Consider the following 119,983-nt stretch of genomic DNA (forward strand, 5'->3'; position numbering starts at 1 on the left):
ATGGCGAGAGGCGTAAAGCGCCTCCCAAATGACACTAGGGCGTCAAATCAATACTGCAAAAATAGTCACATCTTATCGCGTTATTACCTTTTGAAAGGCTTTAAAACTAGTGATTGTTTCGCTGCAAATAGAAACCTACTTAGCAATCGTAAAGTATTTTAGCATCCGTTTATTGTAGGCTCAAATGCCTCGCAGCTGCGTAGAGTCGCAAGGTTACAAACCTCCGTGTGTAACACGTATTTTATCGCTTGGTGAAAATCAATTAAAGAAAGCTTTAATATTAAAGCGGCAACCTGCACAAAATACAACCGGACCTCTGATAGAGACGCTAGCCTGGGTTGTCTAGGAAAGAATTTACTATTGTTTACTTAAGGATTTCATTCAAAATACTCTTGTATAGAGTGCGCATTTATGTCGACCCAAAGTCGGATCAACGCCGGTGAGCCTAGCCCTGGGGATATATGCCTGCAAAAGATCAAACTTGCACGTTTGATTTGCAAGACTCTAAACTACCAGACTACTCACCCATTATCGATTTGGTTGTCGTTGAAAAATATCTCATCCAAACTAAACTCCGTCAAGTTGTCATTCTCAAGACCCCCTAAACAGGAAAATCAAGAATGTTAGTTTAAAAATTGAGATCGTGAGGTTGCAAAACAGTGTGTTTCTTGAGTTCTGTAATTCTAGAGTCCACAAGAGACACTCAAACTCACCCGAGCCGCTGTTACGCTGAAAGCCTAACTGTTCGTCTGTGATATCCATCGCGAAAGCCCGATTTTTGGTGATTACGCTCAACTCGGCCACGCAGATTCCATCAAACAACTCGCTTCTCACCGTCGGTGCATTTTCGCAGGCCTAGAAGCACAGGAAATGGAAAAATGTTGCGTTGAACTCAGGCCGAGTTGTTTCGTAATTTTGAACGAACTGCGACTAAACTGCAGTATCGTTTGACCGTGTTTTGATTGACGGAAGTTGCTATTTGTGTTACACACGTGACACGAAAATTTGTCACCGGATCCACAAGCGAGTACCAGAGCGAGAGACCTTGAGTGAGATTTGCCTGTTGATTGTGAGGAGATCGGGTCAAAACACTTGTTGCTTTACGCTTTCACGTCCTCACTACACATCACATTGTCAAATCTTTTGAAACGAGAAAAAGGGACCCGCTTTTGATAGAATGATCTGATCTAGTAACTCGCTGCGGGCGGTTAGGCGACAAGTCCGCTTCACAGTATCAGATAACACACTGCTACGGCGCCATGAACTCTCCCTGAGCGAATAATGAGCAAATCAGAGAGCGCGGGAAACATGATCTTGTGTTACACGAATGTTTGCTTTTGGAAACCCAAATCCCCTCCCTAAATGTATTTTTGTTCGATAAGAAATTTGACCCTGTTTTGACCCGCGTTTTGATTATGCAAATGCTCAACACTTCACATCATCTTGATATAGAATGGTTTATTATTTCATGTAGTTATCAAATGGCTATCATACATATCGATATTGTAGCCGCTCAATGTTCGAGGTTCCACGTTCAAAACTTTGTTGCTATTCTTATAGACTCTGTAGACTCCTGAAACCACAGAGGTCTAAGAATCGCTCAGCGGGTGATGGTTATCAGCCGACGAAAGGCGGGGTACTACAGAAAGGGTCCCATGCTCCGGCCGGAGGAAGCCAGGGCGCAGCATGATCCTAAAGGACGGGTGCTCAAACGAACATTTCCATGAGCGCCTGATGAATCAGAATAGTAATAAAAATGCCCGGGTTACTCAAGTGTAGTGTTAGTGGGTTGTTGGAGGGATTTTAACACCTCAAAATTGTTAAGAAATTCTCAATACAGTAGACAAATCCTTACAGTGTGCCAAGGGGGAAGATAAAACATCCGCTCAAAAAAATAATTAAATAGAAAATAAAACCCATTTCACTTGTTTGAGTAAGCTGGCTATCTGAGTACCGTGATCGGTCATTCATTGCCGAAAAAAGCACGAGAGGATGAGAAGATGCGCATGTACGCCGGACCTAGTGGATTCTTGGGACATGCCGTTGTTAACGAATAGGGAGAAAGCGGTTAAAGTCGTATATCGGGCATAAAGTATATGGGCATAAAGTCGTATATCGGGCATAAAGTATATGGGCACAAAGTCGTATATCGGGCATAGACGGGGTGGGATCGATTCAAGTTTTCAGGTTGTATATAATATATAGATTTAGGGAGCTCCAAACCAAAGCTTTGCTTATTTTTGTTCAAAAAAATTGAATTTCAATAGAAAGCTTTACGACTGTTTGCAAGCTACCGATGGCGTCACATATCGCGTGACTATCTCTTTGGACGGCATGACATGTGCTATCTTGTTACACCCCCTCCCCCACACCCCTGACATCTACATGACACATACCAAGTTTAGTTGTCATACGATGTTTCTTTCATTAAATGGATATGGATTTTTTGGGTCATGTAGCAGCTATCAGAAGATTTCACCTCAATGGATTGATGCACCATAGACAAAACATTGGGAAACAAAACAATAGAACGGGAATACAATAGAACAATGAGGTAATCCAGCCAATCCTGTTAGGTCTTACGAGCGGCCTGCTACATGACTGGAATTTTTTTGATGGCGTCACTTGATACATGGTAGTTTGGTTGTCTAATATATATATTTATAAAGACTTATGACTGAACATAGGAGAAGCGCTCTCTCTTTGCCAATAGCAAAACAAAAGGTTACCATTCTTTCCTTGTCTATCGGGTTAACTTTATCATAGTTTTATTAGCGGCGCTTGCCTGTCTTTTCACGGGATAATTAATTACTTCTTGTCCAAGAGGTTGTCTTCATCACTCGTCTGGGCCCTCACCAGAGATCTAAGCAGATTATACGATCAGCAGCTCTTGAATGCTTGCGATACGTGACAGAGGCGATTATAACAAGCCATTTAGACTAGCTTTAATTTTGTTGAAACGTGAAATTGACAAACTATTCTCTGAAAAACCCATCCATATGCTATCCGGAACAGAAAACGGTAGAAAAACCTGTGGTTTTTCGGCGGAAAACACATTCCTCGGTTTACGACTGCGACTTTGCTCCAAGGAGCGTTTATTCACTGAATCATACGCCTTGTGGGCTATATTCTCATTTCATTCGTTCTGGAAGCGGTAATTTTCCAATCATGACTTGCCTTTTCTAACAATATTACGATACCATTAATTTTATTTTTGGAGCCAAACAAATGCAGGCCCGTACCCAGGGGGAGGGGGGGAGGGGGTGCGAGCGCACCCCCCCCCCCCACACACACAACGGGCGAAGGTCCACTTTCGGTTATAGACGTGCTATTTGTAGACAAGACTCAAAAGCACAAGCTAGCCGACAATAAGCGTCCCGTGGAGTGTAAAGTCATAAAAACTCCCAATTCATACTTGACAGGGGCGGGTCCAGGATTTTAAAATGGGGGGTGACTGGATGATGGCCGGATAGACGGCTTATAACTGATCCAGTGGTTCTTGGTATGTCACATAGATCAAACAATACTTCACGCTGAATTGGATTTGTCGCGTCAGCAAAGCAGGCGAAGGCACATGGACAGTACCTTTTCCGTCTCACAGACATTTTCTATAGACTTTTTTTTACTTAGAAAGGGGGGTGTGGATATCCACCCAATCCATCCCCCCTGTATGATGTTTTATTATCGGTACCATATAACTTTTGTCACATAGGTTTTCAACCAATAGATTTCTATATTTCTTTTCCTTATCCACATACACAGAAAAATGTTCTTTGCAGCAGCCTTTTGCACCTTTTTAGGCGGGTATACGAGCAGATGAATAAGCGGTTCCTTGTTGTTAAATCTAATATTGTCTTTTTCCAGAACATCAAGCATTTCTTTTCTAAGGATATCATAAATGGGACACCTCAGTAGGAAGTGCCACTCATCTTCTGTTTCGTTGAGGTCGCATTGCCGGCAGAGTCTTTCCTCCGGGCTGCGGTATGGTCTGTAGTACCGTCCAGCCTCTATTTCTAATTTATTCTTAGGCGTGCCAACTCTTCTCTGTGCTTGATGTTTTGAACATTAAATAAGCAAGTTTCCTTTACATATTTTGTTTTAAACTTACGGTAAGTTCTAAGTTTGTTCTTTTGTCCGGGCTTTTTCGAATCGTTAAAAATGTATCAGCCTCAAAATTTTGGAATTCAATGTCTTGAAGCCTTTGCTTAAACAAATATTGCTGTGCTTTCTTTCTCAATTACTTGGAAGTTTCCCAGAGATAACCCAGTCCCACCGTCTAGGAGGGAGTTTGGAGGGGAGGAGCCGGGGCTGCTGAATTAGCCTCATCACATGGATATACACATGGCGGACGTGTAACGGTTTTTCTGAGAGCCGGATAAACGTCGGACAAGATCGATCGAAATGACGAAAAACTACTATATTTGGACGACGAAAGACGAAGCGGAGATTCTTCCTAACTATCGCGAAGTTCAAAAATTAATTTCGAGCAAATCTGGGGGAAGATGTCTGAAAGGAGTAGATTCGGAAGAAGAGGGAAAGGCTATCCTTGAAGCTCCTCATGAAGAGATTGAGAAAGAAAGAAGGAGTAAGGAAGAAAGAAACCAGACTAGTGAGAATGCAGCGGCACAACAAGATGAACAAGGCCGAAACAGAATCCACAAATGCCGGACACGACGACCGGTATGAAGAGGTACTAAACTTCATGGCCAAACAAAACAACTTCAACAAAAGGGTTTAGCAACAGCTATGCCGAAACGGCAATATAACAGAGACCATTCAGAGATCCAATTAAACAAATGCCCGGGGAAGTACACAAGCTCCAGGAATAAATAACACAGGATTTCAGTCCAAAGCGCCAATACTGATGCTGAGCGACTCCATGTTCAATGGGAAACAGGGAACGGAAATTTACTCCGGATAGATTTGTAAACAAGCAATACATCGGGGCGGGTCCACAGAGCTAGCGGACAGTAATATAATAATGGATGGAGACAGGAATAACTATGAACACGCTATAATTATACTCCTACAACGAGAATAGCGAACCATATGCAACACCTGTAAACTGGAATTTTTATATTTTGTACACTAAAATTCTAGTAGGTTTACACACTAAACCCTTATCAGGACACCGTTGCGAACATTTTTTAAACGCAACATAGCTTTTGACAACTATAACATTTTCTTTACAAAATCTCTGCAAGCAGCCTGTTCAGACTAACATCGTTCAGCGTTAGAAATCAGCAGAATTTCTTGATGCTCGAAGGTTCTTCATAACTTCAGTATTCAAATCTCAACTACAATTGAAAAGTCACGTGATCGAAGCTTTCATGCCACAGGCGGCCCACGAATCCGGGCTAGTCTCTCTGTACAATATCGCCCGGACGGTGCTATATACAAAGTGACGAACCAAGTTCCCGCCACTAGTTTCTAGCCGCCATTTTTATTCTCTCCAGTCGACGTTTAATGTCCTGTATATTAGATGGGTCGTTTACGCTTTGATTTTCGTCTGACTGCGTTGTTATGCTTGCCTGTAATGGAAAAAAAACCCACATCTATGAAGATACGTTATTTGTGAGCGAAGAGTATAGCAAAGGCGCGTGTGAAAATAACAGGATGAAAAAGGTCGCTTTGTTATACTGTTTTTCTTTTTTCATTTTCTTCTTCCGCAGAGAATAAATCAATAAGACATACAGCATATGTAATATCCAAGTCTTACCGAGATCTCTGTGTCGGAGTTTTTGTTTTCCTCGGTCGGTTCCTGCGAGATGGGCTTTTGGTTGTTCTCCCGGTCCTGTAAACACACACTTGCGTTTAAGGGATTTTTTAAAGCTAAAAATTTCCAGAAAGTTCTGTCTATGTATGGATGGTATACTAAAAAATGGATAGGGAGTGGATGGGGGGTCTGAGAAAAAAAAATCTTATTCTAAAAAAACAAACATTCTAAACATACATTATTTCTAAAAAAACAAACAAACATACATACATTACAACATTGCGTAATGTGTAAATAGGACAGCTCATTTTACCGTCACGATGGCATGATAAAATGATTCTAAAACGATCGGGCGCGCAACCCCCTTGGCGGCAAAAAGTTGGTCATTTCTTATTAAGGATTCTTAAGTACTATGTTTAAGAGACAGGGCAAACATGGAGTGGCGAGGAGTTGCTTGCCTTGGTGGCGTCCATGTTGGTGTTATTGCCGAGGCCCGATTTCATTCTGAGTATGCGCAGTCTGTCCATGTATGCCGCGGGACCCTCGCCGGCCTGCTGGGGGACCTCTGGTGGATTACTGATCACCGTGCTGCTAGAAGACGTGTTTTCGTTCGCTAAGACAAACACAGAGGCTACTGTCACGCAATCACCACAATAGAAAAGACGAGTCACGCTAGCCTGTTGTTCAACCTCTTCTGATAGAAGGCGTGCTTCTAATAGCAAAGGTTCATACAGACACCTGGGGCTACCGTCGCGCAATCACAACTTCTGTACAAAAAAGTCGCGCTTAATTGTGTTTGTAAAGAAATTCAGTCTAACAAGAAGGGCGCGGTGAATAAGGAATATGGGGGTTACAGAGGAAACGTCAAAACATGTTGACAATTACAACATTCGATAATTGTCCAAAACACAGCGAACTCGCTCTCCTCTGTCTCTCAAACTAACTCACCACCCTTCTTCCCTTTGCGTTCCATCTCGATATTTCGCAGCCCTCTCTCGATGTAGTTACGGAAGAAGGGCGAGGTCTTTTGGAGGAAGGGGTCGGTGTCCGCCTGTGGGTACCGTAGCTTGAGATCGTACAGTTGAGCTAGACCCTAGATAAACATAAGGCAAACATAAGACAGGCGTAATGGTAAGTACTGTGGTGTGCATAAGGTCTGATGGATAAACATAAGGCAAACATAAGACAGGCGTAATGGTAGGTACTGTGGTGTGCATAAGGTCTGATGGATAAACATAAGGCAAACATAAGGCAGGCGTAATGGTGCAATGGTAGGTATTGTGGCGTGATAAGGTCTGACGGATAAACACAAGGCAAACATAAGGCAGGCGTAATGGTAGGTATTGTGGCGTGGAGTATTATTCTATGTTCTGAAGTGTAGTCTTTGAGCTGCGGTGTAGTGAAGTGCTATGTGACGTTTGATGGTCTGTTGTAGCGTGGTGCGGTCTTGTGCGATATTATGCGGTCTTGTGCGATATTATGCGGTTTTGTGCGATTTCGTGTGGTGCGCTACCTCTCTGGTGTTTTCTTTTGACGCAATCATTCTGAATATCTCGGCGAGCTTTTCGTTCAGCTTCGTTACTGAAGTACCCCTGGATCCCTAAGAACAGGATAACGGTTAATAACAAACGAGTTTTATTGCTGGTTTAAAAACGCGGAGAAGGCGCGGTAGCTCAGTGCCACGGGCTCTACTTTTCGCACCAGAGATAGCGGGTACTAGCTTTAGTTAGCGGGTACTAGCTCTAGTTTTAGAGATGTGGTAACATTGGGGATTATGAATTCCTCTTCCGGAATAAGGATGTTAAGCCATTGGTCCTTCCTCTCTTCGCACATGCCTCTCATTGACCTGTACGAGTGAACCTTCCGTGACAGTCCTAACACACAAATTCCCCCTTATGATTGTAAGCTGATCTATAAAACGACGACTGAGACGTCATTCGTACTTGAAGCGATTAGGGACCATTTATTAGAGAGTTTTACCGAAAACTACTTGTTACTTCGGACTTGATGTACTATTCTTATTTTCCCTTTAATAATTAACTCAAACTGTGTAAAATACAGAGTGAATAAATCTGATACCAGCAATCTGTACTACCACGCACATGCTTACCTGTACACCCTCCAGCAAGTCCGGGGGCGGCACGGCATGCCCGTTCTTCTCGTTCTTGCTCTCCTCCGTACTGTTGTTGATCGGGTCGCTTGTGGACGGCGGCTTGTAGCCTGTCTTGAGTGCCTTGTGCAGGTATCCGTACACCTCGCTTTGCTCAGCGTCTTCGATGAGATTCGTGCAACCCAGGATCTACGCAAAGACGTCAAACATTATTACTAACCAAGAGCCCTAGTCACTAGCTTTCTGCATACTCGCGGGGCATTTGTCAGCCACGTGTTTGTTTATTTGATTTTTCATCCCATATAGACCGTTTTCACGATGTGACGCGCGCATCCAAAATGCCGCAAACTGGCGGGCCACAGCTGATCAAAAACTCCGCGAAAGAAGCACTCTGACAGCATTTTTTATAGCTTTATCTGTAAAGTCCACTTCGTACGCCACTTGAGATGGGCTGTGGCCCGCCAGTCTGTGGCATTTTAAATGCGCGCGTCAGATCGTGAAAACGGTCTATTGCTAGACAATCCTGTGATCTCAAAAAAAAAAAAAAAAAACATCTTAAAACAAAGTTTTATATGTAGTACATTTACAAAATTCAATCGAAAATAACGCACTAGCTTCCCGGAGGTACTTGTTACTTTTTAAGCTAGCGAGTGAGCAGCAATATATCTGATTCTATTCAGCACTCAACCTAGATAGAGGAGCATTGATTCTATGATCAATATCTTAGAATCTATTGAGCACTTACGTCGATGCCCTTCAGTTTGGCGAGTGAGTGGAGGACACTGCGGATGGTCCTAAGAGGAGTGTCGTCAGCACGCGACCTCCACACCTGAGGGGGGTGGGCTACCAGGAACTTGTGGATGTCCAGGAGAACCAGCTCCGCATTCACGTCCTTGATAGTCTTAGGAAGACTACGGACCATCTTCCACATGCCCTGTACATAGATGCGAAAGTTATCATACACTCTCATTGAAGCCCGTACAAGCATTTAAGCCGCATTTTCACCAGTTTACTCCCCGTCGACTACGTAAAAAATCTCCGATGATTTTTAACGGAAAACGCGAAAAATATGTCAAAATATTGTGTTTATTGGAAGTTTCTCTGATGATGTGATTGCTAATTTAGAGAGGATGGCCTGTTAAATATCTCGGATTTTAATAGATTATTTTGTCTTTTAACGGTTGAGGTTTCCGTCGGACCTCCGGAAGTAAACTGGTGACAATGCGGCTTTAACGGCCAAGACATGTTATCTTGTATAATGCTGCAAAGAAGCTTCCCAACATTTTCATCAATAGATAAATAAATAAAATAAATCGGGGAAGCTATCCACTCTCTTTGTAGCTGGGATGCTGAATTAAGAGAGTGCACAGACGTGGTAGAGTTGACTGTCGAGTTGACGGTCGAGTCATGCAGCCGCCATACAACTCGCGTCTGGCCACGGATCACACACAGCTTAAGTCGAAATTGTTGGTTATGTGGAGGGAGGAAAACCGGATACCCGGAGATAAACCATCGGGGCAAAGGCAAGATTAACTAACTCAACTCACGTCGGAACCGGGAATCAAACCCAGAACCCAGTGATGAGAGGCACAGGCACTACAGAGCGATGCTCTGCCAACTGGATCAACCGAATGGGGTTGCAATTGCAACGCTCAGGTATACTATCAAATGGACAACTAGAGTAGCAAAGCAATAATTATAACCTATTGTTTAAATTCTATCCTTCCTTACCTTCATTATTAACTCCACAAATTTAGGCGAGCTGAGCGAGTTGCCGACGTGATCCTGGAGCATCTTGACAGAGTCCTGGAGCAAGCGGATCAGGGCGCTAGAGGGACGCATGGAGTCATTTACAAGCTTATTATTATCATTATCAAATAGAACATTAATCACTCTAACCACCATAAACACCAGTAACACAACCATCATAATAACAACATCATTAATATAATCAACATCATCATTTATATTAGTCTGCTGATTAAGGCAGCGTTGCCTTAACGTCGGAGAATTATCACTTTTTTTAAAAAACAACGTTATCAGCACAAACGGCAAATGACAGTTCTATGCCTGAAAGGACCCATTTTCCCCAATATGTTTGTTCAAAATTCAGAAAAACAACAACAAAAAAACAGTATCCATGACTATCCATATACGACTATCTATTTTACAATGTAATTAAGATATAGTCCTGACATTGGTCAAGGTTATTTGACACCTTTATTTTCGCATCTTATCTTATTTGCTTTTTTCATTTGATACCCTTGAAAGCCTTGTGGGTTACGATACACAGATTCTCTGAGTGCAACCTTATTTGAAATAGGTGTATTCTTAGCATGAAATCAATCACAAGATAATAACCATAAAAACAATAATAACAATAATACCATAAAAACTAATACAACATCATTGATATCGTCAACAACATCATCATCAGTAGCGGCAACAGCGAAATCAGTATTATCATCAATGTTGAAGTAATCTTTAGCAGCATCAACATGACGGAAAATCATAACTTGACGTTTCCAATGAGCTCATTTCACATCAAATAAGGCGGATTCCCCTATTACCCTAAGTACTCAGTTATAGCGATATCAAACAAAATATCAAATGCGACTTTGTTTAAATTGATGCGACTTTTTGTAAATTGTCATTGAAATTTGAGCTTTTCGTTCCTGAGCTCATACATAGCGCAAGGATGATCAAGGAAAAATTATCTTAAAAGTCCAACATCTAGGTATGTGCATTTCGGCCTCACGTTATTTGTGTTCTGAAAAGGGAAAATCAGTCAACCACCACCACCACTACCAAATACATCATGTCGTGCCTATTCTACTCACCCCATGCAAACTGTGGGATTGGTTCGATCTATGATTTTTGCCATCAACACATTAAAAGTGCGAATGATTTGCGTCCCTTCCTTCAGGCTAACCAGTCTGTCATAGCCACCACCACCACCACTACCAGATACATCATGTCGTGCCTCTTCTACTCACCCCATGCAAACTGTGGGATTGGTTCGATCTATGATTTTTGCCATCAACACATTAAAAGTGCGAATGATTTGCGTCCCTTCCTTCAGGCTAACCAGTCTGTCATAGCCACCACCACCACCACTACCAGATACATCATGTCCTGCCTCTTCTACTCACCCCATGCAAACTGTGGTATTGGTTCGATCTATGATTTTTGCCATCAACACATTAAAAGTGCGAATGATTTGCGTCCCTTCCTTCAGGCTAACCAGTCTGTCATAGCCACCACCACCACCACTACCAGATACATCATGTCCTGCCTCTTCTACTCACCCCATGCAAACTGTGGTATTGGTTCGATCTATGATTTTTGCCATCAACACATTAAAAGTGCGAATGATTTGCGTCCCTTCCTTCAGGCTAACCAGTCTGTCATAGCCACCACCACCACCACTACCAGATACATCATGTCCTGCCTCTTCTACTCACCCCATGCAAACTGTGGTATTGGTTCGATCTATGATTTTTGCCATCAACACATTAAAAGTGCGAATGATTTGCGTCCCTTCCTTCAGGCTAACCAGTCTGTCATAGCCACCACCACCACCACTACCAGATACATCATGTCGTGCCTCTTCTACTCACCCCATGCAAACTGTGGGATTGGTTCGATCTATGATTTTTGCCATCAACACATTAAAAGTGCGAATGATTTGCGTCCCTTCCTTCAGGCTAACCAGTCTGTCATAGCCACCACCACCACCACTACCAGATACATCATGTCCTGCCTCTTCTACTCACCCCATGCAAACTGTGGGATTGGTTCGATCTATGATTTTTGCCATCAACACATTAAAAGTGCGAATGATTTGCGTCCCTTCCTTCAGGCTAACCAGTCTGTCATAGCCACCACCACCACCACTACCAGATACATCATGTCCTGCCTCTTCTACTCACCCCATGCAAACTGTGGTATTGGTTCGATCTATGATTTTTGCCATCAACACATTAAAAGTGCGAATGATTTGCGTCCCTTCCTTCAGGCTAACCAGTCTGTCATAGCCACCACCACCACCACTACCAGATACATCATGTCCTGCCTCTTCTACTCACCCCATGCAAACTGTGGGATTGGTTCGATCTATGATTTTTGCCATCAACACATTAAAAGTGCGAATGATTTGCGTCCCTTCCTTCAGGCTAACCAGTCTGTCATCCAGCACGGTGGTCAACATGCTTTGGACTAGGTGCTTCAGGGTGTCGCGAGACACCTCGGCAGCAAGGGACGGGTTGGCGAATAGAGACATGATGGCGTCCACGAGACAGTTAAGGAGACGGGTCACTGCTTGCTCGTCCACTTCCTCGTTGCCGATGTGTGTTGTCAGAATTATGTTCAGTTGAAGAGCAGCCGCGTTTAAAAACTAAATGAAAAGAAAAAAAATGTTAATTCTTCCAAAACCCTGCTGATTCTGAAGGGAGAAAAAAAATGGTTTGAGTCGACTGGGGTTAGAAAATGTTTCTCATCCTTTCAATCAAAATAGTCATTATCATAATTACCTGATCGACGTGTTTGACGATAGCGCCATCAGACTTATTTCGAAGGACGACCTCGAGTTGCACGAGGGCCTGGGTGCTAGCCATGATGTCATTGCTGGCGATCTGTGAGATGACGTAATTGAGGGCAGCGGGTGCTGAAGTCCGGCTAAATACGCCAAGGTGAGGCGAAGAAGGCGTCCTGTAGAAGGCAATACGTGTAAGTTTGTGTCAAAGACAGTGTCAGCCGTAAGCAGACAAAGAGCAGCACGGGTGACCAGTATAGAACGGCTGCGAGGAAGACTAAAGCACTACCAATGAACAATCAAACTTATTTCTATACGTCGATACTCAAGTAAACTAGTATCGGACGGGCTTTCTAATAAACCTGTTTTGACCTCAAGTAAAAGGCAGGCAATATCGCAGAACGTTCCGCCGTTTATTGTTAGAGAACAGTACTCGAGATGAATGATTCTTTTTATTTTAATTTCAAAATCATTTTGAAATCTACGTACATAGCGTACTATTTTTGTGTTCTGTATAAAACTAACAAATATACTAATAAATATATTTCTCGTTGGAAAAAAAATATTTGTGGGACACTTTTTTTATAGAGTCGCTAGAAAGAAAATACTGTGGTATCTTACTTGGTAGTCGGTCGCTGTATAGGCTCGCTGATCAAGTCTTCGACAGACTCGTGCGAGACCAGATTTGGGACGAAAACATCCGCTTCTGACGAGCCGCCCTCGATGGTGTCATAGTCCAGAGCGAACTCACGCTTAATGTTGTCGTCACGCTTGAGGGCAGGCGCAGTTGCGGGTCTGAAAAATCAGAATACAGTTGGTGAACAAACCAGAATAAGTGTCGCAAATAAGACGTTTAGGCTAAGTTCAAACGCTGTTCTCTTTATGTACTGTTCCAAATGACTCTTCATAAAATAGAGTAAAAAAATATTCAAACATTTGCAGTATTTTGCAATAACAAATGCGCCATATCGAAAAGAAAAACCAAGCATTATGCAAGTCAATATGACGCTTTAAAAGTAAACAATAACTTTATTGTTAGACCATAAAGCTTCATTATATAAAGCCGAGAGCCTAGCTAACATGGCACTAACCTCGCTACAGGCTGAGCTTTTGCCGGTTTCTTATCGTTGTCGGCGGTTGGACCTCGCTGTCTCGCAACCGGTTTAGGTTCCTCTGGGGCAGCCGCAGTGGACGGACGATTCTTGGCCGACCTTTTGATGCGCTCCTCAAGAAGACTCATGTCCTTGTCGTTTAGCTGAAACAAGAAGCACAGTATATGAGGTAACCATTCTCACATCCATTTCTAGTATACCAACTATTTTTGGCGCACAACAATAAAACTCTACAGACGGAATTTCATCAGGCTAAAAGCCCTTTCCAAGGCCTCTTTAATTCTTACTGCACCATGCATTTCTTTTCGAAGCAAGGCTTGTATTCACTAGTCTCAAATGTGCTCTCATGTTAAGTGTTCTCGGCTATCTGGGTATACTGTAATGTGAACCTCTATGTGGTAGGGGTTTCTTTCCGTTCGTGCCGAATTCTTCCACTTGAAGTGCCTTCCTGTCCTCCCAAATTATATAAGACTCCTCACTGGATGGTGAGATACTGGAATCAGGTATGCTTACCCTGCCAGCGTATTTGTACACGGTTTCTCCAACCAAGAAGTAAGCCTCGACCACTGCATTCAGTGCCGCGTTTCGCACTCCATTATCACGGTCACCGATTTGAGAGGCGATGGCAGCGATAGCCTTAGGAGGTGTGGGCTGGCACACGTTCATGCCATACACTTGGATAAGGCAGCCCAGCTCCTCCAGACACTCTAAAAAAGGCAGTTAGATATCAGCGACAAACACCAAACTACGCCCAAAAAGCATCAAATAGGCATTCGGCGTTGAAACAACTCTAAACCCTTAGCAATCTACAATCTCACGCAAATGACGCTCGTATCACCCTTGCAATATTCATGAAAATATCATACCACACCAGGACCCATTTATTACAGCATTTTTGTTGTTTTAACATGCACATGACTTTGACCAGTCACACAACAGTTGCACTTATCTCCTACCTTGCATGTGCAAATGGGAAAGGCTTCCATTAGCTACAAATCATTTATTATTGATCTTTCTGTCCCGTTACTCGCTTTTATGCGCATGAGTTGACCTACCTAGCCTCTCTCTGTCCCGCTACTCCTCTAGCTAATTCTTGATACTCTCGGAGTTGATCCACTTACCCATTCTTGTCTTAGAGTTCTTTGAGCTGATCCCCTCTGACACGTAGTTGAACATCTTGCTGGCTGGGTAAACCTTGGTGATCAACTTAAACAGGCTTCGTATCATCTTGCGCACAACGTCTTTAGGATCGCCCACCTTCGTATAAAAATCCCAATCACAAGATCAAGACAAATGCGACGATGGTATGATGGCGACACAGGGTGTCTTCTCAAATACCTTCCAGAATTCACTTTTTCTCTTGCTGTATCATTTCCTAAACAAATCTGCCATAACAAGTGAACAACAACAACAACAACAACAACAACAACAACAACAACAACAACAACAACAACAACAACAAAAACGAACATACAACAACCTTTACTGCACTAATTAGGGACGAGACAAATCTTCAAAAGCGGCTTAGGAGGATCACAAGGTAGGGGATTTAGCTTGATTTCCTCGACAATGAGAATGACAGAGAATTAAGGCTGACTAATACCTTGATTATGAGATATTAGAAGAGACATGACCCCTTTGCATTGCTCGGTTTGAAAATACCCAGTGACTGACAAATACCTTGGTCACGAGGTAGGGGATGAAGCTTGACGCCTCGTGCTCCAACATCTGGTAATCAGACTCTGCCAGCATGGTGAACAGGGCGACCAGGAATTCAAGACACTTGATGAGCACCGTGGTGTTGGTGTCGAAGAACCTCAGGGTCAGGTACTTGAGGATCATGTCAAGGGACTGCATAGCCTCAGTCTTGTACTCCGCATCTTCGCCTTCCACACACTGTGAGTAATGACAGCAACGTATTACGTTACCCAGTTGGCCATTTATTTGGTCAGTCAGTCATTCAGTCTGTTCAAACTACAGAAGTAGTTAACCACCCTGTTATTTATGTACAGACCTGTTGGAGTGTAGCGATGGCTTTCAGCTGCTGTTTGAAGTCGTTCGGGTGGAAGAGCTGGCTCATGATTGTCTTACTGAAGCACTTGCTCATCTGTTCCTTGAGCTGTTCTATGAACTCATCGCGGGGCGTACTGAAGTTCCACTTCATGACCTGCACAATATGCAAACGTGTTATACCGGGACTTGTGCCTCTGGAAAAAGGCTCAAGAAGAGTACAAGCAGAGCATATGTAAGTGTTAACATTTAGCCCAACAAGTGCTGTGCCTAAGCGTCTTCAAACAACATTAAACGCCACGAAGCAACATGCATTATTGTACGCAAACTCTTTGGACAAGGAATATACTACTGAGGTGTCTTAGGCCTTTGTCAGCTAGAAGAGGATTTGGATAAGCACAGAAAGATAAAGCTAGTTCTCCAATAGGAAACTTGAACTTTGAAAAAAAGGGAAATTTTATGAATAAGGTAAAATACAAAAACTTTCATGGAATACCAAAAGCTTTTGGCACAGTTTGAATAAATGAAAATACCTTGAGATCTTTCTCATCTTTTATCCTCTTGTCTTTTTCATTGTTGGCAATAAGTGGAGGTCCAGTCTCTTCTTCAACGTTCGCCTTCTTTTTGCTCTAAGATGACAGTGAAAAACATCAATCTTAGCGAACTTGACTCCACTACTCGCTAGCTAGCTACAGTCAGCTGCCTGTTCCCACTATTATCCGCTCTTGCACTGCCCCATTTAAAGAATATGGTCTGAGCTCCCTTAGCAGACTATTATACCGTCAGGGTATGTGTAGCGTATCGTCAGATACACTGATCGGGGAACAGTTCAAAATGCCACAAGACCTGTCCATATATACTCTAACTTTCTTAAAACAGAAAGAGGGCGCAAAAACCTTCACATTTATACCGTTTTGGCTGGCTGTTTACTAGACTGCACCGCAGATTTCGGGCGTTTAGATGGACCGCTATTCGCGGCGGGAGTTGCGCTTGTAGTGGAGGCGGATTCGGTTTTGCTGGAAGCACTTTTACTGGATGCCTTGGTTGCGCTCTTCGCGGGCTCAGGGACGGTTCCTCGCAACTTCTCCAGTATGCCAACCACCACAGGCTTGGAGGCAGGCTAAGAGAAGAAACAATTCACAAAGTCAGGATTGCAAAAGACTCGAAGCGTGAACATCTGTGCCTTTCAAGTATTTTCGAGCACTGTGATGTTAAGCTGTTTTCGGCTACATTTAAAAATTTAAACACCTAGCACAGGAAGTGCATTTTTAGTTTTGCCGGAGCTGCTATGGACATTGTTCTTTTTTTGGAATGGATATAATCCATAAAAGGTAATGAAATACAACAGAACAAAACAGTCATGAACGGGAACATGAACGAACGGGAACGAATCCGTTGTATCGTGTCGCCGCATTTTCAAAACATCGATTTGTTTATGTCTTTTGGGATTTTCTGTTCCGCCAGTCAAATTATTCTAAGCCAGTCAGATTCTTGCTATCTCTCGCCTAGTGCAGTTCCCTGGCTTTCTGTCGCGACACTGTCTTGTTTATGTCCAGAGGATAGCCAGGGAAGTGCACAAAGCGAGACTCTGATTGGCTCAGAATGGTTTTACTGACGGAACAGAAAACCAAAACAAATCGTGTTTTGAAATTGCGGGTCGCGATACAATCGAATTCGACAGTAAAAAAAAAAAAAAAAAAAAAAAAAAAAAGACATTTTGGGAAGACACGGGACAAGATAAAAACTAGCGGCGAAGAACAGGACCGATGAAGAGGACTTGGGGTTAAGGACCCAATACGAGTCCAAGGGATTACTTGTGTATTATTTTTTGGTGCTCCGTGTGATAAGATGTTATGTGCAGTTGGCTGCTCCAACCAAGGACAGCAACACACGTCCTTAGTTTGTTATATCATGAGAGAATGATTACCTTTTGTTTATAATTTGAGCTCATGTAAAACCTTGTAATACCGTACTTTTATTGTGAAATGACCGGAGTTTGAGGCTTTCCAGGGTAAGAGCCTCTAAACATACCTTCAGTTTGTTGGCTTGTTTGAGCATGACGTCATAGCCAAGATGGGCCATGACCGCTGGCACGGCAGCTTGCGCCTTCTTCCTGACATCCCCGTTGCGGTCCTCTAAGCAGGAGTACATGGGCGGCAATATAGTGGAGAGGGCTGGGGGAAGTTTTTGTTCCCCAGGGAGTTTCTCCTCGAGCCAACCCAGAACCTCGATCCTGAGGAAGGGGTTCTCAGTGCTAAGTGCGCCAAACAGTATTTCTCCTTCAATGAAAGCCACCATGCCTATCTCCTTGTGCCAGGCGTTGAGTGCCGTTATACCGGCAGCGCGAAGGTGAGGCTTTAGGAAAGACAGGACATAATTTTGGTTTATCTACTAGCTGGGCAACATGTAGGTTTGAAAATGTTAACAGGCCTCCAGACCGAGATATTAGTATAGGTCATCTCGGCGACTACAAATTTCAGCTTTTGAAAATATTGAACGAGAAAATTGTACGAATTACCCTTATCACACACTGAATAACCTGAAAGCCAGCCAGAATCGAGAATCTAGTAATTTAGCCGTGTATATCATAAGTGCTTATAAGCATGTTATTTTGTGGGTACACTTGTTTTCCTACTTTCACAAAAAAAAAAAAACGGTACAATGTTGGGGTTAGAAGGCCAAATCTTGAGTTTTTTTGTGATTAACTGTAAACAATAGGAAATAGCATATCTGCATTTGGATTTTCGATTGATGGATGGAAAGATCCATTATCATTAATGAGATATGGATGTGCAACATACGCAGTACAAAATGCACAGAAAAAAAAACAATAGATGGGATCAACCCATCTGAAATTTGAATGTGGGAGGGGCGCCATCTTCTTACAGAGTAAAGCGTGTCGTTTACTTGAATACATTGATGCATAGCCAAAAGGCAGCTTTCCTTTTGGCTCCATAAACATTATTTAATTGTTATCCGCATCAATAACATACCTTCGAAAAAAAAATTACACACAGTTCATGACTTTGCAGTCGGAACTACATACCTTTGCGTCAGCTAGCGTGCTGAACATGGCGGGACCAAGCGTACCAAAGTGTCTCTTCACATTCGCTCCCATCGCCGTAGCAATCGTGCCGCAGATGTTCAGGGTTGTAATTACCTGGTCAACAAATAAAGTCAGGGCAGTAGAAGGGGATGGGACACTGGGGGTACGTGCCCCTCAAATATTTCCAACAATTATAAGATCACCAGTAGGGGCACCGTGGCTGTGCTCCCCAATATATTCTTAACGTCAGTAGAGCATTTTAGTTATGACGTCCCTAAAGGTTAATCCCTCTTCTATATGGATCAATTGGGAGCACGACAGTTATTTTAACTCAAAACATTAAATCACATCCTCAAGACATTATTTCACATCCGTGGTGTTCGTCAAAGTTATCGCTGAAGATCACTATCCCAGAAAATGCAAAGTGGTGTCGTTCTTTTCACGTGACATTCCATATGAAAATGCATGCAGATCATAGTAAAACAATCAATATTCACATGGATTTGCATTTGAAAAGCACATAAATAGAGCGGCGTCTGAACTAAACCTAACGATAATTTCCATTTTATCGGATTCACGACTACTTGTTCGTGTTCAATTTCTTATTTATCGATGATGAATGGTCAAAGGTTAGAATCATTTTTAGCTTGAAATTAGCTCTCCCTCGGGACCCACAAAATCAAATCAGCGCAGGGCTGTTACAAGCATTTATTGTATCAATATCATCTGAATTAAAAAATACATTAAGTGTTTTGTAATGACAGAAGGGAAAAAGCGTCATATGTGTCCGCATCCGTTCTCCTACGGGTGACTGAGTAGTTCAGCATTGTACGTACCAGATTCTTGTTAGAGTCTCCCAGACGTGCCTTCAAGGCAGACGGCAAATCCCCAAGGTCAGGAGTGATGAACTTGGCGGCAGCGAGTATCTCCTGAACCTGAGAATAAAATGTTTTCACGACTTTTATACCAACACTCGACCTTTTCCCTTCGCATGCAATATTTATTTCACATATACTGAAGAACTAGATTCTAGATTTACTGATGATTAATCACGCCTCTACCTTGACCATTGAGTCAAACAAAGCATGCATTTGATTCTTATTTCATTATCATTCAGATCATTCCAAAAAAGTAATTGAGATACCTTCAATCGAATATCACGTGTCAGACTTCAAACGTGGATGGATATTTTTGTGTATTCTTGCAAAAATACCTTTGTATTTTCAAATGAGAATAATGGCAATGAAGTGGCTGACTCTCACAAGATTCCTGTTCACGGAGTCTTAAATGATGAGGGATAAGGAGTCAAAATGGCTTTTTTTAATCATGTTGCCACAAGAACACACCTTTTGCAGGCCTTCGCCTCTAACTTTCCAGTTCTTGTCTGCCAGCATATCGATAAGGTCAGGTTTGATTTCATTACTAATATCATTTCTAGGAATAAGATCCTCGAGATTTGCTGAGCTGCCATCATCCTCATCTCCGCCTGCATCGTCCCCGCCTTCCTCACCATCATCGTCACCATCGGCAGCTGCAGGCTTCAGTCCTCTGGTGGGTGCAGGAGGTTTTTCGTCCTTTACCTATCAGCACGACACAACAAGGAGGTCAATCCCTTTTGAACAACATGAAATTTAATCGATACACTCTCTGATCTATACCAGTTGCTAACCTTTACCATCATAACGTTTACCATGCCATAAACAAATTCATAGAGTGCTTAACCCATTATCTACTGTGTCAACCTATGCTTTATGCTAACCTATACCGCCTAATGACATAAACAAAATCCTATCCGCTCAATGTCATAAGCAAAATCATATAGAGCTTCAAATCCCTTATATGGGAGAAGTCATAAGAAGAAGCGCATTGGAAATCAGTTCCGCACATGTAAGTATCCCTTATGCAAGTTAGGGAGTGTCCTACTGTTCACAATCTTCAGGTCTGTCATTGGTAAAACCTACCTTAGCAATCTCATCATCGATTTGAGACAGCAAAGCCGCCTTCTCTTCCTCAAAGAACACCCTTATTGTTGGGCCAACGTACATATGCAACACTCCAATGAGAGATATGGCTTCAGTTCGCACGGCCTGGCAATAAAACAAACGTCTCATGCTCAAGTTATTTACTCAAGAAACCGACTAAAGGCCACTTACAGGGTTTGTGTTAGCCAGAGCATCCTTAAGGCATTGAATATGTGGCTTTAGGTCAATTCTGGAAGAAATAGAAAATGCAGTTAATTTCTAAAGGAAGCGTGAGGCTTGATAGCAGAAGCCTGAAGGATGGCTTACTTGAATCCGAAGTCCTTGAGAGCACTGCCAAGCCAAGAAAGAGACTCTGATATAACCTTAGGGTTCTTTTGTCCCCCAGCAATTTGTGAGACCTAATAAAAGAGAATGGAACAGTACAGTGAAACATGGATTGTATTCAGTGATTTTAAAAGCCTAGAAGTTAAAGCCGCATTGTCACCAGTTTATTTCCGGTGGATTACGTAACAAATCTCCGATGATTTTTAACTGAAAACGCGAAAAATATTTCAAAAAATCATCTTTGAGGATGATTGATAATTTACAGCGGATGGCCTGTTTAATATCTCGGATTTTAATAGATTCTTTTGTTTTTTAACGGTTGAGGTTTCCGTCGTAAACTGGTGACAATGCGACTTTAAGGAGGGCTGGGGGTATAATGAAATGACGCGAGGGAGCAAGTTGGAAAATGCGAGTGAACAATCCTGAGTGAATGATCAGTGAGTAAATGGCGCAGGGCTTCCTTCCGACATTAGGAGTGTGTCAATTCTCATTCATTCTTCCATGGTGATTACTCATTAAGGCTAAAAAATGTATCTGGTGTTTCTTTTCCAGCTCAGTGCACAAAAAAATATCTGCACCTTAAGACTGACATAACCCAGGTTTAGCTTTTCGGATATGATCATCAACGTCTCTTTGACGGCGTCTTTCAGCTGAAACAAATAGCAGACACATCAGTCAAATGTGTCTTTTTAAGACAGTTTTAGCATTCAGTATTATAATAAACTTCTCTAATATCTGATGAATCATTCCAAGTGTTGTAGATCGTACCTTAATGTCTCCAATTTTCTCTACCAGTCCTGGAATAGCGTACTCGGCACTACGACTAGAGAATGTTTTCCCCTTGCCAGCGATTATCCCACACAGCTGAAACTTTGACTTGAGTACCTGTTTCAAAACAAGAGCATAAGGACGAGCAACAATATCATGTCAAGGGTGTAAAGATCTTGCAAGAAGTGAGACATAATCTTTGTTGGAGCATCAGTGGATGTCATTTGAGTGTGCAAACAGCTCAACGACACTAACACTATTAGCACCACGAACCATTTTCACACATTCTAAAGGTACTGTGATTAAGTAGAGACGTACATCTGTATATATGTATACATGCATATCACTTTTGAGTGTGACAAAGGTGATTTCTACCCAGGAGTGTATACTCATCACCAAATTAATTCCAAAGTATTGATTTTTTTTTTCAAAAAGAATTAAATTCGGTAAGCACCTGGAAGTTGTTGTCTTTCCATCCCGGTTTCTTGCCGAGCACTCTGATAAGCACTTGGCACTCCATCGTTTTGTCATCCATGCTCTCCACCAGTTTGTGGAGCTCCTCCATACCCGCCATCCTCTCTTTCCAGTTGGTATGAGCTAGCTTCTCCAACAGATCAGCAGGGAAAAGATCGGCAGCTTTAGCTTGAACGTCTTCATCCTGAACAATCAAACAATCCAAATTTGCAAACCAACACATAAACACAGACAAGTAAACAGTCAAAGAGCCCCACGGCTACACAATCTGAAATACTATACAAAACCACTGAAATTAATTCCCATAAGAAACACATTCAGAAGAGATATCGTAACCTCTGACACACAAATGTCACGTTTTCTAGTTTCGACAGTGCAATAAGGAGATAATGGTACACATACTGTCAACTCAGGCTCTTTGACTTCATTGAAGGTGGCAGATGGACCAGCCTTCTTGCCACCGGCCTTAACAGCAGGCTTCTTTTTCGGAGGCTGCAATCAAAAACACATGCGGCAGGTGAAAATGGGCAATATGTATATAATATACTCACTGGAATGGCCTTTGATGACTGCTATAATTATGAAATAAAAATATTTGAAGTATCACAACTTTTATTTTAAAGCTTTGTTTGCTGATGCATAGCCAATGCTTTAAAAAACATAGTAAGGCTCACATAACTATTTTTCTTATAATTGCTAATCACATGTCCGAACTGGTAATGCTGTTCTACTGTGTTTAATAATCACCATGGCCATGATCTGAAAGTCAGTCGTACCCCTTTTGACGCCCCTCCTGAGGGTTTTGGAGGACCTTTCTTTGCAGCCGGCCTTTTGACAGGAGCCGGTTTACTGGCCGGTGCAGCAGCTGCAGGTTTACTAGCAGCAACAGGCTTTGCACCTTCTCCACCCCCACCACCACCACCTGATCCAGGTTTTGCCTTGATCTCGGCTTTGTCTGCAAACTCTTTCACCTAGAAATAGAATGTTAATCACATTTTGGTAATATATAGCAGATAGCATTCTTTAAACTCTTTCACCTAGAAATAGAATGTTAATCACATTTTGGTAATATATAGCAGATACCATTCTTTAAACTCTTTCACCTAGAAATAGAATGTTAATCACATTTTGGTAATATATAGCAGATACCATTCTTTAAACTCTTTAACCTAGAAATGGAATGTTAGTTGGAAATATATAGCAGATACCATTCTTTAAATAAAGATTCTTCTCGATTTTTCTGGGATTTCTTGGTAATATACTGTGCCTCATCTTCAGTATAATAACCATAGCTGATGAAACAACCACTTACAAGGTTTGTGTGGGTCTTGATGTACAGTATGTTAGGTTCATGTGGATTCTCTGGTTGGTCTAGTTGGTTTGTTTTTTCTGGTTCATGTCAATTCTCTTGTTTGTCTGTTTTATGTGGGAACACCGTAACTAACACAAATGTGCATTTCCAATATTTCAAGGACTTATTACAGGACCGTGGTATAGTAAAAACCGCTGTGATATCATATACCTTGACAGGCATTTTTCTAAATTGCATGTTCTGTACTGTATTGTAATGTGAAGGGCAACTCAATAGCAATTTGTCCTCAGTCAAATCAGCATACCTTGTCAGCCTTGAGCTTATCAAGCTTGTCAATGTAAGGGGTCATCGCTTTTTCTCCTATGAGCTTGGTAAGGGTTCCTAGTGATTCAGCAACCGCATCTCGCACAGGACCAGCGGTGTCATCCATTTTCTGAAACAGGGAGTTATGCAATCTTCTTTGAGCTATACAAATAGGGCAAGGCTTGGCTAATCCACAATCTTGGTCCATCAAAGATGCCCTGGAATGTGGTCTAAACGTTTTTCTATTTTTAGTTTAATGGACATTAAAGGTTTTCAATGCTTCAGTTTCAGGTAATCGAAAAAGAAAATTAAGCCCTCCAACCCAACAAATATTGCAGTTCCACATAAGCCAACCCATACTTGTGGCTACTGTAAAGTAGAAGTATGTTTTCTGCCAAATAAAAAAAAATATGTATTGTTTTCACAGAGGCTTTCAACATAAGACTTCAGGGTTTACTGACATCTGTTGCCAAGGAAAATTAAACATAGCATAAAATCCTTGTAGAAAGTAATGAGGGTATGATATTTGCTAAGTTGACCACCAAAAGTGTGCTGACTTTTTTGATGATGTTATCCCGTGATGTCATCGTGTGACGTCATAGATACAGAAAAAAGCAAATATTTCAAGTAAACTTGCTTGATAATAATTATTGAATACGTTTTATGAATCTTGAGAGATGGGCGCATTAAGCCAAGCATGCGTTTTAGAAATGATTTAGGAATTATTTTTTGACAATTTTTCAAAGGTCATGAAATCCAGATTATTTGAAATAATTTCCGTTTCTGTTAGATTAAAGCTAAATCCATGTTTGGTTATATAAAGGAGATTTCAACAATAAGATATATTGCGTTTTGAAATAATTCGGCGACAAAAAAAACTTTTCTTTAGAAAACGCAGAACCGGAAGTAAAACAAAGCCAACGCGTGCACAGACGGCCTGCTCAAACACGCTGATATCTCAGATGATCTGATAATGAAATTGAAATGAAGTTTAAAAACAAATTCCAATAGTGTTTCGTGGTATTTACACTTCTAAGGAACCATATCCATCATGTCATGATCAAAACTAAAATAGTTTTTTATAAATTCGGATACAGCGCGCGCTACTTTGAAATAAGATATAGTGGAAATTGAAAACTGGGCTTTAAAAACATTGCCTTAAAGATATTCGCTAAATGTTTGTTTGTTTTTACAAACATGGGAAATAAGGTAAGGTTGAGTTCAACTTGAAGTCCATTCTGGTGAAATTAGAGTGCAAATTTTTGTTTCTTTTACTTCAGGAAAGCTTGTGAATGACGAATTCCGTGTTATGCGCGCGCTCAACGCCACCAGCGTAGCAACGTCGTTACTGAGCAACACTAATGTCAGTACACCCTTAAACACCATATTGATTTATTCCCTGAGCTCTAGTATTACGAACCTTGACCAAATTTGCACAAATTGGCTTCATGAAAGCTTTGGGCACTTGTGAAGGAACACTCTTGCAGAATGTGCGAGTCAAGAATTTGGCAGTTTCTTCCTTGATGCTAGGGTTCTTATTATCTAGGGCAGCCAAGAGGTCTTCCTGCATTGCAGGTAAGGTAGTCTGCAATAATAACCAAGATCAGAAATGCAAAATGGAAATGCAGAAAAATAAAATCTGCAAACATCTAAACAATGTATGCAATGTTTGTACATGTTTAGTAATGTACTGTAGCTGTTTGGAACCAAGCGCCTAGGGCAATTATTGATGAGGCGCTATATATATATAAATGCAGATATTATATTATTCTATTAAATGCAGAAATGCAGATATTATATTATTATTAAGGCCACTCACTGTTAGGTAGACAGCGTCTATGGCATCTCTGAGAGCTGTTACAACAGTAGTTTTCTTCTCCTTGAACTTATCGAGTATGGCTGATACCATCATAGCAGAATAGGCAGAGAACTTCTTACGCAAGCCAGTGGCTAGATACGCCACACACTTTGCAGCCAATGTGACCACCATCACATTGGCATCTTTGCTGATGATCTAGAACCAAATTTAGAAAATAGATATTCGTGATCACGAGTAAAAGATGGCAGCTTTGTTGTGGGCCATTTTGGCAACACATATTAGACAGACTAAAGCAAACTTAAGTTGGAAGAATACATTCCTGGTAGAGTGCAGAGGTCATCCAAAGGAACATTTCTGCACAGAGCAGCGAAGATTTGTTAATATTCCACTATGTACAGTAGGCATACTAGAAACGGTTTCCTAGAAACAACTGATATTGCAACAGAAGAGCTGAATGGAAACAATTATGGTTCACTGTCATCCCCACTTTCCTGATAGAGGTACCTTTTTTAAGGCTGACATAAGTTCCCCGTATTGCCCTCCCTCAAGTTTGGGGTTGCTGGCCAGCTTCTCAAGTGCTTCTAAAGCTTCTTTTCTAGTCTGCCATTTTTTCGCCTCCTGAAATATGTTTGCCAAAAACAACAGTTAAACACCTTATGCACAACGAAGAACAAAGAGTTTTGAGTAGCTATTTTCTTACCAAATTCTCATAGAAATCTTTAGGAAGCTTTGACAGGATCTCAACTGCATCCATCATTTCATAAGGATCGATGTCTATTGTTTCTGCCACGGCTCCCCCATCATCTTCATCAGCTGTCAAATAAGACGGAAAACCATCAATGTGTACATAAAAAAATTTATATAAATGTAATATTTTGCCTCAGGTAAAAACGTCAAAGCCAATTCTCTTTGAAGACAATGTTTTTAGTTTAAAAAAGCCTTTTTTGTTGGAGATCCAGCCTCGTCCCTCAATACCCTTCTTGTCCTGTATTTAAAGACATTCCCAGTCTTACTTGTTTCTTAAATGTACACAGCAAAAAAATCTATTTAGAGCTAATAGTGCTGAGTGCACATATCATTGACAAAAATACAGTAATTTCCAAAATTACTTACAATACCTCATAAAAGTACTAATATAAAGGGACAGGAAAAAACCTAAGGCAGGCAGGGGATGCAAGGCATCATGTAGGCAAAACATGGCAGTTTGACTTGGCCTACCAGCATAAGGAGCATCAGAAATTCCCTGTGCTTGCTGCTCTTCAAGCTTCTTCTGCTGCGTCCTGGTTAGTCTAGTGGGTGCAGGGGGGGCTGGAGGTAGCTTACCCCACTCTTCATCAAGTTCTTTCAACTGAGAACACACAATATATACATGTATTTTAACTGAAGCCAAAGCATTAAGTCAAATCTATAGGTAGTCCTTGTGGCATATCACCTCCACTCAGCCAGCTTCACTTAGACAACTATGCAAACAGCCACCCTAATCCCTGTGAGCCTTCATCCTTGGGGAAACCATGGGTTTTTGTGTCTACATTAAACTTTCGAAATAACAAAGATCCTTAGGAACCATGTTAGATATTGTGTTGAGTTTTGAATGGATTACCTAAGCATCTGATGTGGAATAATAAAAGTCTTTGATTGAAACAATAGAGGTTTTTGTGTCTACATTAAACTTTCGAAATAACAAAGATCCTTAGGAACCATGTTAGATATTGAGTTGAGTTTTGAATGTATTACCTAAGCATCTGATGTGGAATAATAAAAGTCTTTGATTGAAACAATAGAGTACTGATAGTTTGCTTTGGTACCAGATCCTAATGAGTCTTCGGCTTCTACTTTTGCAAGTGCAATGATTTAAAGACTAAAACAGCAAAAAAAAGTTATTTCTTACTGTATGTTCTAGATTTTTTTGGCTTGAGTTTTTGTAAATTGTGGAGTTAATCATAATTATGACTCTTAAGTTTTTCTTAAAAAATCAACAATACAAAGATACTCAACCTCGGTTTTTGTCTTTTTGGGTGAATCAAAGTGGTAAAAACTGATCATGATGCTGTGGCATATCAGCTGCAGAATGTCAGCAGACGGGGCAGCAAAATCACTCATTTGCACACAGTATAAACAGATGAAACCCCACTAGTTTTACTCAGAATGTCTGGTTATCTTGAAATCGAAAAAGTGACTTTCAATTAATGCCTAATTAATGGCTTTTGGAATTTGCATTTTGCTGTGAGTGTGAAAAGGAATGCATGATATGATATTTTTAAGAGATAGCAATGTCACCAAACCTTCTAGAAGGGGATGGGATAAACACAGATATGACAAAGATGATGTTATCAAGCAAATTAAACCACAGTGGTTAATTTTAAACATTCATAGCCAGACAAGGAAGCTGTCAAACACTTTTTTTTAAATATGTAATTATTTTATTTAAATATGTAATTATTATAATAAGCAAGCTGATGTTTGAACAAACAAAAAATGCCAATCACCAATCACATAGAGTATAAAAACCTGTCTAATATTTCACTGGGCTATACCTGGACAGGTTTGATATTCTGTAATTGCTGCCTCAATGCATCTCTGATCCATTGATAAATTTCTATTGCCAGAAGTTTGGCCTGAAATGAGAGTAGATGTACTATCATAAATCAGATTTTATTATTATCATGATCAACATAATGACATTAGCTGGGGTTTAATTAAGTTTAAGAGTAGTTGGTGGAGCTTGATAAGAAGGGGGTGGAAGTTATTTGATTCCATCAGTTCAAATAAAACCATTTAATATAAGTATCTGCCGCTCGGACAATAATAGCTGGTGGTTCCCCTGCCTGCGGTGCCTAAATGAAACCCCTGCATTAACATCAATATTTTCATAAATTATATTCACATATCATCACCATTATCAATGTTGTGGTTTGAAATGCTTCTTGGTTTGAAATTGTTAAAACCAGTTTGAAAAAAATTCAAACCAAGAAGCATTTCAAACCACAACAAATGTGGCATGGTTTGAATTTTTTTCAAACTGGTTTTAACAATTTCAAACCAAGAAGCATTTCAAACCACAACATCAATATCATCATTACCAAATTAATACCAATCAATACCATTACAAATATAATCATTGGAAAATTAACCGAACCACAAAAAGGGAAACAAGTCCATATGATTAGTCACAGTGTATATATGGAAACTGTATGTAAACATGAAAATTATTTTTCTATATAGGGAACAAAGTTTGCTGCATTTTTTTTTTCATTTAAGCAGTCCATTTTATGTATGTACCTACCTCCTCACGGACAGATTTATCACTGTGGTCAAACAGTTTGGGCAAGACTTTAACAATAGGCTTCAAAAGGAAAATCTTGCCACCAAATAAACTGAAATGAGCAAGGAGTCCAATGAGGATATCAAGATAAAACATAACAAAATATATTAATATAACTATGTTATATATATTATAATATATTAAGTCTATTTATGCCAAAACTGAAAAATCTGTTACAATTCCATGGAGAGCAGAACTACCTATCTGATCTATCTAGTGATGGCCTTATCTTTTACAATTACTTTCCGGTAACAAAACAGAATAACATTTATAATACCTTATGATTTGCGTGAAGACATTAATGCATGCAGCTACTATTTTGGGCTGTTTATTCTCAAGACCTTTTAATAACTCTTCCTGCAAATACAAAAAACACACAAATTCCAATCTTTGAATAAAATCACTGAATGATAAAAAAAATAGTTTTGCAGGAATTAAACAAATATATTGATTATTGGAGTAAACATACCTGGACTATATCTTGTTTTTCCACTTCTACATACATAAGAATAATTTCAATTCCTTTTTCTTTTGTCTTTGTCCGTGCATTGAGACATTTGGTGATACATCCACATATAACGTCACCAGCAACCCTGTGAAGACAAATAACCATGAAAAATGGGAATTGTGTCCTGATGAATAACCATGAAAAATGGGAATTGCGTCATGATGAATAACCAGGGAAAATGGGAATTGCGTCATGATGAATAACCAGGGAAAATGGGAATTGCGTCATGATGAATAACCATAGAAAATGGGAATTGTGTCATGATGAATAACCAGGGAAAATGGGAATTGCGTCATGATGAATAACCAGGGAAAATGGGAATTGCGTCATGATGAATAACCATAGAAAATGGGAATTGTGTCCTGATGAATAACCAGGGAAAATGGGAATTGTGTCATGATGAATAACCCTAGGAAATGGGAATTGTGTCCTGATGAATAACCAGGGAAAATGGGAATTGTGTCATGATGAATAACCAGGGAAAATGGGAATTGTGTCCTGATGAATAACCATGGAAAATGGGAATTGTGTCCTGATGAATAACCATGGAAAATGGGAATTGTGTCATGATGAATAACCAGGGAAAATGGGAATTGTGTCATGATGAATAACCCTAGGAAATGGGAATTGTGTCCTGATGAATAACCAGGGAAAATGGGAATTGTGTCATGATGAATAACCATGGAAAATGGGAATTGTGTCCTGATGAATAACCATGGAAAATGGGAATTGTGTCCTGATGAATAACCATGGAAAATGGGAATTGTGTCATGATGAATAACCAGGGAAAATGGGAATTGTGTCATGATGAAAAATTCATAAAAAATGGGAATTGTGTCCTGATGAATAACCAGGGAAAATGGGAATTGTGTCCTGATGAATAACCAGGGGAAATGGGAATCAGCGTGAATCATCTTCTATGCTCTTTAAAAATCGTGATCTATGCTCTATAAAAATCTGTAAATCATGTACAAAGATTGATCCTTGTCGTAAGTTTATCAGTTTATCGTGAAACGTGATTTCCAATTTGTAAAACTCGTGAAGAATACAGGGACCCCTACTAACCATCCCTGCAAGAAGGAGTAGCAGGGGTAGGACCGTGGTGCAAGGGACTCAACAATCCCAAATAAAATCTAAGATGGTGCCAGCTATTCAAATCTCAATAAAAAAAAAAACGCCTAAAGGTAAATTTCTCTCGCTACTTTATAAAATTTCAAGCTTAGCTGGCTGCATGTATATGGTATACATGTAGCACTGGAACAACACTGAAGCAACTGTATATCAATGTCGCAGCATTTTCTTTTTATTAGAAACTTCGAGTTATACACCCATAACCATCTCACACACAAAGGTTAAGATACATTAGGGCTGTAGGTTGAGAAGGAAGGGGGAGTTGTCACAAATTAGGTTTGCTAGTCACTTCGCATTTCTATTCCCAGGCTAGAAATTTTAACTATGGGAATTAAGAGCTAAAATAAGTGTTAGTTATTTCTATTGTAAATTGCTGTATTTATTTTTGCTTCCCCATTTGCACACAAAACAATTTATCGTTTTGCTACATTGATTTAAATATATCCCGAAACTTATGCTTAAGTTTACATTTTTATTCTAATGTTTTTGCTGTTAGAAGTAAAAGTATTTACCAAGCATGACTTATCTTTAATCACATGAGCATGATGTTATATATAATTCAGGAGAGCTACTATCTGTACATAGGATGCCATGGCTACTAATACTTATGGTCCATTCTATTGTTTAGACTACAATCTAACATTCCCAATCAAGTCTAATCCAATAGCAAAAAAAAATCTGAAGTACATTTGTACAAGATAACTGGGAGTTAACATACAAAAACTGTAAGTATACTTATAAATATAGAACCTTTCAAAAGAACCTCACAGAATATCGGCAAAATGGATAAACTAGCAGAATATATCTAAAATATATTTTGATATATGGCCTATATATTAAAATGAATAGAAAACTCTTAACAGATAGAAAACCATGGAAATAAAAACGATGTTAAAGAATTCGCAGCACAAATTTGATTGTCTTCTGACAAGCATTCGAAGATGGCGACAGAGGCAATGAATGCGATCGTGCTCCTCTATAGAGTTAGATTACAAGCATTTATTAATATCAATAAAGGAGAATTTGTACCTTCCACTTATTGAAGGGGCCGCTCCTTCAAGAAAAGCTAGAACTGCTTCGAGCCCCTTGTCTTGTGCAACGGCGTTGTTGTCCACAACCATCTTCTTCATAAACCCAAGGTACTTTGAGAATTCGCTACTCGTCTCATCATCTGTCCTTTTAAATATCTGCACAAGTTCTTCGTAGCCATTTACCCTCGCTTTCCAAACCTATAGATTTGTATCATTTTTTACGACGTAGAATCTTGGAAATTTTGGCAAGTCAGTGATTTTTCAACTCGTAACATGCATTATTTGCTTACCTTGTGCGTTAGCCGATCGTCTAAGGATATTTTTGTCAGATCGAGATCAGCAGCCATTGTGTAGAGTAAAATTCCTGCTCATGAAAACCATAGAATTCTATTTTGTTACTGAACTATTTTACAGCTTTCGTAATTTATTTTCGCGGCCAAACCAACGAACAACACATTGATTTGAAATGGACGGAGGGATTGTACCATGTGATAGCACTCGGCCAATCAAAGAAGTCTTAGGTACCAGCATACCTCGAAATACTCCGACAAAGGAAGTCCAAAAAGTGTAAAACAACGTAAAGATTACGGGCGCTAGGATAGTCCCAATCTGTAAACTATCTTTATTGGAAATTTTGAATTTCAATGAGAATCGTCGAGAATGGAATAGAGTAAAAATGCCTTGAGCACCCAAAACAAAGCTCTCCGTTACACCAAGGAATACCCACAGATTTGCAAAGTCTTCAATTGAAAAAGACCGCTTTTGGCGATCAAGGGGAAGGGAAACCTTCCCCCCAGTCCCCGGTTCTAGAATGAGACAAGATTTCGATCCGTTATGTAGATGATCTCACCTTTTCCGCAGGGCTTCTTGCAGATAACCCCACACTTTTGATTTATTTGTTTATTTATTAACTTCCACCACAGGCGAGGGGCACACAAATTTATATTATAGATGATGACGATGACATGTCATTTTTTGTGGTCTCGTCAAACAAACCTCGCTATGCTTGAGAGTCTGGAAAGCATAGAAGCATTTGAAGTTGAAGCAGTAGTAATCATTTTTTTTACTGCTTCAGCTAAACCATACTGACAAGACATGACGGAACAGGGATGTGCGCAATACGAGATAGAGAAAGAGTTTACAATTTATTACAATGGCTATCGGTTCCTTTTATTCCGGGATGATTTTCAAAACAGAAATAACGCGAGGCCGAAATGTACATATATCCAGATTTTGGCTTTTAAAGATATCTTTTTATTGATCATCCTTGCACTATGTATGGGCTCAGGGACGAAAATCTCAAATTTTAATAATGACATACAATTTACAGAAAGTCGAAACAATTAAAAAGTTGCATTTGATATTTTGTTTGCTATTACTTTCTACGTAGGTAGTGACATTTTCAGCCTTATTAGATTAGAAATGGTCTTATTAAAGCGTCATGTCATGTTTTTCCTTCATGTCTACCCGCAAGCAGCTAGAAGAAAAACTAGTCAGTTTGGAGTCTTTGCGCGCTCGAGAGCAAAGAGAGTTCAGGTGTGGACTAGGTACGCCCATGTTTGTCAAAGTAGCCAGCTTCTAGGCCTGTGAATCCTGATAAAGGAAGAAAGAAAAATTTTGATCCGGCTGATGACCGGACCGAAAAGACCACATCTTTGGGCTTGCTGTGCTAGTGTGGGCACTGGTACCTAGATGTGTCATATCGCGGGCTCATAAATCTTGTCACCGGCGAAAAACCTTGATTGCCGGATTTAAGGATTTCGAAGAGGGATCTGGAGCTTTATTCTCGAAAAAGAAATGGCAGAAGTCAAGAACAAGGTTTGCCTGATAGTCATCGACGGCTGGGGGATTTGTGAGAAGAAGGAAGGCAAGTAATCGCAGCGCATGAATCGGTGCACGCTCATGTTCTGCAAGCGGATTTTAATGATTAATAGTAAAATACTTATATATACAAATTATTTACCGTCATAAAATACTTCACAGTTGTCATTCTTTTTTTAACTAAGTATGCCATCCTAAAATTGTACTTTTGGTTTTCTATATTTTCAACTTTACTTGTGATACTGTAACAAGTAAATACCTTTACCCGAGATTTTGCTATAACCCTTTTTGTTGGAGATTGTTTGCAATTTTGCTGACGCGGAGCCCAAAAAGAAAGTCCCTTTGCTGTTTCGACGATCGTTGAGACAAAAATTAAAAGGGAAAGCTTCACATTAGAGTGCCGTTAAATGGAGCAAATGTCTTACCAGCTGTACCTGACAGAATGCTGACAACATTTGCTTGTAGCACAGGGACCCTTGACCAATCAGAGCATGTGATTTATGAGTGTTGCTGTTTAAAGGAACAGTAACATGAGCAATTGCAACAAAAGTTGGTTTACCAATAGTAAAACGTGCAACAATTGCCTTCTAATTTTGTTTGCAAATGCTGTGCAAATGCTGTCACAAAAGTTGTACTATTTTGCTGCTTGTATTACTGTACCTTAATGTCAAGGAAATTGATGTTATCCAATATGCTATTCAACAGCCACTTATCAAATGGTACTAATTATTAGAGGGGGGCATTTACAGCATTTAAATTTGATAGGGTAATGCTATCTGTCATAGGTAATGCAATTTACCATGGAGAAACTCCAGTAATGGATGCATTTGCTGAGGGGAAAGGCTGTGCGTACACATCTCTTGATGCATCCGGTCTCTCTGTCGGACTGCCTGCTGGGCTTATGGGAAATAGCGAGGTCGGCCATCTCAACATTGGTGCAGGGAGAGTTGTCTATCAGGTAATAAGGAAATAACTATAAACACACTTAACCTAGATAGCCTTGGGAATCTATTTTATTGGCTTATTTAATGCTTATAATGGATTTTTAAATGGTATTCAATATCTGGATAATTTATTCATGCTAAATTATCAAATATTTAATAACATTTCTTTGCAAATTTCAGCTTAATGGTTTTGTAAGTTTAGAAAAATAAGGCATTTTCCCTATTATACTATAGCTATGTAAATCTAAATCTACTAGGAAAAAGTGTGCACTTCATCAGACTCTCTTCTTATTCCATGATGACAAATTGTCTTGCCAGGATATTGTTAGAATCAACATGACATCAGAAGGTCACACGTTCCATGAGAATGAGACTCTTTCTGCTGCTGCTGAGAGGGCCAAGAAGGGAAATGGCCGTTTCCATCTACTCGGTTTGGTAATGATTATATACAGTGCAGTGGTATTAGAATTTTAAATTCTATATGTACTAGGTTCAAGTTTGTTGATGTATTAGGTAACAGCATGTTTAAGTGTAGAAGGCTCGGGTGAGGTCTTAATGTACATACAGCAGCGGCTAGCTCACCTGCATAAGCCAGGTGTTAAAAGATTAGGACCACAAAACAGGATCACCTGCTTGAGAGGCAAAACACCTGTTTGTTTTTAAGCGATGCCTGATTTCATACTACAGTGTAACCTGTATTTTACGATATGCCTCGGGGAAAGAAAATGTATCATAAAGTCAATGTGTTGATGCAAAGAAGTCCTCGATTTTTTAATATAAGGAAAATCCATTGAAAATATTGTTGTAGTGAGGTCAGGTTAATAAAAAACTTTTACAAAATAATAATATTGTAACTGTATTCTGTGATTTAAGACTGTTTTGTTACTTTCTGTAAGACTATAATCTGTATTTAACAAGATCTGTTAAGTCAAAAACTCGATTAACTGTACTGTACATGTCTAGTGTCACAAGGCAAAATCTTTCATATTGTTGTATCGAGGTAAAATTACGCTCTGGAGAACATATCTGTATTGTAAAATCAAGAATATCATTGTATCCAATATCGTAAAATCGAGGTAATTTCTTATACATTTCACTTTATTTCCGCCAGGAGAAAGGTACGCCATCCTTAAATAGAGGTTATTGTAAAATCCAGTATTTTAAAATCCAGGTTCCACTGTAGCCCAAAAAGGCAGTAACTAAACAATCAGCAACAAAATAGAACTGCTGGATCTACTCAAATGACTTTTCAGGGTAGCTGGTAGATGCAGTTTCAGACACTCATAATGCTATACTTCCATGCAGTTGCATATAGTTGGGTCTGGGGTGGAGATAGGAGGAAAGAAATGTAGAATCGAAAGTTCCAGGTTTCACTTTTTATACTGTACTATGAAATGTTTGCTGAAACCATGCAAACTGTGAATTTTGTTGCTAGATCAGTGATGGTGGCGTCCACTCCCATATCAACCACCTATTTAGTATGGTAGAGGCCTTGAAGAAACTTGGTGTTCCCAAGACATTTGTACAGTTTTTCTCCGATGGGAGGGACACACGCCCCACTAGTGGAGGTAAGCTGTCTCATTTACTGTAATATACATGTATGTGTGCTAAACTTCATATAATTTTGCATTTGGGATATCACATGAATGATGTAGTTCCTAATTTGCATTAAGGTTTTATCAACTTCTTGATCAATTCAGCTAATGTTGTTTAAATTTTTCTGCTACATTGAATGAAATCTAGATTTCTCCTTACTTTTAGTTATGTTGTCCAGGCCCTGATCCCTTGTCCTCTCTAATAAGGAAGTCAACCCTCTTTATTCCATAAAACTTACTCCCTCTCTGTTATCAGTCTGAAAATTGTTATTTTAAGTAGTCATGTAAAACATATTTTCCTTAGAAAATTTGATGTTTTTTTTGTTTGATGTTTTTAGTTACTTATGTACAGCAAGTGATTGACAAGCTAAAGGAACTCAACTATGGCTCCTTGGCCGCTATAATGGGGCGCTATTATGCTATGGACAGGGACAAGAGATGGGAGAGAGTAAAGATTGCTTATGAGGCCTTAGTCCAAGGCAAAGGGGAACATACAACACTGGATAATGTCATAAGTGTAAGTCAGATAATTTCTGTTGGATTCAAGGATTGGTTTAGTTTTGGGCAAAAATTACTTATTTTGTATAATTATAAGTAATGCAGGTTTTTTTTTTTTCAAATTGTGTTAGCTCAATGGTACCATGTTGTTTCAATTCATGCCTGTAATGCTACAAATCAACCTGACACTTCTGATAATACAAAGCCAATGACAGTACAGTGTAATAATAGCACTAGAAGATGAAGAATAATCAGTCAATTTCTTTTAACTATTGGATTTTGATTCTGTTGCTTTGATAGTTTGCTCAGTGGTAAGTTTACTGAATAGTTCATAAAGGCCCAACAGCAGATTTCTTATTTGTTTTGATTTCCAGCTCATAAAAAGTCGCTATGAAGCAGAAGGCGAGAAGCATGAAACAGATGAGTTTCTTAAACCAATCATTATTGACAAAGAAGGGCAAATTAAAGGTTGGTTGGATATTCTTATTATTACTCATCAGGTATTATGGATTGTGAGTGCTTTCTAATGGTGTTATTTCATATGTTTGTAGATGGTGACACCATTTGTTTCTTTGATTTCCGTGCTGACCGAATGAGGCAGATCAATGAAGCCATTGGAGTCAAACCCCCGTTTGAAACTGATGTCATCCCCAAAGATCTGGTAATTATTATTTTTATTCCCTATCTGTTTGTTTCATTACCCTTTTTTTAAAAGGTTTGTTTTATTACCCTTTTTTTAAAGTTTAAACTTTCAAAAAGGTTACTTAATAAGTCACTGTTTTACTATGGCTATGTGCTCAATGTTGGTACCCAATTGTGTTACATGCACGCCGGACCGTGCAATGGCTCGTATCAGGGTGTAATTTGCATGGTTCAGCGTGCCTAAGTCTAATCCTATTACTTTACATTGTGTCAACGCACGCAGAGTCTTTTTTGGACACGGTCAGAACTGTGTGTGCCATGCACGCTGGTAAGTAGATATGGCGAATTTGCAGAGCGTGTCACTAACACGCACGAGACGTCACTGCACGCACAATGTTTATTGGAGTTTAGAACAACTTGCTAATTTCTTGCCATAACACATTGCTATGGAGGAAGATATTGCTAATCATTTCCATATGAGCATAGTGAATTGCTTTTTAAACCAGAAACTAAACAGTGTATGATAAAAGAAAAGAAAAATATTCAGAAATTTGTTAAAATGTACTTCTATTTTTTTAGATGACTTTACAACATCTTTCGCGGGGCTTTCGCCAAATCACAATGTTGATGTTTTTCCACCCCACATAAAAAACGTCCTCTACGACTGCGTCGGTCTTAATGAGAAGGAAGAGATCCGTATGTGCAATACCACTCAAGTAAACGTAAAAACCGAGCGCATTCCTTAATCTCTCAAAGCTATTCGTGTTCATGTTCTAGCTGTTTCGCGTCGTATGTTTGTGTGACCATTTCTTCAAAAACAAATTAACGAATGAGGATACGAAACAAGAACTCAAAGTACTAGAGATAGAAATCTCTAAGCTAGCCACGTATATCCATGTAGATGTTCCTTTTTGACGAGCTTTACTCTGCCGCCATTTTAGTCGTCGATTTGCGACTTCGTCAGGAAGGTTAGCTTGTTTCTCCTCTCTCTTGAGCTTGGCCTTTTCCCGAATTTTTCTATTGATTTTCTCGCGATTCTTGCTGTAATAGTCCTTCTGATATTTGGCCCTTGTCTGTCGCTTCTTTTCTCGCCAAAGACGAATTCTTTCCGCTCCGGTGACTGAACTATCCGTGTCCATAGCTAGAGCGATGCTGTGTTCTTGCGTGTGGGATCATGTTAATAAACTTACCAAAACTCGGCGAGTACACACGCCATATAGTGACACGCTAGCGTGCTAATGACTCGGCATGTTATACATGTTATGTATCATGTGTAATATACAAGCATGTACCATGTGTAATGTACCATGCACCATGTGTAATATACAAGCATGTACCATGTGTAATGTACCCTGTACCATGTGTAATATACAAGCATATACCATGTGTAATGTACCCTGTACCATGTGTAATATACAAGCATGTACCATGTGTAATTCACCATGTACCATGTGTAATGCACCTGTACAAGCATGTACCATGTGTAATATTATACCACAAAAACCTAATTCATAAAACCTAAAACCAAAAATAGTCCCAACTAAAATGTTTTAAAATGATACCCATTACAGAAAATGAACATATGAACTTTGCTGTCTCATAAAGCTCTATGATCTGATGAGCCAGAGGTTGAAAGAGCTTTTATAGGCGAAGCTGCAGAGGGAAAAAAACATTGCTTTTGAGCAAATTGCTCCTCTACAAAAAAAGCTGTCTTGGCTTTCTATGAAACCTGATTTTTACTTTTGGGCCACATTATATTGTGACATGAGAAAAAATTTGTTTTAAGGTTTGTAAGAAAACATTGAGGTACCCAGGGTTATAGAAAATATTGTAGGTGGTATGAAAACAAGGCATATTTTTTAGGTAATAACAGATCTTCAAGGTCCTAATATGTATGTGCACCTTTTTTTTTTAAATCAAAACAGAATTCCAGAATAGTCGATTAAAATTTCAAGTGTTATCAAATATATGTTGTTTTTCACAAGTTACTAATACTTAGGATTTTAGAAGACCAGCTCTCAATTTCTTTAAGGTTTTAGGAAACCAGTTATCTATTTCTTTCAAAGAAAGATGGAGTTTGCCCAAGTAATTCATTTGAGCCTTGCTCATCTTTGTGAGAATTTGACCAATCATTCATTGAAATGAATTAAAAATAACTTTTGGTTTTATTTCTAGTATATCATAGCTGTCAACCCAACTTGGACAGAAATCTTGTGAAATCGGATAAAATACAGCAAATATGTGAAAAAAAACAAGAGAGCCAATGCATATGAATACAGAGAATGTATGAACATACAAAAATTAGGTTTATGATGAGGTCCAAAATCTTGTGACAGAGTTGACAGCTCTGGTAACTTATATTCAATTCATTCATGAAAAGTAGTTATAATTTTCCTATGATAGATGGTGAATGGCAGATTTAGAGATCGAATTTGATAAATATACCCTAGAATATTTATTCCCTGAGGTAAGTACTTAAAGTATAAATTAAATTCAACAATGAAAAAGGTGTTCAGAGTTTGAAAAGAAAACAACTACGAAAGATCATTCCACTAAGTACTTTAATACAATACGCTAACTTACCTACGTCTGCCAGTGCAAGAACAAATACATAGGGAGCACTTGTCGGAGAAGGTGTCCATAAAATTAGCTTGTTTTTTCTTTCTTTATCTTGTAGCTTACTCTGACATTTCAGCTGACCTTGACTCGAGCACAAGACTTGACTCTTCAAAACCTTCAACCATGCTTTTACACAGTCTTTTGCACATAATTAGACAAGCTCATATCCGTGGTTAGCATTCCCACGAATGATTTTTTTCAAGCACTTATTTTTTGACAGTTCTGGCTTTTCTGCAGTCAGTTTTCGTGTGTTTTTGAGAGGGGCAGAAATACTTATCTGCATTATTGTTTTACACGCTCTGGAGGCCTGTGCCGAGGCAGATCGCGGCTGGCTGGCTGGCTGGCAGCTTGTGACCATTTCTAATACCTATGGGGCTTCGCGTGCGGCCTACGACGGCGCTGGCCCCGCTAAAAGCATGTAACATGTACAAGCATGTAACATGTACCATCTTTTTTTCACAGTACCATATTACCATGACCCAGTACAAGAAGGAGTTTCCATTCCCCTGCTTGTTCCCTCCTGTAGTACCCAAGAATGTGCTAGCTGAATGGCTTGATGTCCAAAAGGTTCCTCAATATCACTGCGCAGGTGTGTTTAGTGATGTTCCTTATCCTTATATTGCAATCTAAATCTGGTGAGCTAAAGTTTATAAGCAAACATGTTTTAGACAGTTTATGATAACCTGAAGTTTAATTTTTTTCCTTTGTAAAGTTGTGCTCTAACCCAAGAAAAGTAGACATAGAATCTACTCCATCATATGAACTTATAGAAAATATCTACTAGCATAGAAATTAAAAGCATTTCTCATCCGCAATTCTCTCATCCACGCTCGGCTTTGCTTGAGCTCCATGTTTACAGCATATACTTTGTGGCATGCGTTTTTTATATGCTACCCTCAGATTCTGACCTTGCATCGCTTGGTTTTGCTTGAGCTCCATGAAGTTTACAGCATATACTTTGTGGCATGCGTTTTTTATATGCTACCCTCAGATTCTGACCTTGCATCGCTTGGTTTTGCTTGAGCTCCATGAAGTTTACAGCATATACTTTGTGGCATGCGTTTTTTATATGCTACCCTCAGATTCTCACCTTGCATCGCTTGGTTTTGCAGAGACGGAGAAGTATGCCCATGTGACGTTTTTCTTCAATGGTGGTGTTGAAAAGAAGTTTGATCTTGAGGACAGAATGTTGGTCCCTTCACCCAAAGTACCAACGTATGACTTGCTCCCTCCAATGAGCTCACAGGGGGTGGCTGATGAGGTAACCAGTCTTTACACCCAAACTTTGAATCCCCCTTTAATGCACCCCTCGCAACCCCTTAAAATAGAAGGGTTAAAATTCTGGAAGTAAGAGAAAGAAGCCATACACATTTCTTCATAATGTTTAAGCATTTATGTAAACTGTATTATGCTTCACCCTTGAGAATTGCATCTGACCTAATGGCTTTTTTGTTTCAAAAGAAATTTTGAGTACATGAATAAATCAAATTTCTTAAAGCCGCATTGTCACCAGTTTACTTCCGGAGGTCCTACGGAAACCTCAACCGTTAAGGATGAGGCAGGGTGTATAATAAAAGAGCACATATGCAGTTTCTTAGGCAGTGTTCCCTTTTGCTGTTCTACAGATGTGCAAGGCCATCGAGAGTGGAAAGTACCCATTTGTGATGTGTAACTTTGCGCCCCCTGACATGGTTGGACACACTGGCAAATACGATGCAGCAGTGATAGCTTGCACAGCCACAGGTAATAACTGCTTTATCTTACTGCAACACAGCATAGACTTTATGGGCCAGGTTATAAGTTCAAACTGCTGTATTGGTCTCTTACAGTGCTTACAGTTTTTTGTATGCCTAAAATGAGTTTTGGAAATGTTTATTTTAGATAAAGCCATTGGCCAGATCTACCAGACTTGCCAGAAACAGAACTACACCCTGATGGTGACATCCGACCATGGAAACGCTGAGCAGATGATTAGCGAACAAGGAGGACCACACACGGCACATACAACAAACAGAGGTAATGTAAAACACTCTTACCATCCACGAAACAGGAGCAATTCACTGCATGTAATACCTACAGCACACACAAAAACACAGCTAATGTAAAACACACTAACCATCCTCAAAAGATGGTAACAAAACAGGGTAGTTCACTTCTATAAAACAAAGGTGATAAAAGATTTCATGAATGAAGTTGGACCATGCAGTTGATATAAAAGAAGTTTGCTACAAATTGCTACAGTACCATATCCCAGCAAATTATGAATACATGAGGATAGTAAGGAGGGGGGGGGGATAAACTGTGTATTACCCGCATAAGGGAAATAAAATATTTAAGCTCGGCAGTTTGTTTTATAATAACTTACTTGTTTTTGTGTGTTTTATTTTAATTTTTAGTCCCATACATCATGACGGGAGGTCACAAGTTTCGACAATTTACCCACAATGCAGCTCTATGTGATGTCGGACCAACTGTCCTAGATGTGATGGGCCTGGAGTGCCCCAAGGAGATGACTGGGACCTCTCTGCTGCAAAAGTGAGCCCACAGGCGTGGCTGTAACAGCAGACCTCCGAAAAACAGCTCCTTTCCTTTTATAAAGAACAAGACTTCATTTGGAATTTTTATCGACATGATTTAGGTTTTTCTTTAAAAATGGAATAGCAAACATAGAACAGGGTAACGTTTGGTGCTCTCGTATGCCAAATATTCATAAGTTATATTGAAGTGGAGAAAATTTTCAGTGCTGCAAGATTAAGGCGTAATTAGCTAGGTAAACAAATATAAGTACTTGTGAAATGATAAACCTTTTACTATAAATTGAAAAAAAAAACACTGTGGATTTTTTTTGTATGTAACTTTCAGCACTGGCCTCTTCTAGTTTCACGCCATGATTTCATAGGCTCCATAGCGATGACGTCGAGTCTAAGGCTGCTTTGGCAGGGAACTAACAAATTTTTCCTACCCAAATTCCTCATCAATTGAACCCTCATTTATTGCCTTCGAATAAAACCTTTAAAACACAAAAAAAAGTTTTATTACGTTGTGCCACTTCATAAAAACATATGTGAGGAAATTAGAAATGACGTCCACATACTGTAAACTCGAGCATATTTGCATGCAATTTCGCGCAACGCCACTCGCTTTCGTTTTATTTATGTGCCGAATTTCTCTCTTGCGCAGCCTTCCTTAGTGTGTGCTATAGCAGAGAGTGGGGCACTGTATCGTATCCCAAACATTTCGATGCCTGATACAGCAATGCGGTCTATAATCCTTTCACCTAGTCCCGGGGGGGGGGGGGGGGAATTCGAGAAAAACAGACGCGGGTGGTCGACAGCAAAATCAATTTTAACCCTAAGGGATAGCACTAAGGGCGTGGTCAACAACAATTCTTACCCCTAAGAGATAGCACATTGGGTGTGGCCGTAGGAATTTTTTACCCTGAAAAACAATGCTCGTTATTTAAAATTAAAATTGGCTGACGGATCCTGTATTGTTATGTTACCGACAAAAAAGTCGAAAGTGTTAACCGATCAGTTGATTTGTGGTTTATTGTAAAATACGTTTCGAGTGATTGGGCCACCATTTAGCGTGAGACACCCTAAAAGATAGCAGAATCGGAAAAATCCTCCTCCCCCGGCGTGAAAACCCTTAAAAGATAGCAGAATCGGAAAAATTCTAAAACACACCCTAAGAGATAGCAGTTGGTAAGAATTTTATACCCTAAAAGATAGGTCGAGCACCCCCGTCTTCTTTTCTGGAGAGAAAAGAAAAGATATCGAGCAATTCGCGCGCACGAGACAACCAGAATGAGCTTGGGCGTCCTGTGCCTACCCCCGTGAGATCGAGCTTCACGCCTAGGAAGCTTGCAAAGTCTCATGGGAGATCTAGCTGCTTGTAAATAATGGCGGCGGCCAGAGGCCAGTGTGAAGCGTGATCGGTGAATGAACCAAGCTAACATGTACACACATCAGCCTTACACTGACACACAGACACGCCATGGAGCTCTACCAGGCCAGGGATAACTTCATTATCAAAGATGCTTACTTCAGCCTTTGGTGCAATCGATCCGACGGAGGTCTCGTACCTCGACAAGGTATTATGCCTCATCTCTTGTTTCTAACGATTCCCCTGTCAAAGGTGATGTCGAGGCTATAGTTCCCTCGTGACAGATATTTCTGTGATATGAATCCATTACCATGCGTATTTTAAGCTGTGATTGTCTTATCTTCAAAGGTGTTCATCCTAACGAAGCTTTCGATCCAGTCTGCAAAGGCATCGTTTATGGTGTGATAGGGAAAATACAATTCTTCCCCGGTATGTCTTCATTTGATATCAAAAGGTTTCCCATGGGTTTCTTTAGTCATACTGTATGGCTCTTTATCCATGTAAACAAACGGGGAAATTGATAAATGTTGAAACAAACGGGGAAATTGATAAATGTTGTCGCCAATTACAATATTTTTATCGCACGTTGACACCGGCATCATCAACTTACTCATCTCAAAATTATTTACAACAACAACAATGAATTGCGCGTGCCCAGCAAACAAAGATCTTTGTATGTGAGGTTTTACTCCATCTTCAGTTCAATTCGTTAAGCTTGTCGTCCATGTAGAGCTTTTGTTTATTCCCTGAATAGTTCAATTTAGACCGTGTTTCGAATTTGATATTTTCGTATTAATCGATTGGCCCTGAATATAACAATTCTTCCCTGTTCATGATTAAAAATTATAATAGAACTATAACGTAATGACTACTATCCAGGTATTTTATACTCTTCTCAATTGGTAAAGAGTGCTTTTTTATTTCGCAGCCCGGAAATTTGTTGCTCCATTAAAATTTACACTTATGCAAATAATCAATCTTCGTGGTTCCCACACCTCAAAACTATTACTTTTTCTTTTGTTTACTTGAATCTCAATTAAACTTTCATATGAGTACTTTAGGAATTTTATATGTATGATTTTTTCTATTTATGATTCAACCATTTCTTCTTTTTAGGGCTTTTGTCTAGAGAAAATTTTAAATATAGCTATGTACTGTATTTTCATTGTGTTGAGCTGATACTTATCAGATTTTTTGTTAATTTGATGATCCAGAATTTTGAGGTTCCACATGTCAGTTTATTTTATTCAAATTACAGTCTACAAAACATACATACAGTACCTTTGTTTAAATCTTTGCATATGATGTAAATTTCCATGTATAGGCTTTTAAGTAATCATTTATTTTCTTTCTCTATGAGAAGTTTTTTATCAGCTTAAAAATTAATCACAAGACAGTTTTAACAAGAATACAATTAGACATAGATTAAAACATGAAATTTGATGTTAAGAATACTTTTATTTCTTCAAACGATTCATAAAGAGTATGAATTCCTTCAGATGCATTTTTAGCTCCAATTCTTTTAATAAAAGAAAAAAAAGATTTTTCCCCAAAATGAAGTATGTAAGACCCTTATACCAAATAGAATATAAAGTACTATATATTTGCATGATTTAAATATAAGATATATAATATCATGCAAAATACCCAAGCAGTTGTTTCATTGAAAAAAAGTAATGAATATTATTTTCCAAGAAACTGGTAGTCCCCAAATATTTGTCTTTGTTAAGACTTCTTCAGAGCAGAAATTGAACAGAGTTGATAATCACATTGTATTTGAGAGTGAATCTTAATATTCAGCCTCCACAGTATGGTATTGCTTAAAGAAGGCCAATCACACTACCATTTTATGCTCCCACTCAATGCTGAGTCACACAAGCAACCATTTCCATTGGCTAATTTAAACAAGTAACAATATATTTTCAATCAAATATTATCAATAACATATCCAACTTAATTCAGTAGATTGTTATTTTGATATGGGTCTTTCCTTGCAAATAAACCACTGTATTTTCATACGGTTATGTAGAAGGCCTCAAAATATTGAGGGGGGACATGATACAGAAACATGAAGAGAATATTAGGGGGCACAGCCACGCCCTTACTGGTGGTTTCTTTATATTTTTTTAAATATTAGGGAGGTATATATCCTCAGTGCCTCACCCCCTGCTACGGCCCTGGAATATCATTTTTTTTTTCATTTTGACTATGTATAGTGGTTGCTAAATGCATTGTATGTAATGTGTAATTTACACATATAGGGAGCAATACTACATTGCTGCTCTCAAACATATGCATATGACACATTCAGTAAAATGCCACTGCAATACCATTTCTTTATCGTATTATCTGGGTTTTATAGGCGGTGATTGGAAATTATTGGTTATTACCAAAAGGACATTGCTGGGGCTGTTTCCTGGTAATCATGAAGTATACCGTGTCGACAGAGTGGCATACTTACCCCTTTCACCCGGAGATGTACCTGAGCTGGAACTGGATGTAAGTATACCTACCCCTTTCACCCGGAGATGTACCTGAGCTGGAACTGGATGTAAGTATACCTACCCCTTTCACCCGGAGATGTACCTCAGCTGGAACTGGATGTAAGTATACCTACCCCTTTCACCCGGAGATGTACCTGAGCTGGAACTGGATGTAAGTATACCTACCCCTTTCACCTGGAGATGTACCTGAGCTGGAACTGGATGTAAGTATACCTACCCCTTTCAACCGGAGATGTACTGTACCTGAGCTGGAACTGGATGTAAGTAAACTCATAGTCCAAATAATGGATTCCAGAAAAGATCAATAAATCTCACAGACAATAGCTCCCCTAGTACCCCTCCACTCCCAGTTTTATCAGTTCCCATCAAATATGACTAGTACCTGGTCTTACCTCCTGATGATAACCTATGTGAGGTTGCTTTACATGCTCTTGACATTTCAAAGAACTCTATGCCATATTCCTCTAATATTATGCTGGTGGTATACATTATATGCACATACAGTATTTATTTTACCCTTTGTTGTTATCTCATCTTCTATTGCCTTTTTACTCATAATTCTCACCATGCATACTGCATACCTAAACTAATGACTTTGTAGATTCTAATAAGACATGTAGCCCTTCAGGACATAAACTTGTCCAGTTCTTCTTCTTTGTCACCTTTTGTATATCTATCAATGAAGATTTTAACTTTCTTTTCCATCATCTTGAGAGCCATAATTTGTTACTCATACAAGCTTGCAACAAAACTTTGCTTCTCTAAATGTTTAGCTTTGTAATATATTTTCTGACACTTTCAGCCATGTGAGAAACATCAAAGTGGAGGGCGTGGCATTAAGAGAGACACAGAGGGTCAGCAAAAAAGCTTCCAACAAACATGGAAATCAATCAAAACTGCTGCAACGAATATTAAAGAAAATGTTAAAAGCACAGTAAGTGGGAAATCTGTCAATTCTCCTAAGCCCATAAAACAGACACCATCTCAGGTTAGGAATCAAGACTTTGTAAGGTATCCGTTATATGGTTGTCCACTTGATTGAGATCCATTATTATATGGAGGTTGTCCACTGTATGGAGGTTCCTTATATGGAGGTATCCACTTAATGGAGGCCTGATATAAGGAGGGGATCTGCTTAATGGAGGTCTGTTATATGATTGTCATCTGCTTAAAAATTATGCAGATTGTCTGCTCAATGAAGGTCTGTTACATAGAGGTTGTCTTCTCAACCAAGGTCCATTATATGGAGGTTGTCCACTAAATGAGTGTTCGTTATATGGATGTTGTCTGCTATGGATTTTCCACTGTACACAACAATAAAGCAAATTCATTAGACAATTGTGAATGAATATGCATTACTGTTACAGAAAGCTGTTTTTTACGTGCTACCTGTTTTATATACTAGACACTGATATTTGAGCTGTAAGAGAACATTTTGAGATTTTCTTTTGCTTTGTAGAGTACAACTAAAGAACCAAAAGACAGAGAGAGGGACAAGCTTGAACGTAGACTTGTTGAGGTACAGAATTATTGAAAAATTTATTCAGGACACAGTATTTGGATATTACTGAGACAATTAAATAAAAGAAGCACAGCTGGAAGCTCACTATAGGTGCCAACCCTGAGCTCATAAATGACCTTCCAGGGAAGGACCAAATGAGGAAAAAAGCCAACATAGGGGTGAATTTGGATGATGAATACCCTTCTGAAAACAAAGTAGTTTCCTGGAATTTCAAGCATAAAAAGATGATTAGATAAAGTGATAAAATGAAGCTGATAAAAGGAGGGCTTTCTTGCATGCATGGAGACCAACAACTTATAATTTTCTTTGCACAAAATCTTGCAGTCATATAAGTGTACAATATCTGTGGGTTGATCAGAGCACAGAATTTGATGGATGCCAAACCTTATATGAATAATTTAAGTTATTTTGAAGGCCTAAATCTTCTCCTTCTGAGTTTATGACCAGTTAAAGTTAAACTTCTTCTTTTTTTCTAGGAACTGTTAAAGATGTTTAATGATTCAGACTCATTCTATTACTCTCCTACTGGTGATATCACAAACACCCTTCAGCGGCAGTGTGGTGACCATTATGACCACTCCTTGCCTCTTTGGAAACGCGTAAGTTATGCCTAAAAAATCTTCCATGATCAGGAATATATACGTACGGATTAACCTAAACTCCCAAAGATAAAATGCTTGCTACTGTACTTACAATTCTATAGGTTATTGAACAAATTTTATGTGATTTTTGTGTTGCTTAATTTTTTTTCAGGTCGATAAAAGATTTTTCTGGAACAGCCACATGCTTCATGATCTTATTAATAATGAGGTATGCAAGATCACAAGAATTTTATTATATTTTTTCTTTTATTATACATTGAAATGCTGTTCGATATCAGTAAAATGTATCACCTTTCTTTCACAGGACCCTCTGGCCTCTAGCTGGATCTTGCCTGTTATCCAGGGTTATTGCTCCATCGTTCATTGTCATAACATGTTTGAGGAGGATGACATGGAGGAGCAGAGTGATATTCAGATTGGGGCGTTACCACCTGAGGAATTTGACCTTCTACTTATCTCCAGAAGAAGTATTTTCAGGGCTGGTGGGTACAGTGCACATATGTACATGGTTAGCAACTCCCACCCAACTCTTTTCCCCAAGGAAAAAAATCCAAATGTATTCAGTCCCAATCTACTTAGCATATACTGTATTTATACTGTATTTTTGTACTGCCCCTGAATAGACCCCATAATACCATAGACCCAAAGATACCACACAAGGGACTAATATAGTACGCAAAAACTTTTATAATTGCTGCATCTATGTTATTTGCTACCATTACTATGTAGTTCTAAGTTGAATAGTAATTTCAAAATAAAAAGAGAGCACTGTTATTGAACTGACATCTTCAGACACTATGTTTGAGAGATGCATTAAATCCAGTGACTTCTAAACAAAAAAAGTCTTTAAATATGGTGTTTGGTTTAGTCTTGCAATATTTGCAGAACTGTAAATAACTCTTATGTTGGCATCTTAGTATATGTAAGTACATTCTTTGGTCTGCCATCCCAAACTGATTGAAAGTCATCACTATGGCAGGTACCCGGTATAAGCGGAGGGGTGTTGACGATGATGGTGAGGTTGCAAACTATGTTGAGACAGAACAGGTAAAGCCATATTATGAATCTTTGTTATATACAATCATGGTATATACTTCTATTAAGCAGCCACCCTTAGAACCAGACAAATGCTCTTTGAATAGAGGATATACATACACTAACTGGACTACAGGATATGAAGTGCTAAAAAAGGTACACTAATTATTTTGCCCAAAAAATCTTGTGCAGTACACGCTAGTTATGGTCAGTATATAATATCAATGACATGTCTGTTAGGATACAGGTTGGCTATTCAGTTTTTAAGATTTGTTCAGTACAGTAGGTACAGTACTTATTGCAGTAGGTACTTTTATTCCACTCTTCAGAGTACTGTATTGGAAGTTTACAAAAAAATGTATTGTTACAATTAAAATTGCTTTACAGTATATCTCACATTGATAACCACCACCAGAAATGTTTAACTTACAATTTAGTGTCAGATGCATGTTAAAGTAGCAACATATGCTAACAGAGTCTACAGACCATGTAGCATTTCATGGATTTGGAGAGTGCCTTTTCCATAGAGGGTGGCAACTTCATAGAGTTACCAATTTACATTAGCATCAAAATACTTCACTATTACATCAACAATCATGCACAGTCACCAGAATAACCTGGGGTGCTTATGAAGTAGTAAAATGTTATGTTAAGACTAACTGATGATGCAGCTATTTTTATTTATTTTTACATTGAAGAAAATTTTTTTTCTTTTGTTTATTGTTTCAGATTGTAAAAGTGAGATTGATTAATACATGTTTTGTGTTTAACCTTTTCAGATTGTTCGAACAGAGATTCATTCTGTGTCCTTTGTGCAAGTACGCGGGTCTGTTCCTGTGTTTTGGAGTCAGCCTGGTTACAAATACCGACCCCCTCCTCGTTTAGACAAAGGTATATTGTGTGATAAGTTTATAGCAGTGCAAAATTATGTTGTGTGATTATGGCTGTGTAAAGGGTATGTGATATATGGCGATATTCCTTGTTATATTGAAATATTAATATTATTTTATTGCACTCTCTTATTAGCCTTTTATATTGTTTTGGCAATTAAAACGGGTTGCAGCATTTGTGTAAATATTTTTCATATTTTATTCCTGTTAATTAAACTTTTGTCTAGAGGTGTCCCAACAAGAATTACAGTGTACAGAATAATAATTTATGAAATTTTGAGTAAAATACATAATATTGTTTGTATTTAGATGAAATGGATACTCAGGCAGCGTTCAGACACCACTTTTCACATCAGCTAAGCCTCTATGGAGGAGTGGTAAGACAATGTTTCTAAATGTTGATTTCATCTGTAAAAATATAAACTAGCTCTCTTGACAAGATGCTTTTTCAATGACTGATTTGAAAATTACTACCGGAAATAAGTGATTTTCAATTAAACTCATTTTACTAACATCTACATTTGCACTAACTCAATCATCACCCTTACATTTCTCTTGTTATCAGGTTGTTGTTAATCTTGTTGATCAGACAGGCAGAGAAAAAGTGAGTGGATGAAGAGTAGTTCCTCTCTGTATAAACCTTTTGTTTGAGAAATTTCTCAATCCAACTGTAAAGCTACAATAAGCTGCCACTTCTCAGACCATATGGCCCATGTTGAAGTCTGCTTTCTCATGAGGTTGGAGAAGGCATATATCTTGTAATCTTAGATAATGTTCAGTTGGAGGTCCCCTCTCTGAAGTTGCTGTGGGTTAACCTGGGAGCCTAATACATTGCTTGTTCTGTCGTTTGAACTTTGAAATGGCTTAGTCACAGGAGTTTCGTTTCATTTGTTTCAGATTATTAGTGATGTTTTTATGCGTCACATTCTTGCGTACAACTGCCCTCTTTTAACTTACATTACGTTTGACTTTCACGAATACTGGTAAGTGTTGTTGCCTTAGGAGAAAGGGGTGGGGGAACATTCCAGCGTACAACTGCCCTCTTTTAACTGACATCACGTTCGACTTTTGCATCAAGTTCGACCTTCACAAATACTCGTAAATGTTGTTGCCTTAGAGGGGGAGGGGTGGGGAACTTGCTATAAGCATTAATAAGGTAGTCTGACAAAGTCCAAATCTCGTACCCCCAAGAGAAATAACTGTGTTGCCCACATGTACCTTTATGGAGATTCAATCGGCTCGTTAAGAGAGGGAGGTAGCGTATACTTATTACTAGCGTACCTTACTTTAGACTGTTTGCCCTTGCCGTTGATTTCGTCTTACTGTATAAACCGCCCGTTCATGTTGTGTATATCTTGAGTGTTTTTTTATCCATATAGCCGTGGGATGAAGTTTGAAAATGTGTCAGTGTTGGTCGACAGCATCGGTGATGTAATCAAGGACATGAGATATTGTTGGTGAGCAAAAAAGTATTACTATAAACCTTCGGTCGTAAACATTGCCTCGTCATACTAACCATCTCGCGCTATTGGATAAGCAAACGAGTATTTAACCAGTGTGACTGGTTGTTTCCAGGAATACCATAAGATTAAAACCATAGGATTGGAAATTAAAGTGGAATGGGAATTCGAAAGCAGCACGTGAAAGTGCGTTCTGTCTGACTCTATTCACCCTTTTCTCCTACGAAACCACGATGTGAAAAGATCGAAGACATTTCGAACGCAGATGTATGTATTTAGGAAAAACGCAACAAGACGTGTAAAAGCGTTTCACGATGTACAGTGTTTTAGACTAAGCTCATCTTTTTCTAACCACAACACTAAAAGTATTCCAATATTTATGCCTGCTACTAGTTTCAGAATTTTTCGTTGCGTTTTCGCATCTGTCGCCTTCCTTGCATAAACTTTCTTCTTGCTCGTATTGGCCAAACCCGGGATCTCTCGTTGTACCTTCAGTCGTTTTTTTTTTTTGCCTAAGCTCTCTTCTTGCTTGTATAGGACACACCACAAATCTCTCGTTGTACCTTAAGTCGTTTTCTTTGCCTAAGCTCTCTTCTTGCTTGTATAGGACACACCCCAAATCTCTCGTTGTACCTTAAGTCGTTTTCTTTGCCTAAGCTCTCTTCTTGCTTGTATAAGACACCCCCCAAATCTCTCGTTGTACCTTCAGTCGTTTTCTTTGCCTAAGCTCTCTTCTTGCTCATACAGGACACACCCCAAATCTCTCGTTGTACCTTCAGTCGTTTTTTTTGCCTAAGATTTCTTCTTGCTTGTATAGGACGGACCCGAAAGGCATCATTTGTGAACAGCGAAGCGTGTTCAGGGTCAACTGCATGGACTGTCTGGACAGGACCAATGTGGTGCAGGCCGCCCTGGCCAGACACTTGCTGGAAATGCAGGTAAAAACCAAGCAAACCCTCTACTACCCTAAAGTGGGACCATTTAGTTTCGTAAAATCACAAGTAATGAGCAACAACAAAAAAAAACAATCAAGGGAAAAAAAATCAATCATCTGAAACCATTTAATTTTGTAAAATCACAAGTGATGAGCTGCGTTTGAAAAATACGTCTTTCAACAGCTTGCATTTGCACACCATGCCGCGATATATTCTACTGGTAAACCATTCTTTCTTTTTTGTGGTCCTTCGAGAGGGGCTGCGTGTATAATATGAGTAAAGTAAGAGTAAAGAGTAAAGGAGATAAAGAGTAAAATACAGTAAACTGCAAGTGGATGACTATATTTGCATTGCCGTTCAATAATATCCCTAGACAGATAGGACCGTTTCCCAGTATTTTGGTGCGAAAGTGAACTGTGAAAGGCCGTGGATTATGTACGGCTTTTTGCTCGTTTGCTATAAAGTTTGAAGCTCAAACGGGCCGGTTGGAAGGACTTAAGATTTGGATGGAACCAATAAGATGCAAAATGAAGGGATACCAAACAAACTCTGACCCATCCTCAAATTCCTAGCACAACATCCCCTCCCCTCCCAGCCCCCGAAAACAGCTACACAGCAGTCGACTGAGCAAGTTTAATGTGCTTTGTGATTTTGTAGCTTCGCAAGCTCGGTAAGCTAATGCCAGACCAAACTCTACCAGCATCCATACGAGCGCCTTTCAAGGAGATGTGGGCAAATAATGGCGACGCCATCAGCCGCCAGTACGCTGGGACAGCAGCCCTCAAGGTGACCTTCACCACTCGTGCCAGGGCGCTAACGGTCAGATTCGCAAGGCGCTAACACGCATGTCGTGGAAAAACTAGGTGGTCTACTTAAAGGGTTGTGTTTAACAGAGAAATGGATCAACTCGAGTAAAATTTTAGTAGGACGTTTCACTTGAAAAGGTGTTATTTTGCCGCTTTTTCGGTTTCATCGGAAGGTTTGATCGAGCGAAGGGTTTTCTTAGGTTTATGAAATTTCCGCTTAAATCCACCTAAACGCGTGCTATGCTGGTTACAGTTTACTAACCAGAAAGATGATTAATGATATGATCTGACGAAGGTTTTTTTTTTCTGTTTGATAACATTTTCGCAGTCAGTTTAGATTTTTTTTTTTTGATGTTTTGATTTTTTTGGACCTGTGGTCTTAGGGCTGTTCAAATTTACTTTTGATTTTTGTTTTATATTTCCTTTTTGCATTTTATTCAGGAGAAATATTGACCAAGTAAATGTTCTAGCGCTATTGTTTTTAGGGTGACTTCACTCGGACGGGTGAGAGGAAGTTTACGGGTTTGATGAAGGATGGATACAACTCCGCGAACAGGTAAGAAAGGGCGCCTTTTTTAACAATTGAAATCCTTGCCAATATGTCATTCGGCTGTTTTGAATTCAATACTCGATTGATCTGTTGTAGATATTACTTGAATCGATTCAAGGCAGCCTATCGCCAAACCCTGATAGGTAAGCATCTATGACAATGAGATGAACCTTAGATTGAAGAAACTATCTAGGGACGACTTCAAGGGGAGCGTTGCCAAGAAGACTTACTAACGATACCGTAGTCACAAATGGCTTAATTTCGTGTGAAATTCAATGAGTATTACATTCGATGACAATAGGTATACTCTAGATTTCAGCGAGTACAAGACCAATACCACACCAAAATCTAAATGGTCCGGATGATTTTCAAGAAAAAACGAATTCGAACGCTCCATAACCCCATAATCCTGTAATCAATGTTAAACTAGATAGAATTTTGATTTTAAAACTCGTCTTATTGTTCCAGATATGTAAGGATAAATATAAGACCTCGTTTCTGGCTAAGCGAATAAAACCCCCCATTACTCGACAGGTATTTTTCCCTCGTTGTTTGGAGCAAAACAACTGAAATGTATCAGAGTATATTTCACGTCCACCCTGGTAAACCCAGGTCGTAGTCTTGTGTCACTCGTGTCGCTCACGCAAGAAAAAAAAAAACTCAGGGTTTCCGAGGAAGTTTGACGTCTCGGACTTTGCACTGTCCGTTGTTGACGTTACTTTCCGCGTTTCCTTTGGTCCTTTCTTGGATTGATTTATTATTGTTCCTTGTTCCGACCCGTATACTCCTGCTGCGTGTTTTTCTTGAAAAATAAATACAACAACAACAGCAACAGCAAACGACACCGTCTTCCAGGGTCTCTCGAAGGGGCTTGCATACTTTACATATCATAATAAAAGCAATGATCAGTCACTCCTAGTATTTGCTTCCACCTAAATATATAATAAAGCACGTATATAAAACTCGTTACCCCCCCCCCCCCCCCCTCGGCTATATGCATTATTTTCTATACCACAGGCTCGTATATAACACTTGTTAACCCTCTCCCCTCGGCTATATGCATTATTTTCTATACCACAGGCTCGTATATAACACTTGTTAACCCTCTCCCCTCGGCTATGTGCATTATTTTCTATACCACAGGCTCGTATATAAAACTCGTCCCCCCCCCCCCCTCGGCTATGTGCCTTATTTTCTATACCACAGGCTCATATATAACACTTGTTAACCCTCTCCGCTCGGCTATATGCATTATTTTCTATACCACAGACGTTTTCGCGCCATCACCCCAGTCTCTCATAGTCCATTCCTTTAAAGGACAATACCTGTTTGATATGTTTTCTAGATATGATGCTGGGTAACCCTCCGACCGAGGACCTCTCGGCCCTGATTGACGCGTTGCGGAGTGACGGGCAGGAGGAGGAGCAGTGGACCATGGAGCGCGAGGAGTGCGTGGCGCAGCTCGTTATCCATTGCCAGTGGCTCTTGCTCTCTCAGTCCGAGGAGTGTCTAGGGGGCTGGGCGCTAGTCGATCCCTTTTTCACGTAGGTGGATTTAAATAAGTAAAGGCAGTGTGTATAACGGTACTACAGTGGAACCGCCCTTACTCGGGCCTTCAGAAGAAGTCTAGTTATCCTAATCCACGTTATCAAAGTTCCTCTGTATATCGACAATAGCGTACTAGTCAGGATCTATAATCTTGGCCTAATGATCAACTGTACAAAAAACAATGAAATATAATTGAATGATTTCTGCTCTAACCTAGCAATATGATACTTGCACTAACAGATCACGTGACTTTTTGGGTGTCAAAGTCGTGCGCGCTTTTGGCGGCATAATAACAACAACAAAAAGCAACTTATTTAGGGCTTATTTCCAATTTAATATTTATTTTGTTCGTCGTTTTCTGGCGTGACGAGCGCAGTCATTCCTGTGCTTATATTGGCTTCAATTTGCGACCCAAAAAGTCACATGACCAGCTAGTGCCTTGACATGGCTTGATAACTCTCGATGGTGATGAAACGCAAGCTGCAATTACTGCTTATAAAAGCGCCATTAGTGCACTTACTTTGTTTGCTTCTGTGTTGCAGTCCCGAGGGCGAGAGCGCAACCCAGGACCAGGACGTGATCCTCCTGCTCACATACCACGCCTACTATGTGGCCAGGTACGGAGTGGCCTCCTTATTCGACTCGCCCATGAGACTCGCCCATGCAACTCGCCCATGCGACTCCCCCATGTGACTCTCCCATGCGACTCCCCCATGTGACTCTCCCATGCGACTCCCCCATGCGACTCCCCCATACGACTCCCCCATGTGACTCCCCCATGCGACTCCCCCATGTGACTCCCCCATGCGACTCCCCCATGTGACTCCTCCATGCGACTCCCCCATGTGACTCCCCCATGCGACTCCCCCATGTGACTCCCCCATGCGACTCCTCCATGCGACTCCCCCATGCGACTCCCCCATGCGACTCCCCCATGTGACTCCCCCATGCGACTCCTCCATGCGACTCCTCCATGCGACTCCCCCATGCGACTCCCCCATGCGACTCCCCCATGCGACTCCTCCATGCGACTCCTCCATGCGACTCCTCCATGTGACTCCTCCATGCGACTCCTCCATGTGACTCCCCCATGCGACTCCCCCATGCGACTCCTCCATGCGACTCCTCCATGCGACTCCTCCATGTGACTCCTCCATGCGACTCCTCCATGCGACTCCTCCATGCGACTCCTCCATGCGACTCCTCCATGCGACTCCTCCATGCGACTCCCCCATGCGACTCCTCCATGCGACTCCTCCATGCGACTCCTCCATGCGACTCCCCCATGCGACTCCTCCATGTGACTCCTCCATGTGACTCCTCCATGCGACTCCTCCATGTGACTCCCCCATGCGACTCCCCCATGCGACTCCCCCATGTGACTCCTCCATGCGACTCGCCCATGTGACTCGCCCATGTGACTCCTCCATGTGACTCCCCCATGTGACTCCTCCATGTGACTCCTCCATGCGACTCCTCCATGTGACTCCTCCATGCGACTCCTCCATGCGACTCCTCCATGCGACTCCTCCATGCTACTCCTCCATGTGACTCCTCCATGCGACTCCTCCATGTGACTCCTCCATGCGACTCCTCCATGTGACTCCTCCATGCGACTCCTCCATGTGACTCCTCCATGCGACTCCTCCATGTGACTCCTCCATGTGACTCCCCCATGCGACTCCTCCATGCGACTTCTCCATGTGACTCCTCCATGCGACTCCCCCATGTGACTCCCCCATGTGACTCCTCCATGCGAATCTTCCATACGACCCCTCCATGCGACTCCTCCATGCGAATCTTCCATGCGACTCCTCCATGCGACTCCCCCATGTGACTCCCCCAGGCGACTCGCCCATGCGACTCCTCCATGCGACTCCTCCATGTGACTCCCCCATGCGACTCCTCCATGTGACTCCTCCATGCGACTCCTCCATGCGACTCCCCCATGCGACTCCTCCATGCGACTCCTCCATGCGACTCCTCCATGCGACTCCTCCATGTGACTCCCCCATGCGACTCCTCCATGTGACTCCTCCATGTGACTCCCCCATGCGACTCCCCCATGCGACTCCCCCATGCGACTCCTCCATGCGACTCCCCCATGCGACTCCCCCATGCGACTCCTCCATGCGACTCCCCCATGCGACTCCCCCATGCGACTCCTCCATGTGACTCCCCCATGCGACTCCCCCATGCGACTCCTCCATGCGACTCCTCCATGCGACTCCTCCATGTGACTCCTCCATGCGACTCCTCCATGCGACTCCTCCATGCGACTCCTCCATGCGACTCCTCCATGCGACTCCTCCATGCGACTCCCCCATGCGACTCCTCCATGCGACTCCTCCATGCGACTCCTCCATGCGACTCCCCCATGCGACTCCTCCATGTGACTCCTCCATGTGACTCCTCCATGCGACTCCTCCATGCGACTCCCCCATGCGACTCCCCCATGCGACTCCCCCATGTGACTCCTCCATGCGACTCCCCCATGTGACTCGCCCATGTGACTCCTCCATGTGACTCCCCCATGTGACTCCTCCATGTGACTCCTCCATGCGACTCCTCCATGTGACTCCTCCATGCGACTCCTCCATGCGACTCCTCCATGCGACTCCTCCATGCTACTCCTCCATGTGACTCCTCCATGCGACTCCTCCATGTGACTCCTCCATGCGACTCCTCCATGTGACTCCTCCATGCGACTCCTCCATGTGACTCCTCCATGCGACTCCTCCATGTGACTCCTCCATGCGAATCTTCCATGCGACCCCTCCATGTGACTCCTCCATGCGAATCTTCCATGCGACTCCTCCATGCGACTCCCCCATGTGACTCCCCCAGGCGACTCGCCCATGCGACTCCTCCATGCGACTCCTCCATGTGACTCCCCCATGCGACTCCTCCATGTGACTCCTCCATGCGACTCCTCCATGCGACTCCCCCATGCGACTCCTCCATGCGACTCCTCCATGCGACTCCTCCATGCGACTCCTCCATGTGACTCCCCCATGCGACTCCTCCATGTGACTCCTCCATGTGACTCCCCCATGCGACTCCCCCATGCGACTCCCCCATGCGACTCCTCCATGCGACTCCCCCATGCGACTCCCCCATGCGACTCCCCCATGCGACTCCCCCATGCGACTCCCCCATGCGACTCCCCCATGCGACTCCCCCATGCGACTCCTCCATGCGACTCCCCCATGCGACTCCTCCATGCGACTCCCCCATGTGACTCCCCCATGCGACTCCTCCATGCGACTCCCCCATGCGACTCCCCCATGTGACTCCCCCATGCGACTCCCCCATGCGACTCCCCCATGTGACTCCTCCATGTGACTCCTCCATGCGACTCCTCCATGTGACTCCCCCATGCGACTCCTCCATGCGACTCCTCCATGTGACTCCTCCATGCGACTCCCCAATGCGACTCCCCCATGCGACTCCCCCATGCGACTCCTCCATGCGACTCCTCCATGCGACTCCCCCATGCGACTCCCCCATGCGACTCCTCCATGTGACTCCCCCATGCGACTCCTCCATGCGACTCCTCCATGTGACTCCTCCATGTGACTCCCCCATGTGACTCCCCCATGCGACTCCTCCATGCGACTCCCCCATGCGACTCCCCCATGCGACTCCCCCATGCGACTCCTCCATGCGACTCCCCCATGTGACTCCCCCATGCGACTCCTCCATGCGACTCCTACATGGGACTCCCCCATGTGACTCCCCCATGCGACTCCCCCATGCGACTCCCCCATGTGACTCCTCCATGCGACTCCTCCATGTGACTCCTCCATGTGACTCCCCCATGTGACTCCTCCATGTGACTCCCCCATGTGACTCCTCCATGCGACTCCTCCATGTGACTCCTCCATGCGACTCCCCCATGCGACTCCTCCATGCGACTCCTCCATGCGACTCCTCCATGCGACTCCCCCATGCGACTCCCCCATGCGACTCCCCCATGTGACTCCCCTATGCGACTCCCCATGTGACTCCTCCATGTGACTCCTCCATGCGACTCCTCCATGCGACTCCTCCATGTGACTCCCCCATGCGACTCCCCCATGCGACTCCTCCATGTGACTCCTCCATGCGACTCCTCCATGCGACTCCTCCATGCGACTCCTCCATGCGACTCCTCCATGCGACTCCTCCATGTGACTCCTCCATGCGACTCCTCCATGTGACTCCTCCATGTGACTCCTCCATGCGACTCTCCCATGCGACTCCTACATGCGACTCCTACATGCAACTCCTCCATGCGACTCCTCCATGCGACTCCTCCATGTGACTCCCCCATGCGACTCCTCCATGTGACTCCCCCATGCGACTCCTACATGCGCCTCCTCCATGCGACTCCTCCATGCGACTACTACATGCGACTCCTCCATGTGACTCCTCCATGCGACTCCTCCATGCGACTCCTCCATGCGACTCCTCCATGTGACTCCCCCATGCGACTCCTCCATGCGACTCCTACATGTGACTCCCCCATGCGACTCCTCCATGCGACTCCTACATGTGACTCCCCCATGCGACTCCCCCATGCGACTCCTCCATGCGACTCCTCCATGTGACTCCCCCATGCGACTCCTCCATGCGACTCCTCCATGTCACTCCATGAAAACCTGGAAAATTCGCAATTCGAGATAGAGAAAGAAGACACAATTTCTTACAATGGCCATCGGTTCCTTATATTCCCAACTGATTTTTGAAACACAAATAACGTAAGGCCAAAATGCACATATCCAAATTTTTGCTTTTTAAGATTTTTTTCCCTTGATCATTCTTGCGCTATGTATGAGCTCAGGGACGAAAAGCTCAAATTTAAAAGACACTTTACAAAAAGTCGCATAAATTTTAAAAAGTAGCATTTTATATTTTGTTTGTTATTACTCACTAAGTACTTAGAGAAATTTTCCGCCTTATTAGATCTGAAATGAGCTTATTTTAAGCGTTAAGTCATGTTTCTCCTCGAACTACTAATATTTTTGCTGAAAGTTATTGCAGCATGTGATGTCGGATGATCCCTTATATGCTAGTGTAGACGTTCTTGTCTTTCATTCATTTGAAGGGAACAGTACATGGGAAGGAGAGTATCCCCTTTATATCTGTAGCCGCGTGGAGCCTTATTTTCGTCCGATCTCTTTTCTCATCGCCTTCTAAGTGTAGCCATGTGAGGTATTTTTTTTGTCTGTTTCCTAGCTATGACGATGAAGCTGAGCAGATAACTCAGTATGAACGAATCGCGATCGAAGATGTGGAGAAAATCGAGATCGGTAAGCTAATAGTATGATGTAGGATTTATTATTGATTTGTCGTGATAACTGAATTTTTTTAAATTTGTTAGGGCTTTCAAGATCCTTATATTTGTTTGAAATATTTGTTTGAAATTGAGTATGATTGGTCAATATTTCTTTGTTTGTGATTGGTTAATTCGACATATCCTGTGCTTAAGTAGTTTATGATTGGTTAGTTTGACCCCCAATGTCTACTACTGGTCATGTTACTTTGTTTACTCTTGGCGTCCAGTCGAGCGCTCTGCATTCCGTGAGTGGTTGGCATTACATGCTCTTTGCTTTATTTTTCTGTGATTGAATGGTTTGACATTTTAATTGTCTGTGATTGTTTGGCTTGACCTGTTGATTAAATGTGATTGGTTGGTTTGACATATTCTGTGCTTTAAATTTCTGATTGGTTCGTTTGACTCATTAATTATTTGTGATTGGTTGGTTTGACATGTTAATTATCTGTGATTGGCTGGTTTGACTCAGGGTTTGAGCCGCACTTCAACACGCGATACCTGTTCATCCGCGTGCACTTCAAGATACAGGGTGTCAGCGGTCACTTTCACACATTGAGGACTATCCAACACCGCACTCCGGAAGAGGCCAAAGGTATGTTCTCCGAGAGGGACCTTGAAATTTACCCCATGGAAAAGGCCAATGGTATTTTCTTTGAAAGAAACATTGGAATTTTTTTACCATGGAAGAGGCCAAAGGTATGTTCTTTGAGAGAAACATTTGAATTTTTTCCATGGAAGAGGCCAAAGGTATGTCTCCGATAGGGACCTTGAAATTTACCCCATGGAAGGCCAATGGTATGTTTTCTGAGAGAAAAATTGGAATTGTTCCCATGGAAGAAGCTAATGGTATGTTCTTTGAGAGAAATATTGGAATTTTTCCCATGGAAGTGGCCAAATGTATGTTCTGCAAGAGAGACTTTGGAATATTCGCCTTGGACCACTGGTTGGGTTTCATATGATCAGATCTAGTCCCTTGTTATCGCTCAACCTCCTCCCCAGGTCATTCTCTGTCAAAAAGTCAAAATGGCGATCCATTTCAAGATGACGGCAGGTCGGAAAAGAAGGCTGTGGGGGACCAGTGAAGGCTGGACCAGTGACCACCTAGACAAGACGACAGAAATCTCGAACCTACAAAACTGCTCACTGGGGACGAGGTTGGCTATGGTTACGTTGACTTGCTTAACTTCTGTACAGATCACCTGGCGTAGGTGATCAAGGCTCAAACTTCTCAGTTCCCTGTTGCTTCCTTCCTGGGGTACCATCGATTTACAATATGTTATCTACAGTTGCCGATAGATGGTAAATAACCTTTCTTTTTTATTTGTAGCTGTTTTGCTCGGTATCGCAGACGCGTTCAGCACGGCTCGTGGTGCACTTGGTCTGAAAATCACAGAGACTAAACTCGACAGGTAAGAGCCTTAGGTAAATATGAGAGCCCTAGATGAAGAGCACAAGTGTGACCTTTTACGAATATTAATTATGATGTTAAAGCCGCATTGTCACCAGTTTACTTCCGGTCGATTACGCTACAATCTCCGATGATTTTTAATGGCAAACGCGAAAAATATTTCAAAATATTGAAAGCAGTGTGTATATTGCAAGTTTCTTCGAGGATGTGATTGATAATTTAGAGCGGATGGCATGTTAAATATCTCGGACTCTAATAGATTATTTTGTCTTTTAACGGTTGAGGTTTCCGTCGGACCTCCGGAAGTGAACTGGTGACAATGCGGCTTTAATGTTCTTTGTGTGTGTCTGAGTAACTATGTGATGCTTCGTCTTGTGACCTTTCCGGCATATAAATGATCATGTTTAGACTCTCTTAGCGTTTGTTTGTCTAAGTATGTAATGGTTTATAAATGGCTTGTGACCTCTCATAAATATTCATTACTATCTTCAGATTCTTTGTGTTTGTTTGTCCAAGTATGCAATGGTTATAAAGGTCTTGTGACCTTATCTTCAGATTCTTTGTGTTTGTTTGTCTAAGTATGCAACGCTTTCTCTTGTAATCCTGAAGGAAAAGAAGCAAGCCCCTACCTGATGTCATCCAGATCTCATCTAAGTCGCGACTCAGCGGGTGGTCCAAGCCCAATGCCAAGGTTAAGAGTAAACACGAGCTGGCCGCGCACGAGGAGAACTCCACTTTCCAGACTCGACTGAGAGACAAAACACCCCCTAAGACCCTTCAGTCATTCCTTGAGGCCCGCGTGGGGGACATGCCGCGACCTTACTCGGACTCATGCCTCCTACGGAGCGTCGTGGACGAGGATTTTAATGGGGTGCGCGAGAGGACTGGAACCTTCAGTGCGCCAACTAGCAGTGCTAGTAGCTCGGTCAGCGGCGATGATTCGGATTCGGGTGCGACCGATGAGATGTTCGAGAAAGCGGGAGAGGAACTATTGGAAATGCAAATGCGAGCAGAGCAGCAAGGGGCTAAAGAAGGAAGCGACAACATGGCAGAGAATGGCTCCAAAATGTTTGGAGAAAATGGTCACAACTTAGCTAAGTCAACAGAAAGAAACGAAAAAATAGACAGTAGTATGGAGGGTGATTCGAGTATTCAAAATCTGCTCCCTGAGCCCGCAGATGGGGATGACCTGTCAGCTGTTCCTCAACCGGAAGTTAACCCGCAAGCGGAAGTGATCGGGGTTAGTGCCCAGTCTGGCAAGAGTCCAGCCGTGAACCTGAATTTTCAAGGCTCGCGGATATTCCAGGTTAGCTACAAGAGCTTGGCGAGCTCGGACGATGTCAAGTCTGCGGCAGGCGAGGGCACCGCAGAAATATCGCCACAGGAATCTACCAACCGGTTTCGTTTTACCGGTCGGTTGCTTGGCAACCGTTCGCCTGGCAACCGCTCACCTGGCACCCAGTCTCGCAATCTTTTCGCTAGTGCCCAGTCCAAAAGCCGCGCATCATTTTCTGACTTACGCAGTAAGCTTTCTAACTTGTCATTTGCAAACCGGACCGCTCGGAACAGGTCCCCTCGGCTGACTCATAATCACGTGGATTCCCCGGATGGCCTTGTGGAACAGAAGAAACACAGGCGCCGGAAGTGCCAGACAAAGATAATCGAGCTTTAGTAATATATTAGGGAAAACTAGGGAGATTACGCTCAAAGAAAGGGAATGCAGGCAAACATGCCTTTTTGAATAATTAACGATGGTCTTTGCTCAAGGTATATTTCAACAGTATATAAAGCAATTTTCCTCAATTGGACAAAAATCTTGTACCAAAAAATTTTAAAATTTGCAGCAATAGTTTTGGTGTCTTTAAAAACGTATTCATATCAGTAATCATGCGTAGTGTTTCCATTTAAATATCCTTAGTTGAAGCTGTTTAAATTGATTTCGAATTCTCCAAGAGGCATTGATTTTCTGAATCACTTGAAACGTCAATTTCAACCCGAAAGGCTTTCCTGTATAAATTTTCAAAGTGTTTATCATGCAAACAATATCGATTTAACATATAACAAAGCTATACCCTAAAAGTATGTAAGATCATGGAAACTATCTTGGTACAGGATTTTTGGCCGTGGGCTGCTCGAAGTTGTAATGAACTCATAATATTTATTAATAAGGGCGTGGTTGCAAAGGGGCCAGGGAGTCCTCCTGTTCCTTACCCTGGTTGCCAGAGTGTCTCAGGCTTCTCTCACAAATAGGCCGAGACAATAGGCCTTATCGGTACAAGAACCTACGACATCCAGGGTATTTTAGTATAATTCTAGCACAAAAGAGTGTTATCATGGGTCCGCTTCTCTCACCATGACTCAGTACAACTTCAAACCCCACCCTCTTTGCCCCATAGACCGCGCCCTTTGATTAAGATTATTTGGAATTGCTTCCATGTGTAAATATGGGGCTTTTATTATCACTATTTGACAATCACCAGAATTTATTTCGAATTATTAGAAATTGTTCATAATTTTATCCAAAAGCATGAGATGCACATTTGTATTCATGTCAAGTTAGTTTGTTATTGAAAGCGTTACACGCGACCCAGCACATTAGAAAGAGGGGGAGAGATGTAGGGTGGTTACAGATAACCCATCTAACCCCTCAGACTACTGGTAGGTTTGTATGAATTTAGCAATCACTATTATCAAGTAGTTATTTTTTATTTGTGTTATTTATTTCAGAGCAATTTTCTGTCAGTTGTTTGTGTCTCAATCTGTTCTTTGTAGAAAAGTATTATTCAAGATTCCTTTATTTATTTCAAAGCGAATATTTCTGTCACTTCTTTGTATCTCATAATAATGATTCCTACAGCTTTTACTTTCGGTTAAATTTAATGTCTTAGTTGGGTCACAAAAACACAATACTAGATTCTAATTCTATCCATTCTTAAGCACAAGTTATACAACATTGTTAGAAACTAAAGATCACAAGTAACTAGGAACTAGCATTGGTATGGATTCATAGTTAGTGTCATTTCAATAAATTTGGATATTTGTTTCTTCGAGTTGAATTACTCTACGTTCATAGTAGAATACTCTGCATGCCCCTGACTCGAACATACCCTTGACTCGAACATACCCTTGACTCGAACATACCCCTGACACGAACATACCCCTATCTCGAACATGCCCATGACTCGAACATACCCCTAACACGAACATACCCCTGACTCAAACACACCCCTATCTCGAACATACCCCTGACACGAACATACCCTCATCTCGAACATACCCCTGACACGAACATACCCCTGACTGGAAAATACCCCTGACTCAAACATACCCCTATCTAGAACATACCCCTGACTCGAACATACCCCTCTCGAACATACCCCTGACGCGAACATACCCCTATCTCGAACATATCCCTGACTCGAACATATACCCCTATCTCGAACATACCCCTATCTTGAACATACCCCTATCTCGAACATACCCCTGACTCGAACATACCCCTATCTCGAACATACCCCTATCTCGAACATACCCCTATCTCGAACATACCCCTATCTCGGACATACCCCTGACTCGAACATATCCCTGACTCGAACATACCCCTATCTCGAACATACCCCTATCTCGAAAATACCCCTTTCTTTCTATCTTCATATATTTTTCTTCATATTCATTACTATTTACATATAACAATTTTGTTTATTTACCTTTGAGGTTCGAATTATCGTTATTTGACTGTTCTTACTAGTGGCGTTTATATTCTCTTACTCTCTTGATCTAGCTCATAATCCTTTAACCGCAGTAAAAGCCGCAAACACATTTTTGGAAGAGTCAAAGAGCAAAGCTACACTCATCAGTTTAAATAAGGCGACTGGGCTGTTTATTGAAATTATTAAATGAAAACAAATAGATGACTGAGAGCGTAACAAAGGAATTTTATATCAAGTTCCAAAACTACAACGGCATCAAAACTGGCATTTTTTGCCAGTCAGTCAAAGAACAAAGCTACACTTATATTCCAGTTTGAATGAGGCGAAAGGGCTGGTTTATTGAAACTATTAAATATTAAATGAAAGCGTAAAAAAGGAGTTCCAAACTATTAATTTTAACACTATACTAACCCCTGGCTTGCTGGAGACAACGGCATCAAAATTGGCATTTTTTAAATGAAAAACAATGCATTCTCCTTAAATAACAGTATAAGCAGGCAAATAAGGTTGTTAGCTGTAATGACTGGTTTCTGCCCAAGTTCGGGGTTATTATGTGGGGTACATCTGCTCTTACAAAGTTGGAGAATTCACTGGTCTCCGGTTTGCTATCTCGAAAATTTAATCTTTAAGGACTATCCTGTCTTGTTTTTTTTTTTGTTATTCGTATCGTACTCAGCGATTTAGATATTGGGTGTTTCTCGCTTATCTTTTGAGATAAACGATTTAAAGTGAATCGTACGTGCCTTTCAAGAAATAAAAACAAATGCAAACACCAAGTATTAACACCAAAAAACGTGCATTTAGTTATAAGAAAATGTTTTTATTATAAGTCTTATCAGGTTATTTTTTTAAAAAAGTCGGAACCCTGAGGTTTTGCTATAAACTTTCACAAATCCTGTGTCTTAAGCAAGATGGTAGGTTTTAAACGAGATGGCGGCTTTTTAAGCAAGGCGATGGCAGCGGCTTGGTTTAACTACAGGTCGTGAAACGTCTGTCCGACAACGTCGGCCGCAATGCAGGCTTCGTTTATATCTACCGCTGGCAATACACTCGAAGGATCTGATTCCTGCGAAACGCAGGTGCTCAACATTGCCGGTAGTATAAATATAAGGCTTGCCCGATAGACCGAACCATCTCTTGGAGAGCTCGAAAGACGAACTACCCGGAGGTAGAGAGATGGCGCTGTTTGTAATTCTGCTTGGTACCTTGGGGATTGCCAGCTCCGGTAGGTCTAAAAAAAAAGATACCGTTTCATTTAAGTGATCAAGTGATTATGAAAAATACTTTCGCCCTAAAAATGATTATCGCGTGTAAAAATCTTTAACAACGAAGTAAACCTACGGCTTGTAATATTATTACATATGGACAAATGCCTTGAAGATGTAAGCAGATACCTAAGATCCCTAGAGGGATCCAACTTAGCAAAGATTCAAAGATACAAATAGGATTTTTGTTGTATTTTAGCACCATACTTTGGGAAGTATGGCACGGTGAGGGAGATCCAATCTCCGGACATTATGGGAGATGTCCTGCCGAAAGCATTCGAGGGTAAGTCTGACCAAGCACTGCAGGATAGCTAGAGCCGAGGACCACTACGACTCCTACTAAACGTATTCTGTTTTTTATTTGCCTCGTTTTCGATCGTTCAGTTATAGCTTATTCTCATTCTTTCAAATGACTCGCAACGTAACCGAATCCCGGTAAAAAAAAAATCATTCCAAGAAATCAAATGCCTTTCCTCCTTTGTCCAAATACTATTCAACGAAAATCCGTGGCTTTGGGTGCAGATAGGATAAATTTTAACCTAGTGTTTTCCTAGCGTGCACGCACTATGGTACCAATTGTGTACTATAATAACACACAGCCTGTGGACCTGTTTTACCAAGTGCTATGTATGAATATAGCCTTTACACCGACCGAAATCTAGGAGGAAAATAAAATAATGTCTTTATAACTTGAGCTCCCTTAGTTGGGGTTTCAATGGATGTCCCAAGGGAAACCTGCTTAGTTCTCCTCTTTTTCTTCTTCTTTTCCTCGATCGAGATACCTGTGAATGGGCGAAGAATCAAAATATTTTTGTATTAATAGCGTGCATGTATTCCAAGACCGGGTGCTGCTCAGACGGGAAAACAATAGCGCCTGGGCCTGGCAGGGGTGAGGGCTGCGATGGTAAGTTAATCCAAAGCCTGTCCATCTTTTGACATCAATGAAAGCCACTCACTTTACTCTTATCCATCGCTTTTTAAAAAGATATTTTCCGATTGAAAGGAGAAAGAGTTTACAATGTTCAAATCTAAATCGCGGTGAAAACGTGAAAAAGCTATAGAAAAAAGTGATCGTCATGGCGGGCTTGTTTGAGAACGTCGGAGACGCCTTACCGCACTTACACTCATGCTTTTTACAGCCCCAATCTCCTTTAAAAGGACTTGTTATTCAAGGTTATTGTTTGACATTCCCATTTTGTCGTAGTTGCCCTCTGCACTGACAGTAATGTTGGTTATTGCTACGATAAGAAGCTAGACAAAACTCTTGACTGCGATGATGAGGCTGATGGGAAAACCTGCAAGTTCAGCTGTCGCAAATGCCGTAAGTGATGTGAGAATCAATGTGGAGAAGGGGGAAGAGGGATGTGACGGAGCAGGCCTTTTAAAATGTGGTGGCGGAGACAAAATTCAAAGGAATCCTTAGCGATAATGGGCGGAGAGGTATGTAAGGCTACGAACAAATGTAGAGTGGTATAGTAATTATTATTATACACATACTTAGAAATACTCACTGGAAACATATTCAGTAAATTTTTGTTCGTTCACTGGTCTAAGCAAATCAGAGGCGCGTACGATTTTTTTTCGCCGTGAAGAAAAGTCGTTCGCGGTTCTGATTGGACGAACGATATTTTTCACTGCACTTGAATGGCTTCAATCCCAGCGCATCGACGAGTGCATAAAAATAATACATGCATTTTCCATTTAGTAATTTATTTATTTCATAAATGTCGAGATTTTAGAGGTTAAAAAGTGCACTACTTTTGTAACAGAGCTACAGTCTCGTGCGTGACATTAGCGAGACAGATTCATTTCAATGTAAGTTTCTGTCTGTCTGTCAACTGAACCGTCGAACAGCACGAACACGGAGCCTCTGCAGCCAAGTCTAATAAAATGTTATGTAATAAGCTTATTATAAGTTTCTCAGTATGTTTATAATAAAAAAAATACAGCATGGAAAGTGCTTTGTAAAGTTTTTATTCACTCGTTGTTTTGTATCAAAAAAAACTCACTCGGTCGCCAAGCTCACCCGTTCGTTTTTTGATAAAAAAAAAAAACCGGACGCGCGCACTTTCCATGTAGTATTCTTTATGTAGCGAATGGGATTGTATTGTATATTGGTATTATGGTCCCGTTTATTTCCTTAGATTCTGCCGCCACGCCCCTCTCGAGGTGCGAAAAGCTACAGCCCAAATACGGCTGCTGTTGGGACGGACGTCCGGCGCTAAAAGCCGACAAGAGCGACTGCCCGGGTAATTAATATTTACGTATTTGACATTCAAGTTGCTGTCTAAGTCACATTATAGGGCAGACAGGTAGGAGAGGCTGGTTAAGCGTGGAGGGGCTGACTAGGGGGGGGGGGGGGGGCTGGCTGAGGGGGAGGGGCTAGGACCTGGCTAAGGGGGGGGGTTGCTCAGAGGGGAGTGGCTAAGGGTGTAGGGGCTAAGAGGCTGACTAAGGGGGGAGGGGAGAGGGGCCTGCTATGGGGGGGGGCTTACTAAGGGTGTAGGGGCTAAGAGGCTGACTAAGGGGGGAGGGGAGAGGGGCCTGCTATGGGGGGAGGGGCTTACTAAGGGTGTAGGGGCTAAGAGGCTGAAAAGGGGGGAGGGGAGAGGGGCCTGCTTTGTGAGGAGGGGCTTAACAAGGGTGTAGGGGCTAAGAGGCTGACCAAGGGGGAAAGGGGCAAGGGCCTGCTATGGGGGGAGGGGCTGGCTAGGGCTAGGTTGGGAGGGGCTTGGTGCTGTATAAAGGAGGAGGGGATACAGGATGGCTAAGGTGGGGAGGGGAGAGTATGAATGTTCTTATTACTAAATATTGCCTCTGCCATTTTTTCAGTTTGCAGAGACTCATTCAGCAATTCTTGCAGTTTGTTCAAAGGATTAAGCGGCGGATGCCAGTCGGGCTCGTACGGAATTCGTTTTTTCATGACGAATAATTGTCCTAAAAGCTGTGGTTTTTGCACCGGTATGTCGTGCAGTTATAGTATCTTCTCTCAGTCAATGACACTCAAACTCAGTCAATGAGTTTACAGTGCATCAGTCCGTCCCCATCCTTGACAGGCCATGTCTTGTTGCTGTCATGTTGTTGTTATGGCGTCTGTCACGCTATGCATTTGATCTCTGTCACGCAGGCACTTGAGTTCAGTACCTGAGTACACTATAGACTGTAAGCTTTCACTTACGGTTACAAATACATAAACTTGCAAATGGTAAGTGGCGATTGTCTAATGGCCGTTCTAAGACCGAAAGGACCCATGGATCCCAAAATATTTCTTCCCAATTCAGAAAAAAATATAAATAAAACATACAGCTATCCGTTTAATGTAATTTATATGTGGTTCTGATATCGCTTGAGTTTATTTATCAACTTTATTTTTACAATTAATTGCTACCCATTAACACATTTCGGTCGTAGAACTGCCATTTGGCAATTGCCATTCGGGTGTATTTTTAGATAATCCCCCCCTTAAATGGCAAATTGCCATCCTTTCCCTAAAGTAAAAAAACACCGTTTGGCGAAAAGACGATTCGCTTTGGAACAGTCTGCTGTGTAATGTAGGAACATAAAATATACTACAGAAGTCAACCATAATTCATTATTCGTCATTATTATCAAAAGTTATCATCATCATTATTATTATTCTCTTTCTTATATCACACAACTCTTCTTATATCTACTTTCCTTACTTTTTCTTTTACTTCTCACAGCTTAACCAGGCGTTAAAAGTGGCATCGTAGAACACAACAGGGGAAATCAGACAGGATCCAAAAAAACCGTTTATACGACCAACCTAGTTATAGCAGTAGAAACACGAGTAAAATCCAAGGCTATTAGAATCTGATAGGCTAACATCTCACTTCCTATTTAAAAAAATCGTTTCAAATGGCGAATGGCAGTTCTACGACCAATCACTACTTATAGGTATCTATTATTTGGAAGAAAAAATATAATAGGTAGACTAAGTTTATAAGTTATTCACGTTTTCTTACATTCAGTAGAAATTTGATTCTTCCCATTGTATTTTTAGATGGCAGAACTGCCGCGTGACATTTTAGCATTTGTCATTTGCATTACAGCATTTTTTTAAATAGGTCTATATACCTCTAGTCAATCTAATACGTGGGCCGTAAGGGAAGTTATGGACCCGAACATGTTTCAGGGCCATAGCAGGGGATACGTGCCCCCCCCCCCCCCAATATTTTAAAAAATTATAAGGAAATGACCTGTAGGGGTATGGCTGTGCCCCCCATTGTTTTCTCGATGTTTCTGCATCGTGCCCCCAAATAATTCGAGGGCTTCTACGGCTATGCGTTTTAATAGCCCAAATACAAAGCTAAAAAAAGAGAATGTCGACTAGTGATTACAACACTTTATTTAGAATGGAGTTCGAGAAACCTTGGTTGTAAACATGGGTTTTTACTGCACCCTCACGATTTCAAAAGAGACCAAAAATTTAATGCTTTCTTGTTGCGAATAAATAAACAAAAATCAGCAAAGCTATCTTTCTTTCTGTGAGAGCCCCAGCCCCATCAGCTCTGAGTTATATGACGTGTGATGTGATGGGTTATATAACGTGTGATGTGATGGGTTATATGACGTGTGATGTGATGGGCTATATAACGTGTGATGTGATGAGTTATATGACGTGTGATGTGATGGGTTATACGACGTGTGATGTGATGGGTTATGTGACGTGTGATGTGATGGGTTATGTGACGTGTGATATGATGGGTTATATGACGTGTGATGTGATGGGTTATGTGACGTGTGATGTGATGAGTTATATGACGTGTGATGTGATGAGTTATATGACGTGTGATATGATGGGTTATATGACGTGTGATATGATGGTTTATATGACGTGTGATGTGATGGGTTATATGAAGTGTGATGTGATGGGTTATATGATGGGTTATATGACGTGTGATATGATGGTTTATATGACGTGTGATGTGATGGGTTATATGAAGTGTGATGTGATGGGTTATATGATGGGTTATATGACGTGTGATATGATGGGTTATATGACGTGTGATATGATGGGTTATATGATGGGCTATATGATGGGTTATATGACGTGTGATGTGATGGGTTATATGACGTGTGATATGACGTGTGATGTGATGGGTTATGTGACGAGCTATATCTACCCCTTTACCCTTGCATCATTGCCGGAGGGTGATCATTCTTAGAATTCTTGATATGGGATTTCCGACTGACTTGGGATCATTTGTCCAGGGCTTGGCGCCGATTGTACCGGATCAACTTGGATCATAGGGATCAGCTCGGATCATATGGGATCCGCCAAGAAAACAGGGGATAAGCTAGGAACATAGGGATCAGCTCGGATCATGGGGACCAGCTCGTATCACAGGTGATCAGTTGGGATCATACAGGGGATCAGCTCGGATAATCTGGATCAGCTCGGATCACAGGGATCAGCTCGGGTCATAGGGGATCAGTTGGGATCATAAGGGATCAGCCAGGATAACAGGGGATCAGCTAAGATCATAGGGGATCAGCTCGGATCATAGGGATCAGCTCGTATCATAGGGGATCATAGGGGATCAGCTCGGATCATAGGAGATCAGTTGGGATCATAGGGGATTAGCCAGGATAACAGGGGATCAGCTAGGATCATAGGGGATCAGCTCGGATCATAGGGAATCAGCTGGGATCATAGGGGATCAGCCAGGATAACAGGGGATCAGCTCAGATCACAGGGGATCAGTCGGGATCGAATAGCGATCAGCTCGGATCATAGGGACCAGATTTTACGATGCTTTCCTCCACACTTTCTCATATTACTTAGAAAAAAGTGCGAATGCCCTTTTAAAAAGATCAAGCTCTTATTGGGTTGACAAAATGGGTTGTGACGCTTAAAAAAATGCAAATGTGCACCCTTAACTACATTTATAACAACCGCTTATTTCCGTAAAAACACCGACAATGGTATCGGCAAATATAATTAATGTTGAACCAAATAAGATGCTATTCGAAACGTCAATTGAAGGGCATAACAAATGATACGGGGTTTTATGATAATTGAAGCAATCGTTTATTTTAACTTCTCTTTGTTCGAAGTTAATGTTTTATTGGGGAAATGCAGGTATTCGCATAGACAAGTATTGGGAAATCCTCTGCTGTTTTATATAACAGACGTGGGGGCGCCCTATTGCTTTTAGTGAAAGGTATGTGTATTCAGACATTGGGATAAATTTAAAATGTCGCATTGAAAGGTATCTTTATGGTCTTTTGGTCTTTCGGTCTTTTCGTATTTTTTTTTGTTCAGCAAGGGATTGCGTATTATGTTAGTTTATCAAATTTATGGCTTTGAAGATGGTTGGAAAAAAGTTTGGGAATACGTGTCTGCATAATCACATTAAAAAAAAGAGCTTTACCTATTTTAGTAGGTGACATAAAACAAATCGCCTCCTAAAATAATCAATTAAAAAAATTACACTGTTAAATTGCCCCAAGCTTAGTTCCCTAATGCACAACTGTTTATCAAACTCATTTGTAATCGCGACCACATACTGAGGGGATCCGTAAATAAATATGTTTGTGTGAGGCACTTTTTGTTCGCTAGTTAACTAGATTTGCGATTCTCGTTTCGATATTTCCGCCAAGCGGAGAAGCACCCATAAACATTCATGTAACTTGAATAGACCTCACTTTCTTCTCAAAATACGGGAGTCTTTGACAATTTGACAAAATAATTGTTAGATATTGTATTAAAAATATTCTCTCAAAATACACTTCGTAGTTTAGCAAATAAAAACGGTTTGAATTTAGGTTTATGAAGTATATGTACTTTTTTATAAAAGATCGAGCCCTAGCGTGCCTTTTCTTTTTTCTCGTATAAGATAATTCCGCCTATTCGCTCAAATTGAGTTGGTTCATAATGCCTCTGGTACAGGCTAATTATGTCCGGTTAACAGCAATTGTATTTCTAGCAGGTTCTTAATGCTGATTATAGGATTCTTAGCGCACGCATCCAGGTTGTCCAATTTGTCAAACTCTTCTTGTGAACACGAAAAATATTACTCATTTTCCAGCTATTAGACCAACGCTACTAACTTATATACATCCAAGTGCAATTATGATCGTATCCAACCTCCTGTAGCAAATAACGAAATGCGCTTTTAAAACTGACTTCTGGTAAGGCTGAAGACACGAAAATCAAAGAATGACTGGTGTTTTATTTTTACGATGCTTTTAAAGGATTTACTACATAGTTTACCGTAGCAACTGGACCGAAGCAACAGGACCATTTCTTTAAATGTAAAAGTGCTTAACGAAGATAACGATCTCATCTTTGTCTACGCGGAGTGATTACTACATTTTAAATACCTTCTTATATTGATACGGTTTTATTGCATTTCAGGCTGGTAGGCTTTTAAGGTGGTGTTTGAAGACAAAGTAATACGCGTTTTAAATATCATCGGCTCTGGTTAACGTTTGAAAGATAGGGCACCAAAGCAATGAATTGTCTTTTCGCTGTTATATCAGGCATCATATTTGTCCAGGTAAGCTTGTTTTATTAAAAAAAAAATCAATGTTTAGGGAAAGGGAAAGGGCAGGAGAGCACGAAAAACTGGTCATTTTACGTTTCCTGAACGGTTATTATTTCATCTCTTCACGTTTAACGGGTGCATAACCTGGCATAACAAAATCACGTTTCACGCAAAATCGATCACTACCGTGTTAACAACCTTGTTATTGAAAAAGGAGATCTCTACATTTATCAATTTCTTCAAATTATTCAACTAATTTATATTATTATTGTTCTACTTTCTACATGAAATAATAAAGTTTTGCCGTTAACGGTGGCTGTTCGTTTCACAAAGGAAACGAGCGACACAGAAAGCCTTGTACAGAAGTCGCGATGTTTAGAATTTTCAGCTCGCGATTTGATTCGAGTGTTTAGTCGTTTTCACTGTCTTTGTCTTTTTTCCATGATTTATAGCCTAAACCCCCAATCGTAACAAATTGCTGTCAAAATGTACACTAAAAAAGAGAGGAATAAATAAAGTCCCTTTTGAATAAAAGATAGTCCCCTTTCTACCTTTCCTATTTTAATCTGAACTCTTTTTTAGATATAATAAAATACTTTTTTAAGAACGCTGAGCTTAGAACATACACCAGCCTTGGTATAAACTTACGCAACTCACGCTATGCTGCGGTCGCCGTGCCACTTTTCCTAAAACCGGATATCCATTTCTCGTGTAAATTACTGCATGTTAATGTTTGTCTAGAATCAAAAAGCCCAAACTGTCGCGATCTCGTACCAGAACAATGAATACAATACACCAAAAACTGGAAATCGACTCTGCCAAATTTTCGTCTTTAATAAGACTTCTTCAGGGCAGAGTCTGCCCTGAAGTTTTCGTCTTTAATAAGACTTCTTCAGGGCAGAGTCTGCCCTGAAGAAGTCTTATTAAAGACGAAAATTTGGCAGAGTCGATTTCCAGTTTTTGTTAATACTTGTCTAAATACACCAAAAACTGGTATTCGACTCTATAGAGTCGAATTTTAGTTTTTGGTGTACTGTATTTATTCTTCTGGTTCACGAACACGACTACACTCTTTTTGTTTTATAAGAACGTCTTATTTTCAGTTGAGGCTGGGCCGTTCTTATTATCGGGACATTTTAAGGCTGAATATGTTCTTAAAGATGTTCTTAAATTTTAGTGTGTATAAAGATATAATACCCAATAAATTATTAGGAAGAGAATTACACTAATGATCAATAGCAATAATAAGGTTGTTACTATAAGCACAATTTGATTTGCATTTTAGAACGCATCAGGACTTCAAAAGAATTTTTTTTCTGCTATCTGAGCCTCGGCATGTTCTTAGCATGTTTTTAAAATGTGATGAAATCTCAGGCTGGACGTTCTTATAAAAAAAGGTTCTTTTAAAAAAAAGATTGTATTTGGGCTTTTTGTATTTATTTTGTTTGTCTATTTGCAGTTGTTACTATAATGTTGGCTTCTGCCTGTTTTGTAGCTACTTTTTTTAAATTACTTTACCAAGGTGTTTAGTATGAGTGTCTTGTATAGTTTAATTTCGAAATTTCCTTTTTGTATTTCCGTAAATGTCTACCATTATAGGTTTTTATTATTATCATGTTTGGTACTTAGATATTGTGAGGGCCATATTTTATAAAACTGTAAATAGGTTAATATGCAACCCTCGCATTCCCTGCTAGCAGAGGCCTCTTTCTTTTCTCCGTATTTCGCTGAGCTGGCAGAAAAGAGGCTTCTGCAATCAGGGAATCATGCCCACTACGAGTGATACGATAAAAATATTAAAATTGTGATTTCCTATCAATCAGTAAATATTTGTACCCAATTACCAAATAATATGTTTCATACTTTTTATTTAGTCAGTGAAAATTAACGTGTTTATATATGTATCTTAAAGCCTGAAACCTCTGGAAAAATTAAGAGCCGTTTCAGGCTGACTTGGGAAAATATAAAGCAGTTACAATAATATACAGGTGCGTACACAGCATTGGCTGAAGGGGGGTTCGCAGTCATAGGCATCTTATGGAAAATGCATAGTATTTAAGGATTTCTTAATAAAAAATGACCCACTTTTTGGCCGCCACTGCTACCCAGTATACTTGGACACAGTGGTTCAAATTTGAGTTTAACGAGTTCTTTCTTCCAAGGTGTATCTGAGTGGAGTAAGCTCGTCCGGCGCGTGGTACGCTGGGACTGACCACTACTGGCCAATGAGCGCCGTGCAATACTGGCGAGTGCATGAGTGGTACAGAAGATACAAGGAGCTTTGGACAGGGATCTTACGCGGGGGTAAGCCAGGCAGAGACTAGCTAGTCCAAGTCTTAGAGATTTTAGCATAATACGCCTTCCCCAGCAGCGAATCTTGCTACTAGGGTAACAGCCTTCTAACAGTCTAAAAATGAGTAAAATGTACCATGGCATTGCTAGTTGGTTAGGATACAATTTACGGTTGCACTATACTTGGACGAGTCTTCAGTTGAAAGCCTGATTCAATACCGGTACGATTGAGTCCCCCCCCCCCCCCACCCCGAAAATTAATCAAGTGCCCTATTTCTTTTCTCTATTTTTAACGGTTCAAATTCCCGTATCTTTACCCCTGTATTAACGTATCTTTCCGTCCAGGATCACAAGATACGACCTACTCCCCCGCTAATGTGGGCATCAGTATGGCCGCAACAGACTCATGGCTCGACCTACAAAGCCACAACGACACGTGCTACGTAGAACCCGCCCTTTGCACCGAGGGGCTCAGCCTGGCATTCTGGGTAAACATCCGGGGAACGGCCTACAACAATACCCTGCTGTCTTTTGGGGGCTGCGATCGCGGGCTCAGGCTTAATCGGTTGGATGCCGGGGAACTGGAAGTAAGACTGAAAAGCGCGGTCCTGGGGGAGACTTGGCGCCTGCAGTCTCCTAGCGGTAAAGTGGACAGCGGTCGTTGGCATCATATTGTGGTCACGTGGAATGCGAGTGATGGCCTCAAGCTATACCTCGACGGCTCGAGGTTTGTTTAATCTTACATGCATGTTTCAAGTACTTAAAGATTGACGGTCAGGCACCCCTATGTTATTGCCTGTTAATGATAAAAATAGCATTAAACAATCTATATGCACTAAAGCTTCTAAACAACCATCTTCGATTAAAGCCCATGTTTTACTAACGCTATTTATACTCACACTTTTCTCGGCCCCCCCCGCTTGAACTAGACAACTGAAATAGATACGTCGTTAAGTAATTTTGAGCAGCGTAAGATTAAATGGCGGCGTTCTTAACCTACTAACATGGATAGCATGGATACACAAGAGGGGGGGATTGACTTGGGAGAAAAAATGTCGAGTGTTTTAATTGCAAGATTTAACACGACAATTCCTAATGACAAGCAATCTTTCCTCAAGATTACAAGACGTCATCAACACACACTCAACAAACCAGTCGACCTGGGTGGCTACCAACTGGTCCTTGATGTTAGGGCGGGAACCCTGTTGTGGCGTGACCACACCAATGGACTTGGACGAGCTGGCGCTCTGGTCGTACCCGATTAGTAACGAAACTGTGGCCAAGGTGTACGAGTGGAGAACAGGTATGTAGTAGACTGGTGCCGAATTTTGCCGAACTAGCGAACTTTGCGGGCGCTAACAACAAGTTTTTTTTTTCGCGGTTGAGGATAGAACGCGGTGGTTGTTCGGATTTTTTTAACCGGGTTTGATATGAAAAGGACATTTGTAATCAATATTATTATGCTGGTTGAGTTGGACTTGTATTATAGATTTTTATGAAACTAAATTTGGCCCACCCATCTTTTTGTTACAAATTGTTTCAGTTTTGATAATTACAGCGCATTTTAATTCCATTTGTTTTGCTTGGTTTTATTATCTCAAAATCGCGAAAATAGAGTGACCTTTTTTTTACGAAAATAGGTAAATCGCGAAAATAAAGTGTCGCGAAATATCGCGACCTCAAAATCGCGAAATTTTGACGTCGCCAAAATTTTAGCTGTGATCGTGCGCGATCATGTTAATAAGCCTTTACAAGTAAATTGATGGAATTATTGACACTATGTGATAATCATGTGTAATATATGTTATAATCACCCGCTTATTCTGCTCTTGTAGGGGTGTGGAAATCCCATCTCGGCTGTCCAGGAGGCTGGACATCTTTCCAACAGTTCTGCTATCACGCATCAGTCGAGAATCCATCGAGCTGGACCAGCGCTCGCTCCACGTGTAAGGCCAACAGCGCCGATCTTGCCAGCATCGTGAGTGCAGAGGAGTTTACCTTCACGGAGAAGTTGTTACGAGGTTTTCAGGGCTGTGTGTATATCGGCCTGACCAGTCCACAGGGCTTGAACTATAGCTGGACGGACGGCAGTATATGGGGCTTTCATAAACTGGTGAATGCGTCCAGGGCGGCGAGAACAAACAGCAGCCTGAATCAGTGCGTTCATCGGGTTGAGGATGGAACATGGCGTGTGGGGGACTGTTCTCAGCTCTGCGGTCACGTTTGTAAGAGGTATCGAGGTGAGTTGTAGATGGTACATGGCGCGTGGGTAACTATTTTTACCGGACCCATTTGTTCGAATGTTTTTTCTTGAGCGGCCACATGTGTAAAAGATATCGAGGTGAGTGTGCGGCCACGTGTGTAAGAGATATCGAGGAGAATGTACGGCCACGTGTGTAAGAGATATCGAGGTAAGTGTGGTCACGTGTGTAAGAAATATCGAGGTGAGTATGTGGTCACATGTGTAAGAGATATCGAGGTGAGTATGTGGTCACATGTGTAAGAGATATCGAGTTGAGTATGTGGTCACATGTGTAAGAGATATCGAGGTGAGTATGTGGTCATATGTGTAAGAGATATCGAGGTGAGTATGTGGTCACATGTGTAAGAGATATCGAGGTGAGTATGTGGTCACATGTGTAAGAGATATCGAGGAGAATGTGCGGCCACGTGTGTAAGAGATATCGAGGTATGTGGTCACATGTGTAAGAGATATCGAGGTGAGTATGTGGTCACGTGTGTAAGAGATATCGAGGTAAGTGTGGTCACGTGTAAAAGAGATATCGAGGTGAGTATGTGGTCACATGTGTAAGAGATATCGAGGAGAATGTACGGCCACGTGTGTAAGAGATATCGAGGTAAGTGTGGTCACGTGTGTAAGAGATATCGAGGTGAGTATGTGGTCACATGTGTAAGAGATATCGAGGTGAGTATGTGGTCATATGTGTAAGAGATATCGAGGAGAATGTGCGGCCACGTGTGTAAGAGATATCGAGGTATGTGGTCACATGTGTAAGAGATATCGAGGTGAGTATGTGGTCACGTGTGTAAGAGATATCGAGGTAAGTGTGGTCACGTGTAAAAGAGATATCGAGGTGAGTATGTGGTCACATGTGTAAGAGATATCGAGGAGAATGTACGGCCACGTGTGTAAGAGATATCGAGGTAAGTGTGGTCACGTGTGTAAGAGATATCGAGGTGAGTATGTGGTCACATGTGTAAGAGATATCGAGGTGAGTATGTGGTCATATGTGTAAGAGATATCGAGGTGAGTATGTGGTCACATGTGTAAGAGATATCGAGGTGAGTATGTGGTCACATGTGTAAGAGATATCGAGGTGAGTATGTGGTCACATGTGTAAGAGATATCGAAGTGTGTGGTCACATGTGTAAAAGATATCGAGGAGAATGTGCGGCCACGTGTGTAAGAGATATCGAGGTGAGTATGTGGTCACATGTCTAAGAGATATCGAGGTGAGTATGTGGTCACATGTGTAAGAGATATCGAGGTGAGTATGTGGTCACATGTGTAAGAGATATCGAGTTGAGTATGTGGTCACATGTGTAAGAGATATCGAGGTGAGTATGTGGTCACATGTGTAAGAGATATCGAGGTGGGTATGTGGTCATATGTGTAAGAGATATCGAGGTGAGTATGTGGTCACATGTGTAAGAGATATCGAGGTGAGTGTGCGGCCACGTGTGTAAGAGATATCGAGGTATGTTCGTGTGGGTTATCTCAGCTGTGCGCGGCCACGGTATGTCAACGGAAGTATGTTGGTATATGTTGTATATTTCAAATTTACCTATCAGTAAATGCCCTTTTCAAATTTTTCCGAAAAAAAAGTGAGCACTGAAAAGATGTTAATTCCATATACATGGGGGCTAGATGTCTTTAACCTTTGCTTTACTTAAGGTCATACTTGTTGCTGACCACACCCATCCTGCTTTTATTCAAGTTGCCGACAGCTATTCATGTACATATATCAGAGTCAGCGTTCAAGCGGCGAATAAGCGCCCTCAGGGAAATACACACACAGGAAAATATACCTCTAAGCGATTTTGTGTATCACGATGATATTTTCATTTCAGCAGGGATTTTCCAAAGAGGCGAATTCTACTGCCGAACCAAGTTTTTTGACCAGGGGCTTGCGGAACATCGAACCTCCATCATAGGAGTAGAAGCACAGATGGACTGTGCATTAGCGTGTCTGATATACGGCCAGGGATTGTGCCGCTCTTATAATTACCAACAGTATAGCACAGGCTACCCGCAATACCAGGACAGGCGCATCTGTGAATTGAACTGGTCAAAAGACCACAAGCACCTCGTGGCCAAATATGGGTTTCAGTACTGTGAGAGATTATGAGGATAGGTGTTTCTGTATATATCACAACCTGTAAATACTGAATACACACGCTTCGTATTATACTGGGACAGGCTTATCCTGTGAATTGCACAGGTCGAATGTGTGCCATAACAAATGATTAAGTGTCCTATTATGATTACAGAACAGTGTATACTGTAAATATTCATTTTAATATTAAAAAAGTGATTTTACAAAAGGATAATCATCTACAAAATTTGTTTAATAGAATCGAGTGTTGGCTTCCTTCTCTGAATCCCCACAGAGACGCTTGCTACGTAAGCGTTCACTATTGTCGCAAATTTCTTGTGTTACTTAGGTCTATGGTGCAGAAATTTACTTATTTAAGAAAAGGGAGATTCAACACAAAATACAATGTTTCCATTTCTACCCTAGGCATTTTCGAGACAAATTCAATCGCCGTCTACTATTACTACTCTCCCTTTATTATCACAATACAAAATATTTTCTTTCCAAAAGCTTGTCGATTTTCAGACTAAGCCATCATCCTGCGGCCCTTGTGCAGGCATTAGAACCATCACGAGTCGAGCTCAGAGGGGTGAGATGTTCCACAGGCGGACACAGCAGTCGTGCCCAACGGAGACTAGCGTGTCGTTGTCGTACCACGCAACGCTAGTCACGGAAGACTTAGGATGCGCGGCTACAAGATGGAGATAAGCGTTAATATAAAGGCTAGAAATACCTGTTGAACTAGCTAGAAATACCTGTTGAACTAGCTAGAAATACCTGTTGAAATAGCTAGAAATACGTGTTGAACTAGCTAGAAATACGTGTTGAACTAGCTAGAAATACGTGTTGAACTAGCTAGAAATACTTGTTGAAATAGCTAGAAATACGTGTTGAAATAGCTAGAAATACGTGTTGAAATAGCTAGAAATACGTGTTGAAATAGCTAGAAATACGTGTTGAAATAGCTAGAAATACGTGTTGAAATAGCTAGAAATACCTGTTGAAATAGCTAGAAATACCTGTTGAAATAGCTAGAAATACGTGTTGAAATAGCTAGAAATACCTGTTAAAATAGCTAGAAATACCTGTTGAAATAGCTAGAAATACGTGTTGAAATAGCTAGAAATACCTGTTGAAATAGCTAGAAATACCTGTTGAAATAGCTAGAAATACCTGTTGAAATAGCTAGAAATACCTGTTGAAATAGCTAGAAATACGTGTTGAAATAGCTAGAAATACGTGTTGAAATAGCTAAAAATACGTGTTGTAATAGCTGGAAATACCTGTTGAATTAGCTAGAAATACGTGTTGAATTAGCTAGAAATACGTGTTGAAATAGCTAGAAATACGTGTTGAAATAGCTAGAAATACCTGTTGAAATAGCTAGAAATACGTGTTGAAATAGCTAGAAATACGTGTTGAAATAGCTAGAAATACGTGTTGAAATAGCTAGAAATACCTGTTGAACTAGCTAGAAATACCTGCTGAACTAGCTAGAAATACCTGTTGAAATAGCTAGAAATACCTGTTGAACTAGCTAGAAATACCTGTTGAAATAGCTAGAAATACCTGTTGAAATAGCTAGAAATACCTGTTAAAATAGCTAAAAATACGTGTTGTAATAGCTAGAAATACCTGTTGAACTAGCTAGAAATACGTGTTAAAATAGCTAGAAATACGTGTTAAAATAGCTAGAAATACGTGTTAAAATAGCTAGAAATACGTGTTAAAATAGCTAGAAATACGTGTTGAAATAGCTAGAAATACGTGTTGAAATAGCTAGAAATACGTGTTGAAATAGCTAGAAATACCTATTGAAATAGCTAGAAATACCTGTTGAAATAGCTAGAAATACCTGTTGAAATAGCTAGAAATACCTGTTGAAATAGCTAGAAATACCTGTTAAAATAGCTAAAAATACGTGTTGTAATAGCTAGAAATACCTGTTGAACTAGCTAGAAATACGTGTTAAAATAGCTAGAAATACGTGTTAAAATAGCTAGAAATACGTGTTAAAATAGCTAGAAATACGTGTTAAAATAGCTAGAAATACGTGTTGAAATAGCTAGAAATACGTGTTGAAATAGCTAGAAATACGTGTTGAAATAGCTAGAAATACCTATTGAAATAGCTAGAAATACCTGTTGAAATAGCTAGAAATACCTGTTGAAATAGCTAGAAATACCTGTTAAAATAGCTAGAAATACCTGTTAAAATAGCTAGAAATACCTGTTGAAATAGCTAGAAATACGTGTTGAAATAGCTAGAAATACCTGTTGAAATAGCTAGAAATACCTGTTGAAATAGCTAGAAATACCTGTTGAAATAGCTAGAAATACCTGTTGAAATAACTAGAAATACGTGTTGAAATAGCTAGAAATACGTGTTGAAATAGCTAAAAATACGTGTTGTAATAGCTAGAAATACCTGTTGAAATAGCTAGAAATACGTGTTGAATTAGCTAGAAATACGTGTTGAATTAGCTAGAAATACTTGTTGAAATAGCTAGAAATACCTGTTGAAATAGCTAGAAATACGTGTTGAAATAGCTAGAAATACGTGTTGAAATAGCTAGAAATACGTGTTGAAATAGCTAGAAATACCTGTTGAACTAGCTAGAAATACCTGCTGAACTAGCTAGAAATACCTGTTGAAATAGCTAGAAATACCTGTTGAACTAGCTAGAAATACCTGTTGAACTAGCTAGAAATACCTGTTGAAATAGCTAGAAATACCTGTTGAAATAGCTAGAAATACCTGTTAAAATAGCTAGAAATACCTGTTGAAATAGCTAGAAATACCTGTTGAATTACAATCGTGGTCACATTGCATTGGGACACAGGGTTCCGGTGCGATTAAAAAAGCGTGCGCGCTTAATCTATTTTTTTTTCTTTTAGTTGAATGCTCCTATAGAACCTATAATGTCAAAATAACGCAAACCAGGACTGTTTTTATAATAAAGTTAATTCTATTGACTATTAGCTTAGCGTTTATGGACTTCACGAAAAGAGTTTTAACGTCCAAGTTATAAGGCTTTGAGTGTTGCTTTCACATACTTTATGGGAAGCGCCATTTACCCCCCCCCCCCCCCCTCCGTCTCCCCTCCCTCTCCGTCTCTCCCCCCCCCCCCCCCTCTTCAATGTTGGATGATGCCAACGCCAAAACATTGACGCAACATTGAAGGGGGGGGGGGGGGGGGGAATTCTAAGGGGGGGGGGGGGGTTGCAAATATTATTTTACGGGTTTTGTATTCTTGCATGAATTTTTGTTTTGAAAATATAATTCCGACAATGTCCAAATGATTTTTACCATGATTGTAGCTAGAAATACCTGTTGAAATAGCTAGAAATACCTGTTGAACTAGCTAGAAATACCTGTTGAAATAGCTAGAATTACGTGCTGGTGCATAGCAGCGTATGGGCCCATAAGAGTGTCGCAAACTGCACGACTAACCACCCCTATTAAGCGCCTCTCCTAAACGTGTTGCACAATAGTAAATAAAACTGAACATCTACTCGCCAAGACATTTTAACACTGAAAACTTATTTTGTTAGGGTTCTGGAAACCCTAACAACCCCTTGCAAGTTGTAAAGAACTTTTATCTAGAGATATAACAGATTTTGAAATAAGCACCTCCCTGGTATAAGCGAATCGCCTGCGCTTATTTGCGCGATTACGAAAGTCATAGCCACTCGTCGAAAAAGCTTGAGATATTCTTTATAATAACCCAAGTTGTTAGTAGAGTATCTGGGTGGAGATTGGATAAGAGACTCACCTTCAATGAGGTTTTTGGCTTTCGGGTTATTGGGGCAGGAGATACGGATGTTCGTGTCCAGCGAACTAGATGCAATGTGCTTAGAATCTTGAGACCAGGCAATAGAGGTGATCTTAGCATTGTGTGTCCAGAAGTCCTTAGTGATTTCCTAAACAGAAACATAAGAAGTAAGAAGAGAGTGCCGATTAATCGCGTCAGATTATTATCAAAATTAACACCGCTTTTGTCGCTCTCTTCGTACGATAAAACAAGTACAATTTTCTCGAGAAATGTTTTAGCAATTTATGCTTGCCATTTCAGGTGCAATTGATGCCATATATTATATAAATAACTCAACGTATAATTTCAAACCTTGTAGTCTATCTTCTGAAAGCAGAAGATTTTTCTGTCTGACGCTACTGCAAGCCAGCCCCCGTCTGGAGAGTAGGCTAGGTCTATCACTTCTTGTTTCTCTCCTGATATCTGTGTCTTCTCCTCCAGGGTATCTTGGTCAAGTTTATAGATGTACACGTCGCCACGCTAATGATAAATCAAAATTCGCAAATAATCGTGTTTGGTAACTAGAGTAATGAGCAATGGTCTACCAAAAACTGGTACCCGACTCGACTCGAGAACTAGTTTTTGGTGATTTTAAGGAACGTTATTGAGGAAAGATTGAAAAGAGCTTGAATTATGTCATCAGTGCAAACGGCGAATGTCAAATGCCGACTAGTGCTCATGGGCACTAATTAAATGTAAAAATATACAGAAATACTCTTCCAGCAGTGAAAGAGCCGAGTGAAGGGCTTACAGTAGACCGAATATTGATCGCTTGATCCACATCCTGCATTCAGGACAGTGGCGTAGCCAGGATTTTGAACAGGAGGGGGCCCAAAAGGCCCTTTCAAGGCATTGTATTTTAGATAATGTCTCATACGTTCACTGTATTTTTTGCTGCTGGAAGGGGCCCCTGTCCTGCCCCTGCCCCTGCCCCCCCCCCCTCCCCCCCGGGGTACGCCCCTGCAGAAGAAACATAATGAGACCTATGGCACCTTTCGATTGTAGAACTTCCATTTGCAGTTTGCACCGACAACGTTGTCCAAAATAGGCATTCAATAAGCTTTGATCTGTCAGACAATTTACCCATTCTACCTCCTTGGTGGGAAATTGGTAAAAGTGGGACATCAATAATTCAAATGCAAAATTTTTTTGCTACTCTTAATCCCCGTTTAAACCAATTTAGCAGATTTTTACCTTGGATCCCACTGCGACTTCGTCCTGTCCAATGTGCACACTGGCAGAGGTTGGCTCATAGGGCACTTTCACGGTATGGACCACCTTCTTGTTACGGACAATAACAACCTGATAATTGACAACAGGAACAGTGCATTTATACGTTAAAATTATATAAAGTAGCAATCATTTCAGACTTGACTTCTCCACAAAAAACTCTTGTCTAAGTAAGGTTGTAGATGAGAATATTTGGCCAAAAAGAAAATAAGGCCTGAAATTATTTCCATGCCTGCCACACTAGCACAAAATACTGCAAAAGCTTCCGTCAAAACACACGACAGAATATCTTTTCTACAGTGTCATCCCATGCATGTGCTACAGTGACCATTATGGTCTACAATAATCATACATATTGGTTCTTACATGGTGTTGCTGCTCAAAAGCAACGATTAACAAGCCATCCTTGCCAGCTCCAAATCTCTTTGGCTGAGAATCGAAACTTATTTTGTCATCACTAAAAGGAGAATATGTATATATTATAATCAAAATACAGTATCAAACCATGCAAAACAAGGTATGGATTGGCAACCCAAATTGGGTTCCAGAATGGCAAAAATAAGTAATAACCAAATAAAGAAGACTGTTATGGTACTCCCCTTCAAACGTCAATTTTAACTACCCCTCCCAATATTTTAATACACCAAAAACTGGAATTCGACTCGATTCATTGTTCTGGTACAAGACCACGACAGCTTGGGTTTTTGTTTCTATCCTAATATTTTAATTTATACAACAACACTTGTAAATAGCACGCTCTAATTGGTCGAGAGTCCATGTGTTATTAGACACATGCATGCTTGGCGTAAGCATGGGGGCACGCGCTCCCAAAAACAAGATTGTAACGTAAGAAAACATTTTAATTGCTGTATAAAACAGATAGATCTGTTTATTTTGTGCATCTGTCCTCTGATAGATGCTTCCTTTTTTGTTCACGACACGATGTGACATCATCTGTGCATAAATCTGTGCATGTAAATACGTAAAAAAATGTTTTATATAATTGCCACCCCCTTCCCTTCCAGGTTTGATTCCTGGAACCCAGCTCAATTCCAGGTTCTGGCTAAATTTCCCTGCCTCCACTTTTTATGAGTATATTGTTGTATCTGCATTACCAGTATTTCAGCCGCAAGGATGGTGATCAGTTTTGCCAATCTCTGATTGTTCACTTTCTTCATACAACAGCAAGGGAGGCCCCATGTTAGTGTCATGTTCAGTACGTACCCATACTCCTCAGTGTCCAAGGGGGTGAATCTCATTTCGTCTTGCAAACTACAAGTAACAAGCTCATCTCCAACAACTTGCATAAAAGGAATGTGATTTTCATGACCTTTTCCTTTGAAATATGAGCCTTGGCCATTTTCTGCCCAGCTAACTGAAGGAGGGTCAGGAGAAATAACACCAATATGGTACCTTGAGGCCAATGGCCAGAAATTTGACCAGCATTTGACCCGCATTTGAGAATTCGAGCCCGAGACTTTTGTCAAATTTCGGAATCCGAGCCAGAGCTTGTTTTTGGATAACTTGCTCGAGGTACTGTATGTCATAAACATCAGTTGAAATAGAATAAGTAGAATAACAATACAATCTTGCTACAAGGGGAAACCTGTAGCATGGTAACAACATAAAACAGATAGCATTTAACAAAATAAAAAAAAATGCAGAGATTCCAAGACTTTGCATAATTTTTGTGAGGCTTTCGACATTTCAAGGTAGCCATCATTGCTACCCATAACTAAGGACAACATCTACTGTTTTGGTTTCATCACACTATAAGAACCTCTATCAGGACTGGATACCTGGGACTGTGACTGGGTTCCTTTAACAAGAACATAGATTTAAAATTTAGACAAAAAGGATACCAATGCGGCCATCAAAACTGGCAGAGTAGATCTTCTTATGGGAGCTGCTTGCCGCTACAGCACTGATATTCTTGTAATGGCCCTAATAGTAATACAAAGATAATATTATTTACATAGGGGTAATGTTGAACCAGTTTTAGTGGAGTCTCTAACATGAATACAAAAAGGCACTTAAGTAATAAGATCACAAAACAAGTCTTGCATATAGTATTTAGAAGTCCTGGCTAAACTAGAGAAAGGGACAACAAACAGTTAAGCCACCATGATTGAAGTGTGACCTGAGTTTTGTAGCATGGACAAGAAAATCTTTCTCAATGTTTTAATTTGACTTCAATAATTATTTTAGAAAATATCGTTATCCATTGATTGTTTTTTGTTTTAGCAATAAAATTAACAGTGATTAAGTGGGTTTAGTTCAGAACTTAAAATTACAAATCATTTGTTTGATGTTTTGTAGCAAAAGATTTGTCACCGAGTCTTCAAAACGTCCAAAGTCTTTAAAATGACTTGTGTTAATATATTTCAATATTTATCATATTGGTAATAATTATGAATGGTAATTGTGCCTAAAATTCCATGATTGACACAAATTTGAATATGTCCCTCCCCCTAAAGCGAGACCATCTGTTTTAGCAAGTGTGTTTTTAAAGGACTTACAAAACTGATATATTATAAAATAGAAGCCACATAGGCCATAGATCAACTACTAAGCACACCTTGATGATCCTGGATGGTGTTGATGGGTTATTCCTGTCCAGGTAGTTAATGTTTCCAGACAAGGAGACAGAAAGAAGGTTGTCACCCATCCATAGGCAACCCAACTGCTGATCCTCAAGATTGCTTCCCATCTCAAATACACTGAAAAAACATATATAGCAAAGAAGACACTTAGTATGTTAACAGAACATTTATATTTTCAAGTATACGATCAAAGAATTTTAAGAATTGTAGAAAATTTTAAAGAAATTTAAGTGGATTTTGTTCGCACCATAAGTGATACTGCATCCTTATTTTAATTTTTTTTTCATACTGGCCATTGCCTCTTTCAGCCATCACTGTGTTTGAAATGATAACAAAAATACATTCATTGAGAAAAAAAGGTTGTTATTCATACGTACGTTTGCAAGGATTTGTCCTCAATATTCCAAATCTTGCAGGATTTATCACCTGATGCAGTCAATATAAACTTGCTATCATCACTCCATGAAAGCTGAAAAATAAGGCATATCATTGTTTTTAGTCAAATTACAATTGGTCTGGCCATTCACCATGCTTTGGTTTACAAATTATCTTGCTCTTTCTGTATGGAAAACCAGATCATGAAGCCTTGGGCACTACTGTACTTTCAAAGCCTGATGAAGACAACATTGTAATATCCTCTATATTATATACATTTTAAAGAAAATATTTTGTGTCCAAACCCCCTTACCAATAATATAATCTTCATTTAGACTTTGAATCCTTTGTGTAAGGGTTAAATACCAAGTATTGAGGCAGTTCACCGTATATGGCGAACTGCCAATGTCAAAGGTATTTAACTCGCTTTTTACATGATCTTTACTTAGTTAAGTCTTTTATTGCCATAACGCCCTGAGACGCCTGTAAAATATGGGCCAACTCCAAAACGTCAAAAATGCAAACTAAACATCAACAGACCCGGATACTCATAGATTCAGCCAAGACATAGACGACCTTTAAAAGCGCATCCAAGCAATGTAATAGAATTGACTCTTTTGTTAAAATATCAACCTTAATTTCTGACCAATTCGTAAACAAATGCTTAAACTTAGAAACATTTCTTACCAAAAAAGACACAAAATTCCGAACTACAAATAGAGACAAGCAAACACAGATCAAGTCACAAATAGATACCTTTATTGCGCTCCGTCAGGTCCCATTTTACAGCAATCAGTCACAATAATCAATGCTAGAACCTCCATTACAAACGAGTCACCATGTTTAGCCTATTTTGCATGCCTGCACTGCATCATGGGAGTCCTGGAAACACCTTCACAGACAGGCGGGCAATCTCCTCCCCCAGAATCATAACAGTTTTTTTATGTCTCTTTGCCCCGAAGCCAAACAAAACATTTCCAGGTCCAAGGAAACCAGAATTAGCCTGAAAACAATTTTTGAATAAGGTTGGGTAGCAAAGATGGCCCACATTGGAGAGTATGAGGCATTCACCAGAAAATTCCTCTCTCACTTGGTGAAGCCCAGACAAGGAATTATCCCATTGAATCAACCTCAGCGTGCAAACATCCATAAGCACAGCATTAATTATGCCAAAAAAGACTTTATGATGTCCTAAGGCACTCTCCAGATGTGAAAAAGCTGTAATTTTAAAGCAAATTACAAGCAAAACTGTTGTAAGCGACAGGCTGTAGCAGTGCCGTCGCTAGAAAGAAAAGGAACCGCAGTGCATTGTTGGAAACTTCAAGGCATACCGTCTTGGGTCAGTGGTAGCTTAGCTTTACTGGTAGTGTTGGACTTGAAATAGGGGGGGGGGGGGGGGAGGTTTCTGTTTTCAGTCTGTTTTTCTTACAATTTTGCTCAAAAGTACCCAGGAGTGAAAGGGTTAATAATAATTTAAACTATGGGAAAAGAGACAAAACCAATAATAGTTGACTTAACAAATTTTGCTTTCATGACAACTGAATTGATGCATTGTTAATACCCAACTGTTCTTGTTATCAAATCTGTGGCGAAAAAATGGTGTTTTTACTTATTTCTACTAAAGGTGTAATATTATGGTCCTTCATTGGTATTATGGTTAATATCTAGTTTTTAACCTACTCCTCCTCATTAGTATTCTAGTTATTAATCTCATTCATATTTAATGAGTTCATATCAAACCCCACTTTTTCCCTGCTGATACATCAAGACCTCCCCGTTCTTTAAGATTGTAAATTATTCATCGGTATTCTGGGAAATAAATGACTTGCAAGAACTGGAAAAGGTGTCAATCATGTAATAGTTGATGATATAAACTCATTAGAGGAAGAGGAAAATTCAAACATTTGACAACTGAATTGATGCATTGTTAATATCCAATTGTTCTTGTTATCAAATCTGTGGTGAAAAAATGGTGTTTTTTACTCATTTCTACTAGAGGCGTAATATTATGATATAAACTCATTAGAGGAAGAGGAAAATTCAAACATTTTATTTAAAACATATCCTTGTCACCACAGAAACTTTATTACACAATTTTCTTTATAAAATAATTGCTAGATAGTACAGGCACTCTGATTGGTGGGATTGGTCACTTTCATTACATTCATGCTATGACGCATCACAAAATCGTGTAAGGAGAATTTGTGCATCATCAGTCAACAACCCTGTGAATTCCAACGAACTTTTACCTTTTAATGCTAAAAAATATTATTCTTCAGGAGAAAGATGTGTTCCAGGTAGATAGGAAATTTCAAAATAAGTCCAAACAGATGAACAATCAAACAATGAAATAAATATTGCTTGGAATTTGAAGGTCGTTTTTCCGTTTTTCAAAATACTTTTTGCTTGTGCACTGAAGTGCACTGGAATGACACCATTAGCATGTGCTGTTGTGATGTTTTTTTGTCTTTTGCGTACGATTAGAAATAATTTTATAAAAGAAATAAAACATCCTTTTTGTGCCTTCATTCAGTTTCGAAAACACCTTGGCTTTCAAAACTCAATAAAGACACGCAAATAATATTTTATTTCTTAAATATCAATGGTGCTCTGCTTATACAGCGCTTTGGCGCCCAACGATAATTGGATAGTAGCATGAATTTTGTGGAGCTCCACAAAAAGAAAGAGAAAAGCCTGATGGAGCAAAAAAAAAAAAAAAGAAAAAGAAAAAAAAAGATGGCTTTGGAGGCCTACTTCTTGTTCATAGTGTGTATTGACATACCCCATAAATACCACCGCTGTGTGCTTTTTTCAATGCAGGGTCCACAATTTCTGCAACCAGATTACCTTCTTTGCCATCATACAAGCAGAGCTGCAAAATGCAATAAATGTCATACCACAAAGTAGCACAAAGCTCCTATAGTCTGGGATTAGGAGACAGGCACATTTGCATGGTGGATCTGCTGGGATCTCAATTGGGGGGGGGGGGGGGGGTGGAGGGGAGGGGAGGGCTAGCTCCTTAAGAATGGATAGTTTAGAAGTGCAAGCGGGCTACAACCCCTAATTTACCTCCCAATATGTTTTACATGGTGTCTTCCCCACCCTCCCCTCCTTGAGAATTCATGGAATTCCCTTGTGAATTCCCTTGTACACCACCAGAGAAATGAAGCATAAAAGTTGATCGCACATTTTGTTCTTAGCATTTGATTTGTTTGTAAATTAGAGATTTGCTGTAGAAAGTCCAATGGTTTAGTCTCCCTTGAACATTGGTGCACTTCAATACAGTACAGTACCTTTCCATCAGCAGACCCAGCAATGAAGAAGTCGCCACTTGGAGCATAGCCAATGCAGTTGACAAAGTTGGTTGGTTCCTGTCAACCAAAAGCAAAGAGGTGAGACCAAGACTTAATCATTAGAGTAAGTCAAATGCAATTAAGAAACAAAGATTTGCCATAAACCCAAAAGAGGACATGTGAGTCAACTATTATAATACTGTAGTACACTCTGTCCTCACTAACAGGCAATACTTTGTTCTTGTTGGGGATTCAATTTATGCCCATTTTAATGAGGTGTCTGAATGGCAGGGTGCGTGAAGTGCATTTAGTTTAAAACAAAAAACATTTGAGTGTACAGTACATCACAGTTTTATATAAACTTAGTTCTTTTTAACAGCAAGTCTAGCAAAACACAATACTCACAGAATTCAGGTGTTTGAATTTGAAGGGAGGGCCTTCATGGAAGCCTACAGTCCTGTCTTCAGAACCAGTGCAAATGCGGAAGGGTCTAGTTGGTTTGTAGTCAACACAGTTGATAGTGGCAGAGTGAGATCCATTCAAGTTACCGACAGTGGATCCAGAATCCCACAAGAAAACTTTGGCAAACCTAAAATTACAGCACTGGTGATGCTACTGAAATCTGCCAAATTTTGTTGAATACATCTATGTTTACTGTAACTCAACAGATACTAAAATCCAAAAGAAAAAAGTTTGTATTCTGTTTGTTGTAAGACAAAAAATTCAATGATTTTTTTAACAAACATCATCTTGTCGAATTTAGCTAGAATTCTTTGGCACTTAAATGGATTGCTGTAATTATTTCAAACTATTTTGGTATTTATTTTAAACCAGGCTCAAGTTCAATTATTTTTACTTACGATTCTCTGCCTTCTCCAACTACCACTATCCTCTTGCTATCAGGAGACCAGGCGATATCCTTAATAGCACCTCCAATACAGGGATATTCATACTTAAGGAGATGGTCCTTTTGGGTCGTATCCCAGATTCTCACATTACCAGTGATATCTACATAGCAAGAGCCAAAACTCAAAGTTTTTATGTATTATCTCTATAACACCATCTCACTATTTTATATTTATGACCAAAAACAGCATCAACATTAGCATCATCAACTTTTTCACCACCATCATAATCGCAATCAGTATTATCATCAGCAGTGTTATCAGGAGCAGCATAAAAAAACATCATCACTATAAACATCATTATCAACATTATCAGCACTAGTATAAACAACACCATTGCAATAACTATCTCCACCACCATCATCACTATCATCTTTATTATAATAATGTCTTTTGTTTCTGAGCTTTTGTTATATCTTAATATCTAATACAATTAATTCCAAAAACAATTACCGACCCCAACTGGGCCATTTGCTTGTAGGGGAAGAGTATGCACTCAATGACCCCCCCCCCCCCCCCCTCAATACCCCGCCCCTTTCAATATAATCAATCCCAAAATAATTACAGACTTCAAATAGGCCATCCGCTAAGTGGATGGGGGGTATGCATCCATTGAACTACTCCTCCTCTGTCGACAGTTTTTTTTACATACGTACCACCAGAACAGATGTAGTTCCCACTAGGTGCATAAGCAGCCACTGTCGTATCCTTAGCATGATCGGTGTACACATCGCATTTGGCAAAATCCTAAAGAGTAAGAGAAGCACTTAGAAAAACAAAGAACACTGAGCATGGCATTTAGATCAAGTGTTAGGGCTTATTTTCTGATGTAAGGGAACTTTAGATAAGATGACCACTTCCAGGTTTATTTAGGGAGCATTAATACTCTGTGAATAGGCAATGCAAATAATTTCACACAACCTTTAAAAAACGAGATATGCAACCTATTTTGAGCTCTAAAAGCATTATACTCCAGCTGAAACTTGCTTTTGATTGATGTTCAGTACCATAGCAGACTTTGAAATATTGGGGGGGGGGGGGGCACAATACAGAAACATTAAGAAAATATTGGGGGGGGGGGGGCACAATACAGAAACATTAAGAAAATATTGGGGGGCACGGTCACACCCCTACTGGTCATTTCCTTATAATTTTTTTTACAAAATATTGGGGGGGGCACGTGCCCCCAGTGCCCCACCCCCTGCTACCGCCTTAATTTTAGACTGCGTTATTTACATTAAACAATTTCCAACAGTGACTTAAGCTTGACACTATTTCATATGGTGGCATGAAATTAAAATATTTACAGTAATGTGGCAACTTTTAAAAGCCTGAGTTATATTAAGCATTTTGTGTCTTCGTATGAAAAAGCTATAGAAGAACCAGAGATGGATGAAAGAATGAAATAGCGTAATGTCAAAACAAGAGCACTTATTGAACCTTATGGACATATATGGGCAAATACATACTAAAGCACTTAAATCACAGGTCGTATAAAGTATAACTTAATTAACCATATTGCAATTTAAATACATATATTTTATTCTTAATGTAAATTATCGATCCTGACACATGCAATGAAATAATATTGGGCTCTAATATTTTACTTGACTTGATCCAGGCTGAAGAGGCTAAAGGACTAATATTTTCATTGATTCCGGAATCTTACCTCGACATCCCGAATAAATACACTCTTGTTGTTGGTGTATAAGAACGTCTTTCCTTTGGGATCTCCTTTGAGGACAGTGAACTTCCCTCTCGTTACTTTTGGAAGCGAACCATAGGTAGCCTCTATAAGCACACAAATAATCCGCAAACGTCAAATATAGTTCATCTTCATGCAAGAAAGCAACCAAGACATGAACGATTTTATAAGGCTCGCAAGCAAGTTTTAGGTCAAAATGTCTCTTAATCTAGTGTAAACAGGGAAACAGCAGATTCTTCTATCAGTTTTTCATAAAAAATGCTAGTCTCAGAGGGTGTTAGATCACTTACTTAGAGTAGCAGACATATTTGCCGGTGTATTTTTGGAAAAGTTTTGCACAAACTACAACACGAAACACTCCTCCCTTCCGCCTGCAACTTATCCCACAAGGCCTTGCAAGCTGAAGGTTTTGGAATTCCATATATGGTGATATAGAATGAATCTTTCTCCTAATTTCTCCATTTTGAAATGTTAGGTTCAAAATCATAAATTTTTCATTTGTTTAAAAGATATATTTCCGTTAGTATTCTTAATTCGGTATCAGCACGATTTAAAACGGTAGATTTGCGGGAATTTGTATAAGATATGAGATATTTTTCCTAAACGCTACTTCGATTTCTTATTACAATTCTTTGTAGGGCATTTTTTTCCTATCCTTAGCATATGAAAGGTTTTTTTTTTTATTTTGTTAATACTAATTATAGGCTTTTCATCATCCTACAATTTTATGACGTCATTATTCAAAGCACGCTGACCCCGTACAACCGGCTCAAGTAAAGTTAGCAGTGAAAACACTTCGCGTGCAACAAGCATGAAAGCGGAGCACATGGGTCGTGCTAGTATGTAAAAGGACAGAAACCAACCAAAACATTCACCGCCATCTTTATTATTGTCCTATGATGGAGTCCTGTCCGTAAACAATGGATAAAATATGGGTTTGCAACAGATCTTTGCCATAAATGGCTTTGCCTATAGAAGATGTTTTGTAGTGTCACGACATTTTTCAACGACTTGTAAGTTTAGCTTCGTGCTGGGGACGATGATTTGAATCATAGGACCCGTAACTTTAAGAAAACTTTGGCATCAGATAGGATCATTGTCACTCTAACCCCATTTTGTATCAATGTTTAGGTAACCGTGGATTTCAGACCGTCTACGGAAGGTTAGTTTGGTTTGCTTCGATCGTTTTTGTTTGGTACGGTCATAAGCTTATCCTTGGTGAACCGGTACTTCCAAATTACTAGATTATTTTAAATCCTTACTGATATTCGAGGTTGTTGTAAAATGTAATAACCACGGTTGGGTGTCTGATGTAACATAACTAAACAGGTTGTATAGTCTGAATGAAGCACCATATATATTTGTCTGTCAGACAAAAGTGTCGACATATGGAGAACTCGGAGGAAAAGATATTTCATCTGATATAATGTTTTTATGGTGCCAAATTAAACCAGTATCAATGATTATCTATACCATCATGTAGCTTTCCCAAAAATTCATAGCTTCTATTGTACATCCGAACTTTAGTTAAAGTTATACCTTAATCCAGGAATTATTACAGTACTGTACCTGGTATTATTCAGGATAATCTTTTATGTGTACTAATCTTCCAATACTGTTGAAAATTCAAAAAAAGTAAAATTATATATGTATGTATACTAGCCAATATATCACCATCAAAAGACTTGTTGATATGATACAAGAGTACGATTGATACATGATTAATTAGGGAGGGCATGGAAGTGCTCACACCATCCAAATCTGTGTGCTGATGTATACTTTTTTTTTGAAATTGCAAATACCATCTGCTATATAATTATAACCAAGCCAACTTGTGTTGAAAACCAAGTTTACATGCGAATAAACCATTGTATTTTCAATAACAATGGAGTTGTTGTTCTACATTCTTTAAGACTCTCTGGTTGGCCATGTATATTTAAAATGGTGGCAAATGATCAATTCTTAGATAAAGAAAGTCTGCGTTACTTTTTGAAGTTATATTTAATTTTGGTTTTCATGTTTTTATTTATTTACAGGAATGCAAGGAGGCTGAGTAGCTTGAGCAACAAAACCAATTGCCATGCTCAAAGACGCGGTGCAGCGCATAATGGGCTTAATTTTCCATCAAATAACAAGCTTGGCCAATGGAATAAACATCTTCTATCTCCAATCCAATTAATTCAACTACATAGACATATTATTAGTTCTTCAAGCACAGTTTCATTAGATACAAGAGACGATTTCTATTTGCTTAAAAATGAACAGCCATTGCAAAATCAGTATAAGTTTTCAATTTCTGAGAAGTCACCATTTGTATATGCCAGGGGGGTTTCCACATCCTCCTTTAAATTTCTAAACAGCGTAAATAGTAATTTATCTACAGTAAGTTTCTTAAGGGCTTTGCACACCTCCAATGCATTGTATGATCCACCTGAGACATCAGCCAAGTCAAAAGAGCCTTTGAGACAAGAGGAGAAGTCCCGTGTTGAGGAGACAGTTGAGCAAATTAAAAAGAGAAAGGAGGAAGCAAAAGAGCTAGCTTTCAAGTATGGATGCAGCCCAGAAGATCTGGTAGAGTCCAAGGCAAAAGCTTTGGCACAAGCAGAGAAAAAAAGTCTTTGGGAGAAAGTGAAGCATGAGGCTGTTCATTATTACAATGGATTCAAGTTGTTGTATTTTGAAACAAGAATTTCTTTAAGGTTGCTTTGGCAAGTTATGAATGGGAAGAGCCTGACACGCCGAGAGCGTAGGCAGGTAACGCATTCTTAATCCAAAACTGGTTCAGTTTATTAAAACTTTATGTAGCTTACTACCAATAACCTTATATTCTTGTGCCTTATATTTTTAATTAAATATTTATCAAATCGATCTAGATGACATCACAGCGTTTCATGAACAAAAAAGTACTGAACGAGACACAGTCAAGTTCCATGACTGTTGCTGATGAAATGCTGTGATGTATTTTGCACATCTTTTGTGCATTTGTAAGCACTTACTGTAAAGGAATTTTCCATGTTATTTAATTTGAAATGAGCTTATTTAAGTAAGAATTTACCCATCTTGTCAGTTATAAGAATACAGTAAGAGTTCTTTAGACAGCACAAGGCCAAACAAGCTGAAGAAACTTAGCTGATAGCATGCTAATCTATAAAATTTTATACAACAACACTCATAAATCATACGCTCTGATTGGTCAAGGGTTATTAGAGGACACAGGCACGCTTGGTATCAGCATGCTCCCATGCTCCCCAAAACTAAATTGTAACACAAGAAAACATTTAAATTGTTGTGTAAAACAAATAGATCTCATTTTTTGTGTGAATCTGTCAGCTCTAATAGAGGACTGCATTTTGTTACCTACTTTTTTTGCCTACAGTATGGATTAGAGGACAGATGCACGCAAAAATGAGATCTATTTGTTATAAGTACATGGTTGCATAACTGATAGCCTATTGTTTTTGTTTACATTGAAAATAAAACTATCTGTTCACAATGAAACAATAACTACCCATGATTAAAGTCTGAAACTTTATCATCAGCAATATTTGTTTTAAAGTAGATCAATTACTTTTTTAAATAGCTGCAATTTTCGATTAAGTGTGCCCTCATTTCATTCATTTCTGTAATTTACACTATGACTTAACTAAGATTGTGTGAATGAATGGTAATTTGATGATGCATCTCTTTTTCTCTCTAGTTTTTGCGGACAGTGGCAGATATGTTCCGTCTTGTACCATTCCTTGTTTTCCTTGTTATCCCCTTCATGGAATTCTTGCTGCCAGTTGCAGTAAAACTTTTCCCAAACATGCTGCCCAGCACATTTGAAGATAAATCTAAAAAGGTAATGACATGGCAACTGCTGTTTGGTCTGACTACATATCATAACATTGTCTGTTAACATGGTGCACAGTAAAAATATAACTGTTATTTATGACATAGGCGGGTGCTGTTTTGATTTCTATGTTCAAGTTTGTGCACTCATAACATATCATAACATCAACATTCATACAGTATATCGATATGTTATGTCGCCGTTATGCACCATTTTTTAGAAAATATGTTTAGTATCTCTTTCTTTACTAAGTTCTTATTAATTACAGTATGTGGACTGTTTTAATCTGCATTATTTTATTCAATGTGCTGAATGATATGTATGCACTGTTTATAATTTCCCTATGTGATTGTCCTGACCAGGAAGAAGCAAGGCGCAAAGAGCTGAAGGGTAAGATAGAACTGGCCAAGTTCTTGCAGGACACTGTGGAAGAAATGGCTGTTACTGCAAAACAGAAGAAGAACCAGGGGGCTGTGGTGTCTTTTGCTAACTTCTTTGATAAGGTATAGTATAGAAAGCTGCGGTGTCTGTATAAAGTACTGTATGTTATACATAGTGCATGGTCAGGGTCATACCCAGGGGCCCCAACATGCTCCGCTAACAGTACATGCTCTGCTTACAGTACATTCTCTGCTTACAGTACATTCTCTGCTTACAGTACATGCTCCGCTTACAGTACATTCCCTGCTTACAGTACATGCTCTGCTAACAGTACATGCTCTGCTTACAGTACATTCTCTGCTTACAGTACATTCTCTGCTTACAGTACATTCTCTGCTTACAGTACATGCTCTGCTTACAGTACATGCTCTGCTTACAGTACATTCTCTGCTTACAGTACATGCTCTGCTTACAGTACATGCTCTGCTTACAGTACATTCTCTGCTTACAGTACATTCTCTGCTTACAGTACATTCTCTGCTTACAGTACATTCTCTGCTAACAGTACATGCTCTGCTTACAGTACATGCTCTGCTTACAGTACATTCTCTGCTTACAGTACATGCTCCGCTTACAGTACATTCCCTGCTTACAGTACATGCTCTGCTAACAGTACATGCTCTGCTTACAGTACATTCTCTGCTTACAGTACATTCTCTGCTTACAGTACATTCTCTGCTTACAGTACATGCTCTGCTTACAGTACATGCTCTGCTTACAGTACATTCTCTGCTTACAGTACATTCTCTGCTTACAGTACATTCTCTGCTTACAGTACATTCTCTGCTAACAGTACATGCTCTGCTTACAGTACATGCTCTGCTTACAGTACATTCTCTGCTTACAGTACATTCTCCGCTTACAGTACATGCTCTGCTTACAGTACATGCTCCGCTTACAGTACATTCTCTGCTTACAGTACATGCTCTGCTAACAGTACATTCCCTGCTAACAGTACGTGCTCTGCTTACAGTACATGCCCTGCTTACAGTACATTCTCTGCTTACAGTACATTCTCTGCTTACAGTACATTCTCCGCTTACAGTACATTCTCCGCTTACAGTACATTCTCTGCTTACAGTACATGCTCTGCTTACAGTACATGCTCCGCTTACAGTACGTGCTCTGCTTACAGTACATGCTCTGCTTACAGTACATTCTCCGCTTACAGTACATGCTCTGCTTACAGTACATGCTCCGCTTACAGTACATTCCCTGCTTACAGTACATTCTCTGCTTACAGTACATTCTCCGCTTACAGTACATTCCCTGCTTACAGTACATTCCCTGCTTACAGTACATGCCCTGCTTACAGTACATTCTCTGCTTACAGTACATGCTCCGCTTACAGTACATGCTCCGCTTACAGTACATTCTTTGCTTACAGTACATGCTGTGCTTACAGTACATTCTCCGCTTACAGTACATTCTCTGCTTACAGTACATTCTCCGCTTACAGTACATTCTCTGCTTACAGTACATTCCCTGCTTACAGTACATTCCCTGCTTACAGTACATGCTCTGCTTACAGTACATGCTCTGCTTACAGTACATGCTCTGCTTACAGTACATTCTCCGCTTACAGTACATTCTCCGCTTACAGTACATTCTCTGCTTACAGTACATTCTCCGCTTACAGTACATTCTCTGCTTACAGTACATTCCCTGCTTACAGTACATTCCCTGCTTACAGTACATGCTCTGCTTACAGTACATGCTCTGCTTACAGTACATGCTCCGCTTACAGTACATTCCCTGCTTACAGTACATTCTCTGCTTACAGTACATTCTCCGCTTACAGTACATTCTCTGCTTACAGTACATGCTCCGCTTACAGTACATGCTCCGCTTACAGTACATGCTCCGCTTACAGTACATGCCTTACTAACAGTACTTGCTGTGCTATACATTGGGAGTTTTTTTATCTTCTAGTGTGTTAAGGTGATGGTTTATAGTATTGTGATACCTCTATCACAGAAGGTGCACCAACAATGTTACGTGTTCATATGTTCGATAGCAGTACTGTGTATCAAATCATACTGCATTATCTTACATTTTGGGGATATATTACAAGACTTCATTTGACATTACCTTCTAATTTTCCTTGAGTTTTGTCATTGTCTGTTCAATATGTTCTTTTAGATTCGTACGAGAGGTGAGCAACCCAGCAATGAAGACATCCTGAAATTCTCCAAGCTCTTTGAAGATGAGATCACACTTGATAACATGAGCAGGGGCCAACTCAAGGCAATCAATGGTCTTCTGCTTCTGCCTTCCTATGGAACAAACAACTACCTGAGATTTCAGCTACAGATGAAACTTCGGCAGTTGCGTACTGATGACTTGGTAAGATTCAGATGTTCACACTTGAGGAAACCAGCTTTTGCTGAATTGCAAAGACGTCTGTCTACTGTATGGTTGTTGAGTTGTGCCTGAATTAAACAATGTTCAAATTTTTGAAAGTTTATCAGTTGTGTCCACTTGTGTCTTGACACCCAACACAGGTCTGCAAACCATAAGACAATGTGAAAATTAAAAGTAAAAATGTGAATCATACAGTAAATTGCACACATTTTTAAAATTTAAAGCTAAAAACACATTACATTATGAACCATTGTGTATACCAGTGATACTGTAAATATTACAGTAAATATTAAATATTACTTATTTTTACTCATTAGATGATCAAGAAGGAGGGTGTTGACAGTTTGAATGTCCAAGAATTGCAGTCTGCATGCCAGGCCAGAGGCATGAGGGCCATTGGTGTTCCAGAAGCCAGGCTGAGGTCACAGCTTAGACAGGCAAGTCACCCTCATAACACTTTACTCAATTATTTGTTAACCATCACATTATAGTGTTGTGTGTTGTAGTATGCCTGAAAGGAGGAAAGCAACTGGCTTTACTTTGGCTTGGGGTTATGATGGTTATGGAATTTGTTAAAAAATGTTTGAGGCTGTTTGCTAGAGTTTTATTAGCAGGGTGGTGAAGGGAATTTTCGTGATTCGTGATTGGGCCCTTAATTAAATTCGTGATTCGTGAAAAGCCTTAAGATAAATTCATGAATCGTGATAGAGTACTCAATCGTGATCTGTGATTGGGGTATTTTTACTTTTGTGCCTTGTGATTTTGCATGGATAAATTCGTAGCATGTGACCGTAGACACCAAGAATGATTAAAACATGAAATTCATGTAACAAGAGCGACTGCAGTGCTAAACAGTGCTAAACTTGACAGGAGCTGTAGTACAATCATTCCGCATTGATTGTAATGTTTTTTTTTCGTGTCACGATTCTTACAATTGTACGTAAAAATAAACATTAAAGTAAATGTGTGTTAGTTTTACTGAGGATTGGATCAACCGCAGCATTGATCCATGTATATATTAAATCATATATTCATGAGCAAAGCAAAAGTTAAAACCTTGATTCGTGAAAGCGTCTATTTTAAATTCGTGATTTGTGAAAGCCTGAAAAATAACTTCATGATTTGTGATAGGCATCCCCTCTTTGCCACCCTGTATTAGGGCCAAGCAAGGACAATGTCCTTACAATGTCTAGAACAACAACAAAGAAAAAACTGGGTTCAAAACTGCTCCCAGCAATACAAAAATGAAAACATTGAATTAGACTTAGGATTCATTTGCGAGTTTAATGGGCTGTTTTCCAGATGTGTTTAACAGTTAAAGAGTGTGAAACTTTCACCTTGAAATACTTGAATACTTTTGTTATAATTTTGACAAAAGAGCTTACAAATTACAGTAAACATCCTGGTGAAAAGGGCTTGAACTAATTAAATAGGTAAATATTAGACACAATGCATGTGCTCATAGTATTGAATTAAAAACAATGCCTTTGTTTTGTAGCAGCGTTGTCCACATTGTCGTCCTTGCTCCTAATAGTGAGATTTTTTCTAACTCTTGTCTTCATCTTGCAGTGGTTGGAGCTCCATCTAGATGAAGAGGTTCCCATTTCCCTGCTTCTGATGTCCAGGGCCTTGTACCTTCCAGAGACAGTCAGCAATGTTGACAAACTGAAGGAGACCTTGTCAAAGCTGCCAAACAATCTGGTCAGTTTATTATTACAACACTTCCATATCTAAATTGTGTAACACAATTTAGCTACTATGGACACCAGGACAGCATTTTAAGAAGTTGGGCAATTAGTAGCAAGATTTACAGTTTTGGTTGATGCATACATTGCATTATAAGTAGGGAGATCATGTTGTGTTTGGATGTCTACTGAAGTATTTTGCCATGCTGGTTGGCTGACATCAATAGTCCTTTCTCCCACATACCAATTGGCTCCCCTTACAAAACTGTCTAAATGGCATGAATTTACTGGAGAACCAAGTGATAGATCTATTTTCCTAGCCTTGTCCTTAATTTAAAAAAAACACACTCACAAAATAACATAAATCAATTCTTTTTTTTTTCTGATTGCACCGCCAGGTTGGAGAGACTGAGGTCAAATTGGCTGAGTTGTCAGGAGAGCTGGTTGACAACAAGCTGCGTCTTGAGATACTAAGACTAGAAGAACAAAAGATCGCGGAGGAGAAGGAAGAAAGCAAAAAAAGGAAGCAAGAAGAAGAGGCGGAAAGAGTCAGAAAGGTACATGTGGCTTGGAGGGTAGGATTCTCAGTTTGTCTCACATATAGTACCCAACATTTTTAGAATTTCATGTCAAGCATGTTTCAAACTACCTAGTAAAATAGCTGTATGCTGCAAATGTAATTTGATTGACTCTCTCCCGAAAAAAAAAGTTTGTTCGATGGGCGGAATTGTGTAAAACTTTGAATGTCTTCCAAGTGTTCTGATCCCCAAGGGCCTGACAGATCAGAGATGTTTTGCAAATGTGTTCACAAGAATAATATACCAGGAAGGTGATTTTTGAACACAAATAGACTGTATCTTGGTTGAATGCTTCACGATAGGAATATTTTATTTCTTAAATCATCTGTATATTTATTAAGACTATTGTGTCACTTTTTGATTGTAGGCCGCTGCTGAGACAAGAGAACTGTTAATTTATGAGGCAGAAGCGATTGCTGTGGATGAAGAAATCTCCAAGAAAGATTGGGAATATGTGAACAAAGCGATTGAAAACCCTCGTGAAGTGCTCGAGAGGATCAAAGGCGACCGCGTGGAATATCAAGAGGTTAGTGTTAATGAAATAAGGAATATTTAGAAAGTGTTGGAGGCTACAAAATGTCTACTCTATCTGCTTTTTTCCCCCTTTTTTGTTTTCTTCTTCTACTTGAGCGTTTTTTTAATACATCTTTAACCCATTGACTCCTGGCTTTTTTTAGCTGAATTTACAAAAAACAGACTGAAAACAGATACCTCCCCCCTATTCTGAGTTTTATACAGCCCGTCAAAGTCAAACACAGCTGCACCTAGTCAGCGGTATCCAAGCTTTCCAACAGTGCTTTGCGGTCCCCACTTTTAATCCCTCGTCAATGTGCTGAAGCCAGCACAAGTTGATGGTTGCTTGTATATTTCATCAAAAATACAGCTATGAGCATATTAGGAGAGTGTCTCAGGACATCATGAAGTCTACTGAGGCATAATTGAGTGCTTTGCTTATGGATATTTGCAAGCAAAGATAGATTCATGATGATTTTTTCTTGTTTGGCTTTGCCTGGATGAGAAAATAATTTTCTAATGAATCACCACAGCTCTCCTAAATGCTGTCTTTTCTGAAACCAAATTGATTCCAAAATTGTTTACACTGCTATTTTGGGTATGTATGACCTGGAATTGATTTGTTTGGCTTCGGGGTGAAAAGATTTATAAAAAACCATTTGACTTTGGGGAGAGGAGTGTTGACTGCCCCCCCCCCCCCCTCGTGAATTTTCCCCCCGGATCTCCCAGAATGCTTTGCAATACGTAAAGACATCTTCGTGGTTGTACAAGCCTTCAAGGAGTGGACATTGTGTCTTGAGGCCATGGAAATGTACCTGGAGGATCAGAATAAAGGTATCTATTTGTGTCTTGAGCTGTGTTTGCTGATCTCTCTCCCTTGTGTGGTATTTTGACCGTTTTATTGGGAGGGGTGATTCTGCTTTTCTCTTCTTGTTCGATTTGAGATTTGTCAAAGAACCTGTGCTATTATTTGGCTTAAGAGTAGATGCCAACACCTTGGTTGGATGCATATCTGCCAGACCATTTATCCCTTAGACTGATGCCTGAGTATCTTCATCTTGTTGTGTTTATTCTGCATTTATGAATTTTTTGGGTTGTGGATACTTCCCAAAGCCGGTACAGACCGGTTGAGGGATCAATGTGTTTACCAACACACCCTAAAAAATCATGCTTGCCTCACTGCCTGAGAACAATGCCTTTTTCGCAAGCTTAGGTGCATACAACGGTGTAAGAAGATTCTGCTTGATAGACAAACAAGCCTCCTTTAAGTTATGGCTGATATTCCAACAAATAATTCTTGTTAAAACCATTGGGGAAACCACAGGGAGCCCAAATTCTATAAAGTATTTGCCTTTATAAATTCAAAGCAGCAGTGTCAACGCACTTTTGGTAATTTTCCTGTATATTCACCGTCAAAGTTATCTTTTCACTAAACCTTGCCTGAATCTGATGTTTTCTTGGGCATTTTTTTTCTAAAAACGCTATGCATATCATCCCTATCAATGAGTCCAGCCATGTCCAAGTAAAAAAAATTCTATTTTCTAGGTTAAAGATATTCACTTGCTAGAAATGGCATATATGTGATCCAATCCACTGGTGTATGGCACAGCAAAAGTCTAAAAAGGTCTAGTTATTTTGATTAAAATCTAGGGGTGGTTGATTAACCCATTGACTCCTGGCTTTTTTTGAGCTGAATTTACAAAAAACAGACTAAAAACAGATACCCCCCCCCTATTCTGAGTTTTATACAGCCCGTCAAAGTCAAACACAGCTGCACCTAGTCAGCGGTATCCAAGCTTTCCAACAGTGCTTTGCTGTCCCCACTTTTAATCCCTTGTCGTTGTGCTGAAGCTAGCACAAGTTGATGGTTGCTTGTATTTTTCATCAAAAATACAGCAATGAGCATATTAGGAGAGTGTCTGAGGACATCATGAAGTCTACTGAGGCATAATTGAGTGCTTTGCTTATGGATATTTGCAAGCAAAGATGGATTCATGATGATTTTTTCTTGTTTGGCTTTGCCTGGATGATAAAATAATTTTCTAATGAATCACCACAGCTCTCCTAAATGCTGTCTTTTCTGAAACCAAATTGATTCCAAAATTGTTTACACTGCTATTTTGGGTCTGTATGACCTGGAATTGATTTGTTTGGCTTCGGGGTGAAAAGATTTATAAAAAAAAACCATCTGACTTTGGGGAGAGGAGTGTTGACTGCCCCCCCCCCCCCCCCCCCCCCCTCGTGAATTTTCCCCTGGATCTCCCAGAATGCTTTGAAATACGTAAAGACATCTTCGTGGTTGTACAAGCCTTTAAGGAGTGGACATTGTGTCTTGAGGCCATGGAAATGTACCTGGAGGATCAGAATAAAGGTAACTATTTGTGACTTGAGCTGTGTTTGCTGATCTCTCTCCCTTGTGTGGTATTTTGACCGTTTTATTGAGAGGGGTGATTCTGCTTTTCTCTTCTTGTTCGATTTGAGATTTGTCAAAGAACCTGTGCTATTATTTGGCTTAAGAGTAGAGGCCAACACCTTGGTTGGATGCATATCTGCAAGACCATTTATCCCTTAGACTGATGCCTGAGTATCTTCATCTTGTTGTGTTTATTTTGCATTTTATGAATTTTTTGGGTTGTGGGTACTTCCCAAAGCCGGTACAGGCCGGTTGAGGGGGTCAATGTGTTAAGGATCATTTAGATATGTATCTTGTATGATAGATTAATCTAATTTGGCACTTCCTGGAGTCCTGAACCAAATCTCCAAAACAAAACAAAAATGATAACACTACCCGAGACCTGTGAAGTTGAAGTCTTAGAAGTTGCATTTCTGATATACAGTAATTCTTTTTACTGAACCGAATCGAGATACTAATATTGGTTTCATCAGCTCTGACAAAAGTGAAATAAAGAATATTTAGAAAAGTGTTCGAGAAAGCGTAATGTACCCATGCCTTCTCTATATTCTTCTGCTTTTTCTCTATCTTTCTTTCCTTCTTTGTCGTCTTTTTTCATCTTCTATTCTACTGAACAGGGTTGATGAGCTTTCTCTTATGCGTCTGCTTTCCCCCTTTTTTCCAGGAATTGAAAGAGCTCGAGCTTGAAGACGAGGAGAAGCTACTGACTGAATCCCTGGGCTCCACTAGACTTGGCAAGCGTGTTGACAAGATGATATCAAGCATTGAGCAGAAGCTACAAAACCTTGAGATGGAACTGCGGGAGTCGCCGGAGTCTACCAGAATCGATGCTGATGGGTAAGTAACCCTTCTCCCCAATTTCACGAACTACAGAATTCTGGGCCATGTGGTTTTTTGGGGGAAGGGGCTGTCTCTATTCCAGTCGCGGATCCAGGTGGCCCGAGGTAGTAGGGGTCCCCCCCTTCGAACAGAACTTTTAGAAGAAATATTCACAAATTTACCTCCCGCCGTATGTTTTATATTTGTGACTATGTCGCCTTACTTAAAATAAAGGTCTCGCTTTAGTGACTGAATTTATTCGAGCATTTCACGCGAAACTCTCGTCGCCACAAAAGTACATAAGATACAAAAGAATTTTATTTGCGCTGGAAAAGTGTGCGAGTCGTCGAAAGTGCACTTTTCAAGATTTAGTATAGTATCCGCACTAAAAGAATACCGGCACACGAACAAAAATCCAGTTTTCCGAATAAGTCGGCTTAAAATATAAATATCAACTTCCAGAGCGAAAAGCGTGAGGATAGCTTCCAGAAGTTATCAAATTCAATCGAATAGGGATTTATCGCCCTTAACCGTTGCCATAGTGTTGCTAAGCTAAACCCCTTTTTTTCGTGCCGACTTTGCGGGGTATGAAAGAGCTATTTCAGCCATTAAGAGATTCCGATTATCTCTTAGTCAAATCGCTAAATTGCTGTATTTCCGAGATCAATTAGATATGAATAGCGTCTCCCATTACATTCAATACCTCTCACACGAAAAGCTTAACGACGTTAAAGGCAATAAGTGGAAAGAATTCAAAAAGGATAAATGCTCTAGGTATATTAAAAGGTTAGGAATTACTTGCGTCTCCCATTTGATTCAATACCTCTCTCACGAAAAACTTAATGACGTCAAAAGCAATAAGTGGGAAGAATATAAAAATGGTAAAGGCTCTAGGTATATTAAAATGTTAGGAACTAGTTGCTTGGGTTAAACGAGCGTATGTCTGTTTTAGAATTGAATTCGTAGAAGGAATATTTATGCAGATTATTGTCTAGGTTTTTTCAATTATACCTCAAAACCTTAGTTTTATTTAAAAAATCAATAGAGTTGAAAAAAATTAGGCTTCCACTATCTGAAGGTGTGGGTATGAAATTGAACACAGAAACATAGTTGGGCATGTTCTTTTTGCATTTGGAAAAAGAAAAATGACTGTTAATACAAAGGTGTAACGGATAATCGTTCCACAAATATGTATAAATATACGCTTGAAATTTCAGCACTGAAATAGGCGACTATCAAGTGACTTCAGGTGACAACTCGCGGCGCTTCGGCTTTTAGCGGCAAAATAACAACAACGAAAAGCAACTTATTCAGCGCCTACGAATCCGCCAGAACGTTTCTTGGCCGAAAAGGGCTTATTCTTAAAATGTTATATCTTCGAAATATTTAAATTTTTCGTCGCAGTTTTTACGTTGCTAAAAAATCACTAGATTGTGTAGTAAAATATCCATACCCCCCCCCCCCCCCCCTATTGAGGTGATTGCAAATTTCGGCGGGGTGGGGGTTCAAACGCCCAGGAATTTCCAGAGGGGAGGGGAGGGGGTAAAATGCCTTTTTCCTAAACATTTACAGTATTTATTTTTATCCAGGGGGTTGGAAATTCCAGAGGGGTGGGGTGGGGGTCATACCTTCTACCCCCTCAATAGGGGGTGCAATTCGCCATTACTGGCCCCTGGAATTCAAAGACGTGAATGATCAGCCCTTGAATTTGACGAGTTCTTATTGCTCAGGCTTTGTGTTGTTCACAGGGACGGAAAGATCACGACAGACGAGCTGATAATTGCCCTTCAGACACTGCAGAACCACCCGAGCGAGGCCAAGTGCCGCAAGATCGCCGAGATGCTGGACCAAGACCACGACGGCGCTCTGGAACTCGACGATATCGAGACGGTAACTCTGCGCATGCCCACGTGACTCAAATAGCGCGTTGGTGTTGGGTAAACGCCGAGTCGAGTTGATGTATAGTTCTTTTACTCCTCTCTGCATCTAAGAAAATATATCTTCCTATTGAATGATTATTTCGTATTTAATAGGTGGAATTAGGGAAGAGGGTGGTAAGAGATGGTGGGGGAGAGGGTGGGAAGAGATAGTGGGGGAGAGGATGGGAAGAGATGGTTGGGAAGAGGGTGGGGAAGAGGGTGGGGAAGAGGGTGGGGAAGAGGGTGGGGAAGAGGGTGGGGAAGAGGGTGGGGGAGAGGGTGGGAATAGATGGTGGGGGAGAGGGTTGGAAGAGATGGTGGGGGAGAGGGTGGGGGAGAGGGTGGGGGGAGAGGGTGCCAGGAAGAGAGGGTTGGGGGAGAGGGTGGGGGAAGAGGGTGGGGAAAAGGGCGGGGGAGAGGGTAGGGGGAGAGGGTGGGGAAGAGGGTGGGGGAGAGGGTTGGAGGAGAGGGTGGGGTAAGAGGGTGGGGGAGAAGGGCGGGGGAGAGGGTAGGGGGAGAGGGTGGGTAGAGATTGTGGGGAAGAGGGTGGGGGAGAAGGGTGTGGGGGAGAGGGTGTGGGGAGTGGGCGGGGGATAGGGGTATCAGCATTGTTAGGGTACTAGCTAAGGGGTTTTATTTCTCCGTCTCGTGTAGGAAAGAGGGAGGGAGTTATATAACACATTATGCTACAGTAGGTTTATGTTACAACAGGTTTATGTGACATTTGCTGTTTCAGGTTATTGAGCTGCTTTGCATGGAGGATGTGGACTTGAGCCCGGAGCAAATCGCTGAGATAGTCCAGCTGATAAAGCGAGAGAATGAAATCAAGGGGGCATCTAAAACGACGCCCCCAAACCAACCCCCTGAACCAGATGACGAAACGATGGAGCAACAACCAGAATCTGATGAGCAACAGCCTCAAGAGAAACAGTCCTCGAAGGACCCTTAAACGACGCAACGCTTGTAATTACAATACAAGCTACATTGTATTTTTTTCCGACTTACCACCGGCAAAGTGTGCTGTAACTAGAAAATCCAGCGCCTGAGAATAATAAAGTTTATAATTCTCAGGCGCCATTTTCATTTATATAACCTTTGAAGAATACTTTGCCCTTCGCGGTGCTAGCTGTGTGTTTTCTTGCTGTTGTGTTTTCTTGTCATTTTTCCGTAATTTTGAATTTGTTTTATGTCGGGGTGTTTTCAACATGATGTTTTCAACAAACAAGTGCAAAGGCGACTTTTGTGATAAGACAATTATTATGTGGTCCAATAAGGGTCCTCCTTGAACGGTGGAAAAATGCTAGAATGTTCATTCTGATTAAAAGTGTAAGATATCTAGTCAGACCGGGGAAAATACTCAATAAAACAGTTTCTGTGGAAGTAAAAAAATTTTCTTGCGCTTCTCATCATTCGACAACTTTAACACCTTTGTTCGCTTGTACATTGAAATTTTCAGAATTGATAAATCTAGGCGTTATTTCTATCTAATATAATATGCAGTTCATATGGATAACATATTTCGGTATTTCGGTAGACCTTCCGGTCCGACTCGAGCAACCCGTTTAGTAGGTAATGGCAATCGAAATACGGTGATCGACAGTGTTTCCAGGCAATTGCCCTTTGTGGAAAGCGCGGAATCAAATAGGGTTTCTCAAAGCATTCGAGAAAAGTAACGAAATGCGTTTGGAAAGCTCTAGATGTTTGATTTCTGTTAGAGGAATATAGAAACTAATGAAAATGATTAATCTGGATGTTGTGCAATAAAAAGATAATGTGACATTTTGGTATTTGTTAAAGTAGTTTGCAATCTTAAATGGAATTCTGTTTAGCATGTTTTCGAACATAATGGTGGATGTTTTTTTTAACTATTAAAGACTAAACAACTATTTATTCTGATGTGGTTTTTTTAAAATCTAATTAAAAGTTTATACCAGGGCCTTTTCTAGAAAACTTTTTTCAGGGTGCAAGCCTCAGATATTCCTTGTATTTGCTGCGGGGGTAGTCCCTATTTTTATGTCTGTAAAATTTCTGTTCTACTAAGGGGTACCCCCCCCCCCCCCCCCTCCCCTGCCCTCGTGCCAGCCACGGCCCTGTATATCTTTTCTCTGTCAAATCTCGCAGTTCTTATTATTCATATGGCGAGTCCTTTTTCCGCTAAGACATAACAGCTCTTATTGACTTCGTCATTCTTTGTCCTGCTATCTCTAGATGCATGGATCAGCTTCTTTTTAACGGCATTGAAAGATAGAGAGCCGTACCGCTATACGCGCCGTGCTGCGCTCCATATTTCTGATATCACACGAAGGTTTTAAAAGTTATCTTCTCCATGCTGTATTCTTACAGTGTGTCAGGCTAGCTGTTCATTGTGGGATATTCAATTCCCTTATAGTATTTGCGCCCCCTGTATTTTATAAAAACACTAGGTTGCACCCCACTGCGCGAAACTTTTGATCTTGCAGATCAACGTGAAGATTCGAATATATCAAAGGCAACGTTCGGGGTTTTTCCAGTGTGACGCAAAGGTTGCGATTCTTGACAACTACTCAGGAAAGTCTACAATTCTTTTTCCTTCGTCTTACGGATGCTCTCAATTCTGTAAAATCGACATGCCCTTTATTTACAACTAAAAATAATTATATCGACAACCATATAAAATTAATTGGATACTATCAAAATACTAAGTGTCTAAACATACTGGGCCTATGAGCTTTCTTCATCTTCACTTGTTGTCTTCCCACACACAAACTTTACCTTGTATGAATTTATGCCATTATTCCAAAAAGAGGTCTTTAATTAAATGACGGATTCAAGCTGAAGTGAACGCGCTAGAAAAGTGATTATCGCCGCTCGCGGAAAATGACCAATAAGTGAAAGCCTTGAGCCGCCAAGTGCCGCATTTAATAATCTACTCTCAGTCGTTTACACATACATTGTCAACAGCATATTTACTGAAGGCAGATAACAAACAACTACCTTCCTTAGAAAGGTAGAGCTTTTGATACGAGATCTAACAGAACGAACTTGTCCCCGAAAAATGTGTATATTTTGAGTGATTAAGAAGCAGCGCGGAAATGGGCTGTGTAGTGTCGAAGAATCCATCTACAGTGGCCAAAATAGTCCCCGGTGGAGGCGAGGAGAAACTGTTTGAGACATCTCGTATCCCTCTAGATGCGAAGGAGACTCAATTGGTTCGCAAAACATGGGCAATTTTAGGGGACCGTCAAGTCGAAGTTGGCAAGTCATTATTTCTCAGGTAAAGATAAGAGTAATTCTCAGTATACATATATTTTATTTTAATCGGGCCTTTTTTATTATAACGGATTTTGATGTTTATCTGGCGAAACTGTGTTTGTGCTACAGACTTTCGCCACAATGAGATGCCTGACAGGGTTTGGTAGATTTAGAAAGGCTTGAAGGGAAATCTGTCACCGGGTCACTGCAAAGTTGGTTTTACAGGTGCATCACGTTGCTATGTACATTATCTAGCTTAGAAGCGGTGAATAAGAGAAGAGACGGCTTTCAAACATTTAGATATTACATTTTGTATCAACCATAGTAACAAAGGAATAGAAAATAACAATTTTTAAAAATTCATTTTCATCGGTTCTTATTTTCTCTCCTTTTTTATTTCAGACTCAAAATAGAATTTAGATAGGTACTCTAGTCTAAGACTGGTTTTGTTCATCTAGCCTCAAGAGGTATAGAGTTTAAGAACATAGTAAAAACTTTCTCTGGGGTAAAGTCTTAAATTAATGACGCCTGATTTCTTTTCATTATATTGAACCATTTTCCAATTATTTTGGGGCAAACGAGAAATCCCCGAAAAAAAAAAAACAATAAAATAAAAATGGGTGATAGATTAATCTAGTTTGGCTCTTCCTGAGTTCTGAACCGAATCTACAGAACAGACCAAAAATAGTGCTACAAAAATTAAACCATCTGATGTTGCATTACCAGAAACAAAAAAGATTATTATATATACGATACTAATATTGATTTTTAAAAACAATTATCAGCAACCCAAATTTAGAAATTGATGTTTCTGTTTTTGTTTTTATTATAAAAGGAAAAGCATTCTCGTTACAAGTTTAGAGCGAAGGCAAGAGAAAAAAAGACTCTTATTGAAACACCAGCAAAAATTTGTGATGTGAAAAAAGCTGTTTTTACATCAATCCTCAAGACGCAAAGATCCTACATCAAAAAACAACTGACGGTTCGTATCATTTCAGATCTATCCCCATAACATACGCTTTTATGACAATAAACAAAACAAGTTTCATTAAAAGTTACAGGTGATAATGAAAACTCTCATCAAATTTATAACAACCTTCCTATTGAATTACCTTTTTGGGGCCAAGCTATTGTTTGTATAAACCTCTGTTACAAGGGATTCAATTAATAATTTGACTTGCGCTGATGTTTATATTATGTTGTTCAACTATAGAGGCCTATCTATTTTCACAAGGGAAATAAAAAGTAGACGGAAAATGAAGGAGTATTTTACTCTTAATTATAACTTTGTAATTAGTCGAGATTTCTATTTTCTATTTTAATGCTTTGATGTCCTATAGGGTCGCATTATATCTCACATATAATATCGACTGTTACCATAGTAACAAAGGCACAATCTACAATAAATTATCAATATATAAGCTAAGGCAAGTTTTCATTAAATTCATCATTCAATAAACATACCTAATATTGGTAGTAGTATTACTTTGTATCAAAATCTTTGAAAGATATGCTGTTTTAACCTGAAAATTGCTTGTTTGAGTAGTGCTCTGTATATTGCCGGATCCCAAATACACTCTTTTTTTTTTTAATAAAAACGTCCAGCCTGAGATTTCACCAAATTTTAAGAACATGCCGAGGCTGAGCTCGCAAATTTTTTTTTTACTTTTTTGATCCTGATGTGTTCTAAAATGCAGAATAGAATTGTGTTCATAGTATTAACCATATTATTGCTATTGATTATTGGTGAAATTCTCTTCCTAAAAATTCATTGAGTATTGTATTCTTATATATATCCCAGTGATGGTCAATACGGGTCACGTGCACATTTTCACAGGACAAATATCAGTCGATAACGTCCAGAACATTTTTGTGCAGTCAAAACTCGCTCAATAACTCCTCAAACAAACACCATGGTTTTCAAAACGCTATGAAGGCACAAAAAGAATATTTCATTCCTTTCATAGAACTATCATCAATGTATTTTTTTAGAATTTATCCTGAAACGGGAAAAGCAATGACAAAGAACTTCACAACAGCACACGCTCGTTCGTGGCGTCATTCCCGTGCGCGTCAGCGCGCGCGCAGAATACATTTCAAAATTGAAAACTTTTGCTTCAATTTCTATTCCAGCTCTCAGCAGAACAATAAGAAAACAGTCTAGGCGTAAATAGATCAGTTAAATGTAAGCTTTCAGCTTGTAGTTTTTGTTCTAATGAAAAAAAAAATTGTTGCATGGATTGTTATCTTTCGCGAATGGCAAAAATTCTAGTGCACGTCAGCGCGCGTAGAATACACTTTTCGCATTTCCAGTGTATTGTAGCTCGCTTCTTGGCAAACTGTTTATTTTTCGTACCATTTCTCATCCTTGGACATTATCTTCCGATATCTCAACCGCCAGAAGGGGTTTATTTACTAAATACACTAAAATTTAAAAACACCGTTGAACGGCCCAACTGAAAATTAGACCTTATATAAAAATATTGTATTACTTATACAAGATGTGACACAAAAAGCATAGTACCTTTTAGCTTGTTTGCGTTTTTCACGTAAAGAGTCCCGCACCTAATCAATGATTTGCAGAAGACAAAATATTTACGTATGATATTCATCCCAGCAACAATCAATTTATTTAGTCGGCGCAATTATTGTTATTTTCGCTGATTTTTGGCGCCGTCGTTTCTGTGACTTCGGGATTCTTTCGTTTAATGATATTTTTTGTACACATACCTACGGCTCTGTCACACATATTTTCTTTTGCAATTTGTTTGCCAAACAATAAATGCAAGTCATACGCGTTTTTTTTTTTTTCGTATACTGTATGAGACCCCTTATTGCAACTTTGCAACAAATTTCTTCAAGTCGCAGCGAAAACTTCATATGTGATATGGCGCATACGACTTTGCAATTGATATTTACAAGACAAGTTGCTACAAAAAGTGTACGTGAGAAGTGCTTCGATTAAAAAAAAAGCGTAACATCTTTTTATAAAAAAAACATTCTCTCTTTTTAATTATCTCTACAAATAAAGCAATAACTAAAGAACAAATAAAAATGTAGACTGTTACACAAAACAAATAATCATATATTAGACATATTTAATTTCAAAATTGTTTTTTAAAACGCTTTGTCATCATTGCTTTTAATTTAGATAAACCTCGATCAACAGTTCAACAATCCGTCGAAGCGCGCTGTGCGTGACTAAATAAGATTCGCTCAGGTGCCTCATTTCGCTAGATAGCGCGACGAGTGTTTTCAGCCTATGCCACACGGTGGTTAAACGTACGGTCAATGGTCCATCTCTTTTTTTCCCCAATATAAATAAAACGAGACTAATCCGCGTTGTTTTTCTTATTCCTCTTTCGCTGAAGCATTTATTCCACTTTTTCATGTGTTCTTTGTTTTGTATAGAAGTTTTTTTATTATGACTTTCGGGTGCAATGATTTTACATTACTTTCATTTGAGAAAACTAACAATCTTATTTCGGTACCAGATCCCCCAAACGACGACGTGTTCTTCATACGTAATATTGTCATATTTTCGACTTATTTTGCATAAGATTCTATTTTTGTTGCTGTTTTTATTAACCTTTGAAACACTATGATATCAACCCTAATTCAAATTGATTGCGCATACAGCGTTTCACCTACGTCGTAAATGGTCTATAATAAATATAGAGTAAACAAAAACAGAAAATAGATAAAACAATAATTGATAATAGACAAAATCTCACATTTACGAAGTCGTGTTGTGAAAGTTTATCTTAAGGCTTTTTTCTAAACACTAGGTTCTTCGAAGAGCACCCTACATCAAAAGATCTCTTTCCTGAATTCCGTAATATCAGCAATGAGAAAATAGCCGAAAGTCCGGCATTATACGGCCACGCCCGACGAGTTATGAAGTCTGTTGATAACGCAGTGGCTTCTATAGAGAATGTCCAAGTCTATTCTGCGTACTTATACGAACTCGGTACTCGGCACCAGACGAGGCAACTGTCAGAGGAACAACTCAAGGTATGTGGTGCTGGCTGCCATAACTAGAGCAAGGGCACGAGGAACATTAATGTTATCTATGTATTAGTATGACACGTTTCGGCTAGCGCGTCGAGGACTGTTAGATCGTAAACGTAACTTGACCGAGCACGGAGAGCGCGTCGTAAAATAAGGCAATCATTTCAGCAAAAATTCAGGGAATTTCGTGGCTTAGAATTTAGCCTTACAAACTATCTTCTTCTTGCCTTTGCTAGGGTTGCCTTCTCTAACCGGCTCTTATTTGGGGCTATATGGAAATAAACCCGAAATGGTTGGTTTTCGAGGTCGACGTTCCGAATAACTTTCAAATACCCCCAAATGAGAGCTGGCTACGACTTGCATTACGAGCCTTGAGACACCTTGCCGGAGCTTGTCGAGGGGGAGGGCGCGCAGACATCCTAAGAAACGAAGAAATAAGACCGCATTTTGGCGGTCGAGGAGGGGTATCTGAGCCCCCTCCACCCACACGCTTGCATACGATGATTATGTTGTAAACAAAAATAATAAAATCCTTTCCATGTTTTAGTTCATGGGGGGTGCGTTCCTTTTCGCCATGCGCTTGCACCTGAGAAAGGAATGGTCACGTGCAACCTCCAAGGCTTGGGAAAAGATCTTCTCGTTTATGGCCGACGCAATGATGCGTGGATGCAAAGGATGACGGGATATTAAAATGCGCGGATGCAAAGGATAACGGAACATTGAAATGCGAGGATGTAAAGGATGATGGGATATATGTCTTATATCATTTGTACATGGGAATGTCATCTATATACCAAGTTTCTGGATGTCAAATTTCTGGAACCCTGCAAGCGTAATAAAGTATCAAATAACGTTTGTTTTCAAGTTGCTGGCTATCAGCTATGGCTAGTAAGGAAAATTAAAAAGAAGAAAAGGAACGATAATACAGTACAGAATATCATACTAAACTTTCCCAACAGGAAAAGCGTTATTGTATATATAGTATTGTAAATCCCAGGTACTTGAAAAGGGTATGGGTGATAAGGGTGGGGTGACAGTCGAAAAAGCGTAACAGTTACAATAAATATACGAATTTTAAAATAATTGCGAATTTTTATTTCCGAAGCTATGTGCATTTACAATCATCCTTCAGTTTTTCAAATAGATCTTCAGTTTATAGGCAGCTCATATTCTGATATTTGAGCAGAGAAGGATGAAGAACAAACATATTATCACTCCTAGAGTAGTGAAACCAGTTGTTGAACCCAGATAACCCATTATTTTCATAAGCAACAATTAAATACGTACCTAAATAACTATAACATGTATGTTGCGAGAAAAAAGGCCAAAAGTAGCAAAAAAGGATATCAAGCAGATTAAAAAGCGCCTTCAGCCAATTGTTCGCTAAAAAGCATTGAGTTATCTGGGTAAAATGTAGATGTTCACTTAAAAGGAAAACTAATTCTAGAAGAATTCGAGTTCGGAAGGTAGAAATACAGTAGAGAGACAGTAGAGCATGGCCAACTTTGTAGAAATAATAGAAATCAGTTCGACAAAAGCAGGGTTCGAATTAATGGACTCGAACTCTGAAGGGAAAAATATAAAAAACTATTGTTCTATAAGCCCATGATATTTTTCCTCTAAATATATGCATAAACCCCATGGCGAAACAAAATAGATCTAGATAGTGTTTTTTTTTTCTAGATTTATGTTTGTACGAACATTTGTTGTTGAAATAAATAGTCACTTGTAAAGTACTACATTGCACTACTCCATTGCATTGACCGTCTAAAAACATGAAAAAATATAACCAAAAGAAAAAGCGGGTTCTCTTTTTCAAGCAATGCAAGAATCCTATTTATAGTAGGAACTTTCCATTAAAATAAGAACCTATTATGGCGACAGTAACTCCCAAAAATGAAGACGGACTGATAATAAATTGCGGAAAAAAAAAAAAACTAGAAAAAATAGGCTATGTACAAATCACATGTAGCCCAAGCTCTTTATTTGTCCCTAATGCTAATTTCGGTAAACATAGGGCGAAAAACAAAATTTGTGAAAAAGACAACTTGTTGAAAAGACGTGTGTAGTCTAGTTGTGTTTATGTTTTTCACTCTTTGCGTGTCCGTATTGAAGCGCCTTTTTTCATTTTTTTTAACTTCCACTGATATCAATCAAGCCAAAACGAAGCGTAGATAAACTTTCAAATTCTGAAAAGGGAATTGAATTTGATTAAAATTTGAATTTTCTACAGATCTTTGAAAATTTTCCTGGCCGCGCGAAAGGAGATACCCTGGTCCCAGAGCCTCGTGCGTAATCTTGCTGGCCACTGAATAGAGAGACGTGGGTAGAAAGGAGATTGAATCGAGTGAATAATTCAAAGTTTTGGCGGGAAAATTTGAAACAACGTATTTTCCTTAAATCCGTTAAAATTTAGAGACGGCAATACCACAAAATATTGGGAATTTTTTTTCTATTGCAATGCTTCTCATAATAAAGCGAAGAATGGGAATTTTTTTCTGTTGCAATGCTACTCATAATGAAGCGAAGAGAATTGTATGCGAAAAAAGAAAATATCGTTTGCGCGAGAATGTCGCCATTCGAATTTCCAGTTTTCTAGAAGCGATTTTCTACCGCCCGTTTTGCCGATCGGCATCATTAGAGTGCTACAGTTTCTTCTCTTAGTATGGGGGAACTTCAATCGCTCAATATTGCCCCAAATTGATGGAAACTTCACAGGGATGTAAATAACAACTCTACAAACATGTAAGAAAAGTTTGAAGAAATTTTATTATAATTTTCGTCCCAATTTGTTTTTTATTGTAACGCAACATATATTTACAGTGAATGAGACACGTAAAATACAACATATTAGCTTGGGGGACCTGTGGTTTAGCGAGCGCATATGTTTTCTCGTGTAATTTGGTTGACATCTCGATCTACGTCAAAAATGACTGGACCCGGGTCTTTCAGTTCACGGCCTTTTTTCCGAAGGTTGACCAAAATACCTTAATATTACGGATTTGAGTTATTCGTGCGAACGCGTGTTTTATGCCATGGATGCATGGA

General features: G+C 40.1%; 9 protein-coding genes across 13 annotated transcripts in view; 6 read left to right on the plus strand and 3 right to left on the minus strand.

The window, feature by feature from the left end:
• LOC5515141 (myelin regulatory factor) overlaps window positions 1-1,261 on the minus strand; it is a 17,674-nt gene extending 16,413 nt beyond the window's left edge. Inside the window, exons 1-2 of the mRNA XM_032384789.2 lie at window positions 714-1,261; window positions 526-601 (exon numbers count right to left, since the gene is read on the minus strand). Of these exons, the coding sequence (XP_032240680.2) occupies window positions 526-601; window positions 714-762 (125 nt within the window). The 5' untranslated portion in view covers window positions 763-1,261. The remainder of the gene's footprint in view (window positions 1-525; window positions 602-713) is intronic.
• A 3,798-nt stretch (window positions 1,262-5,059) lies between these two features.
• On the minus strand, window positions 5,060-31,979 carry LOC5515140 (cytoskeleton-associated protein 5). Of its 2 annotated transcripts, XM_032384780.2 has the most exons (42): window positions 31,793-31,978; window positions 31,501-31,700; window positions 29,302-29,425; window positions 29,110-29,189; window positions 28,794-28,884; window positions 28,045-28,125; window positions 26,729-26,858; window positions 26,211-26,323; window positions 26,015-26,128; window positions 25,511-25,705; window positions 25,112-25,276; window positions 23,693-23,821; window positions 22,853-23,047; window positions 22,479-22,568; window positions 22,057-22,260; window positions 21,603-21,719; window positions 21,413-21,484; window positions 20,817-20,908; window positions 20,682-20,739; window positions 20,490-20,615; window positions 19,875-20,108; window positions 19,365-19,463; window positions 18,529-18,642; window positions 17,514-17,837; window positions 16,393-16,602; window positions 16,016-16,111; window positions 15,487-15,639; window positions 15,153-15,368; window positions 14,594-14,729; window positions 13,986-14,179; window positions 13,452-13,615; window positions 12,982-13,155; window positions 12,359-12,536; window positions 11,915-12,222; window positions 9,558-9,654; window positions 8,572-8,760; window positions 7,827-8,015; window positions 7,230-7,316; window positions 6,665-6,809; window positions 6,175-6,329; window positions 5,720-5,794; window positions 5,060-5,531 (listed from the first exon to the last, which is right to left on the minus strand). In XM_032384780.2, the coding sequence occupies exons 1-42, from the start codon at window positions 31,847-31,849 to the stop codon at window positions 5,424-5,426; spliced, it is 6,078 nt and encodes a 2,025-aa protein (XP_032240671.2). In that variant the 5' UTR covers window positions 31,850-31,978; the 3' UTR covers window positions 5,060-5,423. The 2 variants fall into 2 exon arrangements, with proteins under 2 accessions (XP_032240671.2, XP_032240673.2); XM_032384782.2 differs by lacking the exons at window positions 5,060-5,531; window positions 5,720-5,794; window positions 6,175-6,329; ... (3 more) ...; window positions 8,572-8,760; window positions 9,558-9,654 and adding an exon at window positions 10,700-11,850 and having other exon boundaries at window positions 12,007-12,222; window positions 31,793-31,979.
• A 1,230-nt stretch (window positions 31,980-33,209) lies between these two features.
• LOC5515139 (2,3-bisphosphoglycerate-independent phosphoglycerate mutase) lies at window positions 33,210-42,650 on the plus strand. Its single transcript, XM_001635264.3, has 12 exons — window positions 33,210-33,369; window positions 34,109-34,281; window positions 34,586-34,702; window positions 35,703-35,835; window positions 36,201-36,379; window positions 36,735-36,828; window positions 36,912-37,021; window positions 40,084-40,210; window positions 40,734-40,882; window positions 41,247-41,364; window positions 41,503-41,637; window positions 42,018-42,650. Exons 1-12 carry the CDS (start codon window positions 33,300-33,302, stop codon window positions 42,158-42,160), a joined length of 1,548 nt encoding a protein of 515 aa, XP_001635314.1. The 5' UTR covers window positions 33,210-33,299; the 3' UTR covers window positions 42,161-42,650.
• An 839-nt stretch (window positions 42,651-43,489) lies between these two features.
• LOC5515138 (phosphatidylinositide phosphatase SAC2) lies at window positions 43,490-65,129 on the plus strand. The gene is made up of 24 exons (XM_032384787.2): window positions 43,490-43,714; window positions 43,855-43,935; window positions 45,869-46,005; window positions 46,813-46,944; window positions 47,470-47,529; window positions 48,009-48,131; window positions 48,286-48,342; window positions 48,439-48,616; window positions 49,114-49,181; window positions 49,949-50,060; window positions 50,369-50,436; window positions 50,625-50,663; window positions 50,957-51,042; window positions 51,439-51,516; window positions 52,337-52,457; window positions 53,112-53,240; window positions 53,746-53,816; window positions 53,907-53,953; window positions 55,156-55,354; window positions 55,901-55,975; window positions 60,579-60,652; window positions 61,148-61,270; window positions 62,006-62,087; window positions 62,696-65,129. Exons 1-24 carry the CDS (start codon window positions 43,618-43,620, stop codon window positions 63,756-63,758), a joined length of 3,300 nt encoding a protein of 1,099 aa, XP_032240678.2. The 5' UTR covers window positions 43,490-43,617; the 3' UTR covers window positions 63,759-65,129.
• A 1,817-nt stretch (window positions 65,130-66,946) lies between these two features.
• Window positions 66,947-71,554, plus strand: LOC116619710 (papilin). The gene is made up of 7 exons (XM_048729116.1): window positions 66,947-67,021; window positions 67,261-67,344; window positions 67,885-67,965; window positions 68,266-68,382; window positions 69,206-69,310; window positions 69,894-70,022; window positions 70,766-71,554. The coding sequence occupies exons 1-7, from the start codon at window positions 66,973-66,975 to the stop codon at window positions 70,768-70,770; spliced, it is 570 nt and encodes a 189-aa protein (XP_048585073.1). The 5' UTR covers window positions 66,947-66,972; the 3' UTR covers window positions 70,771-71,554.
• Window positions 71,555-73,036: 1,482 nt separating this feature from the next.
• On the plus strand, window positions 73,037-81,439 carry LOC5515137. Of its 4 annotated transcripts, none has more exons than XM_032384753.2 (7): window positions 73,037-73,249; window positions 74,446-74,587; window positions 76,738-76,879; window positions 77,213-77,594; window positions 77,986-78,170; window positions 78,703-79,107; window positions 80,960-81,439. In XM_032384753.2, the coding sequence occupies exons 2-7, from the start codon at window positions 74,543-74,545 to the stop codon at window positions 81,235-81,237; spliced, it is 1,437 nt and encodes a 478-aa protein (XP_032240644.1). In that variant the 5' UTR covers window positions 73,037-73,249; window positions 74,446-74,542; the 3' UTR covers window positions 81,238-81,439. The 4 variants fall into 4 exon arrangements, with proteins under 4 accessions (XP_032240644.1, XP_001635312.1, XP_032240646.1 ...); XM_001635262.3 differs by lacking the exon at window positions 73,037-73,249 and adding an exon at window positions 74,042-74,219; XM_032384755.2 differs by lacking the exon at window positions 73,037-73,249 and adding an exon at window positions 74,042-74,219 and having other exon boundaries at window positions 80,963-81,439.
• LOC5515136 (WD repeat-containing protein 1-B) lies at window positions 81,389-95,581 on the minus strand. Its single transcript, XM_001635222.3, has 16 exons — window positions 95,420-95,581; window positions 95,094-95,215; window positions 94,081-94,171; window positions 93,380-93,527; window positions 92,925-93,108; window positions 92,520-92,597; window positions 92,009-92,098; window positions 89,229-89,320; window positions 88,827-88,968; window positions 88,111-88,192; window positions 87,473-87,623; window positions 86,615-86,705; window positions 86,213-86,320; window positions 85,331-85,498; window positions 84,980-85,127; window positions 81,389-81,895 (listed from the first exon to the last, which is right to left on the minus strand). The coding sequence occupies exons 1-16, from the start codon at window positions 95,433-95,435 to the stop codon at window positions 81,786-81,788; spliced, it is 1,821 nt and encodes a 606-aa protein (XP_001635272.1). The 5' UTR covers window positions 95,436-95,581; the 3' UTR covers window positions 81,389-81,785.
• Window positions 95,582-95,897: 316 nt separating this feature from the next.
• LOC5515135 (mitochondrial proton/calcium exchanger protein) lies at window positions 95,898-111,579 on the plus strand. Its single transcript, XM_032384751.2, has 13 exons — window positions 95,898-96,142; window positions 96,261-96,291; window positions 97,166-97,883; window positions 98,827-98,970; window positions 99,324-99,464; window positions 101,545-101,748; window positions 102,084-102,203; window positions 103,336-103,467; window positions 103,850-104,008; window positions 104,397-104,555; window positions 107,620-107,792; window positions 109,523-109,664; window positions 110,430-111,579. Exons 1-13 carry the CDS (start codon window positions 96,061-96,063, stop codon window positions 110,640-110,642), a joined length of 2,418 nt encoding a protein of 805 aa, XP_032240642.2. The 5' UTR covers window positions 95,898-96,060; the 3' UTR covers window positions 110,643-111,579.
• An 805-nt stretch (window positions 111,580-112,384) lies between these two features.
• On the plus strand, window positions 112,385-118,671 carry LOC5515134 (neuroglobin). Its single transcript, XM_001635260.3, has 3 exons — window positions 112,385-112,946; window positions 116,713-116,938; window positions 117,483-118,671. Exons 1-3 carry the CDS (start codon window positions 112,765-112,767, stop codon window positions 117,612-117,614), a joined length of 540 nt encoding a protein of 179 aa, XP_001635310.1. The 5' UTR covers window positions 112,385-112,764; the 3' UTR covers window positions 117,615-118,671.
• Window positions 118,672-119,983: the final 1,312 nt, after the last annotated feature.

This window comes from Nematostella vectensis, chromosome 6, assembly GCF_932526225.1.
Source record: "Nematostella vectensis chromosome 6, jaNemVect1.1, whole genome shotgun sequence".
NCBI lineage: Eukaryota > Metazoa > Cnidaria > Anthozoa > Actiniaria > Edwardsiidae > Nematostella > Nematostella vectensis.

Bases quoted from the DNA above. Each gene is read 5' to 3' on its own strand.
- LOC5515137 (XM_032384753.2), top strand. From the start codon at position 74,543: ATGAATTGTCTTTTCGCTGTTATATCAGGCATCATATTTGTCCAG. The intron at 74,588-76,737 runs GTAAGCTTGTTT...CTTTCTTCCAAG, and splicing joins CAGGCATCATATTTGTCCAG to GTGTATCTGAGTGGAGTAAG. The intron at 78,171-78,702 runs GTATGTAGTAGA...CTGCTCTTGTAG, and splicing joins GGTGTACGAGTGGAGAACAG to GGGTGTGGAAATCCCATCTC.
- LOC116619710 (XM_048729116.1), top strand. From the start codon at position 66,973: ATGGCGCTGTTTGTAATTCTGCTTGGTACCTTGGGGATTGCCAGCTCC. The intron at 68,383-69,205 runs GTAAGTGATGTG...TTATTTCCTTAG, and splicing joins GTTCAGCTGTCGCAAATGCC to ATTCTGCCGCCACGCCCCTC. The intron at 69,311-69,893 runs GTAATTAATATT...CCATTTTTTCAG, and splicing joins CGACAAGAGCGACTGCCCGG to TTTGCAGAGACTCATTCAGC.
- LOC5515136 (XM_001635222.3), bottom strand. The intron at 94,172-95,093 runs GTAAGATTCCGG...CTTACTCTTTAG, and splicing joins TATTTATTCGGGATGTCGAG to GATTTTGCCAAATGCGATGT. The intron at 93,528-94,080 runs GTACGTATGTAA...CTTGCTATGTAG, and splicing joins GAACTACATCTGTTCTGGTG to ATATCACTGGTAATGTGAGA.
- LOC5515139 (XM_001635264.3), top strand. From the start codon at position 33,300: ATGGCAGAAGTCAAGAACAAGGTTTGCCTGATAGTCATCGACGGCTGG. The intron at 34,282-34,585 runs GTAATAAGGAAA...TTGTCTTGCCAG, and splicing joins CAGGGAGAGTTGTCTATCAG to GATATTGTTAGAATCAACAT. The intron at 40,883-41,246 runs GTAACCAGTCTT...GCTGTTCTACAG, and splicing joins CACAGGGGGTGGCTGATGAG to ATGTGCAAGGCCATCGAGAG.
- LOC5515135 (XM_032384751.2), top strand. From the start codon at position 96,061: ATGGGTTTGCAACAGATCTTTGCCATAAATGGCTTTGCCTATAGAAGA. The intron at 97,884-98,826 runs GTAACGCATTCT...TTTTCTCTCTAG, and splicing joins CACGCCGAGAGCGTAGGCAG to TTTTTGCGGACAGTGGCAGA. The intron at 99,465-101,544 runs GTATAGTATAGA...ATGTTCTTTTAG, and splicing joins TTGCTAACTTCTTTGATAAG to ATTCGTACGAGAGGTGAGCA.
- LOC5515138 (XM_032384787.2), top strand. From the start codon at position 43,618: ATGGAGCTCTACCAGGCCAGGGATAACTTCATTATCAAAGATGCTTAC. The intron at 53,241-53,745 runs GTGACCTTCACC...TATTGTTTTTAG, and splicing joins CTGGGACAGCAGCCCTCAAG to GGTGACTTCACTCGGACGGG. The intron at 62,088-62,695 runs GTAAGAGCCTTA...GTAATCCTGAAG, and splicing joins ACAGAGACTAAACTCGACAG to GAAAAGAAGCAAGCCCCTAC.
- LOC5515140 (XM_032384780.2), bottom strand. From the start codon at position 31,849: ATGGCTGCTGATCTCGATCTGACAAAAATATCCTTAGACGATCGGCTA. The intron at 25,706-26,014 runs GTACCTCTATCA...ATTTGGTTCTAG, and splicing joins TTATGTCAGCCTTAAAAAAG to ATCATCAGCAAAGATGCCAA. The intron at 16,603-17,513 runs GTATGTTTAGAG...TTCTTCTCTTAG, and splicing joins AACAAGCCAACAAACTGAAG to CCTGCCTCCAAGCCTGTGGT.
- LOC5515134 (XM_001635260.3), top strand. From the start codon at position 112,765: ATGGGCTGTGTAGTGTCGAAGAATCCATCTACAGTGGCCAAAATAGTC. The intron at 112,947-116,712 runs GTAAAGATAAGA...TCTAAACACTAG, and splicing joins GGCAAGTCATTATTTCTCAG to GTTCTTCGAAGAGCACCCTA. The intron at 116,939-117,482 runs GTATGTGGTGCT...TCCATGTTTTAG, and splicing joins TGTCAGAGGAACAACTCAAG to TTCATGGGGGGTGCGTTCCT.